The 126531-nt window shown below is 35.0% G+C and overlaps 1 protein-coding gene across 4 annotated transcripts; it reads right to left on the minus strand.

Annotated features, from left to right (window-relative positions):
- Positions 1–17306: 17306 nt before the first annotated feature.
- On the minus strand, positions 17307–86247 carry Arf1 (ADP-ribosylation factor 1). Of its 4 annotated transcripts, none has more exons than XM_090403036.1 (5): positions 86128–86247; positions 43758–43928; positions 32492–32602; positions 25706–25830; positions 17307–18098 (listed from the first exon to the last, which is right to left on the minus strand). In XM_090403036.1, exons 2-5 carry the CDS (start codon positions 43903–43905, stop codon positions 17937–17939), a joined length of 546 nt encoding a protein of 181 aa, XP_090259162.1. In that variant the 5' UTR covers positions 43906–43928; positions 86128–86247; the 3' UTR covers positions 17307–17936. The 4 variants fall into 4 exon arrangements, with proteins under 4 accessions (XP_090259162.1, XP_090259163.1, XP_090259165.1 ...); XM_090403037.1 differs by having other exon boundaries at positions 85992–86131; XM_090403039.1 differs by lacking the exon at positions 86128–86247 and adding an exon at positions 85859–85876.
- Positions 86248–126531: the final 40284 nt, after the last annotated feature.

Genomic DNA, 126531 nt, shown 5'->3' on the forward strand with positions numbered 1-126531 from the left:
TTAAAATCGTTATCTGTACTGATCCTTTGCACACTCAAATTCCCTTAAACCCATACATTACAGTGCACTATCGTGTTGATGCTCTACAGTTATTTCCGTATCTTCCACAGCATAACTAACAACGAATTCCCCAGGATTTCAAAAATAACTTCGAATTCGTTTTTCATGAGAAAAATAAACTACAGAAAACGAGGCCAGGGATCCTACTCAAAACCAGAAGTAGGATCCCTGGCCTCAGCTCTTGTACTGCATTTTCAGTACTGTCAGCAGGCATTTGTGCAGTGGATAGAACGAGAAACGAATGCGTTGTGTGTAGTTGGTGAATTTAGTAGTAAAGATGGTGAGTTGTATGTTGTCAGAGTGGAGTTCCCTCCCTCAAATGAGTCCTTGGACCTCAGGTAATAATAATAAATAATCTCCTAATAGCCATAATCAAATCTATTCATCTGATTTTAAGAGAGAGAGAGAGAGTGTGTGTGTGTCTGTGTGTGTGTGTGTGTGTGCATCATCCTTCACCATTCTATATACCACCAACAGGTTTCCAATAGTTTACTGTCCAATCACCTTCACAAATTGAATAAATTATAATTTGGATGTTTGGCTTGGACTCAACGCAGGTACTCTTTCACCTTGAGTTGAGTGTTCGACAAGGTTCGACAACGAATCCCGGCGCTTCTGGTTAGACCAATCCATGATGGGAGAAACGCATTCACTTTTCATCTTTCGCTTACCTTTCAACCAGTTTATGTTCTACAGAACATTTTTGCATTTCTTTTTCATCATCATCCATATTGTTAGGCCATCCGAAGAAAGATTTATTGGTTCGATTTTAGTCGCAAACTAGATGGACATTTTCTAAACGTTCCTTCAGCTGGTTTCCTAGTTAGTCGATATTTGGCACAGATTAGAAGTTTTTCATCCAGGAAAGACGGATTTTCAAACCATATCACAAAACGTTTACCATAGAATTCACTATTATATATATAGACCATAATATGAGTGTTAGGATTTAGGGGAACGAGATGGTGAGAACTAACTGCTATACTCTCTCTCTCACCTGAAAACCCTTGATTCATTTATAACCAGCACTATCACTGAAGGATGGAGACTGGCCACCCATCTGTCTTCAAAGAGTTAGTTAATGCTAAAGGCGTTCCGCCTACTCCATTTGGAAAATAAAAGTCTTTAAGGTATTTTATTTATTTTAAATATTGTTAGTACCATGAGTAGTCTAAGGATTAGATAATCTGGATTTTGTGACCAAATGCGGTAGGTACGTTTTCTGAAATATTTCAGGTCAGAGTTATGATGGCGGTGGTCTGTAAGGCTGTTTTAAGCAACTAAATCAATAGCTAGGAGTGGCAGGGTTGGAGAGCAGCAAAAAATGGCAAAATTGTAATCCGACCATAAAAATACTATGTTATATATATATATATACAGTATATGTGTGTGTATATGTATATATATATATATATTTTTTTTTTCTTCAATTTAGGAAGGGCAAAATTTTGTTTGCTTACGCGTGGCATATACCCTAACAACAGTCCTGATTCCTACACCAAACGGAGAAAATCATCTGCAACTTAACGACTTTCACAGCCTGTTGGTCGCAAAGTAAATATTTCGTCCACTGAGACGTTCAAACCAGCATTGACGTTATTTATAACTTACATCGAACGATTTAATCACGCTACAATCCCACAAATTGATCGGTGAATCCTGTGTGTGTGTGTGTGTGGAAGATTGCTGGGAAAGAGTTAACTGTAAGTCACAGTTGTAGGTTTTAGATCATTTTCCAATCCCAAAGTCATTTGTCATGCATTATCTCACTATTACACCTTCGCCACATCATTTGGGCATGCAGTATTCGAGAGAGAAAAATGCAAATAATTTTTGTAACATGGTATATCTGTGTACAAAAAATAAAATAAAATAAAATCGGTCAACAGCCAAAATTAAGCGAACTTAAAATTATTAATTACTATATCAATTGAACACTGAGAGTTGCATAGTGAAAGAGAATCCAAAGGTATTTTAAGGCGTTGAGAGATGTTTGTGTGAATCAGCTCTCACAAATTTTAATCAAGAAGCAAACACTTTTGTTGATGACAGTTCCAAGACATCAAATTCAGCTCGTAACGACAACCAGTCTAGTACCTGGTTTTCCGAGATGTTTGTAAATGCTTTTAGATGTTACATCAATTCCTTTGCCGAGTATTAGATTCCCACTCTAATTACTGCAGGCTTGCCTACGTTTGAAGCTCCATGTTTAATCCCTAAAAAATGACTCCTGGATTAATTAGCTATTAGTCCATCCCTTAACAAATCTAGGGGAGGTGGGGACAAAAGGTGACACTTTCGCACGGTGGAAACTTAATAGGGCAACAATATACGAATATGTTATACAGCTTGCAATTTCCGGAAGAATATTCTCGGAATCGAAAATTAGGAAGTGGCCCAAGCTCTAGAACAGCTCAAGGACATTTCACCTTAGAAACAAAATCTGAATCGTCTCTACTCCATGGCATCGCACTGTGCAGGAGTGAAGCATAATATTCTTTCACGCTGCATTCACGGTGGTATTCCTTTCCTTTAAGTCAAGAGAATTCCCTGGCAATCCCAAGAAAATGTGTTGCCATAATCTTCTTGGGTAGATTTAGTGAACTTGGCTTTTCTCACCGGTGCTTCGCGTTACTCCACAGATTCCCTTTTGAAAGAGGATCATAATACAGGACCATGGTTTCATCCCTAGTGACAATGGAATCCAGCACTTCCCTCTGATTCCCTTGGCAAAGCTCTAAACACTTGCAGGAAGTCATACAATGCTCCTTCTGAATTGAAGAGAGATCGGGGCATCCACCTTTGCATTAATCGTCATCAGTTGAAGGCTTCTCGTGAATGATGCGAAAGACGGTTGGTATAGAAAGCCAACCTTGCTGAGATTTCTTTGAACTTCAGCAGTCTGTCATTGATAGTTTCTCAACAAAAGGCATTTTCCTCAGTCATCACTTCCACAGGCCGATCATCTGCGATCTGGGGTTCCCATTTGTCCCGTTTTTTTACAAAAATGTCCCGAGTTAATTCCAAAAGTTCCGCTTTTTAAAGTATCCTTCAGGAAAAAATGGATAAACTGATTTGATCTCGTTTTTAGTACCAATCTCTATTACAATGTTGATAATAAATTTTATTTATAATAATCATTAGTATTATAAATAATACAAGTAACTAATGGCGATGTTCTTTTTTCCCATGCTTCTGTTATATAACAGTACCTTACTTGATCAATACTTTGCGTGCTATAATTTTTATCGTTTTCTACTCCTATAATGCCGAAGCGTAAGTTCAGTATTAATGATTATATTATTAAAAGAGAATTTCTTTTCATTAAAGGTGTAGATGAAAATGCGGAATGTACTTTATGTAACTAAATTTTGCATTTCGCATTGTAGTCGGTCAGACGTAGTCAACCACGTGAAAACAAAGCTGCTGTTCGAAGTAAAGCTTCCAATATAAGTAATTTTTTAATTGTTTTTAATTCTAATAATTTTTTAACCACAGCCTCCATGGAGGCTGTGGTTATGCACCATACAACAACCATCGCGAAAATATTTTCGATAAATTCAGGTGTTCGCAAACAAAGCGTAAGGCAAAAATAACCAATGTTATTGCGCCATTAGCGACAAAGCAGATTGAGGAAGAGCTAAAAGAAGTTCGTTTTATATCAGTACTAATCGATTCATCAAAGCACTTTGATATGAAATTAGTGCTTCTAGTCATTAGATACTATCATCCAGAAAAAGGTGTGAAAGTGTGTATTGGAGTTCGTTAACGTAGGTGGTGAAACTTCAGAACTTTTATTTTCTGTGTTTGAAGTGTTACAGAAGTTAATCTACTGAAAAAGGTTATTGCTGTATTATTAGCAGATAATACAAATACAAACTTTGGTGGAAAGAAGAGAAAGAATAATCTGTACTTCAAAATGCAAGAAAACACTGTGAACAATTTAATTGGAATTGGTTGCCCTGCACATGTGATACATAATGCTGTGTAGACTGCTTACCTATCGATCTTCAGTTAATTAACAAGATTTACCAACATTTCCACACATACTGAGTACGAGTCGAGGAACTTAAATCATTTTATGAATTCACAAATACAGAGAATAAAACTGTTTTGGGTAGCAGCAAGACAAGATGGATCTCTCTTTTGCTTGCAATCCAGAGGGTTATTGACATGTTCCCTTCATTGACGTCATATTTTCTTTCTATTGAAAAATGCCCTATCAGTCTCAAAAATTTCTTTGAAAATCCACTTTCAATTACTTTCCTGCATTTCCTTGCCAGCCCGTTAAAAACCTTTTATGATACCATTAAATGTATTGAAAAGCAAGATATAACAGTAATTGAAGTGAAGGATGAAACAAACTGGTGGAAATGTTAATTGTAGGAAGGCAGAAAAGTTTCTTACTACTGTGAGAAAACAGTTGCAAGAATTAGAAAAAGAAGGACCCATAACAGCTGAAAAGTTTGAAAGTTATGCAGAAGATTTCTATTTCTACTGCACCTGTATTGAATATATATTCAGGAGTGGTGTACACCATTTCTCACACCTCTTCAGTCTATGGATTGGATTAATTTGAAGGGAAACGATCCTATGACTTGAAACTTGGAAGAACATACAAGAAAGCTGCATATTCATGCATACAGTGTCAGCAAGTTTTACTGTGAATGAAGAGGACTTATTCGATGAGTTTGTATGTGTGAAGAAATATTGTGAAAGCAAATTTGAAGTGTGGAGTGAGCAGAAGGATGAAAATGTCAGTGATAAATGATGTGAAATTTTTGCTCATTTTACAAACAGAGTATAAATTCTGTGAGTATTAAATGCCCAGTTAGTTTTTGTTTAGCACTGCCAGGAACTAATGCAGCTGTTTGAACGTGTTTTTTCATTAATAAATGCGCTCTGGCCAGATGAAAAAAAAAAAAAAAAAACACTTAAAATTGAGACAGCAAAAGGTTTAATCATTGTAAAAACATATTTTAAGAATTTCTCTTGTACTGAGTTCTATGATCAAATAATAAAAATGAAAAAAATGATTGAACACGTCCATAAATATGATATATTTTTCTAATTAAATCTTTGTGATTAATATTTTTTTTAAAGTGGATTTGATGTTAATATATGTTTATAGCAGTATTTAATTTAAATTTAATTTAAAGTGCAGCATGTATATATACTGTATATAATATAGTTTTATTTTTGGTTTTCTTAATTTTTTAACATGTCCCGGGTTTTTTAAGTAAAAATTTCAGAATGTCTGAGATTTTAATAAAACATTATGGGAACCCTATCTTAGGCAAAACTGTTTAGCCCATTCCTTCTCAGTAGAATAGAATATGAAGGAGAAGCTTTCCCATAAACACCATCTAATCGGTGTTTGATAGCACTTGAAGAAAACCCTTCTTTGGTGAAAAATTCACAGCACGGTACTCAATTTTTAACACTACTGCTACATAGCTTGCCACGTGTTAGTCAACCGAGTGCCTCTAACTGAAGGACGCAGGTAGTGATTGAAACTGGTACACTAAGCTCCCTATAGATGGTGCTACCTGTCACGAGCGAAGTTTTAAAATCGCCGCAAATTTTGTATGGCAGGCAGGAGCATGAAATCATAGGTTCTGCTATCGATTTATCTAAGTTGAAGGATAAAAGCATGACTTCCTACAGAAAAATCGACTTAATCTGCGCCAAGCAAATCGGCTTAAAAATATAAAAGACGTAGAAAAGTACTTCGATTGCGTCGTGTGTTTGTCTAGCATTAAAGGATTGTAATTTTTTTTTTCTTGAATTCATATTTAATGTTTACATTTTTGCTGATCCAGGAACAGTAAAATTGTGTCCGGGTCTTTTGCTTCATATTGGATCCAGAATTTATTAGATGGGAATGATTAAAAAAAATGCTTATTTTTGGTCGGCCAACGCCTTTTATTCCCTTAGAAGTAGGCAAGGCCGCTATTTAATATATAACTGATGGTACATCTCACTTGTAATATTTGAAATTTTTAAAAAGTATTTTAATGTCTTAAAAAGTGCGAGTACTGTTTTGCAAACAGGTTTCATCTCCATCTATTTGTAAAATAGTGAACTATTGTACTTTCTCTAAAGCGTGTTTATTTTTGATTAAAAAAAAAAAACTTAATCCCGCTGCTTCCAAGAATTAGCTTCACAATTACACACACACCAGAATACTAGATCGCAGTTGACTGTGTTCACTGTTTCACAAAAACGACACTATACACACCTGACGCATTGCTGGACGTAGCCTTTCCTTCTTACCTCGGACAATTTAAATATATACACACACAGAAACAATATTCCAAAATTTAGAATTTTAGGAGTAGAAACTTTTCTCTGATTATTTCATTTATCTAGGCACAGACATGCAGCCTTTTCCTTCCTGCAATTCAAAATCGATGTAAAACTCCCACACCATTTCAGCAGGGGCGAATTCTCCATGCTTGCTACACAAGCTCATTAATTGAGAAAGTAGTAATATTTATTTGTTAATAAATGCATGCATTTTTAAGGCTTTTATTTATTTAAGCTTTTATTTTTGTAGACAGAAGGCGTCTTAAGCTTGTGCTGCAATAATTGAGCTTTGCGTTGTGTATCGAAGGCCGATGCTTGCTCGTCTAGTCAAAGCTACTTGGCTTGCTCGGTCGTAAGAGCGTCCAGGTCCTCGCTGCAGCACTGTGATTACATGCGCGCATAGCTATTTCCGCTTCCTTCACGTCGGCTTAAACACAGACATACGCAGTGAAAGTAGCTCTTGCCAGTGAGCTTCAGCCAGCCTTTACAAGTGTGCATGCTGCTTGGGAAAATTAAGTTACAACCAACTTTTTATGACGATGTTATTGACCAGTTCATAAAGAAGAACCGTAGGGTAGAGTTTTTACTCAAGTAGCTAAATTGAAAAAGATAGAATATCATTTGTAAAATAAACGTATTTGTATGATTAAATGTACATAAATTTCTAAATAAATATATAGTTTTAAATGGTCAGTAATTCATTATTCCATTAATCAGACTTCACACCTCTCACTCCCTGAATGATAAGAGCAAGCGTGAATTAGAAGACCAGCATTCGCCCCTGTTGTATATTATGTATATACATAAGTAGTAACTGAGAGGATTACTAATTAGCTCTGGCAGAACTTTCAATTAATTTTTCTCGATTCCTTTGCGCAGTCAAATTTCATAAAAATTCAACAAAAATTGATTTTCAAAATCAAAAGTTTTAATGTTCTTTTGCATTATATGGTAAAATATCTTTATTGCCATATATTATTCTTAACACTAGATCCAAAATTATATTTTATTTATAAAGTATTTATATTTATTCAAGTAAACTGCCTATTCAATGTACAGTATTTATATATTTTTTAAATAAATTAATGCTATTTTTGATTGTCGAAAGGGAGTAAGAATTTTTTTTAATCATTTTTTTTTTTTTTTTTTTTGAAATCTGTAATTATCCTTACCTTTCAAAAACGCATAGTTGAGTCAAGGGCCAGGATTCTTGCTAAGAGATGATATCCTACCCTACTCGTGTTTGTAGGCACTATATTTTTTATTCTACATTCTTTTAATGCTTTAAAAGCGTTAATCTATTACACATTTTAGACATTGTTTTATTGGTACTGAAAATCGACTGTAGAACTCACCAGCACATGCTAAAATTATGCCTTATGGCATGCTAATCTAGCATGCCATAAGGAACCCATACGACCCCAGCAATGGCGGAAAGTCAAAACCAGCTACCGATCTACTGTAAAGGAGTGGAGTGATAGTGGGAAATTGAAAGTATTGAATACTGCTTTTGAGGAAGGAATTATCAAAGTATATTTTTCGTTAAAGTTTGTAAAATCATCGCTAGGAATGACTCTTTGGTATTAAATATTTGTAACTACCCTACGAGTGTGGAATATTTGTCACCACCCTGTGAGATCAGCTAATTTAAGATCACTTGAAAATGACTTGTAAAGGTTCCTTTATTGTGACTAAAATCAATTGGTCTTTCCAGCCATCTTTGCTATTAAGCCATAAGAGTGGATATTATATATTTATTTCTTTACATTCAGGATTCTGGAAGACCATTTCTCAGTTATTTTTTCCTAGGGATTTTTCCAAGAGAGGAAGTTTTTAACAAAACTCAGAGGGGGAAAAACAAAACAGATTCAATACTAATATATGAATAACATGAAATGCCAGGTGGGGTGTGGCCTATTTTCACCTTTTGTCTGGCATATAAAATGCTGATACAGTACTAGCTGTCGCAATGGTAAAAAAAGGTAGTGACTGGGCAGCATATTTCATTAAAAAAACCATGGCCAAAACTTTGATTATACTTTTTAGAAGTAGAAAACTAATTCAACGGGATTGCATTTGCAATCTTATAAAAATATAAATTTCTTTAATTGTCAAAAAATCTATTACATAAATTACGCACGGTACAGATTGAAAATTTGTATTTAAATACAGAGCATGGTTAGGTTCGAAATAAAATAGTTCAAAAACTGGATATCACACGATAGTTCTAAAGTTAAGAACGTGAAAGGTAGCATCAATGGCAGCAAATCCATATTAAAAAGGAACATCAGAAAAGGACTTTCCATCATTTACAAATACGTAAGCAGTTCTAACATAAAAATCAGAGAAGAGAGTAACAGAACAAAGTTTGGAAGAAAAATGACAAAGAATCAGAGAAAACCACGTTATTAATGGATTGATGAAGTAAATAGAATGACATGAAGGGACTTCAAAAATAACAGGCCCGTTTAGAAGAAATTAGTTATGTTGCATTCTGCGATGGTATACCAAAAGATGGCGATATCGTTTAACTGAAATGGCGGTTTACAAACATTAAAACTACACTGAATTATTTTGAACTCCAAACACTAGAACTTTAGCATGACCTGCTAAAAGATATGTTAACTTTTTTTTTTCAAAAAATTTACTAGATTTTTATGATTTTTCTTTCATAACTACAAAGGGTAATCACTATAATTAAAACTCGTAATAAACAGTGTCAGTAAGTTAAAGCTCATCATTGTTTTGCAGAAGCCGTTATCAGCAATTTGTTATGAAATCAGAATGATAGTAGCAATAAGAATTACCACAGACGTGATTGAGGATAGACTTAAGATGTGGGTTACAGGCAACTGATCGGCCGGATATGACATACAGAAGTTTCTTAGCAGAGGGGAGCGGGAGGTAGCATTAATGTGGGCGAAATGTTTTAAGTATATGAATGTGAAGAAAACTAAGTCATTCATGGAAATTAAGTGTGGTTAGCAAAGGAGTGAGGGTTAGATTTTTTTTGTTGTTTAGTGGTGAATGAGTGGAATGGATTGCCAGTCAGCTGTGGGTGAATGATTTTGAAAAAAAATATGACGGGTATTAATTTTATTTAAATGGACCTCCTGCATTGAGTCTATGGACTTCACATGGAGGTGTCCATATGTAATAATAAAATTAGGAATAACATTCCAATAGTAGTGACATCATTCAGCAGAAACCGAACTACAACCTCTCTTGGTTAAAGAAATTCTTAGTATATAGCATTACTTCTCTCTCCCCATTTGTGGGCTGAAGCAAGTTTTTCCTAACCTAATATAACGGTTGGATGAATGAAAAACCTACTAGTTAAACTACTAAATGTCATTAAATTCCATACGAGAGGGAATTATAATTCCAGATCGATTGCAAATATGATCTAAAAATATTTTGAAAATTTTCACTCAAGATTCCGAGTATGGAATTAAAGCTTTCAGGATAGAATATTCGCTCAACGACGGACACCGGAATTTAACAGTGAAGAGCTGCGCAACAGAAAATCAATAGCATTATATTTGCAAATAAATTCCATGTCCCAGTTTTGTTCGCTGCTATATGCAACAATCAGGTCACACTAGCTCAATGGTTCCGAACCTTTTTCCACGTGTGTACCCCCTTGTTTTCCGAACCTTTTTTTTCCACGTGTGTACCCCCTCAGTGCCTACAGCAGAAACCATACAGAACGTGAACTTTAAACAAAATGCTGTAATGCAGTGTATTTCCCAAATGGACTATTATAAATTCTTTCAGAAGTCGATATATATATATATATATACACGCACACATCCTTAATAGCCACCGATAGTTCAGCTCTGATCACAAGATTTCGAAGCCAGAATACAACTGCCAACCCTTCATGTTACTTCCACCCACGAAACATTAGTAAACATATATAGCACAACTGTACGATGGGTTCGACCCCCCCATTTTTAGTAATTTTATGTTTAATAGTCTGGTCAAGCCACTTCACGTCTTGAATAAGTGGGGAGGTGGTCGCACACTGGGTGATGCCAAACATCGATGCCCAGGGCGGGATTCGAACCCGCGACCTGTTGGTTGGATAGCGAGTATAACTAATAGGTCGATTTTCTTGAGTTTAAGGGACGAAAAACATTTTGCTACTTTCCTGATATCGATATTCTTGCCAATCTCCGCATCACTTGTCTAGCTACTTTTATATATATATATACATAGCTTAGCTCTTACATTTTTTTTTTGTATCCTTTTACCGCATCTGCCAACTCACTGGTACTTTCAGTATGCTTTCTTTGGCAGGCCTGGTTGTCCACCATGGTGTTATTTTGGTGGACAAGTTAGAAAACCACATGCCTCCCTAGATGAATCAATGTTTACTACTGACTTCAAGGTTTAGTTCTTGCTTTCGTAGTCATTTCTTTTTCAATAGTTTGTTCTACTTTTTACATGCATTTTTTTTTCCAATGTGATATTCATTTTTATCTTAATGAATTTCCAATTACAGATGCTCTGTACTGTATCCAAACTAGCATGAAGATATCACTATTAACTATTACAGTTGATGGGGCTCTCTTCACATGAACGTCAATGTTGGAACATGTTATTGACTAGTCTATATATCCCGAACAGAAATCCAGCAAATACCTTCACTACCTCTTGCATTTCTCTCCCAATTATCCCACAACGTTGCTAGATGCCTGGTAGGATTTATTTTCTACTTTGCTGTTTAGATCTCCAAGGTTCACTTTTCCCATTCTTTCTCAGCTGAAGAACCTTCTATGGTTCCGTAGAAAGTCTCACTATCCATTTCACACCCCATAACTATTTGAAACTATCTTCCAATGAAGTTTAGCATGTTTGATGTTGAATACTATTCTTACTCCTTTCGATTGTGTGAATATCCTGTACTTGAACAAGATCTTGCCTGTTTTTGTTCTCTCAGTAATGCCAATATTTTCACATGGTAACTTTATTCAAGTTTATTTCATTTCCATTAATACTAAATGTCCAGATCTTTAATTCTTCTGACATTGGGTTCGTTGTTCTAGCTTTTTCGCTGTTCCCCCAGGTTCCCTGATAAAAACAGCAGGGGGAGGGGGAACTTGTTTAACTAGGCAATGTCCCAGTCAGCATAAAATGTTACACCATCATGTATTTCTGGTTTAAGCCAATAGAGAAGGCAATTTGCTCGCCAAATTACCAGTCCATCCTCGTTTGTTCAGTACAAGGTAATACAAATATGGAGGGGGGGGGGATAGGACATTAGGTCAGAGGCTCTAGTTGGTTCTTTGCATTTTAAAGGCCAGTTATCTTGCAGTCATAGCATTTGAAAAACAAAATAGCTAAAACATTTAAATTGAGAACATGAGTTTGGGGAAAAAGTTATATGCAAAAATATTTATTAAATCTTCTACATCTAAATTATTTTTCTATTCAAGATGCAATGTGAACTAAGTGCTTTTTTTTCCCTTTTTTGCAAGGAATTTGGGGCTCCACATATGGATGTATCCCCTGAAAGGGGGGGGAAATGGATGTGGCGAACCTGATGAAGTTAGAATGAATTGAACTGAATATTGCAGTGTATGTAAAATTTACTATTTGGGAAATGTTGATCAAGTATCTGAAAAAAAAAAAAAAAAAAAAACTATTTTAACACCAACTAGTTTCACCTTTTTTTTAAAAAAAAACACTGAAGAGCTGTGCAACAGGAAATCGATAGCATTATATCTGCAAATTCCATGTCCCAGTTTTGTTCGCTGCTATATGCAATGATATTTTTTGACAGTAGTCAAGAAAAAATATCGTTTAATATGAATGTTGCAATGTTTTAAATTGAAGAAACTGTGCATATTTCGGGAGTAAAAACATGGGAGTTACTAAACCTAACTTTTGTTGGAGGCATTTAATAAGTTTGTAGTCAAATCAGAAAAGACAGTGAGCATTAATACTAAAGTGTATAAATAAATGTATTAGCAGCACGAGCTTGGTTAGTAAAAAATTCTTTCAGCTAGACTTGGATATCATAACTGATGCAAATAGAGAAAAGTGAATTTTGAATTCAGATGAACAAGTTTTTATCTTGAATAATGCCAGAATCCCCATACTAAACACCTTAGTAGAATATTGCATGATATTCTACTAAGAATCACCTGTGAATTTACACTTAAAAAAAATCTAAATAAGTTCAAAAGTAATTGCAACTTTCCCTCCAATCTTGATCAAACATTGAGAAAATTGTAGCATCAAGCCAGGTAACAATGATTAGGTATCTTATCTGGATACAGTTCTTGAATGCCTCTGGTTTTAAAGACAGCTTAAGCTAATCCTTAAGCTGTCTTTAAAACTGTAAAACCTTAGAACCATAAAAATGTATGCATGTTCATGTAATAAAATGGCAGTAAAGTTCTGTCCATTATGTGTCAATTTTTGTTCATGGAAGATGTTTGTTGCTAACAGATAATTAGGAAACATTCTGCCAAGTGCTGTAATACTGTGCTATACACTTTCACATTAATCTAGCTAAATAACCAAACAAGACAGAGAATTCCTGAACATTTGGTTCTCATATATACTGTGGTATTATTCTTATAAGTTTTTACTGCATTTTGAACTTTGACACCCTAACAGATTCAACAGCATATAAAAATTCCAAAGATTATCCTATTCTCTCATCTCATAATTTATTACCAGAAATTCATTCAGCAAACTGTTCAAAAGCTTGGTTGGGGAATGAGGGAACCCAACCTTTGTGAATAACCACTTTCTTTAAAGCTGCAAATGCAATTTGTATTAATGTATTTTATGCTCTAAGCAAATGTAAACTACTTACAAATGCAAATAGCTAATTAAAAGCTGTTTTAATTTTTTTTTTAATTTGAAAGTTGTCTGCTGGAAACCATCTGATGTGATGTTATTCTATTAAAAAAAAAAAGCTTTAGCGATTTCCAAACTGAGATGTAACTCCTAAGGGCAGTACTGTACTGCAAGAACTAATTATTTGCAGTTCAGTACAATCCCAAAGCCATCTGTAAATTTGGAGTTAAATATCACAAAGAGAAACTGAAAAATAAGTCCATTCACACTAATTATATATATTTGTATATTTTGAAATGAAGTTTAAAATCTTACACCAAGTAATATTTGAAAACATTTCTATTTAAATATTATATACTAATGAACATTTTTATAAAATTTATCCTAAAATTTATTTAATTTAGATAAAATACTTATGGAATTGGGAAACTAATAGAAATAAAGAGAATTTTTCACATTGTGATATATTACACTGGTAAGTACAGTAGTTTCAATTTTTGCTTTTTTGTATCTTAGATATTTTTAATATAACATGAATAAAAAATACATGTTGGATTGATCATATGCATTATACCACACATCCTCAAGCATACTAGTACTATACCCAATTTCAGCTGAAATTCATATATCCAATAGCAGTCTACACTAGGTTAGAATATCAAGAGGTTCTAGGGACAAACAACTGACTGTATCAATATCTTTTAGATGTCAATACTAATTTGTATTTAAATCAAATCTGATACTTATTCAACCAAATCAGAACTAGTATATGGCTAGAGGAATTTAGCCTTGAAGTAATGGACTGGCCTACCTTTGATTTCAATCATACTACAAAGTTAGGCCAAAATTATATGAAATCACACACCCCACCAAATGTGATCCCACACAAACAAAAAGCTCATCAAGCTATGAGGATACTACTAAATGATGCCAGATAGTAATAGAAAAAATTCACTAAAATGATTTTTCAAACAGGGGAAGTATCAATAATTAAAAATGAATAAGATTAATCATTTCAAGGAATAAGAGACACCTGATAACTTTTGTAAATCAAGAATTTTTGCATGTTAAATCTCTTGTACTATTTTTATTGAAATATCCAAGTACATTTGAGCTCAAAGCTACCAAGACCAAAATAGGCACTAATGGCAGTTGAGTCATTCAAAATTTCTATAGCTATGAATTCAGTTATGTCCCCCACATAGTACAGAAATAAGGAATGATAATTGGCTTACTGGAACAGACCAGACAGCTGGTTTTGAAATTTGCATTTAATTCACATCGGTTTACATTGCATTTTTAATGCTGCCAATTTAAATAGGCATGATGTGAAAAACATTCACAATTATGCAATTATTAACAGTGCAGGGCACTGAGAAAATTCATAATTGGTACAGTTTAAAAGGTATGAGATGAAAATGATATAAATAAGATCAATGTCTGATAATATTAATTCCAAGTAAATTAATTTCCTCCAAATTTGAATAAAACCACTCATTTCAACTAGGTTTCACTTCAATACTTAAGACTGATTTAAACATTCAGTTAATATTTAGAATTTTAATAAGCAATTAAAATTATCTATTTTGGCTTATACAATTTGCACCTCTATACTAACATTCATGTTTATGCCAATAAATGATTTTCTAAGAAATTCTAGCATCAGCTAGATGGAGCCGTTTTGTAACTTCATAAGCCAAAGAATTATTTTTGAGAGAAGCATTTAATATTTCTAAATAAACAGAATCAGCAGCTGAATTAAAATCAGACATCAGTACACTCAAGAACAAAATGCCTATTGACTAATTCTGAATGCTTTATTTTGTTATATTACAACAGTAATGCAAATCCCCCCCCCAAAAAAAAGAACAGTTTCAAATCCTATCATATAATCGCAGGGATTTTTTTTTTTTTTTTTTCCTCCTGCTCAGAAAAAAGGTATGGAATGCAGTTTATAGATTAATCTTTAAAAGTTCCACTGACAGTAAAAAGGAAGTACCATAAATATGCAGTTGGAAGGAAAACTAAACATATGAAACAAGGTAGTGAATGTGTGCCTATCTCCGTCTATAAGAGCCAGAACGTCCTCTTAGAGAAAGTCTTCATAACTTAATCCATACTAAAATAACTAGAATTAGACAATCAGTTGTTTCAATGCCAAAAATGAAATAGAACGCAACACTGAAATATGCTTAGTTTGTGAGCAATCAAATACAAAACAGAACATTTGGCACTTCATTACTTAAATGCAATTTCATTCAAACACTTTCAAGACCAAGTTGTTCAATAACTGACATTCCAATTTTAAGAATAAGAGAAAGAAAGATAAGGAACAGACCATTCAGATCATACTGAATAGCCTAATTGTTATTGAGCATATGTGCTTTAGAAATCTATAGAATTTTCATATTGATTCTTAAATCTGCTAAGAAATTTTAAACACTTGATCAGAACTTTCACTGGACTATCCTCTTGTATTTAGTTCCTTTGCATCTAGGACTAACCACTAAAGAACAGAAGTAACATTTCCAAAAAATGCAAGAATATATAAGATTTATAAGAGATGCTCCCGCACATTTCCAAGCTGGCACAACAGAAAATTTAGATCCCTATCTTTAGGGAATTCCAGAGTAACAAAGGAGAAATTATTTAAAAAGAGGAACTACTTTTATTTGCTATTTTGCATATTTCTGTTCTGTATAACAACCACATTGCTTTTAAAAATGCAAATCTGATTTAAAATGAGCAATAACTAGAACTTATGTAATATTAATTTCTATAGAGGGTTATACTGATGAAAACTGAAGATATTTCAAGAAAAATACTAAAAATAAAACGCTTTTAACAGTGCTTTACTGAATACGAGAAAAATATTGAGTACTAGAAATAAAGGTTTTTTCTATTTTTTTTTAATGAAATACAATTAAGTGAGAAGTTTAGTTAGCATTAATAATTATACTAAAGTTATATGAATAAATTAACTATACAGAAAATATGTCAAGCAGGATGCAGTTTTACAGGAATAGCATACAACCAACTTTTTTTTTTTTTTTTTTTTTTGCTGCATCTAGACATCCCATATACTTGTGGGTTATTAAATATATTTGTTTTCTCAGACAACGTTTTTGCTATCCCTTCAGAAGTAAATGGTTTAACTATTATAAAAAATGAGAAAATTCAAAACAATCTAGTGCTAGACATGAAGCCAGCAGACAATAGTTTGCTAATATGTACCTTGATGAAAAACTAGATAATTAGAATCAACTCTTGGAATGCTTTACCATGTCTTGTCTCCTTTAAAAGGTGAACATAACTACAACCTGGTTGGATAAGTAGACAGCATTTATTTTTCAATCAACAGACTGGATTTGACTCATGTTGCATAAATGTTAGCAAAAAACTTAAGTAGGCAATTACTCATTATAATAAGCAGTTGAGATATTAAGTAATGGACTTGTACCATATATCGTCCAAACACATAAGGTGTCAAAAGTGCACTCTTTGACCTGTATAAATTAATGAAAAATATGACATTCAGCAAAACATTTGGTGTCCTAAAGGAAGCACAAAAATCAAGTAATTTGAAAAGCGCAACTAATAGAATTATGGAAGCTCAGGCATTATTGACAAATTTCCTAAGTTAATCAAACATTTGAAAACTATTAGAATGGATTGAAGTTCAATACTGTTAATAGAATTTATGCATTCTACCAGGGAGGAGAGGTAAAGCATGCAATTTGGCATTATATTAAATATTAAATTGAGAAAAGAGGTTTTAAAGAGAATGCAAATAAAACTGAAAACATAGAAATGGTACTTATTAATCAATAATCCTAATTAACATCTGTACACGTGGTATTTGCACAATTTCAGTGAGATCTTCAAAAGTATGGCATTTTCTTGAAACAAGTAACCTCTAAATTAATCAAATTTATCTAAACATTAATTTTTAATGCTATTAATTCCAAATTAGCTTCATTGATAAGTTTCAGAAAGAAAGAAAGGTAATGTTACGTAAAACCAACCACATAACGCAAATTACAGCTAACATTATTTATATATAATATGGTACAAAATGTGTTAAACAGTGAATAAAACATTATAAAATTGACTAAACAAAGTTGTGGTGACAAAGCATTTGACACTTTTATTCGCAACTACATTAATGAAACATACAAGATCAAAGGCAAACTATCCCACCAGCCTACTGTCATGAAATGAGTACCAGCTCAGTTTTTTACACCACATTCTTTATAGAACCAATACCCAGTGGAATAACATGACAGCTTTTCAGCATACCTCCAAAAAAACTAATATATTTTTAATATGGAAAGAAAATGATGTAGATGCTGAAAATTTCAATGTTTTTTGGGCCCTAATACGTGACAGGCAATGACACCTCCATTATGTACATATTTCTGCATCACAAAAATTCTCCTCCTCTGAAATTATATCCTACATTTGTTCCAAACTAAACTACCCTCTGTAGTATGGGTGGATGTGAGGAATTCTTGAGAACAATTTAAAATTATTCCTATGCTATGTTCTAGGATAAATTATAATATTCAGATGAAAACTTCCTGGCATACTACAGAGGGCAGTTGTTTACAAGCATCATGAATCTAACAACACTTTAATAAAGTTATTTCACTATTAATGTTATTTAAATTCAGAGGAGGGAGGGAATCATTTGGATGGCCAGGTCCACAAAGTTTTCACAGCACTTATCCTGGAACATAACATTGAAGTTTTTATTTTTGGTTTTTTAACTGGTTAGACAACCAGTCTAAACCTTCATACAGGCCATCACCGCTGGTAGCACATGTAGCTTGAATATACCAGTTTCTGTTGCGAAGTGAATGAAGCCCTAACTTGTCTGTTATTTCTGCAGCATTCATGGCATTAGGTAAGTCCTGTAAAGAAATTCCACAAATAAGTTAAAATGGCAGTTTCAACAGTAAAATATAAATAGATTTAAAACTGATTCTGGAGTTTTATGAACAAACAAAAAAAGGTATAAGAATGCTTCAAATACAATTTTAATACTTATGACATCCTAGTTTTAAAATTACTTTATGATCAGATAACTATGCATTTCGTAAAGATTGACTACACAAAAGAATGCTATAATCAACTAAACCCAACCATTTTAGACATGCACAGCAATTTTGTTTTGCCTAATTTTGTCATTAAGATTGTTCATAAACAAAGCAAAAAAAAAAAAAATGTACATTAATCCAAAATACTAAATTGCATGTTCAACATAGCCAGGGAGGAATTATCATTTACTGCCATCCCCAGAAAAACAATTATGATTCATAGTTAAACAGTAAAAGACCTAGTTTAATGCATTTAGATTGGGCTATATATCACATTTGCATTTTTGCAAATGCAATCTACAGGATTTTAAAAAAATAAAGCTGTATAAAAAAAGTTTTTGAACTCATTCACTTTACACAGAAAGCTACTCAAGCAAATGATGCTACATTAAAAATATTTCAAATAGCTAGAAAGATTTCCATCTTTGGTTTCTAGAGCAACATCTAATTATTCAACTATTTTACTCAGTGACTATGCTATGGCTTTCACAGAATGGATTCATAAGTTTTAATTTTAAAACAGGAATCTCTATAGCTCAGATTTTGACAAACTATGCAGTGCTAAAACATTCTAAGCTTTAAGATTTGCAACTAAAGCCTATAGTTGATCTCCATACCATTCTTCACTGGAGTGAGGATAACATGATCACCTTCAACATGCAGCTTTGCCTTCTCTTGCAAGAGATTTCAGCTTACCACCCCTTATCTTCAGTAATACACAAATTACCAAGCATGACTGGATTCACCCTCTATTGTGAAGGTTTAGAGCTTTAGTGTTCATAACAGTAAGCTAGTTCAGACTAGGATTTTTTTTCTGTAGTTCACTACATCACATCCTGCTGCACTAATTTAAGCTAGTTGCTTTTATTCTAAAATCAATTTATCAAAGTTTATCATCAAGTTCCTGACAAGCACCTTCTGACAAAAGGGGATATGTACTGGATATTAGAATGTGAAAAAGTTACATCATTACTAACTTCCTATCGACAATTTTCCTCCTAATTAACATTAAAGACTCCAATATTATAAAATCTTTCTCAAAGCACTTTTTACTGTATCAATGCACCTAGACCTTGGTTTTCCTCTGGATCCTTTTCTTATCACCTTGGAAAAAAATACCTGTTCTGCTAATCTTTCCTCTTCCATGCTGTTTAAGTGACCATACCACATGAGATAGCTCTGCTAATGCATTCTTGAATACTAACAATAATTTTTTTCTAATATCCCCATTTTTTATATGATACTGCCAGTGATGTTACCTGTGCTCCCCTAATCTCTTAGAACTCATGCCTGTGGTCTCCAATTTGATCATTTTATTTCTAACCCAGCTCTCAAAATCCTTAAGTTAAAATTTGAACATTGTCTTGTGTATAGCTAGTTTAGTGTTTTGACAACTTTCTCTCTTATTCCATATAAATTTATTCAGTTGACTTCCTACCAAACAAACTTGGTTAACTCTGTTGCCTATATCCATATTCAATTTGCCAAATTTGTCTAAATAAATCTAGTAGGGATCTTCAGGGAATCCTGAAGACCCTTACTAGATTTTTTTTTTAGAAGTGCAACATGATCTGCATAAAGAGCTGAGATTAACCTATCCAATTTTGGTTTCAGGTTTAATACCATTTTCCTTCATAATATGATCCATATAGATAATGCACTCCTTTGCTTTACACCTGATTTTACATGAAACCATCTTGTACCTGTTTGAATTCTAATAGCTGACTTACAACTCAAATATAGACCAGTGTACAGAGGATTTGAAATTGGAAGTGATCAACATTTAGTCTTGAGCAGGATAAAATTGAATTTCATATCGAACAGAAGAACATGTAAGAAAGTTTTAAAGCGAATAAAAGTTGAGCAGCTCTCAGATGTGAACTGGAGACTAAAATACACAAAGATTATTAAAGAAAAAATGAGAGTTTGAGAACAGGAACCAAACCATGGAGATTCAGTGGCAAGCCTTGAAGAAAACCCCAATCACAGAGGAATGTGGTGAGGTTGTCTGCAAGGAGAGAAAAATCAGAACTCCATGGTGACCACAGGAAGTTAAAGAGGCAGTCAAAGAAAAGAAAGCATATCAAAAGCTCCTGGAAAATAAGCTTGTGCTCTTAGAGAATACAGAGACAAATGTAAGAAAGCTAAACACTGTAAAATTGGCTAAACAAAAGTCATGGGAGGACTTTCGCAAGAACATAGAAAATAAATATGAAGAAGGCAGCAAGATATTCTGGAGGTTGTTGAAGAATCTCAGAAATGGAGGAAAGAATGTTGTAAAAGGAATTAGAGATGATAAAGGTGACATGAAAACAGGTGAAAAAGATATCCTTGAAGTATGGAATAATTACTTAAAAAAGTTGCTAAATGAGAAAAGCAGTGATGACAGCACAGCGATTAAAAAACACTGACCAGGCATACTCAGGAATACATATCCATACTTGAAGTAGAAAAAGCCACCAAAAGCCTCAAAATGTGGAAAGGCAGCAGGAGTAGATTATATTTGACCAGAAATGCTCAAGTACGGAGGTATAAAAGTCTTACAGTGGATGCACTGCATAGCTCAGAAGGCTTAGACAGAGGAACAAATTCCAGATGATTGGGTAGAGCTCTCATAGTACCGATATATATAAACAGGGAAATAAAACTAAATGTGAGAATTACAGAGGTATTTCTCTACTGAGTGTTCCTGGTCAGATTTATGCCAGTATGCTAGAGAAACTGGTTGAGAAGAATTGTGAAAGAAAAGCTTGGTGAAGGACAAGCCGGATTCAGGCCAAATAGAGGCAGTCAGGCTCAGTTTTCACTTTATGACAAATAGTTGAGAAGTCATGGGAATATAACAAGGTGCCAAGAGAGAAGCCATTTGAAATGCTAGTTATATGGTGTCAATGGGGAATTATATCAAACAATACTTAGTCATCATCATCAATTTCCTGCCATGTACCCTCAAGAGGTGTACAGGATATGATAGTACTACATGAAACAATTACATTATTACTAACTTCCTATCTACAATTTTCCTCCAAATCAGTCTGTTACTTGTCAAGACTCCAACATTATCAGATCTTATATTTCTATCATCTAAGGCACATTGTACCGTATCAACCCACCTATATCTTGGTCTTCCTCTCGGTCGTTTTCCTGCCAACCTGGCAGAGAACACTTGTTTTGCTAATCTTTTCTCTCCCATTCTATTTAAGTGACCATACCACCTGAGATTCGCTCTGCTAATGCATTCCGGGATGCTGACAATGTCAAGTTCTTTCCTAATATCCTCGTTTTTAATATGATATTGCCATTGATGCCATCTGTTCACGCCTATAATCTTTCTCAGGACTCTCATATCTGCGGTCTTTAGTCTTTGGTCAAGTGTTTTACTTCTGACCAAGCTCTCAGATCATTAAGTTAAAACTGGTTTGAACACTGTCTTGTATACAGCTAATTTAGTGTTCCGACTAATTTCTCTCTTATACCATATGAATTTATTCAATTGACTTCCCACCATAGCAGCTTTGTTGATTCTGTTGTCTATTTCTATATTCAATTTACCATCTTCACTAAAAATCGTGCCTAAGTAGCTGATATGTTTTACTGGTTCCACAGGTTTATCATTCACAACACAGTTGACATTTTCACTGATTCTGCCTATTTTCATTGTCTTTGTCTTTTTATTGCTGACCTTCATACCATATCTATTACAACAGTTATACAATTTAGTCAGAGAATATTCACTACATCATCCGCATAAAGCAAAGAGCTGACATTAACATCTCCAATTTTGATATGTTTAATACCACTTTCCTTCATAATGTGATCCATATAGATAATGAATAACAGAGGGGATAATGTACATCCTTGTCTGACACCAGATTTAACATTAAACCATCTTCCTGTACTTCCTTCAATTCTAACTGCTGACTTACAACTCAAATAAAGACTAAGTATTGCTTGATATAATGCCCCATCGACACCATATAACTTTAGCATACTGAATAGCTTTTCTCTTGGCACCTTGTCATATGCCTTTTCCAAATCGACAAAACTTAAATACAGATCTTTATTATATTCCCATGCCTTCGACTATTTGTCGTAAAGTGAAGATCTGATCCTGACAGCCTCTATTTGGCCTGAATCCAGCTTGTTCTTCACCAAGCTTTTCTTCCACAATTCTTCTCAATTGTTTCTCAAGTATACTTACATAGATCTTGCTAGGAACACTTAGTAGGGAAATACCTCTGTAATTCTCACATTCAGTTTTGTTTCCCTTTTTATATATGGGTACTATGAGAGCTCTACTCCAATCATCGGGAATTCGTCCCTCTGTCCAGGCTTTCTGAACTAAGCAGTGTAGCCACTGTAAGACTTTTATAGCACCATACATCAGTATTTCTGGTCGAATATCATCCACTCCTGCTGCCTTTCCACATTTTAAGCCTTTGATGGCTTTTTCTGCTTCAAGTATGGATATGTATTCTTCCTGACTGCATGTTTGTTCAGTGTTTTTTTGCCACAGTGCTGTCATCACGGCTTGTTTCATTTAGCAGTTTTTCAAAGTAATTACTCCATACTTCAAGGATATCCTTTTCTTCCGTTTTCATGTCACCATTATCATCTCTAACTCCTATTACAGCACTCTTTCCTCCATTCCTAAGCTTCTTCAACAACCTCCAGAATATTTTGCCACCTTCTTGATATTTATTTTCTATATTCTTGCCAAAGTCCTCCCATGACTTTTGTTTAGCTAGTTTTACACACTGTTTAGCATTCTTGCATTTGTCTCTGTATTCGCTAAGAGCACAAGCTGACTTATTTGCCAAGAACTTTTGGTATGCTTTCTTCTTTTCCTTCATTGCCTCTTTAACTTCCTGTGTCCACCATGGAGTTCTAATTTTTCTCTCCTTGCAGACAACTTCACCACATGCATCTCTAGCTGAGTCAATCAGGGCTTTCTTCAAGGCTTGCCACTGAATCTCCAAGGTCTGATTCCTGTTCTCAAACTTTCATTTTTTCTTCAATAATCTTTCTGTATCTTTCGGTATTTCTTCAAATACCTCTGTGAGAATTACAGAGGTGTTTCCCTACCGAGTGTTCCTGGCAAGATCTATGCAAGTATACTGGAGAAACAATTGAGAAGAATTGTGGAAGAAAAGCTTGGTGAAGAACAAGCTAAATTCAGGCCAAATAGAGGCTGTCAGGATCAGATCTTCACTTTACGACAAATAGTCGAGAAAGCATGGGAACATAACAGAGATCTGTATTTAAGTTTTGTCGATTTGGAAAAGGCATATGACAAGGTGCCAAGAGAGAAGCTATTCAATACGCTACAGTTATATGGTGTCAATGGGGCATTATATCAAGCAATATTTAGTCTTTATTTGAGGTGTAAGTCAGCAGTTAGAATTGAAGTACAGGAAGATGGTTTAATGTTAAATCTGGTGTGAGACTAGGATGTACATTATCCCCCGTTATTCATTATCTATATGGTTCACATTATGAAGGAAAGTGGTATTAAACACGATATCAAAATCGGAGATGTTAATATCAGCTCTTTGTTTTATGCGGATGATATTATACTTCTAAATAAATCCGCTACAAGTCTGCAAGATTCTCTGACTAAATTGAATAGCTCTTGTAATAGATATGGTATGAAGGTCAGCAATAAAAAGACCAAGACAATGAAAATAGGCAGAATCATTGAAAATGTCAACTGTGTTGTGAATGGAGAACCTGTGGAACAAGTAAAACATTTCAGCTATTTAGGCACGATTTTTACTGAAGATGGTAAATTAAATATAGAAATAGACAACAGAATCAGCAAAGTTGGTACAGTAGGAAGTCAATTGAATAAATTCATATGGAATAAGAGAAATTAATCAGAACACTAAATTAGCTGTATACAAGACAGTGTTCAAACCAGTTTTAACTTATGGATCTGAGAGCTGGGTCAGAAGTAAAACACTTGACCAAAGACTAGAGACAGCAGATATGAGAGTCCTGAGAAAGATTATAGGCATGAACAGATGGCACCAATGGCAGTATCATATTAAAAACGAGGATATTAGGAAAGAACTTGACATTGTCAACATCCAGGAATGCGTTAGCAGAGCTAATCTCAGGTGGTATGGTCACTTAAACAGAACGGGCGAAGAAAGATTAGCAAAACATGTGTTCTCAGCCAGGTTTACAGCAAAACAACCCAGAGGAAGACCAAGATATAGATGGATTGATACAATACAAAGTGCCTTAGATGATAGAAATATAAGATCTGATAATGTTGGAGTCTTGACAAGTAATAGACTGATTTGGAGGAAAATTGTAGATAGGAAGTTAGTAATGATGTAATTTTTTTCATGTAGTACTATCATATCCTGTACACCCCATGAATGTACATGGCAGGAATTTGATGATGATGAATAAAGAATTGGGAAAAAAATTGGATAAAAACATTTCTTCACCCACTCCATTTACCGTGATGCAATAGCTTATTTTAATATTAATGCGAAATTTAGTGTTGCAATTAAATTCACTTGCATCCCCATAAAGAAAATAAAAATTATGTAATTTATTTTACAAAATATTAGAATAATTTGTAACTTATATTGCAGAGTATTGCAAATTTCTGTGATATTTCATAACTATGACTTGAAAAGTATATAGCTGAAGTGCTGCACTACATTTCAGTGTTTAAAGCTGGTAGGCATATATACAGATTGATGTGTGGGCAAGGAAGAAACATGGCTAGATAATGTGGTTACAGATAGTCATTTTTGGCAGAAAAAGATTTAATTCGGAGACATGAATTTATATGAAAGTAGTTATTTCTTTTAACTGATATATGACCACTAAAACAATCTAGAGGCACCCTCAAACAGTTTTTGTTGGAAAGGGATATATAGTAGTTCAAGTCTCACTGAAAACTTAGTTCAATAAAGATTGTTTTTAACTAACTAGCAAATACTAGAGCCACATAATTTGTAGACATAATGTGAACTGCCACAAACAAATTCTACTGATCATTAGAATTAAATGACCAGCTTCATGATTTCTAATAACATACAATGAAAAGCCTTGCAATTTCCATGTTAGATCCATAGATGTAATGGATTATCAGAAAGATTAAAATTTAAGCATTCTTCATCCAATTCCAAACTAAGCAAGATCAGTCACAGAACATACCTAAGTATATCTAAATAAATAATATAGTATAAGTGCACTTAACCCTAGCAATGGTGGAAGTAGACTAGTTTTATTTCAAAAACGTTGGTGTTGCCTACTCCTTTGGGGAATGAAATGGCAGAATTTTCACCTAAGAGAAAATTGCAGTATTTGAGAATTACACATTCCTATCATACTATACTAAGTTCAACTTTTCTAATCAAAGCAGTCGAGACAAAGTAAAACAGTATACGATGAAATACCTGTTTATTAGCAAAAATAAGTAAGACTGCATCTCTCAATTCGTCCTCTGCAAGCATCCTCATCAATTCCTCTCTAGCTTCTCCAATACGTTCTCTGTCATTGCTATCTACTACAAATATCAGTCCTGAAAATATATGGGTAAAAAAAAAAATTTTGGTTAATCTATCAAACTCTAAATATCAAAACAAATTGGAAAGGATAAGTTATCATAAAATATTAAAGTAAACTAAACAAATTTCTGATAGAAATAATATAGTTCAAGCATTTTTGAAAACACTGAAAAAAGTTCTTTAAACAATGGATTAAGAACCTAGTGGATCAAAAGAAAAATAAAACCATCTTATAATTTTAAAAATATGCATATTTATGAGTAGAAAAATATAAAAAAAACTTGCAATAATTTTGCAAACAGCAGTACTATGTCACTTTGTCCTAAAGTGACATGTATGAACCTTGCTATCAGATTAAATATAGTATGATTTTAATTTGAAATTTTGTCAAAAAAACTAATGTAATAAGTTCAAATTCCTGCCATGTACCCTCAAGGGATGTACAGGATATGACAGTACTACATGAAAAATTTACATCATTAATAACTTCCTATCTACAATTTTCCTCCAAATCAGTCTGTTACTTGTCAAGACTCCAACATTATCAGATCTTATATTTCTGTCATCTAAGGCACTTTTGTACCATATCAATCCACCTATATCTTGGTCTTCCTCTGGGTCATTTTCCTGCCAACCTGGAAGAGAACACTTGTTTTGCTAATCTTTTCTCGTCCATTCTGTTTAAGTGACCATACCACATGAGATTAGTTCTGCTAATGCATTCATGGATGCTGACAATGTCAAGTTCTTTCTTAATATCCTCGTTTTTAATATGATATTGCCATTGATGCCATCTGTTCACGCCTCTAATCTTTCTCAGGACTCTCATATCTGCAGTCTTTAGTCAAGTGTTTTACTTCTGACCCAGCTCTGAGATCCATAAGTTAAAACTGGTTTGAACACTGTCTTGTATACAGCTAATTTAGTGTTCCAAATAAATTCTCTTTTATTCCATATGAGTTTATTCAATTGACTTCCTATTATACCAGCTTTGTTGATTTTGTTGTCTATTTCCATATTTAATTTACCATCTTCACTAAAAATTGTGCATAAGTAGCTGAAATGTTTTACTTGTTCCACAGGTTCTCCATGTAAAAAGTTACATAAAATAAATCTGTTGAATTTACTATAAAATATTCAAGAGCAAATACTTGATTTTTTGAAAAACTACAGAATGAAAGATGGGTTTTAATAAGTGGACCAACTGATTTCTGATCTCTTTCATGAGGAAGAATGCTTCAAAGAATGAGGAGGTTCAATTTAGATAACTTAAATTTAGAGCCATATGTTAATTAATGCAAAATATTTTCTGCTGTAATAAATACTTTAAATATTAAGCTGGTAATCAAATAAAGCAGACCTATTTTTGCAGCCCTCTCCTATTAATCTAAAAAAAAAATAAATAAATAAAATAAGTTTTCCCTTTTAATATAAAAAGTACTGCTATCTACAACATCCTGTTGTGATAAGATTAAAAGACAAATCTTATCTATAAAAGGCCCACAGCAGAAAACACCTGTTCAAAGAGAAGCTGTGCTTTCTACTCCCTAGACATCGAGCACTACTTCTGCTTAACTGAAGTTCCACCTTCTCATCCACATAGCATCTCTTAACAGATGACCAAGAATCAGTACTGCCTCTTGTGGTTTTTTTCAGCAATACAGAAGAATACTACACATCTTGGGAACTAGTCTTCTGATCCTAGTAGCATATCTCCAAATGTACTTAAAACGTGGTACTCCATAGCTAACACCTGCTCTCTAACATCTCTCTAATCTACTCAGCTAGCACTTATCCAAACATGTAAAAGCAAGCACAATTCTACGATGGAGAAGAAAAACAGTCCCCAAAATAAAGAAGAAAGTCATTTTTGCCACTACCTAGAGGCCTACCAGTTAATCAGCAACCACCAATATTTATCCTGCCAATCTAGATCCATGGTTGATTCATAGTCTACATCACCCACCACTGAACACATGCCAAGGAAAGTTTTGGAAGTGTGTCGTCATCACATTTTCAAAGATTTTGATTAAGTCTGGTTTTAAGGCATGCTCAGTAAGTTACTATATTTTGGTCTACCTACTATCCTCTGTAATTAGGTGGCCAGCTTTCATTCCTGAAACTCATGATGGATGGCTCTCTTCAAGAATGCAAGAGTACTTAAAAAGGTTCTCACCTGTTTTCTAATTTACGTAAATGACTATCACATCACTGATGACAGTCATCCATCCTACTCATTTGATAAAACAAACTGCACTTACATCATGCTTCTAGATCTGCTAGCAGTACTTAAAACATTGATCTCTATCATCCTTCAAATGGGAAGAGGGAGATGAAAATAACCAGATCATCCTCACTGACACCAAAATGCAATGTTGCCTTCTCTTACAAAAGGGACTGCAGACTGCCTGACCATTACGTAATATACAAATCACCAGATAGAATCAGATCTGTCTTAGGACTGACATTTATCTCCAGCCTCTTGCATCAACAGCTCTCCCCACCACCACCAACCCTCTAAAATCTAGACACTCTTCTGCTTAAAATGCTACTTTTCACCTATCCAGCAATTAAGTCTGTACAAATACCAAATAAAACATCTTCAGAATATAGTTTGCATATTTAGGGTGGTGCACCTAGAACGTTAGAAAATTTCTTGCTGTCGAGTGCAATTCAGCTAAGAAATAATTCCATCCTCACTCTTTACAGCAGTAAAAATTACTAACAGAGATGCACTATTTCAGCTCTTTTCTACAGGTACTCCCCTGTTTACAGCTCTACTGAACTAGGATCCATTCTTCCACTAGACAGCACAGCAGTTGTCTATCACCCCTTTTCAGTACAATTGCAAACATTTTACTTCACTTCCTCTTTTATCCATTATTCCCTGGAACAGCCCCTCATGAAGTGTTACAACTAAATCCTTAAACACCTACACTAATACCATTCTATTTTTGAAAAATACAACACAAGCAAACTAATATTGACCAATATAAAAAATTGCCCAGCTGGGGAGCATACACAACTAGGAGCTAATGAACTATAACTATTGGTAAGCTCTAATTTAAAGTTGAAATCATTTCTCAGAAATAGGTAATGAATTAGCGTAGCTATTTCATCAAAATGTTAGTGCTTGTTTACACACACGCAATAAGAACAGAAACCTAATTTTGCACACGACAGTTAAATTGTTCTGATAGTTTAGTTTACTCATCTATTAATTTAGATATGAGAAATGTTGATTCCTTACAATCTTAAATAAAATTTTGAAAGATAATTTACAAGCTAAAAAGCATATCAAGGTTCAAATCGCAGTCATTATGTAGTTGTGTGTGTGTGTATATATATATTTTTTTTTTACCAGAATGTTTATACTGAACTACTTTCAGTTGAAATTCTGTATAATTACATAGAAACTCAGCACAGCAAACTTATAAAACCCATAAATCCCAAATAATGAAATCGCTAATGAAAATGAACACTTATGTAAAAGCATTTTAACCCCCCAACCAGCCACGACGTCTATAGATGTCCAGATAAATCTGGATATGAAGCTCTAAAACCCCTATGAATAACATGGATAAGAAGTGCAATTTTCTGTCACTATTTCATCCACATTGGCCAGTAGGGAGGTTAACATTAAAAAAAAAAAAAAAGACAAGAGAAGGAAGAAAGCACTACTTCACTCACCAACAATAGTGAAGAAAATATACTACTTGCAGTTTTTTTTTAACATAAAAATCATAACTGTCTTAACACATTAACTTTTGCTTTCAGAAATTAAAAAAATTTAACATTAAGCAATATCATATTCTTGATATCCAAATGATCCAAAGAGCTTTAGATGCATGGGCAATTAAAAATAAGTTGTTTCACACTGGTGCACTAAGAGAAATGTATTATATTAAATAAGTGCCCAAGTGGCTGTAGGTTTGTATCATATAATGATACAAACATTAGGTGCAGACCAGTGTGCTCCCAAAATGTATGCATATCCACCCACCCAAAGAGTATACAAAGTTCTTCAGGAATAAGGCACTTTATTTAAATTCCAGTTACTTTCATATTTCTGTTATTTTCACAGAAAAATGGAAGTCTATTCTATAATTAATTTTTTTGATTAAAAATCTAAAGGAATCTGTATACAAAACATCTTGGCATGTATGAAATGACCTGTCATAGCTGTGTTTGACTGATGTTCCAAATGTGTGGTTTGAAGTGCTAAATTGCTATTTTTAAAAATAAATATGGAACCACTATATTTCAAATAACTGTTTTCCAACAGAAACAAATGTTTTACTTTTTTTATTACTAAAATTTAAATTTCAGAATTTTTTCTCCACTATATGCATATTAGATTTATATAACATATTGAATAAAAAAAAAAATGTTTATAATCATTTGGGTTTGATTATATTACTTCACCCAAATTGCCTTTGCCTGAGAATGGGTATGTTAGTGTTACTCAAATTTTAAAAAAGGGATATGTGGTACTGAAAGTTTGGAAAACATTGATGTAGATGATTTACTTAGCATGAGTCAATCATCTTGCTTACTCAAAAGTGATATGGCAGGAAAATACGAGGGTGGCCTGAAAAGTTCTTGGCCCAACAATGAGAAAACAAATTTATAATTTCAAAATTATTTTTATTTCAGTGATGTTCCAGCGCCATTATCCCGTCCCTGTAGTGGTTCTCAGTAAGATCTGCAAAATACCCCTCTACAGCTGCAATCACCCCTTGATTCGTAGAAAAACGCTGACCAGCAAGGAAGAGTTTTAGTTTTGGGAAGAGATAAAAGTCAGAGGGAGTCAAATCTGGGGAATAGGGTGGATGTTCCAACAATTCATAGTGCAGATCCCTTAATTTTCCCATTGCCAAAACACCTTTGTGGGTAAGTGCATTGTCCTGATTAAAGATGATTTTCTTCTGCAAACCGGGTCTTTTCTCACAAATTTTTTCGTCTAGTCTGGTTAAAAGATCAGAATAATATTCCCTGGTCATTGTTAAACAAAATGCCCTTAACATCCCAAAGCACTGATGCCATGACCTTTCCTGTAGATGGAACAGACTGTCTTTGGCACTGAACAACCAGCTTCTGTCCACTGTTTTGACTACTGTTTGGATTCTGGTGTGTAATGGTGAATCCAAGTCTCATCCATAGTAATAAATTGACACACAAAATCAGTTTAATTCTTGTTAAAACACTCCAAGCACTGTTCAGAGATTTTCATGCGAGTACGTTTTTGATCTGCCGTGAGCAAGCGCGGCACCCGTCTTTTGCAATTCTTCATGCAAAATACATCCTACATGTTCTTTTGAAATGCCTATAGTCTCAGTAATTTCACGCACTTTGATTCGCAGTCATCCAATGCCATATTGTGCACTTGATCAATGATTTCTGGTGTGACACTTTTTGGAGATTCTTGATGTGGATCATCTTCAAGGCTGGTATGACCATGTTTAAACTCGGCAGCACATTTCTTAATTGTCGAAAATGAAAGAGAATACTGCCCACAAACTCATGAACTTCAAATGAATTTCTTTTGGAGCTAAACCTTTTGCAAAAAATTTCATAACCACATGATACTCAATTTTATCCATTTCAAGGGATACAGACAACACTTTTGCTTCAGACAGCTGTATAAAACAAACTACTTGATTGAAAGACTTGCAATTTCACATGGATGCTTGACAGATGTACCAACTTTGAACAAAAAAAAAGTGCCAACAGTGTTGCCATCTATGACCGAGGACCACCCTCATACTGGTGTCTTATAGTTGCTAGAAGAGGGTTCCCAAATTAATAACAGTTAGTATATCCGTTGTTAACATATTACAGTCCTGCACTCTTGGGGTAGAACTTATAAAATGATAAAGATAGCTTACATGGATCAGTCAACTCTTGCTATATTACAATAGCATTATTACTGAATAGTCAACTGTAGTAAGTATTTTACCAACAGAAAAATATTCATGTGTGGGAGTATTTAAAAAAGAACAAAAACTGGCGAGTATGGCAGGCTATACATGTTAAGTTATTAAGCAGTGGTGATATAGTTTGTCAATGTGTTAATACATTTAGCACTACTGATGTATAATTTACTGCTAAAGGGTTGGATAATCTAGTTCCTCTGCTATAGAGGCTATGAAATTTTTTCAAGCTGATTCAGGCTCTGATAAGCAGTAGGCAGTCAGTCACCACTCAAATCAATAGTACCACCTATAAAGGTAGACTGAAAAGATAACTATGTAACTCAAACAATTTACAACAGAAGTGTGATCAAGCCTGAATATGAGCATAAAAATAATTATGTAATAATGTTCAAGTAAACTTATCGCAACATACTAACATGCAGTTATCTCAGGCATAAACTGGAATACACTGATTAAAATATTAGGATAATACATCCATAAAGCATATGCACTTATCTTGCACAAGCCTAGTTACACTGTAATTTTAACCAGAACCTGTTTGTGCAATAAAATTATAAAAGCCACAGCTTTTCACACAAACTTAACTTTTCTAAAAGCAGGAAAAAAATAAAATAAATGACCAGCCAACTGTTGTCTGGCTCATCCCACCTAGTTCAACAATTAACTTGTGATATATAAGTTATCATTTTATTAATTTATATACTAAAAAATATAACTGTCACATTAAAAACAAAATTACCTTGTGTATTCTGGAAATAATGACGCCATAGTGGTCTGATCTTGTCCTGGCCACCAACATCCCAAACAGTAAAACTAATGTTTTTATATTCTACAGTCTCCACATTGAAACCTTAAAAATAAATAAACAAGCTAAATACTAATTTCAAAACAGAATTCAAGACCATTTATCACAAAATACAATCTGGAAAGCTTTAATTCAACTTCAATGCCTACAACATTTAGATTAGCTTTTTTAAATTATGTTGTGTAAATTATCAGCAAAATTAAGGAGATTCAACATTACATAATTAAAATGAATAATGACTATCTCACAAGAACAAATTTGTTGTTTTAAAATGTAAAGTTATACCAAATTTCTATTTCATTGTGTGAGACTAGAAAGTTAATTATCACATTTAAATTATTATAATACTGTTCAGGTTTTGAGTAGTTTGTAACAGGACTCAAAAACTCTACTTCAGAGCTAAGTCCGAATATATGAACCAGTCTTCGTGGTAGGAAAAAATCTGTCTCTGGCTAAGATCAGCTATTTTAGCCCTACTTGAAATACATAGCTCTTATCAGACTGGATTTGGCCTTAGGTCTTCAAGTAAATGACCTGTATGCAACAAAAAATGACAGATAGTTTTATTTTCTAATTTAGGAAGAATTGCAAAAATAAGGCTGCAGATGTCAAGTTAATTTTTTTTTTTTCACTTTGTTACAAATTAAACTTGGCAATTTGTTACAAATTTCCAAGTTTAATAAGCAAAAAAAAAAAAAACTTCTGTCAATATCCTTAAGGAGCCTTGGTTCTACCGATCTTATATTATTTGATTACTATTACTTGCCTGGAAAATGCAACTCTGGTTTAAATTCCTTATGACCAAAAGAATGTTTTACATCCCATTTTCAGACAGAATTCAATGGTCTTAGGACAAAGCAGCAAAACTTTCGATTCTATCAGAAACTGTTGCATAAATAGAAATTATACACTTGACTCACTATAGCACTCTCGGGGGACACTGTAATCCCTAGAGAGGGTGTCCCCTGGGTGGCGGATAGGGGAGCCCACCATGTGTGTGTGTGTGTGTGTGTGTGCACACACGTGCATGTATATGATGGGATGGTCCAAATATACTGAATAAGGACTCGTGGACCAACCATCTTGATTCTAAAGGGAAGGCAGCACTCCCATGGACCCCTAGCTGGATCTATCCTCTCCTACTACTTTGAGGAAGATCCACTTACTTTAATCTTTCCTATAAGGCCTTATCAGCCAACTCTTCTTATTTTATGACCCCTATGCTATTAGAGTACTCAAGGGCCATGGGGTCTTTTCATTTCTGGCCTTACAACTATGCCCTCTCTATAATCTCACTATACTATAATTCCTCTATAATCTACTCTTCCCCCCTATTCCTCCTATGGGTTTAAATCCAGAAGCCTTAAGGTAGCAGCCCTACCACTGAACTATTCCATCGGACAGGACAGTCCCCTGACATGGAGAACATAATTCTACTAGTAAGCTGACAGAAAAAGATAATCTGATTGAATCTATAGGAAACAACCCTGGAATGGAAAAGGTAAAACAAAAATGGAAACGACAAAATATAATACAAATAGCAAACTGGAATGAATAGCATATAAAGAAATAGAATTACACCAATTATGAAATGAAAGAAATTTTAAAATAGCAGTAATCACTGAAACAAAAAAGGAATTAAAAGGAACCATGAGAACTGAAAATTTTAATGCAATATACAGTGGAGTTGACAGAGACCAAAGAGCACAAGCAGGAGTCATGATTTGGATTCACAACTCCCTTTCAAAACAGTTAAAACATTATAAATTATGGAATGAAAGAATAATAAGCTAGAATAAAAATAGATAGAGGTTATTTAACAATAATTGGTTTATATGCCCCAGAAGAGGGAAGAGAACAATATTGATTTTTTATAATCAACTACAAAATATATAATAACATAAATAAAAATGATTACATAATTTTAGCATGAGACTTAAATGCAAGAATTGGAAACACGAAAATTAATAATAATATAGGAATACATGGAGAACAAACTCTAAACAGGAATGGTAAAAAATCGATCGACTTTGTAGTTTATAATAACCTAAAAATAATGAATTCCTTCTATAAACATAAAGACATACATAAATCTTTTGGGCAGCAAGAGGATGGAAATCAATATTAATTACTTTATACTAAATGAAAAGACATGAAAATTTTCACTAGATGTTAGAGTTCACAGAGGATATGAAATAAGCAGTGACCACTTCCTTGTTAAAATAAAATTAAGATTACCACCTAAATGGCTACAAGTAACAAGAACAGAAAGAAAAATTGAAACATTTGTTTATAAAACTACACAAATGTACAATGGCTATATGAACAAAGAATTAACCAATATCTAGACAAAATAAAACAAAATGAAGAAATAGAATGGCTTAATATAAAAACGATACTAAATGTAGCAGCAAATGAAAGCTGCTGTACTTAGTATCTTTTTTTTTTTTTTTTTTTTTGGTCTTTCCTAAATTTTCATTTAGGAAAGACCAAAAATTTCAATAAAAGGAAAAAACTGAAGATCTGGGATGATATAATCAAAGAAATAATCACAAAGAAAAAAGAAGCCTATCACAAATGGTTAAGCAGTAAAAAGATTAGAAGATGAAATAGAATATATAAAACAATAAGAGTCATAGCTAAAAGAGAAGTCAGAAAAAGAGAGAGAATCATGGAACAAATTTGTTTCTAATTTAGAACATGATTTATATAAAATAAGACCTAATGTATATAAAATTTTGAAACACTAAATGCAGATACCAAAGAAAACAAAATTAAACACCGAATTGAAATTAGAAGAATTTCTAAATTACTATACAGAATTGTGGACAGGCAAATATTTTAAAAAAGACAATTTGCAAACAATTAACGAAAATGAAAAGAAAATAACTAAAGAATTAGAAATCAGCCTGAAAGAAACAAGAAAAGGAAAATCACCTGGAGAAGATAAACTAGGTTCAGAACTATATAAATATGCAGGAATTAGATTCAAAGAAAGACTTATTATTTTTAAATAAAATTTATTCAACTGGTATCCCCCCAATAGAATGGAAAAAAGCAATTGCGATTCCAATCTTTAAAAAAGGTAATAGAGATGACCTAAAAACTATAGAGGTATCAGTATACTAAATTCCTGTTACAAATACATATATAGCAGAATTTTATGAAATATTCCAAAAACTATTTTAGAAGTACAGAATGGATTTAGGAAAGGACGATCATGTATAGACTCGGCCTTTTGCCTAAAATTAATAATAGAGAAAAGAAGAGAATACAATTTAGAAACACATATTGCATTTATTGACTTTGAAAAGTCATTTGACAAAGTTAAAAGAAACATTATTTAACATATTAAAAGAAAGACAAATACCAAATAATATCCTAAAAGCTATCACAAGTATATATGAAAATAATCAAATACAAATAAGATTAAATCACAAGCTATCATATACGAGAGAGATAAACCAAGGGGTCCGACAGGGATGTCCCCTCTCAGTAACTCTTTTTAATATCTACTTAAATGAAATAATAAAATGGAATAAAAATTTACATCAAGGAATTAAACTTTCTCCTACAGTAAACTTAAACACTTTCCTTTTTGCCGACGACCAAATAATTACAAATTCTGAAGATAAACTACAGAAAGCTATTTTAGACCTAAATGAGATATCCAAATATTATGGTATGATAATATCAACAGAAAAATCAAAAACTATGGCCTTTAAAGGACAAGATCCAGCAAGAACAAAAATAGTAATAGATAACAAGATCTTAGAACAGGTGAATTCATTTAATTACCTACCTAGTATGATGTATGATCACATATGAAAATGAAATGTAAAAATTGCAAAATATTTAAAAATAACTAGTGTAATTAACTCTATATTTAAACCAAACCAGACTAAAAGTATACAATACATTAGCCCTACCAGTCTTAATGTATGGAAGCAAAATCTGGACAATAAAACAAAAAGACAAAGATTAACAACAACAGAAATGAAGTTTATGAGAAAAACTGCAAAGTATACCCTATTTGATCACAAAAGAAAAAAATTATGAAAGAATTAAACCAAGAACCTAGAAAAAATTAAAAAATATAAACATAAATGGATGGAACACGTTCAAAGAATGAAAACAGAAAGATTACCAAAGCAAGCCTTAAAGTACAAGCCATTAGGAAAAAGAAAACCAGGCCATGCTAGGCCTAAATCCTTGATATGCATGATGACTCACTATAGCAAAATTTTCTTGGATTATTGTATCCAAAGAATCCTGGTCAAGACTAAAAGGTAAGCCTAAGCCAATGTTTGTTAAGTTGAAATGCTGATTCTCTTCAACCAAATTCCAAAATATCTGAAACTGCTATAACATTCACTATCTATTTCTTAAAGTTTTAAACTTTTCTGTGTGAACTATATGTGAATTTTTTTTTCTTCTTTTCGTGAAGTAAATTCAGGGGTGTGCAGTATACATGAGGGCGAGTTATATTTGAATAAATACAGTATTGAGCTACTTGGGTGTAGATATCCATTTGTGAACAGAGTTACTTGCATTTAAGAAAAAGCAAATTTACACAGCATGTTCAAGAGATCAGTTACAGTGATGCATACACAAAATAAACCCTTGGTTGTGCAGACAGAATTCAAATAATTGCTTTTACATTAAAATTAATTAAAAGAATGTAAAATTTTAATTTTACATTCTTTTGACATTAATCTATGGTGCTTTGATCAGGACATTTTTAGCAGTCTAGAGTTGTCCTACACTCTAGACTGCTAAAAATGTCCTGATCAAAGCACCATAGATTAATGTCAATCAAAGAATGTAAAATTTTATGATTAAGGAATCCATTTTAAAAGACTAAGCATTCACACAAAAACGATCCTCTGATGGGATTTGACATGAAACCAATTTTGTGTCAAGGTGCAATGAAAGCAGTTGGTGATATGAAGTCATCCAAGCATTATCTGCTTTTTAGCTGAAATCATATTAAATTTTGAATGAAAACTATGATTTACATCTTCTTTGACAGAATAAAACACAGGGAGAAAACAAAAAATCCTTTTTAATCAAGCATGAATTTTATCAGCATCATTGCAAGTGCTGATCAAGGCCTGAAGATGCATAATTTTTAAGATTTCTTTTTTTCTGGCATCCATTAATTATGACAACCATTTTTTGACATATCCACAGAATTTTTACAATTCCAATTTTTTTTTTTTAAGTGGATTTTAATGTACATGGTACATAACTTGATTTCTTGCATTTTAAAAGTACATTTTTTCCCAAGATGGTAGCCCCTGCTTTACCAAGTACTATTTTCCCCATTTCATCACCTGGATTAAAGCATTTCTATAAGAGTGGGGAAAAAAAAAAAAAAAACCCGAAGTTTAGCAAAAAATGAATTTTCTGACCGAAGACCAAATAAGAGTATCAAAATTTTTCCTACTTTTACGCAGTTCACCTCAAACACAGCTGTAAACTTTTAGTAAACCAATGCAATTTTTTCATAGAAGCTTCAAATCAAGGCGATTTTGGGAATAGATATTCTGCAACATGCAGACAGCAGAGCTCTTGAAAAAAATCAATGTCTGAAAATGCAAACAAAGAAAACACACCCAACCTTGAATGTTAAAATGGCTGCAAAAATGGAAATTAGAAAATTTGGAGGTTTGCCGTCTGAAATCATACAGCTTCAATTTAATTTGACAATTTCACATGGAATAACCCATCAAATAAGTTAAACCAATTAAAACAAGACATTCAGATATCTGTTCATAATGCATAATTCCACTTAACAGGTTTTTGGCAAATATGGATTTCATAAGGATCGCAAAATAAGTCTATTATAAATTTATGTTTATAATACACTATTTGATCAAAAGTATCCAGGCACCTACTCAAAACTATAATCAGACTTTCCAGTAGTGGATATTAATATGGTGTAGGCCCACGCTTGCTTCTATGACACAGCTCTAACCTTGCCAGGGAGACTTTCTACCAGGTGGCAGAAAGTCTCTGGAGGAGTTCGTGATGTGGGTCATTGGGATCTGGAATGAAGTCAGCGTTCTAATTCATCCTAAAGGTGTTCTATAGGATTCGGGTCAGGGCTCTGGACCAGCCAGTCCATTTCTGGAATGTTATTGTCCACAAACCATTCCCTCACAGACCTTGCTTTATGGCAGGTAGCACTGCCATGCCGATACAGATAATAGTCATCACTAAATTGATCTTCTACCATAGACAGTAGGCAATGGATCAAAATGTCCTTGTACCTGTTCCGCATTTAGATTTCCATGTAATGTTAACGAGAGGGCCAAGTCCATTCCATGAAAAACATCCCCACACTGTAACACCGCCTCCTCCAAATTTCACTGTTGGCACTATATATATGCTTGCAGGAATCTTTCTCCAGGCATTTGCCACACCCAAACCCTCCCATCAGATTGCTACATGGCAAAGTGTGATTCATCACTCCAAATCACATTTCCAGTTGTCCACTGTCATCTCTCTTTGCACAACTGCAGGCAGTGCTCGTTCATAGGAGAAATGTTTGGTTTATGAACAGCTGCTAGACCATGGAATCCCATTTCTCTTAACTCTCAACACAGTCATGATGCTGGCTGGACAGTTAGGACTGCAGAACTCCCGGGCGATTGTTTCACAATATGTCTGGTGATTTCCATGAACCACTTTCAATGCCCAACGGTCCCCATCTATCATTAAACACAGCCTACCCGACCCTGGTTTTGTTGTGCCTTCATGTTTCCACTTCGCAATCACGTCATCAACTGTTGACTTGGGCAACTTGAGGGTTGAAATGTCTGACAGATTTCTTACTGATGTGGCTACCAATAACTAGTCCACATTTGAAGTCACTGAGCTCCCTTGACCTAGCTATACTTATCACATAAGTATATACAGTACAAGCATAACTAGTGATAAGTACAAGCACTAGTTATGCTTGTACTTATCACTGAACACACAGCTCTGTGCCTCATTTTATATGAGGAGGTCGTAGTGACATCTAGACGTCAGTTTACGAATTAGAGGGATGTCCAGATACCTAGCTGATTTGTTTTGTGATCTGAAATATAAACCCAAACTAAATGTAATTACAGTAATTAAAAGATCTTTGTGAAATATTGTTTCAATGTCCTAGTGACATGCCAGTTACATATGCTTTGATTGTGAGCTAGTCTAATAACCTTTCACAGTAATCCATAACCAATCTCTAAATGGAGCCATGGTTTCCCAAACTCTCTGCTGAACTAAGGGGTAAACAGCTACTTGATTCCTTACATTGTTTATAACAATGAAATTGTTTCATAATTTAAAACTAAATTTTCAAATTAACAATTATAAAAATAACTCATGAAATAAAATATCTGCCCATAGAATGCTTTAGTAAGCTAAAAGTTCTTCCTGGTGATTTTCATTCTCTACATATGAAAAAAAGCATTAGCTTCCTATTTGTTGCAGTTTGTCAAATACAGGCTGAAAAAGAAAACACTGTCTTATGAAATCCAAAATCAGATATCTGCACACACACAAGTCATTGAATTCCTAGTCAAATTAGCAGAAAAGCACATAGAATTTTTTAAGCTAATTCAGTGTTATGCATAACTACAGATAAAGAATGTTAGACAAACAAAAACAAATGGAAGACTAAGAACATCAGAAGTACTTAAGATGGATTCCTAAGTATAGCAGGATTTAACATTACTTATATCATGATAATGAAAGATTACGAGGGAGGGTCTGGAAAATTCTGATAAACACCTAGAACAAAATATTACTGATAGGGACCACGAGAAAGAACATACTAGTAGCAGAGTTCTGAAGGTAACTTATGTTCATATATCCTTGTATGTTTTTTCTTGTGCTTATATCAGTTGCTTTAGAATAGATAGTGTAGCTTTTTGTTCAAGGTGTTTATCAGAACTTTCCAGACCCCCTTTCCTTCCCCCATGTACGTACTGTTCACTAGTATGTACAAAGTACATGTCCATGAAAAATTTAATTTTGTTGGACAATCATGCCAAATTGGATAACCTTGGTAACTTCAAAGCAAGTAAACAATTGTGCATTATTTCCAACAAAAAAAAAAAAAAAAAAAAAAAACTTTTCTTGTCTTCCCTTGACAATACCCAAATCTCTCTTGGCACAGACCATATCACAAATATTGCCTCCTCTACATCCAAAAATTAGGTTCTTTTGCTCGAGGAATTGTTTTAATTTCTAACAGCTAATCCTATACAAATCAAATCTGCCTGCCCATTGAATACTGTTCTTGGATCTTGGGGTGGTGCCCCTTGACTCACCTGATTTATCAAAACAACCTTCAATTAACTGCTGACTTACAAAATGCTTGATATACCATTTGCACCAGTGTTTTGAACAGCTTCTCTCGGTACTGTCGTATGCCTTTTCTACATCCATAAAATTTATACAGATTCCTCTTATGTTTCCACGATTTCTCAACTATTTGTCTTAAAGCAGAAATTGAAGTCTGAATCATCTATTTGTCCTGAACTTAGTTGCTGCTTCTCCAAGATTCTCTTCTACAATTTCACTTAATTTTCTCAAGGCTATTTACAAATCTTATCAAGAAAACACTAAGAGAAATTCTTTGAATTATCACATTGTTTTCTTTCTTTTTATAGATGGATACTATGAAAGCTCTCCTCCATCAGGCTTCTAGCCTTTGACCAGGCCTTCTGAATTATGCAATGTAGGCAGTAAAACTTATATACTAGCATATTTGAGCATTTCTGGTCAATTATCTACTCCAGCTGCATTTCTCCATTTCAGGTTCTTTACTTTTTCCACTTATTCTAAGTATTAATGTACTCCTCTCACTGCCTTCCTCTTGATTTTTTTTTTACCACTACATTATCATTGTTTGTTTCACTTAGCAATCTCACAAATTTATTATTTCAGTCATCTAGAATAATTCTAATTCGTTGGATTCATTTTACAGCACTCTTTGCTCCATTTCTAAGCTTTTTCAATGGCCTCCAGATTACCCCCCCCCTTGATATTTTCCTGTTCTTATAAAATTTTCTCCATGACATTTTGCTTTCTTATATTTCTGTTTTTTCTCAGAGCACAAGTTGGCTAACTTGCCAAGAACTTTCCATACACCTTTTTCCTTAGCTGCCTCTTCATCTTCTGAAGTCCACTTTTGGAGTTCATTTTTCTATCCTTTCAGACAACCTCACAACATGTCCCTTTGGATGAATCAGTCTGTTTTCTTCAGGTTCTGCCATTGAATCTCCAAAATTTGATTTTCATTTTTAAATTCTTCCATTTTTCTTGAATAATATTTGTGTATTTGAGTCTACAGTTCACTTCTGAAAGCTGCTCGACTTTGATTCATTTTACTTTTACATGTTTCAATATATTTTATCCAGTTCAAAACTAAATGATCACTTTGATTTCAAATCCTCTATATACACAGTCCTGTACTAATGTGAAGATGATCACTATCAAATAACAGCCAATGAGACTTTTTTGCCTTTCTGTGAATGTGCATATCTTTATGTTGGAACATGGTGTTAATAATAAATAGTCCATGTCCTAAACAGAAATTCAGCAGGTGCTTACCATTATTAGTTTTGCTTTTTTTCTCCAAAAAATTTCTAATGTTAGATAATAATTCCTACTGTTTACATCACCAACAATGACCCAGTCTCCCCCCCCCCCCCTCAGGTCAGCTACCTTCTAATGCTTTGAAAAATTCCTCCACTTTCTTCCTTAGAATTTGTGAGACCATAGGCACAAAGTCATTATGCAATTCCCCATTCTGATATTTGCCAACACCACTTGACACTGCCTGCCATTCAAGATATCATATTTAGTGTTGAATAATATAGCTACTACTTTTCCATGATCACTGACTATAGCATTTTGTATTTGTTGCTCAGAAATATCTCACCTGCTTTGCTGTTTCAGTAATGCTTATATGAATTGGTACTTAACCAATTCGTCTGCTAGGTCAATTGCTTTTCTGGTGCTTGTTCTGTTCATGATGACAATCTTGAGCTCTGATGAGTTGAAATGTTTCTCAAGTAGTTGACTTTTTGCTGTATACATCCTGGTTCCCCGATGAAGACTGATCTTGTTTAACCAGGTGACACCAGCCACTACGAAATTCTATCATGTTGCAATTTTGGTTTCAGCCAATAAACATAATATTGTTAGCTAAATCCCAAATTGCCAGCCCAACCTTATCCATTCAATATCCAAGTAAGATATCTGATAAGAGAGTGCACCAGGTCAGAAGCCCTGGTGGGTTCTCTATAGAGGCCTCCTTCCAATTATTCAGATTTGATCTTTAAGAACCCCTCTACCACAATCAAAGTTATGCTCCTATAAATGACAGCTTTTTGGCCACTGCATATATTTACAGTCATGTTCAGGAACCATTTACACCTGATATGATTCTGATTTTGGATAAAATTTATCTGTGGCATCAATAGTCCTAAATAACAGATGTAAGGAAAATATGCACAGACAAGCTTAAGGCTTAAAAAAACTAGACACTATAAAAAGGTTAATGAATAAGCACACAAACTGTTATCATAAACCATTCAATTGGGTTTAATATATATCAGTAAAATTTTGCACCAAAATTCCAAAAAAAAAAAACCTTGTATTTTCCACAATCATTTGAAGCATGGTAGCCATATGCATTAACACCATCACAACAGCCTGGGCATGTGGTCACAAATGCAGACATCTTTGGGCCCTTTTCAACAGACAGGTGGTGCAGTGGGCTAAATTCTTAGCGTTCCAGTGGTCAAACCACCTAGAAGGCGAGGCAGGTATGCACTGAGACAATAGCACCCAGAAACCAGTGGCTGTGATTGGTTGTTAACCAATCAATTATGTGGCTGTATTTAAAAATAATCAAACTTGAAATCATCTGTGTCTCACTCTAGTATTTGCCAATGATAATCTAATCTCATCATGAAGTGCAAACCCTTTGCAGTTCACACATAAATGGCATACATGAAGCATATGCCATTTATGTGAATGCATAGCTATTGTTCATTTGACCATTATGCTTCCATATTTAAAATTATATTAATTGATAAAGAAAGCTAAGAATGGCAATGGCAAATTTCATTGTATGTATAATTATAAATTTATCAAATACTTTAATGAAAATATAGACAATACTGTATTTGCTTACCAATTGTTGGTATTGTTGTTACTATTTCACCCAATTTTAGTTTGTACAATATTGTAGTTTTGCCAGCTGCATCAAGACCAACCATTAATATACGCATTTCCTTCTTTCCAAACAGTCCTTTGAAAAGATTTGCAAAAATGTTCCCCATTTTTCAGGTCTATTTATCAAGCACTAGAAAAAACAAAATGCCAACATATAAGATCTGTTATATATATAACAAATAGTAAAATTATTCCACAAGATGAGATACATAATGTTCATTGCATGAGATTTTCATACACAATTACTTGCTATTCAAGATAGTAGTCATTAGCTTCTATATTCAAGTAGCCCAGTCGTGAAGATACTCCACACGCAAATGGTTTACTTACACTTGGATAAAGAATATAATTTCCTAGCATCTAAATTTATACTCTAATTTGACACTCATGTTTTTCAGTTCACTTTCCACTAGAAATTGAAAGAAAATACCAAACTACCCATTCAGCATAACGTTGTAGAGCAATTTGCATATAGCTATGCGAGAATATATACTTTATACAAATTAAATGGTATGTAAATGTACACTTATGAAGTGTACATTTACATTACTACCAAAATATGTAGTGAAGTAGCATTTCTATTACTCCATTTTAAAATATCTATAGAAGAAAGTGGTCTTACACCGTGGACAAATAAAGTTTAGTACGACAGATTCAGCAGTAGATCAATTTTTTTTTTTTTTTAAATTGAAAAGGAAATGGAACCCAAAAAACAGAAAACTACCAGCACAGACAGTGATTTTAAAGAATGAACAGAACCGTTAAGGTGAAGTGGCCAATCTAAATAATAGTGAATTTACAGTATAAAAATTGATAAACACTTCCAATATGATTCATTCGTCTATGCACTTGAAGGTACAGAAGCAAGTTTGTGTGATATGGAGCAACTTATTTCTCTCCACAACATGCAACATTTTCCCCAACATTCACACAAGCACATTCAAAGTATGAATTTTCCTAGAATAAACCTAAAATATCCTTTGTGAATTATTGCAAACTGTTTTAATTAAAATTTCCACACTTTCCTTTCCCATTTGAACAGCCAACACCTAAGGATCCAATTCACAGTAGAAATAGAAAGGAATAACAGCTTGATCTTCCCAGATACAATCATTTGTTTAGGTTAGGGTAAGCACTGCAGCTGATTCCAGCTGTAGAGCTTACTTTGGTGGACTAAGGTGTCTTTTTCCCCCCAGCAGATTCTGTGCTGGGTATCCTCTCAGACATCTCTAACATATCCACATCCAAGGAATTTAAAAAATAAATAAATACATAAAAATGGCATATAAAAAAGTTTGAAAATTTAACGAAGTCATCATCTCCAAGGCTGTCCTAAAACAACACAGTTAATCTTTCCATTGGAAACCTTGAAGCAGCTGCCATAAACACAATCAGCCACTGCCAAAACTTTGCCATCATGCCCACACATGTGCCAGCCAAAGATTTCATGATCCAGATTGAACATGGACTCTACAACCTTCTCGCCAGTGAGGCCAACAATATTAGGCTTGAAGTAGCTAATGCTATCATAGGCGAATTGATATAAATTTGCTAAACCTCTTGCTAAGCAACCTGCCCAACAAAGAATTTAAAGCACTTCTACATTTAATAAAAAAAATAGAATTCCTGAAAGCAGACTGTCATTTTAAACTGTACAGATTATATTAAAAAAAATGACCACCCTTCTAAAAGACCAATTCACCTACCCCCCACAAAATTATGACCTATCCAGACACAGATTACAACCATCAATAGACTACTAAAACAAACATTACCTCCTGGTCTGCAGACATAGCCAACCAAAACCTTACAATTCAAGACCCCCACCTCCCATTTTTATGGACTGCCAAAAATACAAAGATGTACCTCTACACCCAACTGTAGATGGTATACTCACCCACCTACAGACTAAGCATTTAGCCAAAGTGCTGTCTGTACTACTGGCAATACCTTGTCACATTAAAAACTCAGCCCATTTTAAGTCCCGTATACAAAACCTCACACTCCACCACACTGACTTAATGGTCAGTTTCGATGTCTCCTCCCTATTCATGAATGTCCCACTCAAAGACACTTTGGCATCCAAGAAAAACTTCCAATATCTCAGCAATTTTTCACTTCACTATGAAGTCGGCCTATTTTGTTCGGCAAGGAAATTCTACAAACAAATTGAGGGTACAGCCACAGGCTCCCCCTCTTCCTCCCCACAACTTTTTCATGGAGACATTCAAAAAGAACACCCTAATTCCTTCCCCAAAACCCACTATTTGGCAACACTGTGGGCAATATGTTTGCAATCTTGCCACATGATCAGGTCACCTTACACTTTCCTTTCCCATTTGAACATCCAAGGATCCAATTCATGACAGAAATAGAAAGGAACAGTCTGCCCTTCTTAGACATCCTAGTTACAAGACAACCATATGCATCCCTGACCGTCATAGTCCACCATCCCCACAGGTAGATATATCAATGGTCACATCACCCCTCCTTCCCAATAATTTGGGACAATAAAAACCTTAGTCCACCAGGCAAAATTAATTTGCTCAGACAACAGTGCACTCAACACAGAACTCATCCACATAAAAACACTTATTTTTAGCCAATGGCTACACCTCCTGAGAAATACAAATAAATTTAACACCATGCACACACCTGTCATCACTCCCAAACATAGATTACAGCAAACCTATCAACATCCCGTGGCATCTCAGAAAAGGTGGCAAAGATACTAAAAAAAAAGGCATAACCTTGTGACCACCTATAAACCACAAAATGCTAGCAGTCCTTATCTGCTCCCCTAAAGACCAGCTAAAAACCTCTGAATTTATCAGATATCCTGCAGCTGCAACCTTTCTTATTATGGACAAACAGGCAGGAAGCCAACATTCGTATAACAGAGCACACCAAGATTACATCTAATTTCACTACTATGGCTGCTCAAATACCAGACAACACCCTGGATACCTGACGTAGAATCTGCTGGGAAAAAGTCTCCTCGCTCCAAAGTAAATTCAAGTTAGAGAGAATTTTTCATGTAGTACTATCACATCTGGTATCCTTGAGGGTACATGTCAGGAATTTGGTGATGAGACTGTCCTGGAATCAGCTGCAGCACTTAACTATCCCAATCTAAACAAATATGGTTGTATCAGACTCCCTCCTAATATAGAAAACCCTCATCTGCAGACGGCCAGCCAAACAACCAAGAACTCCCAACAGAAGCCAATAGGTGACATAATTGTAGGACTCTAAGTCTCTTGTATCTCTCTGGTTTCTTCATCTTTGTTGAAGAAACCACACAGGCACACTTCATCACCAAAGTGTGCCTATGTGCACGTTTAATACGAGTGTATTTTCCCCTGATAATGCTGATTTGACTTCAACGAAATATATTCTATATTTTGTTGAAGTCAAATATTTTTTATATTTTATGTAATGTACTTAACAAGGCATTATGAACATTGCAACTTCATTTTTAATATCTAGCATGAGTGTTTATTACTAATTAGTGTACATTGATAATACATGTAATTGTATAAAACAGTGTAGTATAATAACAGAGGTGCCAAGTCCTTTGAGTGAGTGTGTAATGTATGCAGTGGTGAATGTGAATAGCATGGGAGAAAAAAGTGGTACTAGAATTTACCATTAAATGCGAGTGGAAATCAAATGAGAGAGCAAATGAAATATGGAAGAGAATGACCTATGCTAAGCAGAATGTGAGCAACAAATAGGGTTGATTAGTGACCATTTTAATGCAATCAACTTTACAAACAAGCATTTAGTTCCAAATGCATGTTTCTTCTCTAAATACTTCCATGGTAACTGTTCATATTAAATCAATAACTCCCCCACTACTAAATCCATGCAACTACCCAGCAGTCAGTTAAATTCCCCAAACTTCCTTTTTCATTCCTTCAATGATGTCCTTTAGAACAGTGCTTCACAAACTGTGGGCCACATCCTCCTTGGGGGGGGTGAAATAATGAAAACAAATTTAAAATGTTTTAAGAGTAAGTAGATTTTTTTTTCTTAAAAGAAACGTATTTAATTTTTATTTATCATTTCTGTTTTGTTATTTTTTTATATTTTAATGGAAAAAAAATCTCACATTGGTGCAGGTTCACAAATTTTGCTTACTGCGTATTTCAGCGCTTAATGAATATTAGTAAATGTATGCTTATTCATACAAGTTTCATTTCAAAGCAGAAATCTAAGAATTGTAGTTTCAGATATTTCAACCTGATGACTTTTCATATAACGAAATTGAAACACATTCATCACATTAAATTGTTATTAAACTTTATGTTTTTAATTCTTTCTTTATCATTAATCGTTTTACGTTTCATGTGCTTGTACTGCAAATGTACAATAACAATATATATCTATATAAAAATGAGATGTGTCATGCCAAATGTGTATGCAAGATGCTAAAAATGTAATATTTGCATTAGATTTTTGCAATATTTGCTGTATATGTTTTGTATTGAATATAAATACAATAAAATGTCTATATCAGGATTTTTTTCAATGCCCCCCCCCCCCCCGAAATGTTTTAATTTTTCCAAAGGGGATCCCCCTAGAATCCAGAAGTTTGGGAAGCACTGCTCTTATGCATTTCCCAAGGAATACACAGGTCTTTAAAATCAAATATAAAGAAATTTCTTGAACTCTGCCCATCAACAATATTAATGTACTTAAGTTGACAACCAACCTGTTCTGAATGGGAACAAAAAAATGGAGGTGATGAAGCAAAGTGGTGATAGCAGTATGAAAGAGGTTGAGAGCATGAGAAAGAAATGAAAATAGAAGTCTAACACAATGTTGAAACTTTAGGATGAGTGTTTGGCAAATAGCTAGAAAGGAGATAAAATGTGTTTGCAAATTTAACTGAAAGGATATGATATGGTGATTCCAGAGGGATATAATGGATAAGCAATGATAATTTGCTCAATGAAAAAATTCAAGAGATAAGCAACAAGCAGATATGTTGGTTGGAAATAATGAAAGGAGAGATGTATGATATGCAAGTTGTTAGACAATGCAAATAAAGAACATAGGATAAAGACTGAGAATGCTTCCATAGTATAACAGTAAGCTGAGGAGAGAGAGAAAAAAACTGATTGCAAATGAGTTAGGAAGTCAAATATACTGTTCAGCACCTGACAAATCAGATTCTCTTCATTTCATGTACTTTTATCCTTTAAAAACAGTCTTCTTTCTCCATACCATTTTCCCCGATACATTCCACTCTTCAAGAAACACTAATCAATTATTTTATTCTCTGATCCCTGCCCACACAAACTGTTATGTCTTGAGACTGCTCACATATGAGGGTTGAGATGTATTGGATGACTGTCCAAAGGATTTACACTTGCAAGATGGATAGCACTTGAAAGGTTTTTGAAGTCAGACATTTGGAGAGCTTGGCAAAAGAGAATGAATTTATCAGAAAAAACTACATCTCTAGGTGAGTACATGAAAATGTCCATTAGGTAGTAGAAATTGCAAGTGTAATAACAGGAAGAGATAGCAGCTTGTTAAGGATGATCCCAGGAAATGCAAGACCAGTTTTGTCGAAGAAAAGCAGCTGTGGAAATAAGAGATTTGGTTCAAGATTCAGATTGGGTAGTTAGCTGTCACATGCAAACAGTAATGCTGGAAGCATCAGGAATAAGTGTTCTTGGTACTAATAGTGCAAGATACAGAAATTCAGCAACTAATTCTACTCAGATTATTGTAGATTTATAGTAAACATTTAATTCCTATAGTTTGAGCTTCATTCTTTAGGATTCAAAGAAAGAGAAAAGGGAAGAGTTACCTGTGCTTGACCTATAAATCTTAAAATTTCTAACAGTATTTACATTGCTCATTTTCTTCACAAAATATCTACTCTAGTTTTTACTGTTTGCTTACACTTGGATAAAGGATTAAACCAGGAATATAATTTCTTAGCATCTAATTTATTGGTACATACCTCCTTTCTTCAAAATAATGTAGCAAGAGACATTAAAAGGCAGAACAATAAAGCATGTTATATAAAAATCTTTGGGTTAATGGAATTATTCATGCACAGATGAAACACTATATAAGCTGAGGGTTAATCTATTTCTTTTTGCCTGACCCATATGAAAGATTGCAACACCTAGAGTAGTGTTGATAAAAGGTTAAGAAGAAAGGCAAAAGCTGTACCAAAGAGATAGATGTAAATGGAATGAAAAAGGAAGAAAAGTTGGTCTGGTAAGCAGAGCTAGATTGTAAACAAATGCTTTTTGCTACAGCCACTATTTATAAACGTATTGGTGATAATTCATAATATGAAAGGAGGAGACTGTGCATAGGAACAAGAAGCAAGCGTTGAGTTATATCTGAAGGAGAAATATCTGGCTACACCACATGGCTTCAAATTCACTGTCACATGAAATATTGTTATTAGTACTACAATTAATCCTAACTGGATTTAAGTCATTGTTAGTGTTTTGGATTCAATGATAACTTCAAGATGTAATTGTTAATGAGGTACTGATACTGCCACCAGCCAATGAGAGTGATCATGAAGTACTTGTTTGGGAAGCTGTGAAACAAGGTTATTAACAAAACAGATACATTTCCACATATCTGTATATGTGGAATAGATGAGCTGAGCAGAAATGTTGCCGCCAGTGCATGGCAATTCAATATCTGAAGAATTTCCATGTCTCCAGTATCTGATAAGCAATGTATAACTGCATACCTACCAAGGGTTAAATGAGTAAATAAAGGAGGTACAAGACAGTTGGTGACAATCAGATCCATAAAGATTATAAAGTGCAAGATAAGAAGGCAAGCACAGTAGTATAAGAGGAAATTGGCTGGTAAGGACAAGGTAAAAATGGAATTCTATGCTATATAGAAAGCAAGAATTATGGCAGCAGAGTAACAATTCCAAAGATATAGTGGAATTATTGAATGAGCACTTTATCATCATATATCATACTGGAGTAAATGATGATGTACAGTATATAGATGGGAGGCAAGTAACAGGAGAATTGGAAGTGAAAGGGTTAGATGTTAAGACTGCGAATGGATGACATCACTATGTATTCTTAAGGAATGTGCACAACAATTAACTATGCCCTTGACCTGGTTATATAACGAGTCTTGCAGTAGGTAAGGCTCCTAAGGAATTGCAGTTTTAATATTTGTTTTAAGAATTTAATTATATTTTCATGATAAGGTGACAGCTATGTTAGATAAAGGAGAATCGTATAGTAATATTCTTGGATTTTGCAAGAGTTTGATAGATTACCAGAAATTGGTGTAAAAGCTGCAGATGATAGATCAGAGATATTGGCTCTCTGAATGATACCAGCAAAGTTGTGTATGATGGAGCAGTATCTCAAAAAAGGGCAACCAGTGGCATGTCCCTGGGTTCTGTTCTTGGGCTTTGCTGTTTAACTTGTTTGTAAATATCATATGGACAGACAGGGGATCTTCAGTTTGCTGATGATGCAAAGTTGAGAATTATAAACAGCACTGATGTTTATCCCCTTCAGGAAGATTTGAATAGATTGAATTGGACAAAGGAGTGGGGTTGTAGTTTTAATATTAATAAGTGCAAGATATTACATTTTGGAATGCAGAAATATAGGCCGTGCACTCTATTGATGGTGCTGTACTGCAGGAAGTGGATGAGTTTCTAGAGTGACAGAGTTTAGAGGGCATGTTTCAAAGACTGCACATAATGACATGAAGTACTCATGTAGAGAGGAGGTGGTTATACTACTGTATAAAGTGCTGGTCAGACCACACCTGGACTATTTGTGGTCAGATTTGGTCACCTGATTTTCATTGTAACGTGGAAACATTGGAGAGGTCCAGAGAAGAGCAACTAAGGTAATATCAGGACTCTGGAATGCTAGCTATAGTGAGAGGTTGAAAAAAAATTTAGATTGCAGAATTTGGTGAATAGGAATAAAAGAGGCAATATGATAGATATTTCAGTTAGTAAGGGACTTTATTGGATTAATCCAGATGGGATTATAAAAAAGGCAAGAGATGAAAACCAGAGGACATCCCTTGGATGTTATGCAAGAGTGTGGTGAATAAGGGTGTAGGAGTAAATTTTTACATGGAGAACTGTCGGTGAATGGAATATGTTGTCAGTTGAATGAACTTCTCATGAGTATCAAATCAATGGAGGGTGGATTAATAAATCAAGCTTCACACAAGCCAAGACAGAAGAACTTGTCTAAAATTTATTCAATTCTTTGGAATCCACATAGAAATTCCTTATGAATAAGCAGGATGGTTGATCTTTGATGCGGCTCTTGTCTGTGCATAAAACTGTTACTGTAGCAAAATATAGTACAAGAAGTTTTTGCTAATTATGCTAAATCAGTTTACAGTATTTTAGGGATTTTTAAAACAGAAGCAATAGTCACAATTTCTTCAAGTTATTGTATCCAATAAATAGGAACACAAACTGAATTGATATCTTTAAAGGCTATGATTTCACTTTCAGTGAAATGAAGATTTTTAAAATAATTATTCTGAAGGAGAGGAGCAATTATTCTTACATTTATCTGGGAAAATAATTGCTCCAATTTTAAATTGTTCAGAGTTAGATCTAGCTAATTTGCAACATTTCCACAGGTATTCCTGTTTAAAAAGCCTACAGTAATATATTATGAACAATTAACCTTGGAGGATAACTAATAATTATGAAATAAATTAAGAACCAAGCAATGCCTATTTTCGAAAGGGAGTAGACAAAACTCTCAGCTTTAATCTTTAAAAATAAGCAGACAACCAGTCTCCAACTAATCACAACCAAGAGATTAGTTCATGTTATTATTATTATTACGGGTATCTCCATGGAGTCAGTAGACTCATCGTGGGAGACCCAAGCTAGCAAAACAATATCTGTCATATCTCTTCTTGAATTCATTTACAGATGAAGAGCTCACAACAAAGTCAGGCAATGAATTCCACTCATTCACCACCCTCCAGGCAAAAAACCTTGTTCTGACACCTTTGTTAACCACACTCTTCTTTAATTTCCAGAGATGACCTCTTGTTCTTCCATCACTATCACACAGCTGAAACATTTCCCCTGCATCAATCCTATAAAAACCTTTTAGTAATTTGAATGTTTCTATCATATCCCCTCTTCTTCGCCTATCAACCAATCTCTGCAATCCACAAGCTCTCAATCTATCAATGTAGGGAGCATTTTTTATATCACTCACCAACTTGGTCACTCTTCTCTGAACCCTCTCCACAGCCTCCTCATCTCCAAGGAATCCAGGTGACCAGACCTGAGCACAGTAATCCAAATGTGGAAGTATCAATGCTTTATAAAGGGGAATAATAACCTCTTTATCTCTGGATGTCAGTGTGTTCCTCAACAACCAAGTAATCCTATGTGCAATCTTGGACACCTTAGCAATGTGTCCTCTGAACTTCATCTCCTTATCTACCAATACCCCTAAGTCCCTAGCCTCATCAATCTCTTGGAGTACCTTTCCATCGATGTAGTACACAGCTGGTAATCTTTTAATCCCAAAATGCAAGACTTTACACTTTTCCACATTGAACTGACATCCATTTTCTTTTGCCCATTTTACCAGCTTATTTAAATCCTCCTGCAAACTTTCAATATCAGCTTGATTTTTTATTGCACTACACAACTTTGCATCATCAGCAAACAACTGAATATCTCCCTTTAAGCCGTTTCCTATATCATTTATATACAAATTAAACAACATTGGCCCAAGCACAGAGCCCTGAGGCACACCACTGGTCACCTGCCTCATTCTGGACTCGGCTCCTCCATACACCACCTTATGGTATCTCTCCCTGAACCATTCTCCTATCCATATCACCAATTTAATATCCATTCCCATCTGCTCCAATTTGCGTAACAGTGTTCTATGGGGTATCCTGTCAAAAGCCTTAGCAAAATCCAGAAGTACCACTGTGTAGCCAGTTCCCTTGTCCAACTCTGATGTTATTCTATTATGGATAGTTCATAGATTGCTAAGGCAGGATCTACCTTTAACAAAACCATGTTGGCCTCTATAGAGTATCATATCCTGATCCACCCATTCTTGAATTTTGTCTTTAACCAACTTTTCCAATACTTTTACCACTACTCCTGAGATGGTGATTGGTCTGTAATTCAATACTGCAGTTTTAGAGCCACCCTTATGCAAAGGAACCACTTTGCCTAACTTCCACTCCCTAGGGACCATACCAGAGTTCAAACTTAAATTAAATATCCAGGTAAGAGGGGTTGACAATTCATTTGCACATTCACGCAACACCCGAGCTGATATTCCATCTAAGCCTACCGCAGTGTTTGCATTTAAGTTTCGCAATATATTTAATACCTCTGATTCTTTAGCTTCAATTCTCACATTAGGTATTGCTATAGGTATAGAGATATCCTCACTTGGGTGATAGACTTTTGAGAAGTGATCACTCAGTAACTCGACTATTACATCTGATTTTGTCACCTCAATACCATCAGCACCCACTAAGGTTATCCTTCCGAAGTCATTCTTCCTCTTACTTGCCACATAGCGGAAGAACTCTTTGGGATTACCCTTGATCTCTTTGGCTAAGGTCTTCTCATAATCTGATTTAGCTTTTCTTACTATGCTGGTAACCTTCCTAGCTTGAGCCTTGTACTGCTCATGGGTGTCCTGATCGCCCTTCTCCTTGTAAATTCTCCATAACATTTTCTTCTTTTGTAGTTCAAGCTTGATACTACTGCTCATCCATCTAATGCCTGCCTTGTTTGACCTCCTGACCATGGGGACACAATCTGATATTGCTTTCCTCAGATACCCGCTGATTTTATCCCAAGCACTGCTAACATCTTTCCCTTGCAATATGTTCTGCCATGGGATGGCTGCAAGCTCACTCCGAAGCTTGTTATAATTGCCTAACCTGTAGTTTCGTACATACCCCTTCTTAATAGAAAAATCCACAGATTTTGCAACCTCCCAAGTCAATACCACATGATCGCTTTCACCAACTGGAGGTAACGAGGTCACCTTACTTAAGCATATAACCTCTGAACCAATAACCAGGTCCAACACTCTCACACCACGTGTCCCTTCAGTTACGTGCTGTTTCAAGTAATTATCTCGTAGCAGATGTATGAACTCCATTTCCTTTTTGCTACGTGATATTTCCTCCTTCCAATTGATATCACCATAATTAAAATCCCCCATAATAATCACTAAGCCTTCACTCATTGCACTAAGTTGCTGATGCATGAATTCAATATCTCCCCCTGTACTCCCTGGCCTATAGCAGCATCCAACTGTATATTTGGTTGCGTTGGTCACTATTTCGCACCAGACTGCCTCAAATGAACTCTCATTCACATGTCTATCATCATGATATACTACTTTCTTTGGCTGCAACACATCAGCTATCATCAACAGTACTCCTCCTCCTGTTCTATCTTCTCTATCTTCCCTGAAAATACTGTACCCATCACATTCAATTCCAGTGACCACATCTTCTGCTGACAGCCAAGTTTCACTAATGCCTACAACTTTTGGTGAGATTTCACTGACTAATGCCAAAAATTCTTCTCTCTTATTTCTAATGCTTCTAGCATTGGTATACAAAAATTGCAGATTCCCTCTAGATCTTGTACCGGCTTTAGAACTGATATATAAGTCACTAACTACCGTAGTCCTATGCCGATTTTTTTCCCCCTCTTCTGCAATTTATTCTGCCTATAAGGATCAATAAATACACAATCAGTGCTAAAGTTTCTCTCTCTTACACTCAACCTTTTCAATATTAGTTTCCCTGCCCAATAACTTCAACCTGTTCAGAAAACAATAACTTCTTCAATCTCTTATGTCCTTCCATGTTAAGATGCAGTCCATCTCTAGCATACAACTGCCTTTTTCCTTCAAACACACTCCAAACATCAACAAACTCCAGACCTCTTTTTCTGCACATTCTTGCAATCATATCATTCATTATCATTGCTCATCTACTTAACTCGTAATTGTCAAAACGAGGCAGCACACACTATTCTCCCATTGACACTTTTCCTCTTCACAATATCTAATAATGTTCTTAAATCTTTTCCTACCCGATTTATACTACCTCTCAGGTCATTCGTACCCACCATAACTATCATCTTGTCTGTTTCATGCCCTCTCTTTATTGCTAAAGCCACTCTTTCTATTGTACCATCAGCCAAGCACTCCTCATGCATACCACTCTCCATACTGTTAATCATAGAATCACCATATATTTTACCACTATTAACTTCATTCAAGTTCACACTCATGGACTCATTCTCTACACTATTCAGCATGACTCTCCCAGCTTCATTACTCAACTCTCTATTACTTACCCCCCCACTCTCACTACATCTCATTTCTTCTTGGCTACTTGTGGTTTTATTATGTTGACTCCCAATCACTCCCATACTATTTATTACTGAATCATTCACCAAAGACTCACCCATATGTAATCCTGTTCTAGTTACTTCAGCTAAAGTAATCTCTATAGTCCTAATTTCTCTGTTTAACACATTAAACTCAGCTTTAACTTCCAGTATCTCCTTACCGATCACTTCCACTTCCTCATGAAGAAGATGAAGGTCATTTTTCATTTTCATAAACTCCCGCCGAAGTTCTTCCGCTACGGTCCCGATGTCAGCTTCATTCCTAAACGCTCCAGCCTATCCCGACACTTCTCACATACGTCGACATTTTCTTTCTTTTCATTTTGCCAGACCGACCACAGATCCTTCACATTTTTCGGTGCATACATGTAGCAGTTTCCGCAACGCATCCATTGCGAAAAATCTAACGCTGAGCCAGCCTTTCGTGTAGTAGTAGAAGTCCTGCGCGCCGCTGACGTACGTTTCTTATTAAATGATTTAAGGCATGGAGGCAGAAGTATAAGAGACAACTGCCACCATCACCTCAATTGTTAAACATCAACTCTCATACTGCTGTCTGAAACAGCAAGTTCTACAGTCAATTTTTTCCAAGAGGAAGAATTAAACACTAAAGTTTATAGGAAAAACTTACCTGTACCAGAGTGACAAACTCAGGAGATGGCTAAAAAAAAAAAATGCTTGTGAACAACTAGAATGAAATTATAATGTCATTTCTGGCAGTCGAGCATTACAATACCAGAAAACATTGCCACAAGATATTTTAATAAATAATTATAATAGAAGCATGATAAATTTTTTCAGCTTTTTTTTTTTGTGAATTCCTAACCATGGAAGGCTGAAAACCTATAGTACATTAATACCACAGGAAGTGAAGGATGTCAGATAATATGACTTCTCTGAAGAAATCATCTCAGGTCTCTAAAATAAGAAATATTTCACCTGGACTTTCACAAACATCCATGCCCAAAGTGGGTTTCAAACCCATATCTGGCTGGTCATAGAGTAGCTCAGACATGAATCTATGCAAAACATCATTTTGCTTCATTTGGAAAAAGGATTAAAAAACCAAGTATATAATTTCTTGGTATCTTTAATGTATAATAAACTCAAGGTAAAAAAAAAACTATATTTACACTTGCAGTCTTAACTTTCTTAACTCAAAGTTAAGGCTTAACTTAACTTTGAGGACAGTAGGTATACCTACTGTCCTCAAAAGGCAAGCAAATCTACTTAACAGAAAGGATAACATACAAATATAGCACATTACAACCATACTATATCTACTCCAAAACATTTTAACGTACAGAAACTAATTAAATGCAAAATTAAAGAATTTGAACAATTATTAACTATGCTGCATCATGCTCTTTCCCTTCTTGGGACAATTAGTCTTTCAGTGAACGCTACTCCTGAGGATCAGATGACATCATTAATACTGTTAAATTAGGACCACTTTCACTGCAATAATGATGCAGTTTTTGTGATAATCAGTAATGATTGAGATTGCTTAATTACAAATTAGCCAATTTATCAAGAGTAAAGAGCATAAGAATGACTTCAACTTCTGGTGAAGGAAAAATACTGAATAGATCCAGCATTGTTTTGCATAGCAGTAGAAAGTTAAGACTGCATGTGTAAATATAGAAAGTTTTTTTACCTTGAGTTTATTATACATTAAAGATACCAAGAAATTATATACTTGGTTTTAATCCTTTTTCCAAAGGAAGCAAAACAATGTTTTGCACGCGAAATAAATTCATGTCTGAGTTACTTGTATAGAGGCTAATGACTTCATATCACTTGCCTTCGTATACATCTCATAATACTAAGCATCCCCCCCCTTTTGGGGGGGTGTATATGCTGTGCATAATGGGAAGGGCCACTACCCAGGCCAGTTTCTACCACTGAGGTCTCATCTGTGGGAACCAGGCCAGGATCTTGATTTTTAGTTGACATACTTTCATTAGGCCTTTTGTCTATCCAGGACTCTCAACATCCTCCTCCAGCACCACATCTCAAAGCTATTTATCTTGTCCATATTTTTTGTTGAGAGTCCAAGATTCAGCATCATAAATGAAAATCGCAAACACCAAGCTATTGACCAGTCTTAATTTTGTGGTGATAGAAATGTTTTCCATATTCTGCAACTGCATGATTGATGACCTCACCATGGTAATTCTTTTAATTTCTGGATGACATCTACTCTTGGCACTTATTAGAGCTCCAAGGTAAATGAATTCATTCACCTTCTTGAAGTCTATGTTTGTGGGTGAAACTGTCATTTTCATATATGGCCAGGTATTTTGTTTTATCACTATTAATTCATAAACCATATTTCAGGCTTTTCCATTCAACCTTTAATGAGGGACTCCAGTTCTTTGCTGACAATAAGAATGGTATCATCAGCATACTTAAGATTATCTTTTTGCCACCAAATGAGAAACAACTATCATATCTATTAAGTGCCTTTCTCAACATTGAACCACTTAGATTTTTTCCCATACATCTTCACCACAGCCTGATTCCTCTCAGTTGTTTTAAAAAGGTGTATCAAATGTTCTGGGATGCCCATTTTATTTGGTATTTTCCACATTTCCACAGTATTCTCCACCCAATAGTCTATGCTTTTGGCATAATCAATGAAGCACATATACAAGAGAATATTAAATTCTTGAGCCTTTTCAACCAAGTGCCTTGGAATAGAAATTTGATCTCTTGTTCCACATCCTTTTCTAAAATATGCCTGTTCTGCATGAAGTTGTTGTTCGATATATTAAGTCTTTCTTAAATAATATAGAGAAGAATTTTGCTTGCATGTGAGACCAAGGATGTAGTTCCACAATTACTGCATTAGTTGACATTTGCTTCCCTCTATTGCTATTTGGCCACATGGCCTGGATACATTCCACAATTTCTCAACATGCTTAAACAATCAACACCACAGGATTCAGTTTACCCTGGAAAAGGAAAACGGTCCTTTTTCTAGACACCGATTACATGCCAGCTTGATGGATGCCTGGACATGATGATGTCATGTCCAAAGGTTAATACATGACCATAGTTGCCATGAATAAAGAATTCCAAAGACGTGCGAAGAATGACATCAGTGCAACCAATTTCAAGAGATCTGCACAACAGCGGTCAGGACCTACATAAGGGAAGTTGCACAAATGAATTTTGTCTTAGGATTTTTTTTTAGGCCTTCTCTTACCTGAGTCCCCATCAATGCTAAGAATCGCTGCCAGAAATCTAAAGAGAAGTGTTGAGGATTCAGAGTCTTCTACCTGGCTATATCGCCATGCAAGAAATATTGTGAAATTCGTCTCAAAGGGAAGGAGATGGTACATTGCCACCATGTTTAGGGTTCTGTAAGGCAAGGCATAGTCGACAACCCTGACAAGGAAGAATTTTTAGCAGATAAACAAGAACATGTCAGCAAGCGGAAAGAAAGACAAGAATAATATGTGAACAAAAAAGTTAACGTAGTAGTTGTAATACTGAACAAGAATGTATGTCAAGCATCTATGTTTATGAGATAATGTATATTAATGATGAATTAGGCTTAACCAAAGATATGTCTTATATTCGGTTAATAATATGCTAGATTGAGAATTGGCACTGTACACCCATTGAGGGTATATGGCAGGAATTTGATGGTGATGAGAATTAGCTTTGAACTAAGGTTAGATTAGAACTGACACTAACAAGGGAACTGTAATGACATTATGTATAGATATGAATCTAACTCACTCTGTACATATTTCTTTGACTTAAATGGTTTGTAAACAACACATTAAACACCATGTAAAGAAAAAACACGATTGTTATCTGATGCCTATACAACCAACAGCTACAACATGCAAGCTCGGGCGTCGCCAGGATAAACAAGGCCCGTGATACCAATCGAGCGATCGGGGTTGGATATCGAAAAGTGGGATACCGAAAGGAAACAGAAACTGAAACTAACAGAACTGTTATCAATAGGAACATGGAATGTGCAGACACTCTGGATGTCAGGAAAATTAGAACTACTTCGTGAGGAAATGAGGAGATATCGGTGGGATATACTAGGATTGGCAGAGATGAGATGGACATCATCTGGAGAGATCAATGGATGCGAAGTAATATGGTCAGGACATGACACCATGCACAAAGCAGGAGTTGGCTTCCTTCTCAGCAAAAGAGCTCGGGAGGCACTGTTAGGCTACAAACCAGTAAATGAACTAATCATAGTAGCAAGATTTCAGGCAAAGCCATTCAACATATCAATAGTCCAGATATATGCACTCACATCTGACAGCACAGATGAGGATATTGACTTATTCTACAAAGATCTGACAGACAAAATAGAAGAGATACAGCACAAATAAGTGAAGCAGAAATAGGAAGAAGGTACAGAACAGTGTTAGTAGAGAAACTTAAAAGTGTGGAGAAAGAAAAAAAACTAATTTAAGAGTAATGAAAGCGATAGCAGATGCAGTTGAAGAAACAGTACCAGAAGAAGAGAAGATCAAGAAAAAAATGGATTACACAAGAAACACTGAAGTTAGTACAGAAGAAAAGAATGTTGAAGATAAGGGATACATCAGAACAAATAGAAGAGCAATATAGAAGAAAGTGTAATGAGTTGAAAAAAGCAGTCAGAATGGATAAAATGAAATGGTTAGAAGCCCAATGCAACAATAGAGAACAGTACTATGGAGAGCATAAAACAAGGGAGGTATACAAAATGATCAGAACAATTAATAGAAAGTGGCAACCAAAACAGACCACAATTAAAGATGAAAAGGGCAAAGTATTGATGAATAAAGAAAAAATTGTACAGCAGTGGACAAGATACTGTAGTGAGTTATATGAAGAAAAACTAGATTCAGATAGCATTCGGTAACTCACTGAAGAATTGAAGCAGATATCACCACCAGGTAATGAGCATGATATGGACATTTTAAGAGGAGAGGTAGAAAAAGCAATAGGACGGCTAAAACACAACAAGAGTCCTGGTAACGATAACATTACTGGAGAAATGATTAAATATGGTGGTGAAAGTATGGTTACAGAAATGCACCAACTATGTAATATGGTATGGAAAGAAGGGAAAATGCCAGAGGAGTAGGTGAAATCAATATTAGTAACATTATACAAGAAAGGAAATAAGCTAGAATGTAAAAATTATAGAACAATTGCCTTGATAAGTCACCTTGGTAAAGTGATGATGATCATATTGACAGAAAGATTGAGAACACAATTGGAAGCATACCTTGCAGACGAGCAAGCAGGATTTAGGAAGGATAGAACTACAATTCAACAGATTGACAATGAGGTTAATAGCAGAGAAAGCTAGGAGAAAAAACAAAAACATACATACTTGCTTTGTTGACTTTCAGAAAGCATTTGACAGTATTGACCAGAAAGTGACATTAGCAGTTCTAGAATCCTATGGAATTGATAAAAAACTAATAGCTATATTAAAAGACGTTTACCAGAATGCAGTTACAGCAGTTAGAATAGGTGATGATTTGGGGAAATAGTTTAGAACAAGCGGAGGTACTAGACAAGGGGATCCAATATCACCAAGCATTTTCATCGCACATTTAGAAACAATGGATAAAATGAAAGAAGATGCCAAAGGAATATCTGTACACGGAATGAGAATTAACAATCTGGGATTTGCAGATGACATTGTTATTATTGAAGACGACGAAAGAGAACTACAAAAAACACTGAGATTGTTAAATGAGGAAGGGAAGAGATTTGGACTTATTATGAACTTTGAAAAAACAAAAAGACAATGGTATTTGGTGAGAAGAACATGAAACAAACGATACAAGTGGATGGAAATGATATAGAAAATGTAGAACAATTCACATATTTGGGAAGTAAACTGACATGTGTAAAAAAAGAAATAAAGATCAGGATTGCAAAGGGAAGAACAAATCTGAAGGCCATGGATAACATCTGGAAAAGTAAAGTGATCAGTCTGCAAACAAAACTAAGAGTATTGGAAACATGCACCTTCAGCGGTGTACTGTACGGATCTGAAACGTGGGTAATAAAAATAAGGAATCAAGAAAAAGAATTTTGTCATTTGAAAGAACTTGTTACAGGAAGATTCTAAGAATAGGATGGGTACAGAAAATCACCAATGAAGAGCTCTATCAGAAGATAGAATCAAAACAGAATCTAATGCAGAAGATTATAAAACAGAAGCTGCAATTATTTGGACACATCTGTAGAATGAGCGAGGACCAGAAGATAAAGACATTTATATTTGGTATTTTGGATGGTTTAAACAGAAGAGGTAGACCATACAGAGAATGGATAGATGATATAAAAGACTGGTGTGGAATGGGTGTACAAAAACTGATCAGAACAATTAATAGAAAGTGGCTTTGTCCAGTGACACTGTGCACTGGATAAAGATAGTGAAACAGGCATCAACAGGCAGTGAGCCCATGATTCGTGATGATGAAACAACACATTGGACTGATTCTGTCAATGCACTAAAAAAAAAACTGCACGAGATAGAAGTTATATGATTTATATTTAAGCAACGACTAGTTTAAAGTTTAAACTAAGAATATAAACTATCTGCTTAGTCTTTGATACAAAAAATCTTATATTCTCATACTCAGTCTAACTGGTGCAGTCATTAAAACAAATAAATCCATTAGACTGTAGAGCATGAGAAATAAGATATAGTAGAAATATCTATATGGCAGCAGTCGATAGTTAAGACAGCCAACTATTCTCAACTATAAAGCAGGGTAGTAGAAATATGTAATAGAAGACACTACATTATTACAATAGTAATAGGTCTGTAATTTTTATGTTTTGAACCCATCTTTATTCAGTGGAACAATCATACTTTATCTCCACTCTGAATTCTTGTGGAAGAATTCACATTGAGATGTCATCTTTCTTGCCTATGCCTCATGAGCTTGTCGATCACATCTCAGCTTAGTCTCCACAATTTCTTTCACGGTTTGTGCTCGATTATTCTGCTTATCCATTTAACCCTGACGTTTTTTAAATTCTTCTCACCCTAGGTATGCAGTATGATAAATACCCTAGAATTGTTTTCCACACCTTCAAATACCTTAGAAATGTTTTCCACAATCACTAATTTCCTTCCTTGTATATGCCACTACTCCAAGTTGTCTAAGCTTTACAAAATCACCAGATTTATAATCCCACAAAAATATTAAAAGGAAGTCACCAAGGATGTCCATAAAATACCCACCAGAAAAACACAGACTTCTTCCTCTTGTGCTTAATCCCATCCGTTTGAGATCTGCCTTTTTACCTGATGTAACTATGTGCAAGATACCAACCAACATGTTGCAGAGCCTGACGTTGGGGGGGTCTGTAGAAGTGCGTGTTCACAGGGCCAGTTTGCCTGTTCTGAGGGACAAAAAACCTGAGTTTCCAGGAGAAAAACCCTCCACCTCCGTGGGAGTGGTTAACTCACTTTTAGGCGAGTTAACCAGTTGAAGGAGAACAAATAAAATGTTCCTCATGTCATGGATGGAAACTGAACTTGGGAATCAATTAGACAAAACCCTTTGGTCTTTCCAACCAAAGGGCTTTGTCTATATCAACTGAGCTACAGAGTCTCTGAACAGGAAAATAGAATAAGTCATCTAATAACATAGATAACATTTAAAACAAATGTTAAAAAAGGATGCTGGAGACAAAAAAAAAAAAAACTCAAGCTCACAGCTGTCTGATGAAATAAAGCTAGTGTTCATCTATATAAATAACCACCTGAACAAACTTAAGCAACTTCAAAAAAAGCAAGAGCAAGTGGTGCACAGTTAAGCATGTAGGTAATAGATGGTAAATTATTCATGAGAAAGGACAGCACAAGTGGTACTGCTAAACACACCAGACAATGAAAGCAGTAACAAACATAACTAGATTAACAGCTGAAACAGGCCGACTCATATGGAGATAAATTTAACACTTTAAATACCTAAAACTATAGTTTACAGTTGAGTCCCAACTAATAGTTTTCTGATACAAATTCATCTAGGAATGCAAATATTAGATCATTAAGGTCAAATTGATAACTTATTGTTACACTTCTCAGAAATCTATTATTATTAAAAGATGCCCCCAGGGAGTCAGGGATTCATCACGAGAGGCCACATACATGCACCAGCTATCATACTTATTCTTGAATTATTCATTCACTGCTTGCACACATAGCATCCAATGGCAATCCATTCCGATCACACACACCACCCATGAGCGAACAATCCAGCACCCCCCCCTTCTTAGCAGCATTCATTCTCAGATTTCAAGGATTCACTCTTGTCCTTTCCCCACCTTCCATAAAATGAAAAATTCTATCAACTGAAATGCTGTCTCAACCATATCATCCCACTTCCTCCTCCTGTTTGCTAATGTTTGTAATCATATCATTTTTAATACTCTCCTTTGCACTCTCTTCACTATCAGATCACAACAGAAACCAGACCTAGGCACAATAGTGCAAATACGGTCTTATCAAGGCCTTGTAAAGAGGAAAAATGACATCCTTATCTTTACATGTGAATGTTCATTTCAGTATTGCAATTATCTTTTGAGTTGTATTTGCTATCTTTGCTATGTGGCACCTGAACTTCAACTTCCTATCTACTAACACTCTGAGATCCCTAGCTTGATCAGTTTCTTCTAGCATAATCCCACCAATACAATACGACATTGGATATCTAATCAGGCCAAAGTGCATGACTTTGCATTTGCCCACAATTCCAACCTATTCAAATCATTCTGCAAGTACTGCATATCAGTAGCATTCTTGATTATCCTACCCATCTTTGCATCATCAGCAAATAGCTATATGTTGCCTGTCAAATCCCTCCCAATATCATTAATGTACAGATTGAATAACAGTGGACCATGGACTGATCCACCACTAGTTACCTTAAATCTTGCAGACTCACATACCCCATATACCACTTTTTGATATCTGTTAGTCAGCCATCCTCTTACCCATGATAATAATCCAAACCCCACATTATCAAATTTACACCAGTCTTCCATGCTGTATTCTATTGAATAGCCTTAGCAAAATCCAGAAGTATAATGGTGTATCCATTTCCCTTGTCTGGTTCAATGGCAACATTATAGAATACGTTAAAGATACAGAGAAATTACATACTTGGTTTTAATCCTTTTTCTGATGGAAGCAAAACAATGTTTTGTGCATGAAATATAATCATGTCCAAGCTACTTGTATAACGACTTCATTTCAAGTGAAATGAAGTCATTAGCCTATACACCCTCCCCTTTCAGATGTGTAAGATGCTATGCATAATGAGAAGGGCTACTACCCAGACCAGTTTAGACTTTTATTGAAGTCTCACCAGTGGGAGCCAGACAACAAGGTTGAAGTAATGCAGAAGTTCTCATATTCAGATGTGAATATATTTCACGCACAAAACATTGTTTTGCTTCCTTGGGAAAAAGGATTAAAACCAAGTATATTATACATTAAAGATACCAAGAAATCATAAACTCAAGATAAAAAACTTTCAACATTATAGAATATGAGCAAGCATGAGATTTCCTTAGTAAATTCATGCTGTTCATTGTAAAGAGATTCACTGTCAACCCATTTCTGAATGCAAGCCTTAACCAATTTTTTTCAAAAATCTTCACCACCACTCCTGAAATACTGATTGATAGTTTATAAATCAATCAATCTTTGTATCACCATTGTGCAATGGGATTTCCATACATTTTTTTCCATTCTTGTGAAATCTTTCCTGTTCTGAGACTCAAATCATATAACCTGGTCAAAGGAATAGCCAGTTCAGCTGAACTGGCTATTCCACTCTTAACACCAATGGTGATATCCCAATAGTTCATATTGCTGAATTCTTATTCAGTTTGGTAACAATTCTAATACCTCTTCTGTCTGCACGGTTATCCTAGTGGCTTTGCGCTTCGCAACCATATGCCCGGGGAAGGAGTGTCCTGGTTCGATGCTCGTCGGCGACGTGAGGAGCTTAAGGATCTTCCACAGCCATAGCCAGTCTTGGACAGCAAGGTTTTTCAACCAGCAAACAGGCAAATCGGCCCCGTGAACACACACACACGGATACAGTTGGGAATACCTAAGACGATCCCTCCAGCCATAGGTCTGAATTGTCAGCTATGCCAGTCCCAAGCCTGGATAAAAAATAGAGGAGATTGAGGTGGTGCTGTACCTCCCCGTAATAGGGGCTCACGGCCGTTGAATCACCATACGAAATAAAATACCTCCTCTACACACCTAAGTTTCTTCATTCAGTGAAGAGGTAGCAATGAACTCAATGCTACACACACCAGATTGATAGCTTTTAGCAAAATAGGCACCAATAGTTGAACGACCTCTTCTGCATCTGTCACCCTCAACACCATCTGCATTCAGAAGTTATTCTTTCATATTCATTTTCTTTTACTTGCAACATATCAATAGAATTTTTGTGGATTATCTTTAGCTTACAGAGCCAGTTTCTTTTCATATCAAGACTTTGCTTTCTGTACAATCTTGACTTTTCTAGCCTGCTGCTTATGATTTTCATAACAGACGCCATCCTTATGCACACAACATTCCTTCCACATCCTTTTCTTATGAATCTCTTGCTTAACAAGATTACACATAAAATTTGACTCCTATACTATTTATTCTTAGAACTTGAGACACATTTTGATATTGCATCATTTAAGTATTTTTTAAATGCTTGCATGCAGTTGATATTCTTCCCATCCAGCAATCTATATCATTCCACTGAACTCATACTCCTCAGGTGGTCATAATTTCCTGCTTTGTAGTTCGACATGTAACCTTTTCTGAATGGAACATTCATAAACTTAGTCACTTCCTAAGTGAGGATCGCATGATCATCAATCAGAGGCAGAATAGTTAAGTCTTTAACTGAAACACCCTCTGACACTATAATCAAATTAACACTCTTTGGCCAAGTTCCTTCTGTCACATGCTGCTTGGGGAAGTTCAATTCAAATTCTAGTTTCATTCTCATGAGATTTCACTGCTACACAATCAATATTTGGATAATTATTCTTTTTGCACTCACGTCTATTTGGTGATGCATTTTTTTCATCATTAGCAAAACATCTACCAGGTCTGTAAAAACACCCCACTATGTAATTGATCTTGTTAGATTCCACCTCACATCAGATGGCTTCAAATTCACTGCCACATGAAATACTGTTATTAGTATACTACTACTATCATAAGTCTGAAGACATCTGATATTAGCAGCATTCCTCCTCCTCCTCCCATCTATCCTTCCTAAAAATATTGTACCCTATACACTCAATATCAGTTACTATGATTCTGATAACCAGGTCTCACAAATGCCTATAATCTGAAGTCCCAACATAATGACCAAGGCAACCCACTCTACCCTTTTGTTTCTGATACTCCTAGCATTTGTGTATAGACATGATAATCTACCTGCATGTTCTCTTGACTGCAGTCTGCATGACACAGTTGGACAACTTGCAGATCTATTCTTCTTTAGTGCCTTATACATGTGGAAATCTTTGCACATGGTTGATGTATCTGAACCGCACGAACAAAGCTGGAATCATTCTCTCCTTGTAATCATTTCCATGATAATGGGAATGGTCATTATCAGCATAGTTATAATTGTCACTCTTAGACACATTCTCACCATTCCTCCTATTATATAGTTTCCCCTGACTCTCTGTTAGGTCTCATACCAGTATCAGTTTTTCAAGACTCCTGATACCAAACACAGATATAAGTCATTCCTCTTAATCTAATCTTCTCTTAAACTCATTCCACACATTCAAAAACATGCATCCATTCCTTCTGCAGCCTACGCATCAAATCATTTGCCATCATAGTTAATTCATTTTTTATCATACAGGTAATATACTTAATATTTTTACTTTCTCACTCACCTCTTCCAATAACACTTTCATGTCCTCTCTCATACTGAACTTATCAGAGTTGTATGTACCTACTGCAATTATGATCCTTTACTTTTCTGTTTTTGAATTGCCTGAGATATATTTTTAATTTTTGCTGGAAAATCTAAGTTATAACATGCTCATCAACAGCATGTTTTGCGAGTCACCATACCAAATAACATCCTTTTTATGAACGTTACTTACCCGACTTTCGTTACTCTTACTGACTTACCTGGTTCTGTGCTTTGTTTATTTTGCTGCTTAATATTCTTTTCTTCCATATGCCTATTTAAACGCCTCAACTTTCTAAAATTCCGACATCGTCACTGATAATTTACTTTCATTTCGCTTTTTTAAACACACAAGCTTTAAGTGAAATATGGATCAAACAACTTGAAATTGATACTTTTTTGTTAAATACATTATGACTTTGGATTATAATCAGTCCAGGCAGATTAATTTCTGTACACTTGGAAAAATACTTTATCTTCATAAACTGGAATCATATATACAGTGCTAAAACCGATGACTTATCACAATGAATATACTCAATGTGCTACATACCATGCTCAATGGCCCAGTTGATATTTCTGAGTGAAATAATGTCGTACAGACCTTAAGACACAATAATGGTATATTAATGGGCAATATAAATTTGAATTATATGAGAATAGCAAAATTGAATATAAAAATATAATCTCCGCATTTTCTTGCATGCACGAGACATCCTCTGCAATCTATTTTAGCAATATAACAGCTTATACTATTGCATCTATCATTACCTGATTATGAGCTGTGCTGTTAATAATGAAAACATTAAAATTAGCATAAATTATAATACACCAGTCTGGTTGGCTGAGTGGTTAGTGTATCTGCTCTCCAGCAAAAAGGCTATGGGTTTGAATCCAGACATGGACGTGGATGTTTGTGATTGCTCGTGAAAATACTAGTGGCAGCAGATGGAGGTGGTGTAGATTATGCGGTTTGCTGTAGTGGTGGAGATAGTTGAAGATTAGGTGCCCTCCTTTGATGAGTCTTTGGACTCCTTGGAGGTGTCACATAATTTGAGAAATAAGAAATTAAACTACCACACAATGATTAAAACACATAGATAGCAACTTGCAATATCAAAAAATTACTGGAAAAAAGGGACCTTCAACCACTGGATTACAGAATAACTAAAAAAATTATAAGAAAAATATTAAGCATAGGAAGAATCCGTACAATTTAGTGTTTAAAATTACTTAAACTTTTGCTAAAGTTTTCTTTTGCTTACTTTATTTTTTCCTTTATTTCCTAACAAAATTTATTTCTTGTATGAAAGATGCAAGCAAAGAACAGGTTGGTTAGTTAAGGTAACATATTAAAAAAAAAAATGAATTCCCAGAGGGCTATCAGTGTGTCTGTAGAATTACCATCAATGGTGATTCTACAGACAGGACAAAGTGAATCATCTGTGGATTAAGAATGATGTATCTATATGCAGTAAATGAAGATGGGGTAAAACTGTATTCAGATTTTTAAAAAAAAAAAAAGGGGGGGGGGGGATAATATAAATGTCAAAATTAGATAATTAAAAGAAAGTTCTTTACACATTACAAATAATGTCTTTGGAACACAAATATAGAACACTTAAGTTGCTTCAGGCTTTTTCATTTGAGGTAACAGAAATTGCAGAACTTAAAAAAAAGTTCCATTATCTTTTTATGCATTAATTGGTATGGAGTTCAGATCCAGATACAATATTGGCTGTTTGATTTCCACAAAATTTATAGTGGAATAAAGAGGGAATGTATGCAATAGCACTTTATGTTGATATATCTAGAGCATTCAACCATATGCACCATGACTTACTCCTCAAAATGACAATATTAGGTGTTAATGATCTGTTCAAATCTTATTTAAATAAGATATATCAGCTATATTCAATAGCTCAAGAAAAATAAAATACAGTCCCACAAGGTTTGGTTAGGACATATCCTATTTAATATGTATTAATGATCTGTGGATGTTTATTTAGCATTTTGGGGGGGGGGGGGAATTATTGTTCACTGATAACATGGCAATATACATACTGAAACCATCCTTGAAAAATTAGAAATTCTGATCAACCATGTGCAGAAACAAAAAGGAAAGCCACCAACAGAGAGAACTGGAAGGACATGGTGCTGCACCCTCTCACTGAGAAAGCTACATGATGATCAACCATGATACGTGGTTTAGATAAATGGCTTTAAAATTAATATGAATGAAAAAAAAACTAAATATATACGCTTCACCTCAACAGATAATCTATATCAGTGTTTCCCAAACTGTGGTCCGCGAGTAATTCAAAGGGGATCCGCAGGATAGTTTATTTTCATTAAACTTTATCTTATGTTGTTCACACCTGGCCTAATTGATATGTTCATATTCTTCTGAATATCTCCATTTATAACAATTTTACAACACTAAATGTGTCATTTATGACAATAAATGACACATTTAGTGTTGTAAAATTGTAATTTATTACTTCATCTTTATGATATGTAAAATAAAAAAAAAATGTCCATTTTGGATTTTATGAGGGCCGTGGTGAATTAACATTCGCTACAGGGGGTCCGTGACATCAAAAAGGTTGGGAAACACTGATCTAGATCATAACTATTAAATAACATTAAACAAATTGCAGCTGTGGCTTATTAAAAAAATATAAAGCATCTGGGCCTCCATAGTAATCTGAAATTTAACTCCTATATTCCAATTAAACTCGCAAATCCAGTATTTTTAAGATGCTTATATACTATTCATGGGTAGATTCTTCACTGCAATGTGATCACCTGTTGAGGTTAAGAATTTTCCTTTAATATAAATACAAAACAGAATAATTAGAGCTATAGTCATTAGAGATATACTGATTTCTTCATATTCAACTAGTCACCTGTTTGACATTCTGAATATTTTATCTTTATAGCTATATTACATTTAAAAAATTACTAAATTTTTCTGTATATATTGATTTATGCTGTGACTGGAACTTGCTGGTAGTTCCCTAGGGAAAACATTTTCATATCCTTTTTAAATACTTAAAAAGCAACTACAATAAATTGCCTATTGAAATTAAGTAACCTGGGAATATGCTTTTAGAAAAATATTGAGAGTATCTCATGGGATTAAATGTTGACATTTTAAAAATATATTATAGTGATCTATACTTTTTTTAATTAATATTTCTAATACAGTAGAATCTAGTTATTAGAACAGACATTTAAGACAAATCAAAGAGCCAAACAAAAGAAAACTGCTAGTTTCTTTGCTTATTGGGACAGGAGATGCAGCACTCAAGATTACCCATCTGAGATAATCACTGTAAATGGTCAGTGGTTTAAGGCTTATTGGCAAAAAGGACTGCAAACCACAGCTTATGACTTGGCTTTGTTTTTCCATGTTTTAAGTAACAAATGACTTCACCAACTAAGCTTGTACAGCACATCTTCTAAGGGGAGGGAGACATGTAACTAGCATCAGTGAGTGTACCTGTGTCATCTTTCATGCTGAGCCAACACCTCATCAGAAAAGTAAAGATTTTTCATAGTGCTCTGTTTTTGATTATGGTTTTTAGTTTCATAAAATTTTGGATCCCCACCAAGATCTATCACTAGACAAAAAAATTACCTTACTAGACCCAATCAAAGGCCATTTGTCCAACAGAGATAACTAGAGTACTTTAAATCTATGACTGCACGCTTGATATAACAGCAAACAGAAGTGTGAATGAAGGATCCTGAGATTGAAGGTGCCCTAAATCAGTAGTCCAATGTCGAAAAAAGTCAGAAGCCAGCTAAGCAGCAGATGATTGGTTGGAAATGTAGACAATTAAATTCAAGCTTTTTAATATGTTGTGTATTTTGATTTAATAGGATTACATTGAAGGACGATAGGTCTGTTGATATGGATGAGGAAAATTTAAAATGTGTACATATTTGCTACTGTAATTTGAATAAATGATTTGTAAAAAGACTGACATTTTACTGAGCAACATCTATTAACATGAAATTTTTTGCATAATTGAACCAAAATGTTCTAGTGCTGATGCGTCCTAATTAACCAGAATTTACTGTATAATTAAAATTATAATAACAGAATTAGCTCGTGTAAAATGTTATTAATTAGTAGAATTTTCACCTGAGTATCACAGGCATCTTCAGTACATGTAAGCTAATTAAACAATAACTGACAATTCCAAAAAGGCACCACCTAAGATAACTAAAAAAAGTCAATAAATTTCCTGACTTATTAATATATATATATATATAAAGCTAATTAAACAATAACTGACAATTCCCAAAGGAGCCACCTAAGTAGCTAATGTAAAATAACTAAAAAAAAAAGGTCAATAAATTTCCTAACTTATTGAAAAAAATATATACACATACACAATTAAAAAAGTTAGGAAAGATTAGCTGATTTATAAAGTACTATCTCCCACAAAGGGGATAGACGTAAACCATTGGATCTGTTTAAGCTAGGAGAGTGAAGTAGTTTCACGTCTTTATAAAGCTGTTCCGTGAGGAACCAACTTTTGTGAAGGGCTCTTGTTTTGTTCCAATGAACTCCATGTCTAGTGTTGATGGTATGTTCTGCAAGTCCAGACTGTTCAGTTCAAGGTATTGAATATGACTGGTGTTCTAGCCAAATAAAGGCAGATCTTCCTGTTTGTCCGAAATAATCCACAACATCAAGGAATCTGGTAGACACCTGGATAACCGAGATGTGAAAGCGAAAGCTTGTCCTTTGGAGAAGTGAGAAACGTGGAAATTTTTCTGAATGGTCAAAAGGCAACAAAAAAAGTGACCACATCTTCTGCTGACAGCCAAGTTTCACTAATGCCTACAACTTTTGGTGAGATTGCACTGACTAATGCCAAAAATTCTCTTATTTCTAATGCTTCTTGCATTGGTATACAAAAAATTGCAGATTCCCTCTAGATCTTGTACCGGCTTTAGAACTGATATATAAGTCAGTAACTTCCATAGTCCCATGCCGATTTTTATCCCCTCTCTTCTGCATATAAGGATCAATAAATATACAATCAGTGCTAAAGTTTCTCTCTCTTACACTCAACCTTTTCAATATTAGCTTCCCTGCCCATTTTACTCGCGATGAGTCTACTGACTACATGGAGATACCCGTAATAATAATAATAAAATATTTAGTGGTTTTAAAACGTTTGCTATGCATTCACTAATGCCTTGCACATAAGGAATAGGAATAAGTGTTATTTCCTCTGTATTTCAAGAAGATATATCAAAACTACTCAAAGCTCTTTTGATAAAGGAATTCTTATATCCATTAGATAAAAAAGAGGAAATAATGTATTGCAATTCTTTCTGTAATAGATCACCTGAAGAACAAAAACACCTATTTAATACTAATTTGCATACCAAGTTTGTTATAGCTAAAGAATACTAGACACTTAGAATAGATTTGTATAGTTGTTTAGAAGTAACACTGCATAAAAAGAGTTAAGTCTGATATAGATTTCATGCCACTATTAATGTGATTCATAAGACAGGATTTGACAAATAATGCAAAATGCTGCATACTGTGACAGAAAAAAAAAAACTGTTCTTATGATTTAAGCCAATAGACATCCCACAAAATGATGTGGTGCTATATAGTTTGAAAAACATTTCCTTTCTGTCCATGTTTAATTAAGATTTAGATTTTCCAACAATATTCTTCTATACTGTCAGTCATTTTCTGGCATACATCCCCAGAGGTGGCAAACCTTTTTTGAGACATATGCTAAAATTTCTGGTAGGCTTATGGAAAAACTTATGCCTATGGAAATTCTTAAGCAAATGTTTGTTTTCCATACATAAAAAAAGGCTATAAACCTCTAGTACAGTCCTGTGAGTAGGGGAAAAAATTTATATATTTCTGTGATTACACCACATTTTTTACTATTCAGTTATACAAAATACTGAAATAATAGTTCCCGACAAGTTCTGTAAATCATAGGATTTACATCTTCACGGGGTAAATAATATAACTTAAAGTTTAAACAAGAGAATTAATAAATACAAATCATAACTGTCTGGCTATTCATAAACTCAAATCACAGAATGCAGATATAAAACGTTATTGATGTTGAACAATACTGGATGATGTCACATGTTCTTGTTCTCGTTCATACAGTCCGAGCTCAGATTGAGGTAGATTTTTTTATTAGAACTGACCACACTTGATGGAGAATTAAACCTTGATTTTTATTGCACTGAGTTGGTTTTTTAGCATATTAGCAGCTTCTTTAAATTTCCTTATATAACTGTTGTTTTCTATGTATGACATCGTCGTTTTTTTGCCAAAGTACATTGTGTCCAGTGGAAGTGGTATGGAAAGCAAGACCTGTTTTTTTGTTCTCTTTTGTATTGTACGTCTTTTTGGTGTTCAGCCATGCGTATTTCTCCAGATCTTCCTGTCTGTCCTAGCAAATCCTGCAAGAGCAATGGATTTTGTAGACTCCTGGTTTTTTTAAGAGGATCATGAGGTGGTTTTGGTGGATGTAGGAATCTTGAGATTATTTCCATAAGAGGGAAGGCTACTTTTATGTTTGTTCATTAATTTGGCTAGCTTATCTATAACATTTTTGATATAAGGAAGCAAGATTGAGTTTTTGTAATCCTGTTTTATTGTGTTGTTAGTTGGAGGCATTTTAAGGATTCTCTTGATGGTTTTTGTTTCATATCCATTCTGTTGGAGGATTTGTATTAAATATTTTAGTTCTTCATTACATCTTTGTGTGCTGGAGATATTGTATGCTCTGTCTTGAAGAGTTTAAAATTTAATTTACAAAAACACAATCTCGCTTCCTTATAAACAAACAACATAAAAGCAGCCTTCCTTCCTATGAAAAAATCTCAAGATTCCTACATCCACCAAAACCACCTCATCATCCTTTTAAAAAACCAGGAGTCTACAAAATCCATTGCTCTTGCGGGATTTACTATGTAGGACAGACAGGAAGATCTGGAGAAATATGCATGGCTGAACACCAAAAAGACGTACAAAAAAAAAGAGAACAAAAAACATGTCTTGCTTTCTATACCACTTCCACTGGACACTATGTACTCTGGCAAAAAATGACGTCATACATAGATAACAGTTATATAAGAAAATTTAAAGAAGCTGCTAATATGCTAAAAAACCCAACCCAATGAAATAAAAAATCAAGGTTTAATTCTCCATCAAGTGTGGTCAGCTCTAATAAAAAAAATCTACCTCAATCTGAGCTCAGACAGCATGAACGAGAACATGTGACATCATCCAGTATTGTTCAATGTCAATAATGTTTTATATCTGCATTCTGTTATGAGTTTATGAATAGCCAGACTGTTATGATTTGTATTTATTAATTCTCTTGTTTAAACTTTAAGTTATACTATTTATCCCCTGAAGATGTAAATCCTACGATTTACATACGATTTACTTGTTGGGAACTATTATTTCAGTATTTTGTATAACTGAATAATAAAAAATGTGGTATAATAATCAAAATATATCTTTTCAACCAATTAGCCACAGAAGTCTACACCTGCAATTATTTGTATATATTTTTAAATTTATTTTTTATAACCCTACCATAAAAAACAAACATACAACTTTAGTTTCAATAAGCAGCATAGCAGTCAAATTCCTGATATATACCCTCAAGGAGTGTACAGGATATTATGATAGTACTACATGAAAAATTTACATCATTACTAACTTCCTATCTACAATTTTCCCCCAAATCAGTCTGTTACTTGTAAAGACTCCAATATTATCAGATTTTATATTTCTGTCTTCTAAGGCACTTTTTACTGTATCAATCCACCTATATCTTGGTCTTCCTCTGGCTCTTTTTTCTGACAACCTGGCAGAGAACACTTGTTTTGCTAATCTTTTCTCTCCCATTCTGCTTAAGTAACCATACCAAGATTAGCTCTGCTAATCTCAGATGGTATGGTCACTATATAAAATGCACACTAATGGCTGAGTATCATGCTCACATACTACAATACTCAGGTTGTTGCTTTTTAGCATTTCCAAGTCAACTAATTGAATCTGGTAGGTGTCACAAGCACACATTTTGTAACTGGGTGTTGGGTTCCTTTCTGGTTACTAAATGTGCTAATGCATTCCTGGATGCTGACAATATCAAGTTCTTTTCTAATATCCTGGTTTTTAATATATTGCCAAAGATTAGGGGCATCTGTTCATGCCCCTAATCTTTCTCAGGACTCTCATATCTACAGTCTCTAGTCTTTGGTCAAGTGTTTGACTTCTAACCCAGCTCTCAGATCCATAAGTTAAAATTGGTTTAAATACTGTCTTGTATACAGCTAATTTCTCTTATAAAAAAAAAAATTATTCAGTTGACAGTGCATGGCAAGATTCAAACCCAGTCTGCTGATTGAAAAGTGGTATGTTAATTACCTAACCAACCAGGTGAGCCAAATGTGCAATTAAAACCATTTACCAAGCTTAATCAAAATCAACTGCCATTTCTCAACTAAAAGGTTTTTAATGACAATTGTGAATAGGAATGATCATTACACATTCACAAGAGCTTTATTATTGCAAATATTTCTGGCTAAAATATTTGCAATAATAAAAATCAATTACATAAGATCTCAAAAATGAGATTGCAATTTTAGTTTTAGCTTCTATTGCAATCTCGTTAATTTTGTAACCACTCGCATGGTGGCACTCTTGCACGTGGCTCAGCTCTGTAAAAAAGGACTAGCATTCTTTGTTCTAGTTGCACTAATAGCAAGAATAATTTCATTATTCTTTACTCTTGCAAATCAGTAAGAATTATTTCCCAACTAAATCCTACTACTAACTATCTCATGTTTTTACTGCTAATAAAACTATGTCAGAAAACATTAACATGGAATCTCGTTTTCAATCCTTTCCGGCCCAAGCCTCATTTACATCACTATGTAAAAGTGCTATTGCTTTCCAAACTCAGAGCCACTGAATTTTTTTATTTACAATTTTTTTTTTTTTTTTTTTAATTCAGATGGTAAACTAAATAACTCATTATTTAGTGCACCCTCTAACAAAGTCATTCTCCAAACAAATTCAGATCTGTTAACTTTTTCTTCTCACAATGATCAAAATAGAAGTATGCTGGACAATAATTTTACTCAAATAGTAATACTTACCATATGATTACCAATGTTACATATATAATCCATTTTTGCAACTTGAGAAAAAAAAAGCAAACCCTTGAATCACCTGGAAATATCCATACCACCAAAATTTGTATACATTCCATAGCATCCATGAAATGGATGTTATGCTCACATACTACAATACTCAGGTTGTTGCTTTTTAGCATTTCCAAGTCAATTAATTGGATTTGGTAGGTGTCTGGTTACTAAATGTTCTGATAGCTCTTTCTCTAGACTTTGCAATGCACAAATCAACAAGCTCTCAAAAACATCTATGATTAACTTCTTAAATCTCTTCAGACTACTAGAAAAAGAACATAGATGACAGCATTAAAACCAAGTTGTGCTTTATTTCTTGCATAACATCTATGCACTTTCTTGATACTACCCAGATCCAGAAGAATTTCACTTTTGTGAATCCCAATAACTCACCTGTTATGAATTAACAACTAACCTATTCATATTGCTAATTTGTATTTTATTTATAAAATATTTAACACAAAGCCCCTAATAACACCATCCCAGAGTCTGAGTGATTAAGGAAAAAGGAATTTATTAAGTTCTTGAAAATCTGGAGTGGTCATTTTGAAAAACAGTATGAGAAGAATCATTCTAAAGAATTCCTTCCCATAAGTTTATTTAAAATGTCCGCTGAACTGTGTGTGAATGTTGCTGCTCGTGTTCTTAAATGAACATAAGGAATGGCAGTTGCCAGCTGGGTGGAGCAATGCCCATGAAAGTACCTTAAAAAAAAAAAAAAGTCAGATGAGATCATTTATTAGCAGACTGTCCTTTTCTATACAATCAATTCTTAGGTAGGTTTTTGGTGCACCACTACAAATGCAAGAACATTTGAAGCTGGTCAAATTGAGGATTATATTATTATTTGACACTTCCAGGGAGTCCCAAAGACTCAGAGGGTGTGCCAACAGCATCGAACGATCGATCCCTTCCAACTACTAACCGTGCTCAAACTTGCTTAAGTTTTTACATGAGCCATTAGTAGCAGAAGCTCTACCAATTGACCAACCTTTGATGGCTGTGATATTAGTTGAGCAAGAAAGCAGTAGTGTTTTGATGAAGTTTTTGGTAGACTGAGGAGGCTATGGATGTGATGTTTGTGCCAAGATAAGCTAGATGGATGTGAAAATCAGCCAAAGAAGAAGAGAAACCCATCTTCAAGTCTGAAAATTTTCGAAATGTAAGAGAGGGATTGAAGTATGACCTTTCAAGACATAACCATAGAAATGTTAAATTCACTAGTTTATCTTCACTCCAACTGAGAATGGTGAGAATAAATAGCAACATAAATCATGAGTATGTTACCACATGAAAAGACCTATCATCAGCAAAAGTATGGGTAGGACTTGAAGTTAAAGTGTATTCACATTGAACAGGAAGAAGAGCATGAATGCACATACAAAACTCTGGAGTAGGTAATTCAACACTGACAAATCTGATCAGAGGAAGACATTCATCATGAACAACTAGAGAAGAAACTGGCAGTCCAATCACAAAAGATTAAGATGGTAGTATGATAAGAATTCAATGCCAGACTTTCAAATGCCTTGGAAACAAAGCAACCACCTGTTCCACCCCCCAAATGTAGTCAGTAAGGCTACAAGGTCTGCTGTAGAATGAGAACAGCAAAATCCAAACTGGTAATCACTAACTGATGGGTCTTCCAATAGTGAAAAAAAGCTGGTTTGTTGATGGCCACTTTCAATACCGAGATAATTGAATTTTAGTTTTTGATTTATTTTCTTTTTAGGGAACTGGATAAAGGCTTGCTTTCATGCTGTTCAGTACATGCCAATTATATAAACAACAGGAATGGGCATTAATTCTCGAGCACAGTTGTTTGGCACAACTCTCAGGATACAATCCAGAGATTATTAATCCAGATTAAAGATTAGAGGCATGCCATGGGCAGTTTATGGATAATGGAACATTTGTTTTTATCTTCCACAGAGTTAGAGGAAAATATTGATACCATCATTCCATCAGCATGTGTTGGAAACAAAGGCCAGCCCAAGCTTTCCCCATGTTCGGTGAGAGATGAGAAGACTTGACTGGATTTTGAGTAGGAGGCAAGCTTAGTGCATGTGACCCTTACAAAAAAGTATTTTGGAATTTTTTTTTAGTTATGAGATGTAATGTGAGCCAAGTGAGAAGCTGGAGCAGTTTAACTTGAGCATCAAATATGATGAATGTTTTGATAAGATTTCAAGGGGAAAGAGGGGAGTGGAGTAAGGAAAAAGCACTCAATCCAGCAGGAATTTGATTTGAGCAAGTGCTTGGATCAGTGGAGCAGAATCTATTACAATGTGGAAAAGAAGCATAGAAATTCTAAGGATCATCCCAAATGACACTTTTCTAGTGCCATAGGATACAAGGCTGACAATGGCTACAAGAAAGACAAGGTTATGGTCAGAGTTGTTCATATTGATTTCCTTGGCTCTTATTTGAAGGGAGAGCTGGTTAAGAAAAGGTCAAGCATGCTAAGAGAATGATATCTGGTATCTACTTGGATGCTGAATGAACAAGGATTGACTAGCAATTTCATAGAGCCAACTAAATTATATTCTATGCTGAATGAAATGACAATCGGATATTATGCCAGCTGGGACATTTTCCAGTTTTAGACAGCCTATAATGTTTACATCTAGGTAACAACATCATGGAAACAGTGAACAGTCAAGTTACCGAAAGTCCAAACCAACAGAATTGAACAGGCATCTTCATTGGAAAAGTCGAGTTAGATGAGGATTGCGAGAGAGAAACACTGTCAACATAAATGTTAATGAGAATATTAAAATATTAGAAATCTTAAATAATGATTAATTCAGGCACTAGGAATCCCTGAAATGGGAAAGAAGGATAGCCACACTATAATATGACCTGAGAGCTAAGTATAGTGATGAGGCATTTTGAAAATATGCAAGATATTATGCCTGTGCAAAAGTTCTTAAAAAAAGAGTAGAAACAGAGGTATTAAGTCATTAAAGAGGATAACACCTACATACATATATACATGGTAAACAAAGCTTATTCCTATCAGTGAAACACCAGTGTAGGAAACTATTCTCAGATACTTAAACGTTTCAAGCGCATTTGGCCAGAATGGCAAAGCTAATAATAATGACAAAGTAACTTTCTCTGCCCAACACCACCAAAAGAACACAAGCTATGTTATTGTTAATTGTATAAAAGTACTGAGAAATTTGAAGTAGACAGTAATTAATGACCACCTAGTTTAACAGAATAGGTATCCCACCTGAAAAGAAATGTACTCAAGTTTTAAAAGAAATGAAATTAATGGCTCTCAGATATGAACTAAGCTTTAAATATACAAATATTAGGGAAAAGTAAGAATTTAAAAACAATAGCCAAACCAGACCAAGTGACAAAATCTAAGGCTAAGGAAGATAGTGTTTGCAAAGATATGCTATTATAGACAGGAAAAAAAAAAAAAAAAAAGCAAGTAGTTAGAAGTCAGGGAAAGATTTTGGAAGGAATATGACAAACAAATCTTTAAGAGGAAAACACTTTGGAAGTTACTAAAAGAAGCTTACAAATGAAGGAAAGCACAGTATAACAAAACAAGGACTGTAAATGTTAAGTTATCCTGAATGAGAGCAATTTCTTTTAAAAAAAAATAAGGTTAATGACAAATGTTAGAAAATATCCAAGAATGATGGTTGTTTCATTTAATAATCTTTCAAATTCATTACTTGCAGGCATCTGGGATCTTTATTCCCATGTATGTCAAGCTTTATCTCACCAAGCTTTTTCAAAACTCTCCAGAGAATACTGCCACCTTCATAATATTTGTCTCCTTGGTAAGAAGATAAATATTAAGTTTAAATGCCCATCACACATCACCTTTCCTATCCACTAAATTTTGCAATTTACCTTCCCCCACCATAAACAAACCTTCTAGAGCAGCAATTTTCAACTGGTGTGCCACAAAATTTATGAAAACAAAAATTAATTGAAAGAAATGTCATAATTTGCGCATTAATTTATTAGTGTCTGGTCTTCCCTCTTCTTGTGTGTGTAAATCAAAATTATGCCTATTTTTTTGCCAGATCATCAAAAAAAATTAAAAGAATATATTTTTAGTGTGCTGCAGAATTTTAACAATTAGTCTAAGTGTGCTGTATTATGGAAAAGACTGAAAATCACTGTTCTAGAGTCTCGATATTATCTTAGTTACGCATCTCTGGATCCATCTTGCTCATCTCCAAATAACTTGCCTAAGAACAAATTATTTGCCAAGAACCTGATATTTTTTTTTCTGGACCAACTAACAGTGATTCTCCTCCCTATCTCCTTGCAGATAACTTCATATGCCTGCCTAGTTGTATCAATCTTTTCTTTAGATCCTTCCCTGGCACTCAAAGCTTCGCTATTTTCACTCATTTCTCTCCAATGATATACCAGTATGTCACCTGTCTGTGGTTCATTTTCTAAAAGATGATCAAGTTTTCTAAAACTTTTGTATATAAATGGGAAAAAGCAAAGCGTTTTATGATAATGAAGCTGCCTAAGAGAACACAGAAAATGTACAAAATTGCACAAGAGTAGCTAAACAAGTAAGGGGAAGTGCTAAGAATAGTGAAGATAAATATCACAAAGGCTAAAAATGGAGGAAAGTAGTGTAAGAGGAATCAAAAAGATGAAAGCAATAAACTAAACATATTCTTCTGGGTGTCCAGAATAATTACTTTGAAAGAGTTAAATGAGAAGCAGTGACAGACCACATGTTCAAGAACAATGCAATACACATCAATACTCAATTTAAAACAAACCCATGGAGTAGATTATATTCAATCATAAATACTCCAACATGGAAATATAATTTTTCTGGTTGCTATACTGCATAATTCAGAAGGGCTGGTCAGATGGTTGATAACAGATGGAGTAGAGCTTTCAGAATATCCATCCAATAAAAAAAAATCCATTGTGTGTTCTTGGTAAGATTTACACAAACATACTATAGGAAGGGCTAAGAAATTAGATGAGAAAGAATGCACTGGGTTAAGACCAAATAGAAGTTATCAGGATCAGATTTTCACTATCATCCTTATAAAGATATAACAAAGACCTGTAGCTCTAGAAAAAAGAGCTGACAAGCCATCACTGTCTTACAAAAGTGTTTCAATCCACTATACATTATGTAACTGTAGAAGGTAAATGGGACATTATACAGAGCAATGTAGTTCAAGTTGTAAATTACCAGTTAGTTGAAGAAAATACAAAAAACTGATATAAAATGAATAATAAGACCAGGGTACAATCTGTACTCTTATCTGCATGGATCATGTTACAAAGGAAACTGGCATTAGATCTAATATCAAAATTAAAGATTCAAATCAGCTGTTATTTATATAGATGTTATACTCCTAAACAAATCTGCTACGTCTTCTGAATTCTTTAAACTAACAAATTTGGAATAAAAATCAGCAACAAAGTAACTATGAAAATAGGCAGTATGGAAAATGTCAAATGCATTCTCAATGGAAAACCTAATGTTTTGCAGAACCCGGCAAAACATTTCAGCTAAATAGGCACAATTTTATATGAAATTGTGTGTGGAATTAAAGATTATGTTGAATTAAGTATGGAAATATACAGAACAAGCTAACCTACTATAAAAGAGAATCAAATACACAAATTTATATGGAAACTGGCTATATATAAGACATTCAAACTGATTTTAACTTATTCACCTAAAAGTTGAGAATAAAGAACATGAACTAATAGCAACAATGGCTAAATCATTAAAAATGAGGATATTAAGATCAAGAATGTGTGAGCAGAGCTAATCTAAGATAGCATGGTCAAACAGAGGTAAAAGTTAATGTTGGAAAAAACATTGCACATGGCAAGAAAAGAGGTGGACTAAGATCTAAGAGGTATGATGTGCAGTTAGAAGTATCTTAAGTTATAGGTCTGACATAACAATTAGAAGAGTTGTAGTAATAATGCAAATTTAATCATACAGTGCTATCTAATGTCCAGTATGTACTCTTCAAGAATTTGATGATAAAATGAGATCTTGCAGAGTTCCGTCTGATGAATGGATTTTTCTCCAACATATATTGTTCAAATTGTCCAAGTAGTTACATAGATTTCTTGCACATGCATAACAAACACCTTTTCACTAGGAAAAATAATGCATAGCATTATACACATCTGAAAGGGTGTACTTTTGTATTATGGAATACTAAGGCAATTGATATGAAGTCATTAGCCTCTATACACAAGTAGCCCAGTCATGAAGATACTTCACACACAAATATTGTTCACACTTGAATAAAGGAATAAACCAATATAATTTCTTGGCATCTTTAATTTATACATCATCGATGGGTATGTAAGATGACAGCCATGGTTTTGTTAATTTAAGGGCCAACTTTTCTTAACCTAATCGCAAAAAAAAAATTACAAACCCCATATCACATTAATATACTGTGGAGGACTAATCCAGAAAATCCTATATTACAGACTCCCTCCCCCCAAGCCATCCAAACTTAATTTCAAAGTCATTCATGAAGAAAGATAAATGGAACCAAATCAAAACTAAAAATTTATACTTATCAGCTGGTGTTCAACTTAAGTATTGGGAAAATAAAAGTTTATGAAGGTTGCTTTGACAATGAAAAATATATTTAAAGCTTAGTAATTTCATCAGCAATTTGTTTAATGGATACAGATAATGATCTGCTTTATGCTAATTTGAATATCTGAGAAAAGATTCAACTGAGAAGAGTTATAAGTAAGGCTATAAATGACATGATACCTATAATGAATGAGGACAGCAGTTTAGTACTACCAAGTAGTGTGCACTTCAAAATAAAGTAGGGGATACCTAATAGAATAAGATGAACTATGAGCCAATCTTTGGTTACCTGATTTTTCAAAGGCAGGAAGGAGATACAAGAACTAAGAAACCTGATAGGAATCTCACCCCCCCCCCATTTATAACTTGTAAATTACTCATGTGGTTCACAATACAGTGCATTCCTATAGTTCATTAGTACCATGGGTGGGCTAGAGAGTGTGTAATCCCTGTTCTAGAGGGAAGAAAAAACTTCAAGCCACTTCAGGCTTTCATATAAGTTTGAAAGCACACTGAGAAGGCTCTCATATCAGGAAAGCAATGGAAACCTATGGCTGAATCCCAACCCAAAGTTGTGAGATTTAGACCTATAACCTGCTAGCTGGAAAAGACATGCCATTTGTAATAGCAACCAAGCTAAAAAGTAATTCAACTATGCAATGTTAGTTGGTAGTACAGAAAAAGAACATCAAGAAACAGTGAAATGTAACCTGGTGAGAAAGTATGATAAACTGAACTTCCTTCAACATTGGCTTGCAAAAAGAAAGACCATAAGGACATCTAGGGTACAAGAACTGTTGAGTTGGGTAGCAGGCAAGATGTGATATGCAAAGCTAAATAAATAATGAAGTATGATAACTGGCAACATTTGACATATAAAGACCATAATTAAAATAACATTTCCCCCTTCTTCCTTCCCTGGTAGAAGCACTTCTCTCCCATAATGCACATCTTGTGGCAGTATATGCACTGTGGAAGTTTTACTACATATTTGCATCTATCCAACAGCAGGTTGCCCCCCCCCCATCAAGAATAGTTATAGAGAGAAATTTATGAACATAAGACAGAGGCTTATTCTAAGATCAGGAAACAACATGCAATTCTATAAAGAATGCACTCTACGATTATTCAAAATTATTTCAAATAAAGGCTACAAAACATTAACAATGTTAATGTTTCGTAACCTTTGGTACAAGCAATAAGTTCCAACAAATAAGTGACCATAAAATCCTAGCCAACTGATTCCTGGAGTTGTTTAAATGAAATTAAATGGCAAATAATTTGAAACAAGTTTGTTCTAAAATCTAGGTTATATTAAACACTAAGTTCTTTTCCGTTTGGAACATCACACAAAAGGAGCAATTTCAAAAGTAAATGTAATGCTTGTATTATAGAATAAAGAACGTATGCACATCCAATATTTTCAACATGCTCTTAATACACAATTTCATTCAATTTTTTTCTTAAAAAAAATTCCTCCTGCTGTCCAAACAACTGGTGAATAACTCTCCACCCCCCGGATAAGGAAAATATGGCAGATGCCTTGAAACAAGTGTTACCGTACTTTAATTTCCTCACCACCAAACAAACTTTTTCAAGTGTGAAATTATCAAAGTTTTATACACGCTTCTCTGAAAGAAAAAAAATTATCTCAGTGGAGGGAGTAAATGTCCCTTACGCTAGTAATACACATGTAATATCATTCTAAAGATATTAATACTTCATTGATTCGGTAATTTAAAGGTAAATAAGAAAAACCTATAACAGTTAAATAATCCAATATACGAAATAAAGCAAGTAAAGTTTCCAAAACTATAGTTTATCAATTAAATATCGGAAACACCTACACCAAGAAAATGCAAAATGGCTGTAAGAATACTGTTGATATGGCTTAGGCTTAGCCGCCTACTGACGCACAAGCCAATATCTCGCAAAGGGGGTGCACAATTTCTGACGGCACACACTATTTTATTAACTTACCGTTACAGACCAGGTAGATTACAATCACAGAAGTTTTAAAACCGATATATTCAACTTCTATATATATACTTCGGACTTCAAATGTAGGAGATCGAAAAATAAATCGAACTTTTATAATGACAGAATAGGTACCTACCAGCACTCTAACAACACAAAATGGCGGACGTGGAAAGGACTTCGTAATGCTCTGCCACGTCAAAATACAGGGCGCAGATAGCTTAACGTAGCCAATAATAATCACGTGACCTTATTTATGGAGGCACTGCAGACATAGATATATTTTTATCTTATGCAACTGTCCTTTTACACCATACGCCTACATAATTTTTGACAATACAATACTCCAACTGCCATTTAAAATAACACAAATTTCCTAAGCGTTACCCAAATAATATATTTTACTGTAAGAATTAATTTTAGAGAAACGTATAAATTTTTCAAAACTGTACGATCTCTTAAATAACGACCAAGACTAATCCACTAAATACTGACAAAAAGACAAGTATGTCAAGATCTGATATTCAGTGGAAATAGCATAAAAGACCAATAAAAAAAAATGATGAAGAAAATTCTCTACTAATGCGTAGTTACTTTAGCATTGAAAATGATTTACCCTGCCATATATATTTATGTAGATGACAACTCATATTTAACGACTATGCTAAAAAGAAAATGTAAGTTTTTGAAACAATTTTGATATATCGATTCATATCCTATGTGAGGTTAGCTTGATGAGTCCTTGGACTCCTTGGAGGTGTCTCGTAATAATAATAAGTTCACAACAAATTGCTGAAACTGCATTACAAACTACCTCTTATTATAACGAAAGTGAGTTCCACCTCTCAGACTCATCTTTAAGAAGATATGCAATTAATATACATAATACACTGGCTTCACTGCCTCAGTTTCTTCAGCAGTAATTCAAAACAACCGAAAGTACTATTACAACGATTTGAAAATTTATTGGCTAAACTGGAAAAGTACATCATTGAATTGCTACAAAGTCAGTTATATTCCAGATCAGTAAAAAAGAAACGAGTAGTGGTCATAATTAAAATCATGTTGATAGAAGATATACAACTTGCGAAACACTATGAAAAGTGTTTGCATCTATATATATATATATATATATATAACTAAGAATTTATAAAGCAGAAAATCAGAATAGGATAATAGCATTTATATTAATTGACAACAAATTGACTACCTGCACTGGATTTCATATGTGTCATAGCAACGGTGGAATAGTTCTGATTTATTCCATAACACTTAATTTCTCATTTGTGAAGCATCTTCTGGGTCAGCTAGAGGGAGCACATGCAATGATAAAGCTGAGGCTTCACTTCTACGGTATTCAATATCTCAGGCGTGTTCTTCAATGCGTTGTTCGATTGACTTTTCTATCTGTCCATAGCAGGATGATCTACAATCGCACTATAGCCAATAAATACTCCGGATATTGAAGTGGGGTATGTCGAGGATTTGTGAATCGGTGTAGTGATTCATCTTCATAATTATAATTTGATTTTATATTCTTTAAGTATTTTTGTAGCCTGTGCAGCTCAGTAGAAGTGGCGTTTGAAATCTACGGTACTTGACCGCACGAAGAAAGTATTTGGTGGTTCAAATCTAGTCGCCGACTAGAGGAAATTTTTCTAAGCTTTTTTCAGCCGATTCCCGAGTTAGTCCATCTCTGGCACGGGCTAGCAGGTTTTTTCTCCCGGAAAGTCGGGTTTCTTTGTGCGGTGCTTGACCGCATGAAGAGAGTATTTGGTGGTTCAAATCTAATCGCCGACTAGAGGAAATTTTTCTAAGCCAGAAAATCGTTTCTTCATGCGGTGCTTGACCGCACGAAGAAAGTATTTGGTGGTTCAAATCTAGTCGTCTACTAGAGGAAATTTTTCCAAGCCTTTTTTTCGGCCGGTTCCCGAGTTAGTCGATCTCTGGCATGGGATAGTGGGTTTTTTTCCCGGAAAGTCAGGTTTTTCGTCCCGTAAACTCAAGACTATTTTCAGACATTAAAAATATTGAGTTAGGGTTAGGGACTTCGAGATAGCGGCACTAGCTTTCCGACTTCTTCACTGTTTATCAATGAATCAGTGATAGCCCTCGGCCAGCTATCTCTCTGATTGGCTACCAGTGGAGATTCAACTGCCCACTCAGTCTCCAAAAGTTAGATAGGGTAAACGGCCCTGCCTACTCCCTATACGGGAACAACGTTAGCTGATTTTTTTAAAGCATTTTTGCCAGTTTTATGGAAATAACGTTTCTATTTGAAAGAGTGACAAATCCTCTGTTTTCTTCTTCATTAAAAATTTCTCTCGTCTCATGTCGGTTGATAGTCTCTACATAATGTGGTCATTATAGTCATTTTGAAGGAAAGTGTTTGTTTTTAATTTAAATGTCTAAGTTCTTTATCTAATTCATTCTTGTCAGTAATGAGTCGGTGGGCTCTTGCTACTTGAGTGGAAACAGTACATAATTTTTGAGTTCTATAATGATGGGAAGATGTATAGAGATAATAACTATCAGTGTGTGTGGTTGTGGCAACTCCACCCGTTGCCAATCCAAGATAGCTGGACCATGTCTGTCATTAATTAGAGCAGCCACCCACCAAGGAAGAGGCTGGCAAACAAGTGCTGCCATCTCTTGGTACCTAACCCTAACTATATGTTACTGTCTGATATAATGTGGGTATTACCGTCGATTTTCTTGAGTTTACGGGATAAAAAACCCGAGTTTCCGGGAGAATACCTGCTTGCTTGTGCCAGAGATTGATTAACTCGAGAATCGGTCGAAGAAAGGCATAGAAAAAGTTCCTCCAGTCGGCGACTGGACTTGAACTTAAGTCCGACTTGTAAAATAAATGTTGAATTTGTATGATTAAATGTACATAAATTTCTAAATACATTGTATATAGTTTTAAATGGTCAGTAATTTATTATTCTGCTTCAATCACACCTCTCACTCCCTGAATGATAACAAAAGCAAGCATGAATTTCAAGACCAGGATTCACCCTTCTTGATGTAGAGAGCTTGTAGGATGTATTAAAGAGGCTGATATGATGGACAAACCACAATGGATGTCAATTTAATGTGGAAAATTGTAAAGTTGAGCTTTTGGGATACAAAGATTACTAGTATCACTTTCAGGGAATTGCACTCCAGGAAATTGATGAAGACAGGGATTTGGGGACAGTAGCAGATAGAAGCTGAAGTTTAAAGGACATATACTGTGATCTACCCTAGCTACTTCATAACATAGCCCAAACGTAGCAAAGTAGGTTGAGTAGATCACAGGATTACGTAGTTATTGATCCTTCCCAGGGCCGGCAGAAGCGGGCATACAGAGCATGCGGGCGGCGTCGCCGGGGCACAGTTCACAAGTTCATTTTAAAAAAAAATCAAGTAACGCCTTTTTATTCCCGTATACACAGGGAGTAGGCGAGGCCGTTTTTAGCCCTATCTAACTTTGGAGCCTGAGTGGGCATTTCAATCACCACTGGTACCCAATCAGAGATAGCTAGCCAAGGTTATCACTGATTAAGTGGTACACAGTGAAGAGAGATGACTCTACAGGTGCCGCCATCTCGTGGTCCCTAACCTTAACACTTGTATTTAATGTCTGAGATAATGTGGGTTCTACAGTCGATTTTCTTGAGTTTGCAGGAAGAAAAACTCGAGTTTCCCGGAGAAAAAACCCGCCTCCCAGTGCCAAGGATGGACTAACTCGGGAACCGGTCGAAAAAAAGGCTTAGAAATTTTTCCTATAGACTCCAAGTCTTCCTTCGTGCGGCCAAGCACTGTGGTATGCAAACATCACATCCACTGAGCTACACAGGCTCCTTTTAAGAAACGAAATTTTTATCATAAAAACAAAAAAATTCTTAGAATGATCAATACTAAAATAAATAAGGCTGGATACACCGAATAAAAATTAAAAAAAATTGTATGTTGCCGCCACTTTGATCAGCCAGCTGTTTACAATTTTGCAGCAAGAGCAGGCTAAATGCTTGCCTACAAAATGTTGTGTCCTGCAGTCTATCTAAAGTGAAATGGTGAACGGTTTCTACGCGCAGAAACGAATATTCGTACAAAACATTTGCTGCTAGTTAGCCAGTCATATGGTACGCATCTCAGTAGCCTACTGACTGCAGCGAAGTGCGGACTATTATTTCGTCTCTGTGTCATGTTGTTAATAATTTCTTGTGGGTATAAAATAGAAATGGAATGAAAAATTGAAAAAAAGTTATCCGGTGCACAAAATCGTAAGCGTCATGCTGCGAAAGAAGTAGATATTAAGAAATAAACTGGGGTCTTAATAAATTTGTTAAAATATTAAAATATTCTGATGCAGATTGTAACCAACTCGATACATCAGAAATCAGAGTTGAAGAACAGTGCACATCATCCAGGGTACATGAGAGTACTATTGCAACTATTGAACAAGATAACAAGACGCATGATTTAAGTGAAAAACAGTTAGGAGAAGATTTAGTTGTAGTTGACCACGAAACTAACACATTGTTAGTCTCTGTAAATTTAGAAGATCCAGGTGAATGGGGAAATATTGATGAAAATTATGAGTTGTTTTAATTGAAATGGGGCCTGTTCAAAAGAAAGATATAATGTATCCCAGAGATACATATGGTCGTAAATTTGGAGACACGTATTATAATAGAAAAATGGAAAACGGGGAGCTCGTGCCAAGAACATGGCTCATTCAGTACGAAACTTTAAATTCTGTTTTTTGTTTTTGTTGCAAACTTTTCGCACCTACTGAAACAAGTAGTCATGTAGAAGGTTATATCCATTGCAGAAATGTAAGTACTACTTTGCATAGACATGAGACTAGTTTAACTCACAGGAAAAATTTCTTAAAATGGAAGGAACTTGATAAAAATTTAATAAATAAAACTACTATTGATTGTCAGACTCAAAGCATGTATGAAATGGAAAAGAAACATTGGATGAGTGTTTTAGAACGCTTGATTGAAATTATAAAATTCCTTGGTAGCCAAAATTTACCTTTCGCAGATCATCTGATAAATTATACAAAAGGAATAACGGCATTTTTTTAAAATTAGTCGAACTGATTGCGATGTTTGATCCCCTAATGGAAATTCATGTTGAAAGGGCCCTACAACGAAACAATAGAGTACACTATTTGAGCAAAGACAGTCAAAAGAAATATTGGAAACTTTAAGTAACGCAATCAGGGATACAATTTTATTATCGGTTCGAAAATCTAAATATTATTCCATAATTTTAGACTACACATCTGATGCAAGTAAAACAGAACAAATTATCATTATTATTCGCTTTGTTTCCTGTGATAATGGAATTGTCAAGATCAGGGAAAACGTTTTAGATTTTGCAGATATATCAGATTCCACAGGACGTGGTTTATGTGCAACAATAATGGAACAACTGGAAAAATGGAACATTCCCATTGAAGACATGCAGGGTCAAGGGTATGGTAATGGGAAAAATATGAAAGGGAAAAAATATTGGCTCCAAAATTTGCTTTTGAACAAAAACCTCGAGCTTTTTAAGTGCCATGTGCTGCTCATACTCTAAATTTAATCATTAACATCAATGCAGCTAAAGTGAATGCAGATACAATTAATTTCTTTGCAATTATTCAACAAATACATAATTCCTTTTCATTCTCTTAGAAACTTTGGGCAATCCTTTTAAAGTTCGTAAAATATTTAACATTGAAACAGCCATCAGAAACGCGATGGGAAAGTAAAATTAATGCAATCCGCCCTCTACGATATCAGCGAGGAGAAATTTACGATGCATTTTTTGAAATTTTAAATAATGAAACTTTTAATAAAGTAACTCAGCATGAAGCACAAACATTATGTGCTAAAATAAAGGAGTACACATTTATTTGCTCTCTTATAACTTGGCATGATTTATTTAACAGTAAAAACCCTGTGAGTAAAATGCTTCAAGAGACAAAAATATGAACATTACACTTGCTTTAGAATCTATCGAAAACTTAAAAATATTCTTACAAGAGTATCGATCAGACACAAATATTAAAGAAGTTCTAAAAACGGCAAAAGAACTGAGTGAAGAGGTGGATGGAGAACAAGAATTTAAAACTGGTACAGAAGTTTGATGACGAAAGAAGACACGACAATTTGACTACGAGCTTCATGACGAAACGCCGCATTCGCCAGAAGATCAATTCAGAGTGAATGTGTTTTATACACTTCTAGAAGTTGCAATATGTTCGTTAATAGAATTTTGAACGACTAATAACATATTATGATAATTTCAATTTCTTGTATAGATTACTATAAATTAATAACGAAGATTTACGAGAAAATTGTGACGATTTAGATATTTTCTTGAAGGACGGCGATAATAAAGACGTAAATGCAACGGAACTATATGATGAGTTATGTGCTTTCCCGGATATTATTATTATTATTATTATTATTATTATTATTATTATTATTATTATTGATCTAACTAAAGCATTCGATAGACTTACACATCAAACCTTGTTAGAAAAGCTTAGGTATGTTGGAATAGACGGGCCTCTTCACATAGAAAGTATATCACATGTATCGGGTCAAACCGAAGCAGAGTGGTACCAGTAACCTGTAGAGTACCACAGAGAGCTGTACTCTCCCCAACTCTATTCAACATTTATATGCACGATATTAATCAGCTACCACTCAAAGGTAAGATATTCCAATACGCAGACAATACAGCAATAATATCCATCCATAATAACGCAAGCATATCCCAAACAAATATGGAACATGACATAAATCTGATCATAGCCTGGCTCACGAAAAACTTCATACACCTAAACTCAGAAAAGACAAAATTAATGAAATTCAGAAATCCACTGACTCGACCAGTTGATAACAAATATATAACCATCCAACATCCACTTTCCAACATAAAAAACACACACAGAACAGCAAAACTACTACAGTCACTCAGGTTGAAACAATGTGATACCTTTGAATTTACTTTGATGCAGATATGAACTGGAATAGCCACATAAACTATCTAAACAACAAACTCCGAATAATAAGTGGCAAACTCTACAGGTTAAAAGACATAGTTCCCGTACACCTAAAAACACTAATATACAAAGCACTATGCCAATATATACTAAGATACGCTATAACAACGTATGCTTTCTGTGCACCCTACAAATTAAATAGATTAATGTCGCTACAGTCGTCGTCGTCGTGCGATAGCATCCTCTAGCAAGAGGGTTGCAGCAGATGAGCAGCTCTTCTCCATTTCTCTCTGTCTGTCGCTTCCATCATTCTTAAACCAGTCCATTCCACGATGCCATTAAACCACTCTCTAGTTGATCTTCCACGTCTTCTCTCCCCCTTCACTTTCCCTTGTAATATAGTTCTTGTCAGGTGTCCCGAAGAACCTCTCAGAAGATGTCCTGCAAATCTAGTCTTTCTTTGCATAATATTCTTTAACAGTGTTCTTTCCATCCCAACTCGTCTTAAAACTTCTTGAGTTGATATTCTTTCTGTATGGCTAATCTTTTCCATCTTTCTATAACACCACATTTCCAATGCATTAATTCTTTCCATATCTCTCTTTCTTAGTGTCCATGACTCACTTCCATAACTTGCAATACTCCAAACTGTTGCTTTAACTATTCCAATTCTAACGCCTATTTTAGTGTTCTTGTTTATTAAAATTCTCTTCATTTCCATAAATGCCGATTTAGCTTTGCCTATTCTATTTCTAATGTCCAACTCTGAAGTTCCTTTCTCTGAGATCCAGCTACCTAAATATTGAAATCTTTCCACTTCTAAAATCTTTCCTCCACATCTTATTTTTACATTATCTCCTATTTTTCTACCCATTATCATTATCTTGGTCTTTTTTGTGTTAATTCTTAGTCCATACTCTTTACAAGAGTTTTCAATTCTTTGAATAATATTTTGTAACCCATTTTCACTTTCTGCCATCACTACTACATCATCCGCATATCTTAAGTTATTAATGATTCTTTCGTTTATTTTTATTCCTTCTTCTACATCCTCAAGTGCCTCTCTAAACATTTGTTCACTATAAAAGTTAAACAATAATGGTGATAACTTGCATCCTTGTCTGACTCCTCTCTCCACCGGGAATTCTCCTATTTCCTCTCCATTTGCACATACTGACGCAATTTGTGACCAATATAATCTCTTTAAAATTTCCAAATCATAAGAGTCAAAATCAGTATCTTCTAGAATGTCAAAAAGCCTTTCATGTTTCACTGTATCAAATACCTTTTCAAAATCTAGAAATCCCCAAAACAACTTTCCACCATGGTTTAGTGTTTTCTCCCCAATAATTCTTAGACAAGTTATACAAGTCGCTACAGTACAAAATGATAAAACCGATCTTTTGGGAACAAAGAGAAAATAACTACCTTATATACATTGCAATGTCAGAACACAAAATACTGACAGCAAAACATTTATGTCACTATGCAGCTTTGCTAAAACATTATTTCGATGCCAACTACAGGACAGTCAGAAATACATACCATATAACAAGACCTCAGACAACTAATTATATGACATATAAATACAATAATCACTACGGAAAGGCCACGCGAAACTTTTACATCCCAGGCATGATAAACAAATTACCTTTTGAATACAGAAACCTTACAAACTACAATAGCCTGAAAAGAGCTCTAAGGACATACTATGAACAAGAAACATGCACCCAAAATACCATACAAACTTAATGAAACACAATATATTCGTTCAGGCTTCCAGTTCAGCGACGTATCAATACATTCCAAGTGTGTGTGTGTGTGTGCGTGAGTGCGCGCGCGCGAATTTTTCAATCATAGATTTCGTAGCTTCCCAACACAGCAAAAAAAACAATAAATAATAACCAACTGGTGTCATCCTCAGATAAGCTTACATATAAGCTTCGAGGATAAAAGCAGAGAAATTAGTTCTCATCCAAGATGTATCATATGTAACCAAGTGCATGTAATGTACGTATCACATGTAAACCAAAGTATTTAATGTATGTATTATATGTAAACAAATGTATGTAAAGTAAGTATCACATGTAAACAAATGTATGTAATGTATGTAATAACTGTAACAAAAGTATGCAATATAGAGTAATTATATCCATTGATATTATATATATAGAGTATAAAATTGCAAAGAAACATCTGTAATAATCATCATTATGAATATTATAATAATATGTATTGTAAACAGTTATTGTTATTATTTTGGAAGCCTGTGTAGCTCAGTGGATGTGGCTTTTGCATACCACGGCGCTTGACCGCACGAAGGAAGACTTGGTTTCGAGTCTAGTCGGCGACTAGAGGAAATTTTTCTAAGCCTTTTTTCGACCAGTTTCCGAGTTAGTCGATAACTCTGGCACGGGCAAGTGGGTTTTTCCTCCCGGAAACTCGGGTTTTTCGTCCCGTAAAATCAAGAAAATCGACCGTAGAATCCACATTATTTTAAGACATTAAATATATTGTGTTAGGGTTAGGGACCACGAGATGGCGGCATATTTGAGCAGTCTCTCTTCACTGTGTACCGCTTATTTAGTGATAGCCTTGGGCCATCTATCTCTGATTGGACCAGTGGAGATTGAACTGCCCACTCAGTCTCCAAAAGTTAGACAGGGCTAAATGGCCTCGCCTACTCCCGTATATGGGAATAAAAAAGGCGTTAGCTGATAAAAAAGCTTACGTAGTAAGTTTTTTTTATCAGCTAAAAAGTACGAGAAAGTATTTGTTATGCATAATTGTCTTCATATAATGTATGTAATTTATCTGAGAAATAATAATAAAAAATAAAAAATAAATCGTGACACCTCCAAGGAGTCCGAAGAATCATCGTGTGAGGACACTCACTATACAACTGTCTCCACCACTACTACCATTCATCTCCATCAACGCCATCTACCGCCCAATTTTTTGGGAGGAAAATTTAAATATTCAAAACCCTTTCCTTACCTGTTAGTGTAGCGAGCGGTGAACGTTCCTTTTCCATGTTGAAATTGATTAAAACCTACTTAAAAACAAGTATGTCACAAAAAAGGCTTGTTAGTTTGGCGTTAATAGCGATTGAAAATGCTATATATGTGCGCAATTAGACGTTAAGACCATTATTTCTAATTTTGTGAATATGAAATCAAAAACCCTAAATTTTTAATTTAAAGAATTTTAACTATATATATGTAATTTAATTTATTTTCTGTTATTCTGTAAAGATGTTATTTTTTGAATACTTATATTAAATGTTCTACTTATTCGGAATTCTTTTCTTATTTTCTCATCTATCTTGAGTTTCTTTTATTTTCCAAAAAGATAGTTCCACTTATTAAAATTATTAAACAATTTTCACAATTTACTAAGAATTTATTAACTTGTAAAATGAAAGAATTTTTTAAACGTTAGTTCAAATAAATTTTAACTGTAATTAAAATTCATTTTAATTTTGTTAGCGATTTGGGTTGGTGAGAAGGCTATAATCCCTGTATCATTATATTCAACGATTAAAGTGAAGTGGCTTTGTCAAAATTTGCTTTAACTTTTAAGAATTTTTTGAATATTCGGGTTTTTAACGATTATCCTGCGTAGTCAACACCCCCGGTTCGTTACATTTAGCAAACCAACGTGTGGCTGTTCTGTCAAAATTTATTTAAAAAATTTCAAATAATTTAAATTTTTATTATCGTAAAAGAACCAAACACGTCTGGATCGTTACAGGGGACACTTAGATAGAAATTGCATGCGGGCGGCAAAGACCCTAGCGCAGGTTTTGATTACTAGCATCTACTCTACGCAAACCAGAAGGCGCACATGATATGCAACTTCCTATTTGTTGCTACCAAGGCTGTAATTTTTACTTAAGAAGCACAAGAGGAAACCAACATCCATCTGACACCGAGTCAGAGCAAAACTTAGGAGTACATTGGAAGCCATACAGTTGATTGTTACTGGAATTCACTACCACAAGAACAAGAGAACAAGACATTATATTCCAATTAAATGCAGAATAAAACCCAAACGGTATTCTTTTTCTCGATTGCAGAAGATAATATGATCTTTCTTATGTAGACTCCAAGAGAAGCGACCCAGAACTGCAGTGCGTTATCAAGCGAAAGACTTCTCGTTCCTTTTTCTTTCTTTCTTTCTTTTTCTTTTCTTTTCTTTTGTTTTTTGTTGTTATGTAACTCAAAAGCAATTTTTATCCTTCTACACGTATTCTATAAAATGTAACTACTTGTTCTTTTCCAGTTTTTCAAGTGCATAGAATATCGAAGAAAAGTTATTAAATTAAGTTCAATCTAAAAGTTGCAGAATCTTTGTACGATGCAGTGCATCCTGATCTATAAATTCTGCTAGATCTAAATGAATGGAACACCTAGGAACTACTTAATTGAGTAGCTTGAGAAAATAATGTGTAAAACTTGTTCAAATCATGAATCTCAATTCCAGCAGACACAGGAATGTCTTGAAGTGGAAAGTGAAAGCTAAAATAGACAAGCGTAATTTGTTAGATGATTGCTGTTCTGGGGAAAGATAATGCACAAGATTTCTTGTCTATCTACGCAGCAAAATATCGTTCCGAACGAAACAACAGTACATTGAAATGATGATACAATGAAAAGTAAGTATTTTGGTTTTGTATTCAAGCTACAATTTCTGCTTATATGAGTCTCAGTATGGTTAGAACTATCTATCAATCTATCTATCTCAATGGCTTTAACAGGCCTTTAAAGCCCTCCAAGCATGCTTGGATTTCGTAACCGAAATACGACGATAGAATGGTCACCCCTATATCTCGAAGTATTCCTGGCTGTATCTCCGTGTGTTCACGGGGCCGGTTTGCCTGCTTGCAGGATGAAAAACACCAGATAAACTGGCGGGAAAAAACCCTGCTGTCCACGCCGAAGACCGGCTAACTTGGCTATGGCTGAGAAAGATCCTTCAGCTCCTCACGTTGTCGATGGGAATCGAACCTAGGACACTCCTTCCCCAGTCATATGGTTACGAAGCTCAAAGCCACTAGGTTATATTTTATTTAGTCCAAAGCACTTATGTACATTCAAAAAAATAAATATATATACAATTATTTACAATATATACATTTGCACATAGAATGCTTAATCTAATTCACATTTTTCTTTTTTAACATGCTCAGTTTATATTTCTTTCTACTGTCCTTTAACTTTCTGAGCCATTATTTTGTTATTACATAATTTCTGTCATGCTGATTTTACAAAAGACAGATATGTTAACAGAACTTAACGGTATATGTTATCATATGTACATGAATTTTGTCTACCTATATATATAAATATACGTATATACAATCAGTTATAGATATATTTTCATCCTATATCATAGTTTGCAATTTGGTTAATATACTATTAGTTCAACTTAATTCAAGTACACAGCTTATTCTGGACACAAACAGTGGTTGTTTTTGGAGATACATTTAGAATTACATATATTTTGTTATCATCTCTCTCGCTATACATCGATTGGTCTAACATATGCTGTAGATTTTATAGAACATATTACATTGTAATAATTTGCAGTTGACATATATACTTTGGTTGTTTCTCTGTACAAGAAAACACACATGTATCTTGGCAATATATGTCTTAAACTATACATACATCTGTTTAATGCAATATCTTATAAATATAGTCATCTAATCATTCTTATGTTGCTATTTACTTATTCATGTACTTATATGTATTTACATACAATTAAGTTGCTATTTACATATTCACAATATTTTTATTACATATATACATTTAGGTGTACGTTTATACCCTTATATTTGCTTGGTATCTTTAACATGATTATACTCAATTTAAAAGTACTTTCTACACACACATATACACATATAAAAAAGAAACATAAAAGGAAATTAAAAACTAATGCCAGCAGCACCCATTGTTCCCAGGTGGATACCCTCCCAAGTACTGACCGGGTCCAATGCTGCTTAACTTCGGTGATCGGACGTGAACCGGTGTATTCAGCCTAGTAGTATTTGTTTTAACAAAGAAGGAGAGGTTACATTTTGGCAGATATTTGAGTTACCCACCGGATCAGCAAAGTGTCAAGTTCTTCCACTATATAAACTGTCATTGACATTTTTTGATACATAAAACTAAACTACTACCTCTATAATTGTCAAATATTATGCACAGAATTACAACTAATTATAGCATAAAGCAATTAATGTACAAGTGGTTATACAGCTTAATGAAGAAGTTTACAATATGCTTTTCTTTCGCTTATGTATATTTTATCGTGTATATGTTTTTTTTTTTTTTTTTTTTTTTTTTTTTAAATTTATGGTGGGTCCTTTATTTCTATGATTTGCAGTTGTTCTTCGAATTCTGAGATGAGACCTATTTGTCGCCATTGGTGTTTTGTTATTTTGTTTCTGTTTATGGTATCTGTGATTGTTTCTTTTAGTATGTTGTTTATTTTCCTGAGTATGTCTGGTCCTGTTTCCCTTCCGTAAATTTTGTCGCATCTGTATGTCCAAATCGAGTACATGGTTGTTATAATAATGATTGCTTTAGTTGTGCTAATTTTCCCTTCGTGTAACCAGTATAATGTGTGTTCTGTAAAGGGTTGTTTGTGTTTTATGAATGTTTGAACCGTGTTCCATATTCGGGAGGTGTGAGGGCAGTACATCATTAAGTGGTAAAGTGTTTCTGGTTGGGGGAAGAAATGACATCTGGCGGGGCCTTGAAGAGGGATCCCTTTCGCTGTGCACCACATTTTGGTGGGCAAACAAGCGTGGTGTACTTTGTAGTAGAAGGTTTTTAATTTGGGGTTTATGGGCAGATTGAAAGCTTTTTTAAGTGCCTTTGATAGTCTTAGTGTCCCTCTTTCAATCTCCCAGTGTTGTGGTGGTGGTATAACTGTGCGCGTGAGTTTGATATGTGCTGCTTTAGGTCTCATCTTCAAGAATTCGTTTATTCCTATGTATTTGTTAATGAAGTTGTAACCTTCCGCAATCTCGTGGAACATTCTGGGTGTTTTGTCACTCGAGGGCGGAAGGGAACATATTACTTTGTCGGGCATTATCTTCTGCATATAATATATTATATATGCGCTCCATGTTTTTTCCTCTGTGTAAGCTCTCTCTATGATTTTTGCTCTCGCACTTAGAGTTTTTAGGTGTACGTTTATTAAGCCGAGTCCTCCCGCCTCGATGTCATGGAATATTGTGGATCTTCTGATGGGTTCGTATTTGGAACCCCAGATGAACTTTGCGCATTCTCTGTGTATTCTGTCTACTGCTTGACCGTTGTAGTTGGTATTGTTCATGAGGTACCATATCTTAGACAGTAGGTATTGATTGCATATTTTAGCTTTACTTGTTAGTGATAGTTGTCTGTGTCTCATCTGTGTAATTTTCTTGGTTATTTTTGTATGTGCAAGCTCCCATTGTGTGTTGTGTTGGATTTGTTCTCCTATGACGATCCCCAGTAGTGGTAGGTGTTTGTCTATTTTTATGTCGTTCGGCATGGTAGGCCTTTTTACCCACCTGCCGACGAACATCGCTTGGCACTTGTGAGGGTTTACTTTGAGTGCTGACGCTTTTTCAAATTTTTTGAGTATGTTGTATGCGAGTGTGAAGGACTCGGCTGTAGTTACGGTTAGTATTACATCGTCGGCATAGGCGAGCACTTTTGTTTTTCCTTCACCTCCTATGTGAGTGCCCGCTATGCCGGGATGCTTAGATATTTCTCGTATCACCGGCTCTAAGGCGAGACCAAAGAGGATCATAGAGAGACTGTCTCCTTGTCTGACCGAGCATTTAATTTTGACCGGTGCAGACAGTTTCTTGTTTATGATTAGGCGAGACTCTGCTGTGGTGTAAATATTTGAAATCAGATTCTGAAATTTTTTCCCAAAACCTGCAGCTCTGATGACTTCATGTAGGTAATGATGACTCACTGAGTCAAAGGCCTTTTCAATGTCGAGACCTACCAGTAGACATGGTTGTTGTGTTGCCTGGTAGTGCTCGTATATACATCGAATTTGAAGGATATTGTCCTCTATTTTTCGGCCTTTTATTCCGCAGGTTTGGGATTTGGATATGATCTGGTTTATGTGTCTCTGCACTCTTTCAGAAATAATTTTAGTTAAAATTTTTTGGTCTGTATTGAGGAGTGTAATTCCTCTCCATTGTGTCTCTTCGTTGTTTGCTGTGTCTTTCTTTTTGGGAATTAATGCTATGTAGCCGAGGTTGAAATGTTCTGGGATGCTCTCCGAATTGTGTATTTCGGATAGCATTTTCACAAATAGTGTCTCAAACATGGGGTAGTACGCTTTGTAAAACTCCGCAGTGAGGCCGTCGGGTCCTGGGGATTTGTGTAGTGATAGGGATTTTATGATTTTCTTGCATTCTGTTGGCGTGATTGGTAAGTCTATGTGTTCTGCTTCCTTGTCTGTGAGTCTTGGTAGTTGTGTCAAGAAGTTTTGTGTTTCTGTTTCGTCATTTTCTTTTTCAGAGAATGTATTCGTGTATTGTGAGTGGAAGAATCGGAGGAGATTTGCATCTCCCTCGATTTCTACCCCCTCGTGTTTTATTTTATTAAATTGAGCTTTCTGCTTTTTTTGCTCTTCAAAGAGCCACGCAGCTTTGGTCCTTCCTTCATCTTGTTCCATTGTTTTTATTTTAGCGCGAACCCAGGCCCCTTCAGCCTCTTTTATTTCAATTTGTTTTAGTTTTGCTCTGAGTGCATTAATGGCTATTTTATTTTCTGGAAGGGTTCTGTCTGTGTTGTATTTCTGCATTAGTTCTTTAATTATGTTTATTTTTTCTTTGTTTGTGTTGTATTTTTTTTGTTTCCCTATCTTTATGGCGGCTTTTTTTACTTTTATTTTAAATTTGTTCCATGCCTCCGTTACATTTGTTATTTTTATTATATTGTCTAGTATTTGTTTAATTTCCGATGTAAATTGATCTGTGTTAATAATGCTGTTATTTAGTTTCCATAGTGGGTAGGTTCTGTTAGTGTATATGTTGCTGTCTAAGGTCTCAAGGGACAGTTTAGCCTTGACCAAGTGGTGATCACTAAAAGTTAGTGGTGCATGGCAAACTTCCTTAACAGTGGACTTTAGATGCTGGCTTATGTATATTCTGTCTAGCCGTGAGGCATTGGTGGGGGAAAAATGTGTGTACTCCCTCCGTGTAGGATATAGTATGCGAAATGTGTCCTTTATATTACATCGTTGTATTATGTGTGCGAAGTTGTTCTTTGTTGAAGTGTTTTTAATTTCCTTGTCTATATTGTTGTTTTCGGTAAAGTTCATGTCCCCGGCTGCTATGATGTTTTTTATGTTTAGCATTTTATTTTCAAGTGTTTCCCAGAAGTGTTTTTTGTTGTTATGATTGGTAGGGCCGTAGATGTTTATTAACGACACTATTTGATCTCCCCAGACCACTTCAACCTCGAGGGCTCTGTGTTCTATTATGGTGCTGTGGGATATGATTTGTATGTTGCTTTTTTTTCTTATGAGGGTTGATAATCCTGCAATGCCATTACCTTGTGCTGGCTCGCCAACGATGTAGTAATGACATTGCAGGCTTCTGTGAAATTTTTTTTCTGTTTCTGAGTCTGTGTTTAGTCTCGTGTCTTGTAGCATTACAATATCTGTGTGGTTCTGATGTATCATGTTTCTTAATAATTTCTGTGACTGCTGACTGTTTAGACTATTGCAATTAATGCTCACTATATTAATTGGTTTCTTCATAATTTTTGAAATCAGCAGTTCTTTCCTCTCTGAGTTTTTACTTTATCTTTTTCTCTTTTTGCTTTTACATTAGGCGTAAATTTCATTTTGTTCCTTCTATGTGGGGTGAAAGCACTTGGACTTTTTCCATTTCCACCCAGATTTTCTGGACTTATAGTAAGCTCCTCTTTATCATTCTTCTTGACAAATTCTTTTTTTCCTGCCATGTCTTCTCTGCAGTTTTGTTCCTGAGAGGTTATGCAAGATGTTTCGGCTTCTTGCAGTTCATCTTTTCCGGCATTTTTTTTTCTTCTGTAATGTCCTCTCTACATATATTTTCTTCAGCGGTTACACATGGTGTTCCCTCTTCTTGCTGCTTATTTGGGAGTATTTTTTTGCTAGTATCTTCGGATGTATTTTTTCCGTTTACTTTTTTCAGTTGCATGTCTTCTAAGTTGTTCTCTTGAACATCGTCTGCTTTTTCCAGCTCATTTTGTGTACTTGGCTGGTCTGCAGCCGTTCGTTTGGCTAACATCGATGCGTATGTCTGCCCAGGACATTCTTTCATGTTAATGGCCTATTTGGTTACACTGCTCGCATTTCGGAGCACTGCATTCTTTCCTTAAGTGACCAATTTTCCTGCAGCGAAAGCATGCAGGGGGGCGTCCTGGGATGATTACTATTCCCGTCATTTTTTGAACTTTAATGACATACGGTATTTCTTCAGTTTTGGCGCCTTCGTTCAAGGTGATGGTTACTTTTCTTTTGTTAGAAAGGACATGTGCCCACTCTTTGTCCCTGGTGTTACTGGTGACTTGTTCAATGCATTCGATTTTTCCAAATTTTTCGAAGTGCATTGACACCAGTCTGTTTGGGATTTGGGGGGGGTAACCAGTGTATAATAATATCTACCTTACGATTTTTAGATATTGGTAGGATTTTGCATTTACGTTTACATACATCCAATTCTTTAAAATTTACAAACGTTTCTTTCACAGCAATGGACTTAAAGGAAATAAGGAAGATATAATTATATTTGAGGACACCGAGGTGCCAGACATCTGAACCTCTTACCTTGAATTTGAGGCTTTCTATGATGTCTTCCTCGGTGTACGGAGCTCCAGCTGGGTCGCACTGTAAGATGCAGGCCTTACTCCAGTCCAATTCCTCGGGCAGGTTTATTGAAGATATGATGTCTACGTTGGTATCCATGGAAGAAACTGTAGCGTTTCCCGATAAATTATTTTTCGATCCGTTTACTTTGGTGGAGTTCTCTTGACGAACGGTCAGACTAGGGACGGTCGGATTACTTGACGATGTTCCCGAGACAGTAGCCATTTTCACGGAAAGCATTTAGCAATCGTGGGCGAGGGCACTGCTAATCGCCTTACGACGCTCTTAATCCTTCAACAAAGCACTAAACACTATGGACGCGGAGCACAATAAAACACGTCTGCTCTGGTCAGAGTCCAAGCACAAAAGTAGCTCAAAGCCACTAGGCTAACCACGCGGACGTGGTTAGAACTATGGTTTGTTTAAAATGATTATGGGATTAGTAACATGGTTGCATTCTATTGGGATACTCCTTGTCTCAAAATGAAAATTATATTTATATTTCTGTTATCATACTTGAGAATACTGTTACATCATCATCATCAGCGGTTCTAACAGGCAGTTAAACGTCCACGAACTTCCGAGTATCCTTGGATTTCGTAAGCATAATAAGAAAGGTGGTTAGCTGTTTGTTCATAAGCTCTTTCGTCCCACAACTTGCCTAGTTCTGGGACAAAAAATCACAGTTTCCAGAAAGAAAATTCCGCCATCTCCATATGAGAACGGTTAACTTATCTTCGCTTAAAAAACCCTCATATAGGCTATTTTTCCTAGACAGGATTTGAACCCAGGTCTTTCTAATCAGTTGTTTCGCTTCTATACCGAGTGAGCTCACTGCTGTATGCAGAGAACATACAGAATGGATTTTGCAACTGTTTACTCTCAAAAAAAAAAAAAAAAACTCGGAGAATGTACAGGGGATTCGAAAAGGTGTTAGTCATATTAACAGATGTTAGACATATTAATGATGTTAGTCTGTGATATTTGGTAAGCGACTACACCTTTCCAGACCAATATATGCAGGAAAGAACTGCTGACAAAATAGATAATGCTGCCAACAGACATAAGTACGATGAAAGTCTATGATTACTTCAGCCTACATCAAAAAACAAGATGTTTAAAATTCGGACACTAAGCTATCGATCCATTGTTTCACTTCATTTTATCCAAAAACCATACAGAAATTCATCGTCACCTGGAGGACCTCCAAGTAAATAGTGATCGGAAGATATAGATTCAGTTATTCTTGATCCCCTTCATCATCACCACCACAACAAGCTATGGGAAGCTTTGGAGAATTTTATGTAGTTATTCCTGAGGTTTTCACTTTCCCAGCATTTGGTAGGACAAGTACAGAGGGCTGCTCACCAAACTACCATCTTAGGGTTTACTTTCTTTTTCTTGAAAGGGGACTGAGATTTAAATCTGTGATGCCGTTCGTATCATTGTGGATGGAATCTTGTTCTGTAATTTCTCCACAATGTCTAAACATCTGAGGACATTTTCTGTCATCAATAATGGATGGATCTCTTTCTCTAGTATATAAATGACCTTATAATTACCTCAACGCTATCCATAGCTTTCCCGATAGCAATATATTCTGCTTTTCTTTTTCATCTGCCAAACGTTATGTACAAGGTTTGGTGCATAAAGTTATCATAGCGTAAGTTGCCTTGTCAAACATTTCATCCAGCCCAACCATTCTTTGAGTGATGATAATCTTGTATACTTCAGTGCAATAAAAGCTCAGTCCTGTCCTATTTTGTAAGAGATATATCACTTCACTTCCCTCACTTTTGATATATTCAGATCTCTAGTCAAGATCATATTTCTCTTCTTGTTCAGAATTACATCTTTTGCCTTTCCTACATAAGTACGTCACATTCATAGCCTTCTCACCTTAATTTATATAGTAACTCCTGTTACTATATAAATTCCTAATTCGTCAAGCCTTAGAATACTGTTCTCGTGGCAGGGCTCATCAGAACTTTCTTAAAAATGTTTGGTGTTATCCAGAAGAAAATCTATTCAAATGGCAACTCCCACATTTACGGGTCATCTAATCACGTTCTTACAGACATTATTTCAACCTTATGACTCTTCTTCTATAGGTATTTTTATTTTCATGACCACTGTTTTGCTGAAATGGCCACCGGCATTTCTGTACATGTTTTAAGACCATAAGAACTGTAATCAGGCAAACAGCTTTAACATTCTTGAAAGTTTATTTTCCACTTGGTTAGAGTATAATAAATTTAGTTTAATCCTTTATCCAAGGGTGAGCAAACAAAGTTTGCGCCTGAAAGTATCTTCAGGACTGGGTTAAGATGGTACACACCAGGGCAACTCGTTGCAAAGGTGGAGCAAGCTACCAACACTCCTATCCTAGTATCTCCTATAATGCAAAGCACATCTCCTTGCGGATATGTCTATTGTTATGCATTAAGGGAAGGGCCACTACCCAGACCGGTTTCGACCTTTATTGAGGTCTCTTCAGTGGGAGCCAGGCTCAAGTCGAGATATCAGGCATCAGGCAGAAGCATTTGCAGGTCATCTCCACCTATAGGAATTGCCAATTGGTGTGCCACCCTTTTTTAATAAATTACTCTGGATTTAGAGAAAGATGTTGAAAGTTTATTTTCCACTTGGTTAGAGTATAATAAATTTAGTTTAATCCTTTATCCAAGTGTGAGCAAACAAAGTTTGCGCCTGAAAGTATCTTCAGGACTGGGTTAAGGTGGTACACACCAGGGCAACTCGTTGCAAAGGTGGAGCAAGCTACCAACACTCCTATCCTAGTATCTCCTATAATGCAAAGCACATCTCCTTGCGGATATGTCTATTGTTATGCATTAAGGGAAGGGCCACTACCCAGACCGGTTTCGACCTTTATTGAGGTCTCTTCAGTGGGAGCCAGGCCCAAGTCGAGATATCAGGCATCAGGCAGAAGCATTTGCAGGTCAATTCCTATAGGTGGAGATGACCTGCAAATGCTTCTGCCTGATGCCTGATATCTCGACTTGGGCCTGGCTCCCACTGAAGAGACCTCAATAAAGGTCGAAACCGGTCTGGGTAGTGGCCCTTCCCTTAATGCATAACAATAGACATATCCGCAAGGAGATGTGCTTTGCATTATAGGAGATACTAGGATAGGAGTGTTGGTAGCTTGCTCCACCTTTGCAACGAGTTGCCCTGGTGTGTACCACCTTAACCCAGTCCTGAAGATACTTTCAGGCGCAAACTTTGTTTGCTCACACTTGGATAAAGGATTAAACTAAATTTATTAAGCTTTAACATTCATTTCCTGTCCTGCTTTGAACGTACTGAAACAATTTTTTTTCTTGGAATTTTTTTTCCATTTGGTTAGACTATAATAAATTTAGTTTAATCCTTTATCCAAGTGTAAGCAAACAAAGTTTGCACCTAAAGTATCTTCAGAACTGAGGCAACTCGTGGTAAAGGTGGACTAAGCTCTCATCACTCCTACTCTTAGTATCTCCCATAATGCAAGGCACATCTCCTTGCGGACATATATAATGCTATGCATTAAGGGAAGGGCCATTTTAAATTTTATTGTAAAAATAAATAAAAAATATTATTTTGCAAAATTGTAAAAATTATAGAAGAAAAAATTGCACCCTTCCCCTATAATTTTTCGTTTTCTTCCTAATTTTAGCCTTCAGAAAATTAGACTGAATGCGCAGCTATGAGAAGAAAAAAAAGTTTGGTTGTGATATTTTGTCTAGAATTTTGTCTAAAAATTTGTACTTATTTTAAAGAATTAAAAGACACAATTCTTTAAAAATAGTCAAGCGGGAAATGCGTATATAGAGTTTATAGATACGAGAATCCACAAAACAATTAATTGTTCTGCTAACGTGTAATAAAAGACAACAAATCATTTAAAATATGTATATTACTAAAAAAAAAAAAGTTCAGCTATTTAGCTCCGTGCATAATTTGACATATTAGGCACTTGTTGTTATATGTATTGATTACATTTCATAGACAGAGAAAAAGAATACTCTTAAAGAAATTTTTATTACATTTGCAAGGTGTGTAAAGTCATAAAGATTGTGCTATATCATAGGAAGAAAGCATGCTTCGTTGCGCGTGTTCAAGGTTTCCCTTAGGAGGGAGAGAAAAAAATTAAAAAATAAATAAAAACTTAGCTAAACACCTACGCAGGAAGAGGAAGACGAATATAGTGCCTATAGAGAGAATGAACATTAAAGTATGTCAAAGACTATTGACTGCAGTGGTTTTTAGTTCAGTGTTAATATATTTTCAGTGAATAAAAATGGCCGAAAGCTATCAACTTAGATTAGCTCTCTCGATATTAAATTTCATGAAAACCCTAGAGATATACTGGACATATTTTGTTAAAATTTGTAAAATAATATTTATTTATTTTTTATTATTTTTAATTTTTTAAAATTTTTATTTAATTTACTAATTTATTTTTATTTATTTTATTAATGTATTTTTCGCGGGAAAGAAGTAAAACTTAATAGTCTATGTGCTGTAGAATTGTAATGCCTTATTTCACTAGGTAAGGAAGTTTTCGATAACAAATATGTGTAGTTTTTAAGTTAAGGGGATAATAAATTCCTTATTATTTTACAGCCGGGTAAGAAACTCGGAGATCGAAATCCATCGAAATCTTCGGTAGTTCTTCGGTATGAAACTCTTAGATTTCGATCTCCGAGTTTCGTACCCGGCTGTAAAATAATAAGGAATTTATTATCCCCTTAACTTAATTTATGTCGCCGGAAAAATAGCCTTTTGGCTCTTTATGTGTGGTTTTTATTTTATTTATTTATTGTTTGTTTTCTCATTGAGTCACTTCATTATTAGAAATTGAAATAGGCAATTTGGTTTATGCTTTTACCGTCCTAGACAGGTTCTTATGTTCCTTGTGAAGGAATGCTAATTATACTAACACAAAATTTACTGTTTATATAATTCGATATCTGTCAACTCAACCACATATAATGCTACCCAGAAGAAGATTAAAATCAGAAAATTCAGCATCGAATCTGTAATCATTATGTGATGTTTTTTCTTGAGTGTTGACAAATGTTCAATTAAACACACAATGAACAATTTTTCTTAAAAAAATGAATAGCTAAATTAACTTTTACTCAAAGAAAATAAATCAGTCCCCTAACTGTTGTGACACGACAGTATTTAAGCTGCAAAAGATTTTTTTCCCCCCTTAATTTTATCGCCATTTAGAATCAATGTTTTAGTTCAAAAGAATTAAACAAATTGAGTTAAGCAAACGACGAAAAACTACTGAAACTAGTTTTGATAATGAGAACAAATACTAACAAAGTTATCATGACCTTTTCGCTATGAAACTTTCTGTTTATCTTCGTTTGGTTAGGCGGTGGAGAAATCACTTATCACTTTGCTATACCCTTTACGAATAGACAAAATCAACAATCAAGCAAAAAAAAAAAAAAAAAAATCGCTGTGTTTATTATTCCAAAAATATTCACGCTCAGTTCTGTTTAAAAATATCAACGAAATATGCCCAATCAACTTTTTCGACTAATATTAAAACACGATTATGCACTTCATTTGCACATTAGCGATTGCAATCATAATGAATTTTGTTGAGAAATGTTGAGCATTCTGAATTTTGTTTTATGAATAACCTATTTAATGAAGAACTAGTAGTCTATAAGTAGCATCACGGATGGCCATGGATTTTTAGATATTTTACTAATCAAAAATAAGCTCAAACATATGAATATTATTAGTTTGATTGTTTGCAATTAGATGGCGCCACGAAGCACTATAAAGTGTGTACTTTAATTATTTAATTATTGCTAAATCATTAATATGTGAATGCTGAGAAAATTTATTTACATTACAGTTAAACAAAAAGATTTTATGCTTAATTCTATTCTTATGTTTTAGTCAACTGTTGGCATTTTCAACACATGATTAAAACATAGTGGGAATTAACACAGTGGTTGATGAATTTCATCGTTTACCACTATCTGTGTAGTGGTAAACCTGAGACGAGACACCCTGTGTGAGGCTACAATTGTACTTATGGGAGGCCTGAAATGAAATGTAAAAGTTCCATATTTTGCCGGTAGTGCAATGTTTCCAGATTATGTAAAAATAAATTAAAAATACAAAGAATAAGAAAACATAATAAGAAACGATAGTAAAAAGTGCAGGGAAAAAAATATTTGTTTATTTTTAATTAGTAACATGATAGAGTACAGAACTGAATTTTGATTTGGGAAAGGAATTTCATCTCCAACATTATTAAAATACATCTCATTGGAAGTCTAAATGGCTTGGGAAAAAAAGTTCCAGCTTAGGTTTACAGAGTAGAGTTTCCGGATCATATAAAAATAATAAAAACATAAAAAGTATCAAAAACATTAAAAGTAATATAAATTAAACTCCTTATACCAACTCCTGTACTAAATTAGCAAAATAATAATGATAATTGTAATGCAAAACATATCGAAAATAACCGGTCGCTGGGCTGTCACGGCGCATCGGGACGACCCCTCTGTGGTGGATGAGGGGGATGATCGGTGGCACTACTTTGTAGGCCTCCCGGCTATGTCCATGAAACCCGCTAACCAACGACAGCTGCGGTCCTCCATTCATATAGGGGGTTGGATGGTTCTGGCGGCCCATTCCGTAAAAAATGCCTCTGTGTAAAGCATCATGTCTACACAGAAAAAAATTAAAGCCCGGGTAGTCTCAATATGCCCGGAACGGTGGAGTCAGAGTGATATAGCAGGCTCTGCGGTATTGGCAGTTCGTGACTGCTATAAAGAAACTCGACGCAGAAATTGCTTGAATGTTGCTATTTGGAATATAAGAGGATTGAATAAATGCGGAAAATTGGCTAATGTGATGAGAGAGATGGAGAGATTGAATATTAGTATATACTAGGAATAATGAAACTTTTTGGAAAGGATCATCAGATTTTGGGTCGAAACTTCCAAATGGTAAGATATATATACGTCAGGTGGTGAAATATCAAGAAGAGGCGTAGCGTTTATTGTAGAGAAGAAAACTAATAAAAACATTATCCATATAATCAAAAAATCAGATAGAGTAATGACAATTCTAGTGAAATCTAAACCTAGAGATATGCTGATCATTCAAATATATGCTCCTACAGAACAGAATGAGGAAGCAGAAATAGATATCATGTATGATGAAATAGAATGGTGTATAAGGGTAGTCGGAGGCAAGAAAGATCGAGTTATTTGTGTTATGGGTGACTGGAATGCAAAAGTTGGATCAGAGAGAACATCTACACACATGGGACCATTTGGACTAGGAATTCGGAATGAGAGAGAACAAAAGCTGATTGATTTCTGTAGCAAGCACGATCTCATCATAACTAACACTTATTTTGAGCAAAAACCAACAGCAAGATACACATTGGAAAGTGCGGATGGAAGATACAAAAATCAATTAGACTATACTGTAGTCAGTAAACGTTACTTCAATGGAATACGGAATTCAAAGGTGATGGCAAGTGCTGACTGTGGATCTGATCATAGACTGGTCTTAATGAAGATGAATATTCTCCTGAAAACAATAAAATTTAAAAGAAATCAACGCCTAAAATGGGATCTGCAAATGGTATAAAATCCGATTATAAAATTAAAATGCAATGAAAATATTTCAGAACTGCTGTCTACACACTTGCAAAACGAAAATGAATCATCTAAATGGAATATACTATAAACAGCTATCATAACATCTGCTAAAAACCACATCAATAAACAAGAAGAAAGAAAGAAAAACCATAGATAACTCAAGAGGTAATCAACCTTATTGATGAAAGAAGAACTTGGAAAAGAGGAGAAAATGAAGAAGAAAGGTTAAGATATAAAACTTTGGATAAAAGAATCAAACAGTTATGTAAAAGATTGAAAGAATACTGAATAAATTGGCAGTGCACTTGAGATAGAAGAATTACAAAATAGGAACAAAACCAGAGAAGCATTCCTGAAAGTGAAAGAACTTAATGGAAAAACAAAACGCACACAGTCTAATATCATCAAGGACAAAGGTGGAAACATATACTCATTGATAAGGAAAAGTTAAATGGAAGATGGGTGGAGTACTTATCACATCTCTATGATGATGATAATGGTAACATGTTGGATAATTCACGAAACCTTAAGTTAAACGTAACAACAGATACCACTCCGCCCACAAGAAAGGAGGTAGAACGTATAATTAAGAATCTTCTAATAATAAATCCCCTGAGTGTGATAATATTCCGGCTGAGCTGCTGAAAGCTTTGACTGGCAATAATAACAACTATTTAGTGGAATCCATTCAGGACATCTATAAAACAATACAATTACTTGAAGTTTTTACAACATCTATCTGTATTCCAATTCCAAAGAAACATAATGCACAAAATTGTGAGGATTACAGAACTGTGAGCCTAATATCCCATGCATTTAAAATTATTTTAACCTTCGTTAACAAACAAATTGAAAGAGCCATAAGCAGTGAATTGAGTGAACAACAGAAAGTCTTCAGAAGAGGAATGGGAACCATTAATGCTATCCTGGAACTAAAAATACTAATAGAAAGATCACTTGAAAGAAATAGGAACATTTACATATGCTTCGTAGACTTTCAGAAGGCTTTTGACAGGGTAAAACATAATAAAATGTTCAATATATTAGATAAATTAGACATAGAAGATCATGTACTTAAGATTATAAAAATGATTTACACCAAACAGAAAATGCAGCTGTTTAACTCTGAGACTTCTGAAGTGAAAATAAAAAGAGGAGTTAGACAAGGTTGTATCCTTTCACCAAATCTATTTAATATCTATAGTCAGACAGTGATGAAAAAGATTGAAAAACAAAAAACAAAAATTAGTATCAATGGTATAAAATACAACAATCTTAGATATGCTGATGATACCATTCTAATAGCAGAAAACAGAAATAAACTAATCAAATTACTGCAGCTACTAATTGAAGAAGGTAAAGAATTTGGATTAGATATTAATGCCAAAAAAAAAATTATGAAAATCTCAAAAGAAAGCAGATCTGACCCAGAAATATTCATGAACAATATGAAAATTGAACATACAACAGAATACAAATATTTAGACACCTACTTTACTGCAGATCGAAAGCAAGATAAAGAAATAAAAATAAGAACAGCCATAACTAAAGATGCATTCTGGAAAAATAAAGATCTGTTCAGAAGTTCTGTGAATATCGAGACAAAGAAAATAATGATAAGAACATTAGTGTGGCCAGTTTTCACATATGGAAGTGAGACCTGGATATTCAAGAAGAGAGTAAGGCAACAGATAATGGCCTTTGAAATGTGGTACTATAGGAGAGCTATGAAAATCCCATGGACAGAACATGTGACAAATACAGATGTCCTACAGAGAATGAGAACATAGAGATCTTTATTACAGGAAATGATCCAGAGAAAGATGAGATTGGCAGGATATGTACTGAGAGGTTCAGGAGGACAGAGGACACTAACAGTTTTAGAAGGAAAAATTGTGGGAAAAGGATCAAGAGGCAAAATGCGAAGGACAAGGCTTGAAGATATAAGATTATGGACAGGATCACATGGCTATGCAGAAACAAAAAGGAAAGCCACCAACAGATAGAACTGGAAGGACATGCTGCACCCTCTCACTGAGGAAGCTACATGAAGAAGAAGATCGAAAATAAACTTTATCTCATTATTATTATTTAATTTTTAATTTAATTTAATTATTTAATTTTCCAAACATTCATTGGGTAGAGAGAGAGCCTGTGTAGCTCAGTGGATGTGGCGTTTGCTAACCACGGCGCTTGGCCGCACGAAGGAAGACTTGGTTTCGAGTCTAGTCGGCGACTAGAGGAAAATTTTCTAAGCCTTTTTTCGACCGGTTCCCGAGTTAGTCGATCTCTGGCACGGGCAAGCAGGTTTTTCCTCAAGAAAATCGACCATAGAACCCACATTATTTCAGACATTAACTATATTGTGTTAAGGTTAGGGACCACGAGATGGCGGCACATTTGAGCCGTCTCTCTTCACTGTGTACCGCTTAATTAGTGATAGCCTTGGGCCATCTATCTCTGATTGGTACCAGTGGAGATTGAACTGCCCACTCAGTCTCCAAAAGTTAGATAGGGCTAAATGGCCTCGCCTACTCCCCGCATACGGGAATAAAAAGGCGTTAGCTGATTTTTTTTTTTTTCATTGGGTAGAAGAGAAGTCTCATGATAAGAAAGAAGAGGAATTTATTGAATCGTTGCGATATAGCTTTCTCAAGCAGCTTGTGAGAGAAGGAACTCGGGATCAAAGAGTGTTGGATTTGCTCATAGCGTTAGAAGGAATCTCTGTCAAGAATATGGCTATTTTACCACCAATTGGTGACGGTGATCATGCTGTTCTTTCTTGGGAAGTATCTACTTGTATTGAAGCTCTGATAAAAACAGGCTACATCCTGAACTACAAAGCTGGAAATTATGATTCGCTTAGAAGAATACTTTTGGTCCAATGGTATCAGTTACTGAATGGAAAAAATGTCATGGGAATGGGAATCTTCGAAAAAATGCTTAAATGAGACTGTATCTGAATGTATCCCTAGTGTTCGAAGAATAAATAGGTTGGGAGTGAAATGGATGGGCAGTCATATTAAGGAAGAAATCCACAAGAAGATGATATGGAAGGAATATCGTGAGAATAAGAGTGAGAGCAGTGAAATACATAAAGCTCAGTCCAGAAAAGTAACGAGTATTGTGAGAAAAGCAAAAACGGAGTATGAAAAGAAATTGGCCATGCAAGCTAAGAGAATTCAAAAGAATTTTATTGTTATGCCGCAAGCAAAAGAAAGAATGAATGTGAAAGAATAACTTTATTGAATGCAGAATGGTACTCGAGTGTCGGAAGCTAAGGAGATTGTTCAGTTAATGCGTGCTCACTTTGCTAAGATATATCAACGAGGTGTATATGTAACATGGTGCACAGTGCTACTGCTACATTGGATGAAGAGTTAGAGGTTCATGAAAATGAGGTTGAAGAGCTGTTGCATAACCTGGATAAGAATTTGTCAATAGGGACAGATGGAATATCAGCCAGTCTGCTAAAGGAATGTTCAGCCGAATTGGCTACGCCCTTCACAGGTTTGTATAACATCAGTCTCAGCTTAGGAATGATACCACAGGAATGGAAGGAATGTGTAATAGTTCTATTGTGCAATGGTAGTGAAAAACTGATGTGTGTAACTACCGACCTATCAGTATCTCTGGTCTGGTAGTGAAGATTTTAGAGAAGTTGGTAAGAACTCGCATACAGAAATGGGTAGACAACCATTCTATACTCTGCAGGGAACAGCATGGGTTTACTAAAGGAAGGTCATGTTTTAGCAATTTGTTCATATTTTATAACAATATTACGGCCGAGTTGGATAAAGTGAATGGATACACAATGATAATGTTGGATTTTTCTAAGGCATTTGATAGGATACCACACGATAGGCTGTTGCATAAACTGGAGAATATGGGATTGGAATATAATCTATTGACTTGGATCAGGGATATCAGGGTTGAGAGACAGATATCAAAAAGTGGTATATACAGTGGGTGTGAATCTGCCAGATACATGATGATTTTGTCAAATTCTGGAGTACAATATTTTCTGCTCCACCTCCACACTTCCCTGATCATGATGATATTACCTAAGATATTGAGGTCCATTCCTGCCCTTCAAATATACCAGCCAGTCTTTATCCAGGAGATTAAAGCAGCTCTTCCATCCATTTTCTCTGCCTCCGGACCTGATGGCTTTCCTGCGTCTAGGCTTCGAAAGGTGCCGTTGAAGATTCTTCAAGACTTAATGGACATCCTCCTTTCCAGTAAAGTAATACCACCATACTTACATGCTTCAAGAACTATCTTCATTCCGAAGAAAGAAACTTCAAGCTGTGCATCAGACTTTAGACCTATTTCCATCTCCCCTGTGTTACTTAGACTATATCATAAAATATTAGTTAAACAACTTCAGCAACATATACAGCATGATTATAGACAGAGAGCTTTTGTCCCTTCGGACGGCTGTGCAGAGAATATATATCTTCTTTCTTCTCTTCTCTCGGATTCCCGACGCCACCTTAAGCCTCTCTATATGGCGTCGCTGGACCTCCAAAAGGCCTTTGATAGCGTCTCCCTTTCTGCTCTCCTTCGAGCGCTGTCTGTTGCTGAATGTCCAGAACCTTTTCTTTCCTATCTTATGGAGCTATACTTGGGTATAGCTCCATAACATAGATGAGTTTCTTCAATTCTTCCTAGCCATATAGGCTACTCTCTAGGCGCTTCTTCCTTTAATGCTATGATGGCCTTTGCGGAAGATTTTATTCTCGTAGCCTCTACTAAGATAGGCTTGCAGGAACTCCTTGACCGGGCAGTTGACTTCTTCTCTATTCGAGGCCTTTCTATTAATGTATAGAAGTCCTGCTCTTTAGCTCTTGTTCCCTCTGGTCGTAATAAGAAGCTTAAGGTCGAGACTATAGAGTTTCCCTGCACGGGAGGCCGTTGCATGCTTTGACCATCCTGGAAGAGTGGAGATACCTCGGTATCATGTTCACCCCAAAGGGAAGGTCTTCTATCTTAGAAGCTGGGATCGCTTCTTTGAGGAAAGCTCCTCTCAAGCCCAAGCAAACACTGTTTCTCCTTTCCTACTATCTCCTACCTCGCTTTTACCACAAGTTGGTGCTTGGTAGGACTATATCTCGGTACTGTCCCGAATGGATAGGCCATCCGTTCTGCCGTGAGATCATAGCTCCGACTACCGCCTGACACTCCTACTGCATATTTCCATGCGAGGGTGAAGGATGGCGGGCTTGGGGTTCCATCACTTAGATGGCTGATCCCACGCCTGCGGCTGTCAAGAATCGCGCAGTTAGAACTGTCTTGTAGAGAGGCTTTCTATAGCTCATTAATACAAGAAGACTTTAGGCGGGCTAAAGGCTGGTCCCATTATCAAGGTACCTTAATCGAGTCAGCACCCGCAGAACACAAGAGATGGGTATCTCTGTTGCACTGTTCTGTAGATGGTGCTCCTTTAAAAGAGTCATATCTGGTGCCTCCTCAGCATGATTGGGTAAGAAATGGCACCAGGCATCTCCCTTGGTTCGAGTATATTGACCTTATCAGGAAGAGGATCAATGCCCTGCCTACTTGAGCCCGCACAGCTCGATGGGGTATTGACGACTCCAACTGTAGGGCTGGCTGCCACTACAGTGAGACATTGTCTCATATAGCCTAGTGTTGCTTCCGCACTCATGAGATCTGCGTGAGGAGACATGATGCCATGGTCTCCATTCTGAACCACCGCTTTAAGAACAAAGGTTGAGAGACTGCGGTGGAACCACATTATGGGACCTCCGCGGGTTTGCGTAAGCCAGATTTAGCGATTAAAAGAGATAGTGACGTTTGGGTAGTTGATGCCCAGGTGGTGGTTACAGGGTGCCCACTAGCCTATAGCCATAATAATAAGGTAAACTATTATGAGAATAATCAAGATCTAGTTAGTAAGATACGCGAGGAGCATGGGGCAACTCCGAGGTTTACCAGCGACACCATCTCTTTACATGGTGTATGGAGTGGAGATAGTTATATGGACTTAAAAAAGATTGGGATTATGCAAAAGAACATAAAAGTTCTTTCCTTGAGGCCCCTACAGGGCACACTGTAGGGGCGTTGCCACCAGAGAATGACTACAATGATAACTAGAACAGGCATAGGGTAAAACACTTGTAAAGGGTTAGGCCTATATCAAGTCTGGATGAAATGTCTGGACGTGATATAAGGGTAGTACTGCCCATAACCAGTACAAAGATTAATAATAAAAAAAAACGAAAAAAAAACAGTGATGTACCTCGAGGTTCAGTCTTTGAGCTACTATTGTTCAATCTATACATTAACGACATCAAGCAGGGTCTATCGTCAGATTTACAATTGTTTGCTGATGATGCGAAGATAAGCAGGGATAAGCAGGAATATTAGTACAATCAGGGATTGTACTGGTATTCAGCAATGACGAAATGAATTGAATAGACTGGAAATCTGTGGAAACGAAAATGGCTATCAGTTTAATGTTAGTAAGTATAAAATTATGCACTTTGGCATGATTAGAGTTCCAGTGGAATAGTATATTAGCGAGGTTATGCTACAAGAAACTGAAGAGGCAAGGGATCTTGGTGTATTGATGAATAAGAATTTATAGTTCAAAGGTCACATAGCAAAAGTTGCAAATGCAACTCCGAGGATAATTGCTATGTTGAAGCGAACCTTGACATGTAAGGTTAAGGAATTAATTTTGCCTCTTTATAAGGCTTTGATAAGACCACACTTGGATTACTGTGCTCAGATTTGGTCTCCTGGGTTCCAAGGGGATAAAGAAGCTGTGGAAAGGGTGCAAAGAAGGGTACAAAGATTATATCCGGATTAAATCCTGTGAATTGTAGACTCTAGTTAACAGGAGAAAGAGGAGTGATATGATAGAGGTCTATAAACATTTTGAATGAATAGCATTTCAAATGATGAAATTTTTCGTTATGTGGAAGGTGTGGAGAGAACAAGGGGGCATCCATGGAAGTTAAGGTTGTTCTCAGTCAAGAAATAGTTGTGATGGGTAATTTACAGCCTCCCTCGATGAGTCCTTGACTTCTTGGAGGTCTCAGATAATAATAATAATATTTTTGTCTTTATTATTACATATGATACATATATTACATACATTTGTTTATATATGATACATACATTACATGCATTTGATTAGATATTATACATACTTAATTACATATTTTTCTTTAAAAAAATTCAATCCCTTTCTTTTTAATTAAAATCATGATTAATATTGTGATTACATATTTACAACAGGTTTAATTCTGTTTTTTTTTTTTTTTTTTTTGTAACAATGAAATTCGTACAGATTTTTTTTCTTTATTTTCTTCCTCCCTGTATAATAATAATAATAATAATAATAATAATAATAATAATAATAATAATAATAATAATAATAATAATAATAATAATAATAATAATAATAATAATTATTATTATTATTATTATTAACTTCTGTGTTTTCCTGATTGTTCCTGTTGTGCTCCTTATTTTGCTTATCCTGTGAGTTTATATAAACGTTTCTTGACTTTCTATACATCCCAGTGAATATTATTATTCACTAGGGTGTTATAGGAGTACATAATGTGTCCGTCAGCAGATTCTATGTTATTTTTTGCTTTTGATGTTGCACTATTGTTCTGTTGGATGTTAGGTGCCATTTTTTTTTAAAAAAAATCTTAATTTAACAATATGTCTACAAATGTTTAAATGCACTAAATACAACAAAACCACAAGAATGTAATAAAATACACTAGCTAATCTATAAAATACCCACAATAACCAAAATCATCTATCTTACTGGAGTCCCACAAAACATATTCCTACTCCAGTTATTGCAGTTTAACAGTGCCGTAACGAGGGCGTGGCGAAAGAGGCACCCGCCATGGGCGCAACTATGTTTGGGGCGCAAAACGTAAACAATGCAAAAATATAAAATAAAATAAAATAAAATAAATAAATAAGTAGATATAAAAGTCCGCTATTTTATGTTGTATTTTTAAATTTCGGCAATACGCTTTCTTCAGACACACAAATTCTGCAATACAGTGCAACTCATTTCGATGAGGTTAATAGTAAGTATTTAACATAGTAAAATTTAACTTGTTACATTTAAATTTTTCAAAATTTTTGTCATTTTTGGGTTAGGGGGGCGCAAGTTAGACACTTGCCACAGGCGCTTCATACCCTCGTTACTGTACTGCAGTTTAGTGTTCAAATTTTTCTACCTTTCCAGATGTTAACAGCTACAATGAACGTTACTGATATCCGGTTAACCCTAATAATTTTGACCATCATGAACTCTATATATGAAGAATCCCCCAGCACTTGTTGACATTAAATGCATTAAGATGACTTACTTTTAATTTTTTTTACATTTTTGTATGTGTAGTTTAACTCCAAATGGTTGTAAACCTATGATACATTTAATATACATATGAGCGAAGGGCGATCTCACACTGAAATACGAAACTGGAATACTGGAATATTACGGCCTTGAGTTTGTTTGTTTGTTTATCAGTGATGGCACAATAAATATAATTATTCATTGAAATTAAGAGCGTAACAGTCTTTGCCAGTAGGACAAAGAATAAAAAATAAAAAATGAAAATAAAACGAAAATCCTCCCTACCATCTTACACACACACACACACACACACACACACACACACACACACACACACACACACACACACACACACACACACACACGTGTCTTACACATCATCTTTTGGACTACTTTGACCTTCCTTCCTTCCAGAAGATGTAACATAATGAAAGGATCAGTAAAATTAAATATAAAAAAAAGAAAAGAAAAAAAGTAAAAAAAAAAAAAAAAAAAAAAGATTCATAAGATACGTCTAATTTTCTTGGCATGTTATCGAAAAGTTATAGCACAATAAAGACAGAAATGGAGGATAAATAATCACTCATAAAGGAATTACGAAACGAGGAAGTATACACCGTTTTCAGTGGTTTTCGGGGATTTCGAAACGAAACTAAAACAGATAATACTATTACGACTTCCTTTTAAAGTGGATCAACAGTCTAACAATTATCAGAATATCGTCAACAGATAAAACTTTCGTTGGTTGGTAGTTGCTTGAAACCAATACTATTCCTGATATGCGAGAGATTCTTTCTCGCTCAGGTAATCAATTGGGAAATTGCAGACCAAAAGACCAATCAAGCATGACCTAATGCAATTATCGCCTTGGAAACCTGCAAATGAAAATTGCTTCAAGTTGTGTAATACTGCGATTATATTTCATAGTATTAGACACATATCAACGAATAATTGTAAACAAAACTGGTTTTAATTCCTCATTTAATATCGAATTGTCGTTATATTATTATTAAATTTTTATTATATTAAATTGTTAAATTAAAGGAAAGTAAAAATTGCACTTGAAATCATTATTAGTTACTTAAATGGAATATTACGGCCTTGGGTTTGTTTATCAGCGATGGTATAATAAATATAATCATTCATTGACATTAATAGAGCGTAACAATCTTTGCTAGTAATGATTTACTCCATTAAGAATAAAAGAATAAAAAATAAAAATAAAGTGAAAATAAAACAAAAATCCTCTCCACCATCTTATTATGCATGCATTTATTTTGTTTCTTTATATAAAGATTAATTAGTGCTATCTGCATGACTCATAATCATATATTGCAAATTTACGATTCACAACACATTGCCCTAAATTGTTTCTAATAAAATGTGTCGATTGAAATATATTACTAATATGCATTTTACTAATGTAAAATACTTTCAGAACAGATTATGGTTTGATCTCACCTCCCATATTGTTTTATTTAACTGTTAACTGATTGTTTTTGTTTGGTGTGCTTAAATTTGCTGCATGCTTTATAGACCTCTATCCTATCTTCCCTCTTTCTCCTGTTAACCAGAGTCTGTAATCCACATACTCGCACTCTGCTCTCATTATCTAAATACCATAATCGGAATATAATCTAAGTAACTCTTCTTTTCATTTTTTCCACAGATTCCTTTGGAACTCAGGACACTAAATTTGCACTCAGTAGTCCAGGTGAGGTCTTATCAATGGCTTGTAACGTGGCAAAAAGGCTTACACGTCAAGGTTCGTTTAAACATCGCAATTATCTTCTGAGTGGTATTTACAATTTTTGCTATGGGACCTCTGAACTTCAAATTCATATCTACCATAATTCGAAGATCCCTATACTCATCAGTTTCTTGTAGCATAATCCCGCTGATATAATATGCTGTTGGAAATTTCATCACACTGAAGTGCATAGCTTTTCATTTATAACGTTGAGCTGATAGCGATTGCCCTATGCTCAAATTTCCAGCCTATTCAAATCATTCTGTAAGTGTTGGATATCAGTAGCATCCTTGATTGTTCTGACTTAAAAATCAAAAAAAAAAAAAAAATCAGCTAACGCCTTTTTATTCTCGTATACGGGAGTAGGCGAGGCCATTTAGCCCTATCTAACTTTTGGAGACTCAGTGGGCAGTTCAATCTCCACTGGTACCCAATCAGAGATAGATGGCCCAAGGCTATTACTAATTAAGCGGTACATTAAAGAGAGACGGCTCAAATGTGCCGTCATCTCGTGGTCCCTAACCCTAGCACAATATATTTAATGTCTGAAATAATGTGGGTTCTACGGTCGATTTTCTTGAGTGAACAGGACGAAAAACCCGAGTTTCCGGGAGGAAAACCCCGCTTGCCCGTGCCGCCAGAGATCGACTAACTCGGGAACCGGTCGAAAAAAGGCTTAGAAAAATTTCCTCTAGTCGCCGACTAGACTCGAAACCAAGTCTTCCTTCGTGTGGACAAGCGCCGTGGTGTGCTATATTTTCATTATTAGAAAATAATTGTACAAATTCTGTAAGATCCTTCGTAATGTCATGAATGTATAGATTGAACAACAATGGCACAAGGACTGACCCCCTTACATCTCTAAGATTCACACCCACTGTATACCACGTTTTGATATCTGTCTGTCATCCATTCACTTATCCAAGTCAAACGTTTATACTCGAAATGTATATTTTTCAGTTTATGCAACAACAACCTTTCAGGTGGTATCTTATCAAATGCTTTAGCAAAATCCGACAGTATCATAGTGTATCCATTCCCTTTATCTAACTCAGCCTACCTTTGTTCTAAAAGACGAGAAATTACTAAAACATGACTTCTCTTTAGTAATCCATGCCATTCTTTGGAAAATAAAGATTGTCTGTCAATCTATTTATGTATACGAGTTCTTACCAACTTCTCTAAAATCTTCACCATCACTACCACTCTAGAGATATTGATAGGTCTTTGTGAAGCACATTGGTTTTTACTCCAACCTTCGTGTTTGAGTAAAAACCAATGTACAACCGAACTATCATGCATCCTTTCCTTTCCTGTGGGACCTTCCCTGAGACTCAAGTTATAGAAAAATGTCAAGGGCCTAGCCAGTTCAGCTGAACATTCCTTTACCACACGTTCCGATATCCTATCTGTCCCAATTGCCGAATTCTTATTCAGGTTATGCAACAGCTCTTCAACTTCATTCTCATGCACCTCTATCTCTTCATCCAATTTAGTAGTCACACTGTGCGCATGTTAAATACACCTGGTTGATATATCTTAGCAAAATGAGCGCTCATTACATTGATAAATCTCATCAGCTTATCAGACAGGGGTACTACCTGCATTCAGTAAAGTTATTCTTTCTTTTACTCATGGCATAAGGATAAAATTCTTTTGGATTGCCATTAGCACGAATTGACAATTTCTTTTCATACTCCGATTTTGATTTCCTCAAAACACTCATAACTTTTCTGGCCTGTTTATATATTTCACAACTCCTTCACTTCTTATTTTGACGATATTCCTTCCATATGATCTTCTTCTAATGAATCTTTTGCTTAATAAGGTTGCATATCAATTTCATCCTATTTCTTCTTCCAACTCAAGGGATGCACTCAGATACTACTAATTTAAGTACTTCAAAGATTTTCATACATTGCTGATATCTTTGCATTCAAAAGTTGATACCATACTACCAAAGATAGTATTCTCCCGAGTTGGTCATAATTTCCAGCTTTGTAGTTCAGCATGTAAATATGGTGATAAGGTTGTGAAGAGCAATTTAACTGTGCAACTAATGGGATTGTCATGCTATTCCCTAAGGTTGCGTTCCCTAAGGGGAAGTATTTATTCTTGTTTATCTGCTCATTGAGGAGAGGTTTGATTTGCTTGTTTTGAGGGAAGAAATACCAAAGTTTCTAGAGTAAAAAAAAAAACCTTTGCTAACCTTTATGAGACATGTGCGAACTCACCATTTGATTGAAAACACCTGATAAAGGTTCCTCAAGTTATAGAATGGGATTCTAAACTTGATATTTCCAACCAAAGGGGATTGTTTATATCTACTAAGCTACGGAGCTCATAGATCTAGACTGCTTTATATTAATTTGATTATTATTATTACTTTATTTTTTTATTTTATTAGTTTATTTTTATTTATTTTTTATTATCAACAAATTTCGTACGCGTACCTTCGGGATATTTTGATTGTTCAATAATTCTTGAACGTATTATAAAAACGAATTATACGATAAATCATCAAGGAACAACAAGCGAAGTCCTCTGTGATTCTCACATTCAGTTTTATTTTCCTGCTACTAAATAGGTACTATGAGGTTATACTCCAATTATCTGGAATTCGACCATCTGATCAAGCCTTCTGAATTATGCAGTGTAATCACCATAAAACTTTTACACCTCCATATTTGAGCATTTCTGGCCGAATATCATCTACTCCAGCTGACCTTCCAGATTTCAGGTTTTTGATGGCTACTACAAGCACTGATATGAATTCCTGTTGAAGATTTTCTATCACCATGCTGCTAATGCTTGTTTTATTTAAACCTTTCAAAGCAATTACTTCCAATATTTAGCATATCCTCATATTCAAATTTCATGTCCTTTATCATCTCTAATTCTTTCACAATACTCTTTCCTGCATTTCGAAGCATTTTTCAATAGTTCCAGAATAATTTGCTACTTTCCTGATATTTATCTTCTAGATTCATACCGAGGTTTTCACAAATTTTGTTTAGCTACTTTTATACAGTTCTTCACTTTTTTACATTTCTTTTCTGTATTCTCTCAAAGTATATGCTAACTTATCTGCAAAGAACTTTTGATACGTTTTATTCGATACGGAACTTCCTGAAACAATCTTTCCAATCTAGTTAAATCAAACAATATTTTCTTAATCGTTTCTCAGTGAATCTCCATGGTTTCGTTTTGTTTTCAAGTTCATTCATTTTTCTTCCATTTATACACCTTATATACTAAGTCTACAGTTCATCCCTAAAAACTGCTTAGTTTTGAGTCTTTTTAAAACTTACATATTTTTTCAATATGATATTCAATATTTATCTTGATCAAAAGTAAATGGCGACCACTTCCTATTTCGAAGCCTCTGTATACTCTTGTGTTTTCAACTAGTATTAAAATATCGCTATCAACAAGAATAGTCAATGAGACTTTCTTATTTCTTGTGTCTTCTCTCCATCTGAATTTCTACACATCTTTATGTTGGTAAATGGTGTTAGTAATGGCTAGCCCATGTCCTGAACAGAAATCAAGCAGATATCGTCGCTAGGTGTCGCACGGATTAGATCGTCGGCTTGTCGAGAGCTCCTGAAAAGGATCAGTATTATTTTGTGTTAACATTAGATATTTTACCAGAATTTTAAGTAGTATTGTTTGCTTTTTGTTTCTTGGTGTGTCTGTGCAATTTTTGCGTGTTTTCTGTTATTTTAACTATTATTTTTAAGAAAAGATAGCGTACACATGGCACCGATAAAGAAAAAAATGGCGGCCAGGTCGCCATGCTTGCTTAAGAGTTTTGATGTAAAAGAATTTATGCAATGTGCTGTCTGTGAGATGTATGCCTTGCGAAGAGCGGTAGGAGTCTGGTTAGAAAGTGATAGTGGAGTTAATATGTGTAGAAAGTGTAAAGAGAATGAGGACTTCAAGCGTGTTTCGTGTATCGAGACTGATATCGTTAACGGTAGTCAGAATGCAGAAAATGGCGGTGTACTAGAGAATTGCGTGGTAGTGCCAGATAAGTGTGAGAGCGTCGCTGAAAGTGTAAATGAAGGTAGAAACACTGAAGGAATGGATGATTTGATCGATAATGAAAATGGTGAGATAAATGCGAGTAGCGAAATTGCCCGTTTAAATGGCGCGATACACAGAGCCAAACGACAACTGGAGCGTATGCAAAAATGTGTGTTGAACGTACCGACAAATAACCGGCGGAAGTCTGTGACGGCAAACAATAGAATGTACGTAAACGTCAATAAAATGAAGGAGCGAGTGCTGTATGGGGATTCGCTATTAAGAGGCGTAATAATTGAGAGTTTAACGAAGTCGTACCAGCCGGGTGCGAACATAAAGGACGTCAGCGAATCTATTCGACTGCAAAAACAGAGGGTGAAAGAGATGATAATAGTGGCAGGAACGAATGATTTGAAAGAGGACAAAATGGAAATGATAGAGGATGTGAGGGAGTTGTTTGAGGTAGCAAAAGAGAAGAGTGAGAGAGTTAGGATGGTGAGTATCTTACCGCGGTATGACAGCGAAGTGTTTAGAAGGAGGGCCATAATTGCCAATGACTTTATGCGTGGGTTATGCATGGAGAGTGGTGTGGAAATTGTGGATGTGTGGAATGAGTTCGATGGGCGAAAGGACTTATATAAGATGGATGGGTTACATTTGAATGGAGTTGGTGTACGGAGACTTGAAAGAGTGTTGATGAATGATGTGGAAGTGGATGTACAGACTCAGGGAAACTAGATTTATTAAGAGGGGGGGGAGTAGATATGCAGACTTTAGGGGGGGGCAGTTAAGTGTATGAATGAGTATATTATGCCCGGGCGAGTACGACGGACAACAAATCAGAATGGGATAATTAGTATAAGGAATCAAAGTAGGGATGG

This window comes from Typopeltis vanoorti, chromosome 13 (assembly GCF_054136105.1).
Source record: "Typopeltis vanoorti isolate ZY-2024b chromosome 13, IOZ_Tvanoo_1.0, whole genome shotgun sequence".
Taxonomy (NCBI): Eukaryota; Metazoa; Arthropoda; class Arachnida; order Uropygi; family Thelyphonidae; genus Typopeltis; species Typopeltis vanoorti.

What these genes read in the sequence shown, in the direction of transcription:
- Arf1 (XM_090403036.1), bottom strand. Translation starts at nt 43,905, where the DNA reads ATGGGGAACATTTTTGCAAATCTTTTCAAAGGACTGTTTGGAAAGAAG. An exon ending in AACAACAATACCAACAATTG is followed by an intron (nt 32,603 to 43,757) that starts GTAAGCAAATAC and finishes TTTATTTTTAAG; the next exon opens with GTTTCAATGTGGAGACTGTA. An exon ending in TTATTTCCAGAATACACAAG is followed by an intron (nt 25,831 to 32,491) that starts GTAATTTTGTTT and finishes ATATATTTTCAG; the next exon opens with GACTGATATTTGTAGTAGAT.